This window comes from Mobula hypostoma, chromosome 29, assembly GCF_963921235.1.
Source record: "Mobula hypostoma chromosome 29, sMobHyp1.1, whole genome shotgun sequence".
Classification (NCBI taxonomy): Eukaryota; Metazoa; Chordata; class Chondrichthyes; order Myliobatiformes; family Myliobatidae; genus Mobula; species Mobula hypostoma.
In genome coordinates, this window is record NC_086125.1 from 29,384,431 (window position 1) to 29,528,609 (window position 144,179).

The 144,179-nt window shown below is 42.0% G+C and overlaps 2 protein-coding genes across 2 annotated transcripts; one reads left to right on the forward strand and one right to left on the reverse strand.

The window, feature by feature from the left end:
* Positions 1-3,154: 3,154 nt before the first annotated feature.
* LOC134339236 (calreticulin-like) lies at positions 3,155-25,394 on the reverse strand. Its single transcript, XM_063035574.1, has 9 exons — positions 25,182-25,394; positions 18,537-18,638; positions 15,138-15,341; positions 14,339-14,433; positions 12,776-12,985; positions 12,570-12,683; positions 10,029-10,172; positions 5,318-5,410; positions 3,155-4,478 (listed from the first exon to the last, which is right to left on the reverse strand). The coding sequence occupies exons 1-9, from the start codon at positions 25,267-25,269 to the stop codon at positions 4,290-4,292; spliced, it is 1,239 nt and encodes a 412-aa protein (XP_062891644.1). The 5' UTR covers positions 25,270-25,394; the 3' UTR covers positions 3,155-4,289.
* Positions 25,395-44,583: 19,189 nt separating this feature from the next.
* On the forward strand, positions 44,584-103,801 carry farsa (phenylalanyl-tRNA synthetase subunit alpha). The gene is made up of 13 exons (XM_063035695.1): positions 44,584-44,747; positions 46,546-46,683; positions 46,831-46,929; positions 49,964-50,082; positions 57,318-57,410; positions 58,754-58,882; positions 62,012-62,127; positions 71,698-71,782; positions 75,284-75,383; positions 81,458-81,626; positions 83,188-83,265; positions 98,812-98,926; positions 103,080-103,801. The coding sequence occupies exons 1-13, from the start codon at positions 44,601-44,603 to the stop codon at positions 103,183-103,185; spliced, it is 1,494 nt and encodes a 497-aa protein (XP_062891765.1). The 5' UTR covers positions 44,584-44,600; the 3' UTR covers positions 103,186-103,801.
* The last annotated feature ends 40,378 nt before the right edge of the window (positions 103,802-144,179 follow it).

Genomic DNA, 144,179 nt, shown 5'->3' on the forward strand with positions numbered 1-144,179 from the left:
TGTCACCCATGGTTCCTTCACCCTATCAGTCGTTATCTTCCTCACCTGGACAAATTTATCCCTAACATCCTGCAAGAGATCTCTAAACATCGACCACATATCCATAGTACATTTCCCTGCAAAAACATCATCCCAATTCACACCTGTAAGTTCTAGCCTTATAGCCTCATAATTTGCCCTTCCCCAATTAAAAATTTTCCTATCCTCTCTGATTCTATCCTTTTCCATGATAATGCTAAAGGCCAGGGAGCAGTAGTCACTGTCCCCCAGATGCTCACCCACTAAGAGATGTGTGACCTGACCCGGTTCGTTACCTAGTACTAGATCTAGTATGGCATTCTCCCTAGTCAGCCTGTCCACATAGTGACAGGAATCCGTCCTGGACACACTTAACAAACTCTGCCCCATCTAAACCCTTGGAACTAATCAGGTGCCAATCAATATTAGGGAAGTTAATATTAATAACATTATTAACAACCCTGTTATTTTCACACCTTTCCAAAATCTGCCTCCCAATCTGCTCCTCTGTATCTCTGCTAGAATACCCCCAACAGAGTAACTGCTCCCTTCCTGTTCCTGACTTCCACCCATACTGACTCAAAAGAGGATCCTGCTACATTACCTATGCTTTCTGTAGCTGTAATCGTATCCCTGACCAGTAATGCCACCCCTCCTCCCCTTTTCGCCCCCTCTCTATCCCTTTTAAAGCACTGAAATCCAGGAATATTGAGAATCCATTCCTGCCCTGGTGCCAGCCAAGTCTCTGTAATGGCCACTACATCATAATTCCATGTATGTATCCAAGCTCTCAGTTCATCACCTTTGTTCCTGATGCTTCTTGCATTGAGGTACACACACTTCAGCCCTTCTACCTTACTACCTTTACACCCTTTATTCTGCTTCTCTTTCCTCAAAGCCTCTCTATATGTTAGAGCTGGCTTTACTCCATGCACTTCTTTCACTGCTCTATCGCTCTGGGTCCCATCCCCCTTGCAAATTAGTTTAAACCCTCCCGAACCATGTTAGCAAACCTACCTGCAAGGATATTGCTCCCCCTCGAGTTCAGGTGTATCTGTACAGGTCCCACCTTCCCCAGAAGAGATCCCAATGATCCGAAAATCTAAAAGCCTGCCCCCCGCACCAACTCCTCAGCCACGCATTCAACTGCCATCTCCTCCAATTCTTACGATCACTGTCACGTAGCACTGGCAGCATCCTGAGAATGCCACCCTTAAGGTCCTGTTCTTCAGCCTTCTGCCTAGTTCCCAAAACTCACTTCAGGACCTCATCCCTCTTCCTGCCTATGTTGATGGTACCAACGTGCATCACGACTTCTGGTTGCTTTCCCTCTCGTACCAGGATGTCGTGCACCCAGTCAGAGACATCCCAGACCCTGGCACCCAGGAGGCAACAAACCATGCGGGTGTCCTTCTCACGTTCACAAAATCTCCTGTCTGCTCCCCTGGGTATAGAGTCTCCAATGACGACAGCTCTCCTCTTCTCCGTCCCACCCTTCTGCATCACTGGGTCAGACTCAGTGCCGGAGGCCCTGCCACAGTGGCTCACACCTGGTCGGTTATCCCCGCCAACAGTATCCAGGACGGTAAACTTAATATTCAAGGGAATGGCTACAGGGGTGCTCTGCACTACCTGTCTGCTCACCTTCGCTTTCCCTCCTCTGACTGTCACCCAACGACCTGCTTCCGACAGCCTAGGTGTGACTACCTCCCTGTAGCTCTCATCTATAACTACCTCATTCTCCCTTGCGAGTCAGAGGTCATCGAGCTGCTGCTCCAGATTCCTTACATGCTCTTCCAGATCGCCCAGCCGTATGCACTTCTGGCAGATAATTAAACACAACTTGCCCTGCACAAAGCCTTGTTGCCTCTCCCTAATTAAGCTGTTTTTCCAAATGCTCAAAAAAACTCATTGAATTCCTCCACTAAATTCCTTACCACTGACACAAGACTCACCAATCCAGTTTCTAGGATTATCCTCGGTTCCCTTGAATAATGAAACAATATCAGCTACTCTCCAGTCCTCTGGGACCTCCTGTGGCTCAAAAGGCATGAAGATATTATTCAAGGCCCCATCAACTTCTCTTGTTCTGCAAGATGAATCTCAAGGTTGGATATGGTAAATTTGAACCTTGACCAAACTTTGAGCAGAACCAATGAGAAAGTAGGCAAACTGCTATGTTGTCTTAAAACAGATTCTGAACAATACCAGAATTTTACTGCAATTTAGCAGTACTGTGAAATCATGTACTGTCAGTAAGTGTTATCAATAATTTTGATAAACTCATACATTCTGTACAGTGGTCTGCCAATACTTCTATCTTCTAAATGCCAGTTCATTACCCAAAAGCCAGTTCCACCCTTAAGGTGATTATTTTCACTTTCCAGTGCTTGTCAAATATTTTTAATGTCTACAATTCATGTTGAAAGTCTTTTAATTCAACAACTTCTGGTAAATGTGTTCAGCAGATAGAAAAAGCTTCCAGTTGAACAACACTCACAACACGCTGGAGGAACTCAGCAGGTCGGGCAGCATCCGTGGAAATGATCAGTCAACGTTTCGGGCCAGAACATTGACTGATCATTTCCATGGATGCTGCCCGACCTGCTGAGTTCCTCCAGCGTGTTGTGAATGTTGCTTTGACCCCAGCATCTGCAGAGTATTTTGTGTTTAAGCTTCCAGTTGAAATGTTTCTTGAAATATCATGCTGAGGAAAGTGAGCTGGACCATCCAGGAGAAAAGGTAATCAAATGAAATGGCTCACCCTCCCAAAACCTAAAGTGGAACATGAATGGTGTTATAAAGCATTATACCAACCATACTACCAACCCACCTTGCCCTATTTATTCTTATGACTGAAATTACAGCACAAATTACATTTACCCCATGGTACTAAAAATTGAAGCAAGGCAATGCAAGTGTCAAATAGGTGACAATTTTGGCTAGGAAACAGGATGACCCACTCCAGCACAATGAATAGAAAGATTTCATATCCACCAACAGAAAAGTGTGTTTTACAGATTTTAAAATTTTCAAAAATTAGGTGCAGAACTATGGACAAGCTGTTAATCTGGATTCTTAAACCACAAAAGTCAAAGGAATTATATGTAGCAATTCCACCATCAGAGACAAGAATAAATAATCCACACACCTCATCACTTCCATTTGGTATTTATTGTAGAAATGTGATCAAACGTATCTGTATTGCACACAGAACTAAGTTTCCAAAAACGTGGTCATGATTAAACAACCAATTTACAACATTTAAATAACAGATTAAAATGACAACTTCCATCTTGGTCTGTACAGAAATTAAGATTTGTTTTGAAATTTTGGAAATAAAGATTTTCCCCTCTTTTTGAAACCCCTATATAAAGAATGCAAAATACAAAGTAGACCCTGGATTTGGAAAAGAGCCAAGAACACCCTTGTGTATAACTTGTGCGATCCTGTGGGACCCAGTTCTTCAAATGAGTGAAGACAGTTGTACAATTACACTTACAGTTGAAGCCTGTTAATGGGAAAACCCCCAATGGAAGTGAAAATGTTCAAATTCAATTCGGATATTCCCATTTTGTGAAATCCCATCACCAGATTTAATTGCTTGAGAAACAAATGGTTGAATTAGTCTAAACCAGTGCTCCCTGAAAACAGGCATCAACTGCAATATTCAGACAGGCTTAAATATACTTCAGTGTACAAGATACATTGAAACAAGTTAACCCAACAGCATGGGAGACCCAACCAAGCCTGAATAACTGTAGATACTTGAATATTTAAGGACTGGTATCAATTTTGTGTTAATGAGGAGCTGACTCAAAGGAAAACTGAAGCGAAGAATCCTCGGTTAGAACAGCAGAGAAGGATATTGATGAAAGCCTGTATCAATGAGTAATTTCCAGGCTGAATGTGGCTACTTCAACTGCAAACAGTCAGGTTGGTGTTGCCAATGTCCAAGACAATCTCCAGCTCCACTTTCAGATTAGATTCATTTTGTTTTCCCCAACCCACATTATGAAGGCAATACCATAAGATTGTAATTTAGTACTCAATATCTAGATCAGTAGTCCCTTCTGTGGATGCATATTTGAACAGGAATTAACTGTCCCTTTCCTCCTAGCCCAAACTAAAAGAACCTAAGCCACATTCATCTAACTTTTTGTAAACAAAAAAAGAGCACATTCCAATAAGGGGTCCCAAATGCTTTGTGTGAAGGTTCTTCTGTACATTGCCCTGCTGCCATTTATTCTCCCAACATTATATTACAATCTTTATAACTCATCTTTATGAGTGGTTTCTGTTTCCTCCTCCTCTTCATCTTCCTCTTTTTCTTCTTTATCTTCATCCTCATCATCATCTTCATCATCACCCTCATCATCCTCCTTTTCCTTCTTCTCTTCTTCTTCTCGCTTCTTCCTTTCCTCCTCATCCTGTTGCTCCTTCATTTTCTTTTCTGGGTCCTAAGATAACAAAAGTAGCTTAGTTCTAGCATTAGAGAAAAGGCTGTTAAATGAGCATCATCAAAGAGTAGTCTATTCACTAATGAATTTTGTCTGAATAGTTTATTTTAATCTACTGGATGGTTTGTCACCAACTTTTTTGAGATACAGCATGGACAGGGCCCTTCTGGCCCAATGGGTTTATGCTACCCAATTGCACTCACGTGACCAATTAACACGTGAACCCATACACCTTTGGAAGGTGCAAGGAAATCTCAGCTTCCAGACGAGAGCTTGAGGAGAACATAGAAACTCCTTACATGCTACAACCAAACTAAAATGTATGGTGTCTTAATTCCATAGAGGTACAAGGGGTATCAAAATCTTGCCCTAATTTTTACAAATACCAAGTGTCAGCCCTAACATTAGGCACACTTGTATTTGACAAATAGAGCCACATGTGGACAGTGTATACAGTCTACTGAACTGGAATAATTGAGCCTGCAGGAGTGTTAACAAGCTTTCCAATCTTCTCGGGTACAACTTTCCACCCATCCACCCACACAAATGGACAAGACTATTAATGTAGTTCACAGCAAGCTCAGCACCACCATTTGCCCAGGAGTCAAGATACAAGGCTGATTAGTTTATTCAATTCCAAACCTTGAAAAGGGGAGGGGGATGCTTCTTCCTCTCAGAGAACTCAATCAGGACAGAAGTCCCAACAGGGAAAATGCAAAAAGTCAACTGTCCTCTGCTGGGACCATTTCAGATCCCATGCTTCACTTTGCTCCAAACAGTGCCACTTTAAGGCAACCTATCTATCATTTCTTTAGGAAGGGAAATAAGTTACTTCTTACTTTGGTGGCTCCCCAGGTTTCCTTTCCAACTTTTTCTGCATGCTTTTCATCATCTGTGATCAGGAAGTTATCAAATATTGTTCCAGATTTAACCTGAAAAATAATAGTGTGATTATTTTTAAACAAAAATCAAGACCAATTCTAGAAATAAAGTAACTGCCCAATGAATTGCAAAGTATAGCAAGGTGGAAATACAACAGTGCTTACAGCATTCTGACTTGCCTGCTGCTTGTATGCTACATGCCTGTGAAGCTGTTGCAAATGAAGTTGTCACTTGTACTTTACCTTCAGCTATGTGCGTTTAGACCTTACCCTAATGGCACATTTAGAAATGTGTAATGCAAGTTTTGAGTGCTCCATTAAACAGCTTCCACTAACAACTTCAATTACAACTCTGAATAACTCATTTCAATGTTAGTCCTTGAATGAATGTAAATTTGGAAGGGAAAAACCAATTCATGCTTAAGACCAAATGTGCAAACTACCCCCCCTCCCCCACAACCACTGAATATCCAGGAATTAACACATCTTACAAGTTTTGTGGAAATACTGATAATTCAACAATTCCCTACAGTATGCATATTGCACCTTAACAGTCCTATTGCAAAACACTGCAGGCCAAGTATAATATTAACATGTTTCAGAATGGAACTTTCAAGCTTCAAAGGCAGGAAAACCAAGAATAGAAATTTCCACATCTTTGTCCGAAATTCACTTCCAAAAAAATGTAAAAACGCAACAGCTGCATTTCTAAAATGCTTATCCTGCCCTCAAAAAAATCAAAACAACTAAAAACACCAAATCACCATTGATGCTCTGGGAAACCGCTAAGGCCTATGTAAGGGGATTAATTATCTCTTACTCTGCTAGTAAGAAACAGGCTGCGGAACAGCAACGCCTAGTGGAAGCAAGGCTTGCGGCAGCTGAAAAAGATCATTTTGATAAGCCTTCTACAGCCTAGTTAAAGATCACAGCCCTACGCTGTACACTAAACTCTATTTACACAAGCAGCCAAAAGAAAATTGACATTTGCTAACCAAACATGGTTTGAACATGGTGAAAAACCAGGTAGGCAATTGGCTTATTTAGCTAGAAAGAAAAATGCCTCTCAAACTATTGCTTTAATTAGGGATGGAAGAGGAGCCCTCACTAGTAATTCTAAATTAATGTTGTATTGAAGAATTTTTATTCTAAATTGTATCAATCTGAGCAATGCAGTGATGGTCAATCTAAGATGGGAGTCCTTTTTCAGGAATTGACATCTCCCAGGCATTTGCTCTGAACAAGAATCCCTCCTCAATGCTCCGTTATCTATACAAGATACAGAAAGCTGTGAGACAGCTCCCTGTGCTGATGGACTCACTAGTGAATTCTATAAAGAGTTCACAGGTTATTATAAGAGTCTATGCTAAACATGTTCAATCATGCATTTATTTGTGGTCTCCTCCCATCATCATTGAGAGAAGCTAATATCTCCATAATTCTTAAAAAAGGAAAGAGCCTCAGGGCTGCCCCTCAGAAACCACTACTTTTCACACTAGTGATCGAGCCATTGGCAGAGGCTATTCGGCAAGACTCCAAAATATCTGCTCCAGACATAGGACTAAAGTCACATAAAATTACATTGTATGCAGATGATGTTCTAATTTTGTTATCAAACCCTGCTATGTCAGTGCACCACCTTGTACAATGCATCAATTCATTTAGCACCTTTTCAGGTTATAAAATTAACTTTACTAAATCAGAGGCTATGCCTCTGGGGAACCTGCAGTAGGTACCTGACACTCAGGGTGTTTTTCCCTTTAAATGGTCACTGACAGGTTTTGGTTACCTAGGCATATTCATCACACCCACATTTAATCAATTGTTCAAAGCTAACTTCACACAGTTATTTGACAAAATCAAACCGGATCTAGAGCAATGGAGCACTCTTCCCATTTCTTAGCTTGGCCAAATATCCTTGCTCAAAATGAACATTCTTCCTCGTCTGCTCTACCCAATATGAATGATTCCAGACATTTTCACCCAACAAACACTTTTTAAAAAAATAAATAAATGACTGGTTTGATTCTTTCATTTGGAACAAAAAAAAAGACCCTGTATTAAAATGTCTAAGTTCCCAGTGGTCTAGGGGATCTGGATTTTCCAGACATCAAAAAAAATAAGTTTCTGAAACACATATAAAAATTTTGGCAAAAAAAACATCTTAACTGCATTAATACGACCAATCAAAGTTAAATATAAGGGAAACCATTTAGATGAAAGTTGAGTAATATGGTCTATTAATGGTAAAAAGTTAGTCTTAAATAAATCTTTATGTTTACAAGTAATTTTAATCCCAAGATATGAAAGGTAATTATTAATCAATTTAAATGGAAATTTATAATATAAGGGAAGATGTTTATTAATCGGAAAAAGTTCACTCTTACTAAGATTTAATTTATAACCTGAGAAAAGACCAAATTGTGCTAATAACTCTAAAACAGCAGGAATAGATCTCTCAGGATTAGAAATATATAAAAGTAAATCATCAGCATAGAGTGATAATTTATGGGACTTTAATCCCCGAGTTATCCCAGTAATATTTGAAGATTCTCGAATAGCAATTGCAAGAGGTTCTAATGCAATATCAAATAATAGGGGACTAAGAGGACAGCCTTGTCGAGTACCACGAAAGAGAGGAAAAAAAGGTGAGTTTAAAGAGTTAGTACGAACCGAGGCTACAGGGGAGTGATATAACAGTTTAATCCAGGATATAAATTTCAAGCTAAAATTAAACATTTCAAGCACCTTAAATAAATAAGGCCATTCTACTCTATCAAAAGCTTTCTCGGCATCTAAAGAAATAACACACTCAGGAACATTTTGTGAAAACCTTTTTTTGGTTTTCTCAGACGATTTTATGTTTGAATCTGGAGAAAATTAGAAGTAACCTTTATGATTCTTCATTTAAATTTGAACAGATTTGGGGACCTTTTATTCGATATTTTCATTTAATGTAATATTTACCCTTCTTGTTTTTTTTTCACTGTTTTAATGGAGATCGGGATTGAGGACGTGATTTTAAGTTTAACTCTGTTTGGTTTCAAGTTAGCCCATTGCTTTGCTTTGCTTTTAGTTAGTTGCACGGTGGGTTTTTTTTTGGGGTTTTTTTTTCTTTTTTTTCCATTGATATATATAAAATCTAGTATACTATTATGTTATCTTGGTTTCTTATGCTTAAATTACATTGTTTGTAGTATTTTCTTTTTGGTATTGTTATCTTTTGGAATTTTATTATACTTTAACATTGTATTAATGTTTATATGGCTTACCTTTTTTGTATACTTACTCAATAAAAAGATTTAAAAAAAAAGAAAGAAAAGAAAGAAAAAAAATAAGTTTCTTTTTATCTTATGTGGTTGACTGGGTTTGCAGGGATCCCTCCTCAAGTTGGCTGGACATTGAAGCCTCACAAACAAAATGCCCTCTTGTTAATTTGCTTTTCCTCAATAAGATGAAATTAGTTAAGGAATATTGTCACAACCCAATAATAATTACCACAATCAGGGCTTGGAGGGCGGTGCGACAAATTGTGGGCAACATAGTGAAAATATCACTCTTCACTCCAATTACCAGCAGTCCAGATTTTAAGCCTGGCATACTGGATCCTGGATTTAAACTTTGGATTTCTAAGGGTATTTTCCACCTAGGAGACTTGTTTGATGAAGGAATGATGTCTTTCAGTCAAATAATACAGAAATTCGACATACCCAAGCAAGGATCTTTTTCATTTTTTCAGATAAGAGACTATACACAGAAAAATATCATTGTTAACTGATTTCTATAGTTCTGACATAGGAAAGAGGGTGTTTCGTTCCAAGGGTGAAGTCTCCATCAGTACTTTTTATAGCATCCTGAGGGAATGTTCTTGAGAGGCTAAGCAGCTGGGAAGGGTCTGGGAGGGAGAGCTGGGAGTAGAAATTACAGCTGAAACATGGGAAGACATCTGTGATAATGCAAAGAAAATTTCAGTTTGTAATAGAACTAAAGCATTGCAACTCAAAATTCTGCATCTGACTCCAGATTGTCTCTCAAAATTAAGACAGGAGCTTCTCCAATGTGTTCTAAATGTAAAGGAAATACTGGAACTCTTGCCCACTGTTTTTGGACTTGTCCCAAACTTCAGGCATACTGGAGTGATATTTTGGGTGAAATGGAAAAGATTCTGAAGATGGAGCTTGAACTGGACGCAGTGTGTTTTCTCTTAAGCCTACCCAGCAGTTGTATTATTAATGCACATCAGAAAAAACTTTTTAGTATCCTGATTTTGTGCGAGGAAGAACATTTTGCTTTGTTGGATATCCGATAAGGCCCCTGGACTTTCGGGTTGGCATAAATTAATCATGGAATACATTCCTTTGGACTTTTTAACATGTATGGTACACTCAAAAACAAATAAGTTTTCATAAAACATGGCAACCTTTTCTACAATATGTAGATGTAAACCTGTCTGGTATACTAATAAGGGCTTTTGCATAGGATGTGGTGGTGAAGTCTATACTTTGATGGAAGTGTTCTGATAGCTGATATCTGTGAGGGGAAGAAATGTAAATGTACCTGGAAATTGGAAGTTTTGTTATGCTGAGCAAAAAAAAATGATAAAACACGAAATCACAAATCATGTTGGACCAGAGGTCCATGAACCATCATGCACAAGTTTGATACTAACCTGCCACAAGTCTAGGCCAATCACACCAATATCTTTGTAGCTGTAAAGGTTGGAGTCTGGTGTATATTCTGGATTATCAATTTCAGGATGAATCCATTTTCCTTTGTAATCTGGATTATCAATCTGTGCTGGTTTCCATTCACCCTGACAAAGGGGGAAAAAAAATAGTGAACCACACTGACAAACAACTGTTAATTCAAGTTACACTTAATCCCTATTCCAATTTTCAGATCTATAATTGTTCTAGTAGATGGAGTATGTCTAGTAGTACGTTTCTAAATGTTTAAATGAAAGGAGGAAACTAAATAAATCCATGTGAAGTTAGAATTGAACTAACTCTTGTAATAGACAGATGGTGATCTGCCAATGAGCCAATACAACCAGAAAACAAGAAATTTATATTGCTGAGCCAGTTGAGATATCCAATTTAACCAGGTCAATAAAAATCATTAAAACATTAAATCTAGGAAGATCAAGTGCCACAGTTTTGACAAAAAATGCCACAATAGGGTCAATGCCAATGCAAATTTAATTCAGTACTTCACAAATTTTGATTTAATAAACAGGCAGCTGTCACCATTGCGACAATTTCTGTACACACATGTATGCTGATCAGGTCAAGCAAGGTCTACAGGTAACTGAAATGAATTGGAAGGAGCTTGAAGCAATTTCAAAATAGGCTGCCTTAGCATTATTTGCCTTTAGACCAGCGGTCCCCAACCACTGGGCCGCAAAACATGTGCCACCGGGCCATGAGGAAATGATATGAGTCAGCTGCACCTTTCCTCATTCCCTGTCATGCACTGTTGAACTTGAACATAGGGTTGCCAACTGTCCCGTATTTGCCGGGACATCCCGTATATTGGGTTAAATTGGTTTGTCCCATACGGGACCGCCCCTGTCCCGTATTTCCCCCGCTAAGGTAGAGCGTTCCTTTGAAAACTTCCGTGCCGAAATGGCGTAAAGTGAAGAAGCAATTACCATTAATTTATTTGGGAAAAATTTTTGCGTGTTCCCAGACCCAAAAAAATAACCTACCAAATAACACATAAAACCTAAAATAACACTAACAAAAAGTAGAAATAATGTATGTAGAGCATAGTCGGGAAGATTAACCCAAAACCGATTTGTGAGGGGGAAAAAGAAAATCGGCACGTACACGCATGCGCACACAGGTGCCCGCGCAAGGCTTCATGGTCATGGTAGTCTTTCTTGGGGGTAAACATAAGTGTCCCGTCAACACACACAGAGAATGCCAGTGAATGCAGCAGGCCAAGCAGCATCTATAGGTAGAGGTACAGTCGACGTTTTGGGCCGGGACCCTTCGTCAGGATTTGACTGCTACTATTGTCCCTTATTCGGGAATGAGAAAGTTGGCAACCCTAACTGTAAAAGACATGTTGAGTTGAGTTTAACCCTACTTGAACCCTCCCCGCCACCCCCCCAGGTCGGCCAGTCCACAAGAATATTCTCAATATTAAACCGGTCCACGGTGCAAAAAAAGGTTGGGGACCCCTGCTTTAGACAATTTGGAAGGTCACCGAGTACCAGATACTCATCTAAGCTACATATACAACATAAATTCATTTGTCCAAGAATGAGAAATTGAATGGAGTTTAATTGATCGTAGCAATTCCTTCAAATTTCTAATCACCACCACCTATTCATTATAACTTACAAATATGTCTCCTTTGTAAAAACACCTTTCAACAATTAAATTCAGCCTGCAACTCAAAACACCAAACCATGACATCAGGACACTGGCATCAAGGGAAAATATCTGAATCTAGAATGGTAAATGTCAAAAAATGCTCAACAGATCTAGCAGCAACTGTGGAAAGAAACAATTAGCATTTCAGTTTCAAAACACTTAATCAGAACTGGGAACGAGAATTAGTTCCAAGCTGTGGAGGATGGAGGGATAACAGAATTGTCAAACATCTGATAGGGAAAGGCCCATGTTGCCAGTAATGAGCTTAAGTAGCTTTATCTGCAAATTAAAACAAGCTTGTTTTCTTTCTCCATTATGACAAAGGGTCTTTGACTGAAATGTTAATTCAATTTCTTTCCAGATATCCCCCATCGGTCAAATGCTTCAAAAATTATGCTTAATTCCTGAAATGAAAATTAAAAATGTAGATGTAGTATCAGTTGTGGGCTTTCCCCATTCCATCAGCTCAAGCACAAAACTCTGGTTCAGCACATTCTCAGTGGTTTACACCAGGAGTTGGTCAATGGGACAGTTTAATTTCTCATCTCAGGGATCACAAATGATTCTCCTTCACAGCTCTGAAGGGCAGACATTTCTCCCAATGTGCTGGCAACACATCCCATAAACAACTAGATTTGCTCATTTGCTTCTGGAACAGAACCATATTGTGAATGGTACATTTCCAAAAACTCATAGCTGTTTACTGCTTTGGATGTTCTGAAAGATGCATATAGGACTAATATTTTTGCACAAGTCAGCCATGCAGTACACTTCAATGTCAATGCAGAATAGGTGAGTAGATGTGACAAAATAGCAAATTCAGCAGTTACCTTGTAATCAGGGTTCTGAATCATAGGGGGCTCCCATTCCCCATCCATCTCATCATCCCAATCCTCAGGTTTCTTGGCATCAGGGTCAGGAATATGCTCTGGTTTATCCCAATCCTTATGGGAAAGAGGAAAAAAACAGAAGAGTAGCATGGAAATCACCACCTAAATATGCAACCTTATCCCATTTCTGTAACAGCCCTAGTTACCTCAGGTTTTACATCTTCAGGATCATCAATCTTAGCACGCTCATCCCAGTCTTCTGGTTTCTTGGCCTCTGGATCTTTAATCTTCTTTGGTGGGAGGAAATCCCAATCTTCTTCCAAACTACCCGATTCAGCTTTCTGGTTGTCAATTTTCACTTCATAAGTATTGTCGGGACGAATGATAAGGGTATAAAGATGTGTAAATTCATCATCCTAGGGAAGAGGAAAGATACTTCAGATGGCCTTGAACACAAGTACCAAATGCACCTCAGTACAATGCTGCTATCACTAGACTGTCTTCATCTGGTCATTATGAAAAATCATCTATGTATTGACTGGTACAATACCAATTAAGATGGTGAATAAACATGATTATCAACTTCTCCAATTGCTGATCATTTCTCTCTTCCCTTCTCCCATCTTTTTCCATTCCTTATTCTGGTTTCCCTCACTCCTTTTCTACTCACCTGCACATCACCTCCCTCTAGATCCCCTCTTTCTTCCCTGATCCACTCTTCCCAGATGCCTCCTGCAGCCTTTTTTTTAAAAAAAACCTCTTCTATCACCTTCGTACTTCATCAACTCTCCTGATCCACCTTTCCCTTCATCTCTCACCCAACTCCTGCCTGCTTGAACTCCTTTCCCTCTCTCCCCCACCACCCGGCAAAAAAAACCTGGCCTGCCCCTTCCTTTCCAGTCCTGATGAAGAGTCTCAACCCAAAATGTTGACAGTTTATTCCTCTCCATAGATGCTGCCTAACCTGCTGAGCTCCTCCAGCATTTTGCATGTGAAGAATTTGATTTTACTTCAACTGCTTACACCAGACATTTCAAATCAACTGATACAAGAGGTCAATTTGAATTCACTAATCAAGTCAATATATAAAAAAAATCAAAACAAAACCACAGTTCTATCTACCCATCCCTGAAAAAAAGAAAAAGCAGACCAGAACACAGGGCTGGGAATCACAGGGCATGGGATGGAACAGAATTAGGCCATTCAGCACATCGATTCTCCTCCACTTCATTATGGCTGACCCATTTTCCTTTCAACCCATTCACCCAATGACCTGGCCTCCAAGTCACCTTTGGCAACAAATTCCACAGATTCACCACCCTCTGACTAAAGAAATTCATCTATTCTAAATTGACACCCCTTTATTCTGAGGCTGTGTCCCTTAACCCTACCATCCCCCACTACAGGAAACATCCTCTCCACATCCACTCCCTAGGCCTTTCAATGAGATCTCTCTCTCCCCCCGCCACTTTCCAAATTCCAACAAGTATGACCCAGAGCCATCAAACATTCCTCACACAATAAGCCACTCATTCCCAGAATCATTCTCATGAACCTCCTCCGAATCCTCTCCAATGTCAGCAAATCCTCTTAAACAAGGGTCCCAAAAATGCTCCCCACCAGTACCTATAAAGCCTCAACATTCTATCCTTGCTGTTGATATAGTAACATATTGAATCTGACTTCATTTGTCAATACTGATGAATTCTATTGCTCAACATTAACCCACAATTAATTTTTTATCACTTAGAACAGAACAATTCACTCACCTTGCAGCGAATATCCTTTGATATCAAATGGTTCTTTCCTTTATAATTGAAAATGACATGGACTTTCTTGGTTCCTGGGCCACAGATATCAGGGCCTAGAATTTAACAGTGAACAATTATCCCCACTCTGCCATTTTTAAAGACACAAGATTGACTCACTATTCAACCACTTCACAGCAAAACTAGAGCCTTGCTAACTAGGAAAGCCAAGAAATGTATTTAATGGTCTACACAGTTCAATCTTCTTCCCTTTCAGGAGCACAAAAATGTTCAAATTTGGTTTGATCTACATTGCATTCAGTACAAGTGAAAAATATAACCAGAGGCAGAAAATATAAATAGTCAAATAATCATTTTCACTCTTATTAGTAAGAATTCCATTTACTGGGAGGATTTGGACTCCTCCCACCCTCACCAAATTTGGTAATGGGTGCTCAGGGAAGGATTTCTTCCAAAATGCACACACTTTCTGGTTGTCTACTTTTATATCATAATTATAAACAGATGGGCTGTAAACAGATCATCAGCAAAACATTTCTGATACTAATGACTTTAAATATTGGGTCACGTTACACCTAAAGAAAGAGACAAACAATGTTTTAAGTTAATAGTTTTTTCAAAGCTGATGAAAAATCATCAGCTAGAAAGCCAGCTTTCTATAAATGCTATTTTGTCTGTTGCTAAGCATTTCCAGCATCACGTATAATGGAACAATGCCATGTTAGAACTTTGACTTTCCAGTTTTAAATGGCTTCCATAGCACTTTGACTGCCGAGGAAAATGTTAAAGAATCACTTACCAAACATAATATTGTAGTTTGAGTCACCATGCATATCAGATTGGTCTAGATCTGATGGGAAGATCTTCACATAGCCACCTCCGCAGTCAATGGTCTGCTCGTGCTTAACTGTAAATTGGATAACAAGGGTCTTCCCTTCATTGCTGAAGGGGTCAAATCTTGCAGACAGTGCATAGAATCTGGCATCTTCACTCGTCTGAAGTCCTGGAAATGAGACATTTAGAGTATGAGCACAAATGAGCCAGAAATCTGAAAGTGTTAGGAATGTTTGCTATTTAGTGTTGATCCAAGATGTTACCAGCTTTACCCATCTATGCCACACACTTTTAGCATCAAGCACAAAAATCAAGAAATGTATTAGGGAGTGTTTGTTGCTATCTAAACACAAAGTTCAAGTGTTTGTTTATTATTAAGTCCACAGAACCACTTTAGCTGACACACGCTTCGCACCAGTATTCAATAATTTCCAGTCATTTTGATTTTATAATTACTATATTTATAATTTTTACTGGATCCATGTATCAATTCACTAGAGATAATTCCAATTAGAATCATTTTAACTTCTGGGACGAGAGCCAATTTTGCACGTTCTCCATAATGTTCACTCCTCTCTCCGTGGCATCGAGGCTATGAAGACTGCTCCGGGCTGCTCCAGGGTTCAGATCTGAGGACTCAATTTTGGTTTGGAATGTTGTTGCTCACTTCAATTGTTAGCATGATTTGTGATTCTTCCCAACTTCCCCCATCACTGCACTCTAGTGTTGGTATTTTATTTTATTTTTTTTTCCTTAATTGGGTTCCTTGCTTTGTGGCTACCTGTGAGCAAGCAAATCTCATGGTTGTATAATTCAGATTCATTGATAATAAATATACTTAAATCTTGAATTTCATAACAAGATTTCCCCAAGTGCACCAAGGTTTTCTGGCTAATGTCCATTTGTTTTTGACCTTGAATTTTCCAAGTCAATTACCAAAGGAGAAGGGAGCACACAAGTCACTGATCCTTAAATGATCCTAGGTACAGTACAGCAGGAAACCCATTAGTGCAGTCTCAATCTTCCTCACTGCAGCTCTTTACCTTAAGAAAAAGGGGAGCTACATCAGGACAAGAGAAACTATTCAACCTTCATTTGGACTCCAGATCTGAGATCACACAAACTTAATTCACATGTGACACTTTCATATCACATCAAGCCCTGCTCCAAGCCACAAATTCCTTTATTAAGCATTCAAGAATAGACCCCACTGAACATCCATAAAACCATGTCCTTCAGTCCCATTGCAGAACACGAATTCCTATCACGATCCACAAGAGCAAAAGCATATTTACAAACAAACTTAACAGAAAAATTCTCAGCACCACCTTTCCAAAAGACTGCTCTATACAGGGGAGAACATTAGAAAAGTACGAGATTTGGAATCTTTGCAAGAGGAACATAAAGCCAACAGCAAGAGTGCGCAAGTATCCAATCAACCCACCTGTTACTCCTTCAGCAGAAGCAACAGGTCCCAGATACACACCTCAAAACACTGGTGGATGTTAGTCTTGCACAAACCCCAGGGGCTGTCAAGAACAGTGGTGCTCTAATCAGCACCTCCAATTGTGCCAAGCCATGTCTGAACCTGTAAACAATTCTTAATGAACTGCAACAGTTTTCATTTAATAAGAACCTCTGCTTCCATTACACAAAGCAACTCCAAAGCTAGAAGCTGGTAAGTGAAGGCCCGAACTGATTCTAATTGCCAACAGTGGAGCCAGCTTTGGTTTAAGATGGCACTTGAGAAACACAGCAAACAAATCGACTAACAACTATTAATGACTTTCTGGACAACAATCACTTCAATCGTAGCCTGAAACTTCTCTTTTCTGATAAAGTAACTTATCGAAGGGTTATTTCGAGTTATGCTCTTGAACTGCCTGCATGACCTGACATTTGCAGTGTGAACTGGAGTCCTGAAAGAGCAGCAAGGTTGCAATGTAGCAAGAATAGGGTGGATCGAGGCAGTGGGCAGGACAGAGGGAACTTGGGCTCAATGAAGCACAGGGCCAGATTGAAAAGGTCAGGTATGACGGACCTGAGAGTGAGAGCTGTAAGCACTGTGTTGAAACAGTCAGGTATGACGGGCCTGAGAGTGACAGCAATAAGCATTGTGTTGAAACGGTCAGGTATGACGGGCCTGAGAGTGAGAGCTGTAAGCACTGTGTTGAAACGGTCAGGTATGACGGGCCTGAGAGTGAGAGCTGTAAGCATTGTGTTGAAACGGTCAGGTATGACGGGCCTGAGAGTGAGAGCTGTAAGCACTGTGTTGAAACGGTCAGGTATGACGGGCCTGAGAGTGAGAGCTGTAAGCATTGTGTTGAAACGGTCAGGTGTGATGGGCCTGAGAGTGAGAGCTGTAAGCACTGTGTTGAAACAGTCAGGTATGACGGGCCTGAGAGTGACAGCAATAAGCATTGTGTTGAAACGGTCAGGTATGACGGGCCTGAGAGTGAGAACTGTAAGCACTGTGTTGAAACAGTCAGGTATGACGGGCCTGAGAGTGACAGCAATAAGCATTGTGTTGAAACGGTCAGGTATGACGGGCCTGAGAGTGAGAGTGGTAAGCACTGTGTTGAAACGGTCAGGGCTGGAGGCAGCAGAAGAGCTGACGTTCAGTTTGCTGCTCTGAGAGATTTACTCGTTTTTATGCTGAAATGAGCCATGGCCCAGAACTACCAGTCTCCTGGATCGGCTGCAGTGATGAACTGGCTGTATGGCTATGGACTCACTTTAGCAAACTTTAATTCTGGGTATATTTGCTCACTTTTAATTGTTTGCACGATTTGTCCCCCCCCCCCCCCACATATTTGGTGTTTGACTGGCTTTCTTAAAAAGTGGGCTGTTTTGTGGCTGCCTGCAAGACAAATCTCAAGATTGTATATGGTATACACTGATAATAAATGTACGTTAAACTCTGAAACAATGACAAAAGTGAACAAAACAGGTTTGAGGCAAACTGCAAGAGCAAGTCACAGTTTCAGTTACTTGGTCACATGAAAGGAAATTTCATTTGGAGATTTTTTGCACCAGCACACTTGTAAAACAGGTACAGATCTATGAACATAATGCACATTACAAGGTAGCAACACTAAGGCTGAAAAGCAGCAAGTTCAAACTCGGTGCACCTTGATACTTTGGATACCACCTTGAAACGTACTCCAGATGGGAAACATTATGCGTTCTTCAAAACAACTGAACTTAAATCCAATGAGCCCCAGATCCAAAAACATCCAATAACAGCCCTCACTGGGATTAATGGTAATACCCAACAAGTCACAGGGCAGCAATTATAACATACAAGAGGCCCAAAGACAATGAATGAACACAACTAGTTTAACCAAATGAAAAAGTCACCCACCTTTATCTTTCTCTGCATCACCAAAGAACTTGCCAGCAGTCAGCTTGAACTTTCCATAATCAGATTTGTGCTTTGATTCAACCCATCTCTGCACCCAGGCATCTATTGCAAAGAAACATTATTGCACAATGAAACAAATCAGAAACAAAAACTTTGAAAAAAGCTCCACATTACTGAATTGATAACACTTAAACCATTTCCAGTGGACTATTAGCCAGGCCTCAGGTGACATCTCAATAAGATTTTCCATTATAAAGCTATCAGTCAAGTCACGAACCTAATAACTGGAGATACAAGATCACACGAAAATCAAAAATTTTGTTAAATACATAGAATACTTCTATACTTCATGTTTAATTCAACTTTTGAGGCAAACTAAGTTTTAATGATGAAAATGAAACATTATTAGCTTGAGAATGCTGTAAATGCATATGGAATTTATGCAAGATCAGATTTCCAAGTCTGGTCATTCATAATCCAGGGAATAAATACAGTAAGCTGCATTTATAATGAAAGTAAAAGGAAAAATTGCTGCAGTACAGGAAAAATACTGGACATACTCAGGTCAGGAAGTAATTGTGCTGAAATTGCACTTCCAATACCTAGTGCAACATCTCATTCATCCTCCAGACTTGACTTAACCTATACGGATAACCAGTCAAAAATCAGTCACACCTGGCCAGCTCAGCTAAAAAAAACCCTAGTTTGAAATATTAAAATAAAATGCAGAAAAATTCAGCAAGTCAGACAAGAGGAATGATCATGTTCCAGGTGCTGAGCCTTCGTTAAGCCTGCTAAGTTTTTCAGCATTTTCCATTTTCATTTCACATTTTCAGTATCTGTAGTCTGATTTTTAAATTCAAAATAGTAGCTGGTGCTCTCACTATAGATACTACCTAGCCTGGTTTTACAACACATTTTTATTGTCCTTGTACTGCTCTTTTACCTAGGGCGTAATACACTTTGGCCAGTGGTTAAGGTGTTCGTCTAGTGATTTGAAGGTTGTTAGTTCGAGCCTTGGCTGAGGCAGCGTGTTGCGTCCTCGAGCAAGGCACTTAACCACACATTGCTCTGCGACAACACTGGTGCTAAGCTGTATGGGTCCCAATGCCCTTCCCTTGGACAACATCGGTGGTGTGGAGAAGGGAGACTGGCAGCATGGGCAACTGCTGGTCTTCCATACAACCTTGCCCAGGCCTGCGCCCTGGAAACCTTCCAAGGCGCAAATCCATGGTCTCATGAGACTAATGGATGCCTATAATATACTTTGGATAGCAGTCCATTTCAAAAAACAGTACATCTATTATACACAAATCCATCCCAACTCTGCTCATTAGTACCACACCTGACTCATCTACGGGAGGTTTAAAAACAGAACACAAACAACTCTGCTGATGAAATGCATATGTGGAGGCAAAAGAGCTACAATGATATTGAGTTGAAACCCATCATCAGGCCCTCAATCCAAATGTCAATTTACATTGCCACCAAATGCATCATGACCCACCAAAATACTCCAACAGTATGCTCTTCAATCTGTTGGAGTTCTTGTGGTTATTCAGACTGCGAACAAATATCTTTCCCAGGCTCATAGACGACTGCAGTAGGGAAGGCATGAATCAGTAGCTGGGCCCTGGCTATTCACAGAGTGGCTCAAAGGCCAAGACATAAAATGTCTGTTGATAATACAACATCTGGTGGGATTGCAGCTGTAGAGGAGAATGCAAGAGTCTTCAAGGTACAGATGTGCTAAATGAACAAGTGGGAATGTGGCAGTTGAATATAATGTTTTAAAATACATCTTCATCTACTTGGATCCACACAGGTGAGTAATTTCTGAAAAATCAGGGACAAGTTGGAAGATGTTGATATCCTTTACAGTTGAGGGTGATTAAAAAGGCATATGGTGCTAGCCCTCAATAGTCAGGGTATTGAGTGCAAGAGCCACAAGGTAATACTGCAGCTCTGACACTTTGGTTAGACCACATTTTCAATATTGTGTTTAGTTTTGGTCACCTCATAGGAAGGATGTGAAAGCTTTAGAGAAGATGCAGAAGAAATTTAACAGGATTCTGCTTGGATTAGAGGGCAAGTTTTATGAGGATAGGTTGAGTGAGCCAAGGCTTTTCTTTTAGTGAAGGATGAGAGGTGAGTTGAGTGAGCTGTACAAGTTGACAAGAGGCATAGAGTGGACAGCCAGAGACTTCTTCCCAGGGCAAGGCAGAAACAGCCAACACGGTGAGGGATAATTTTAAAGTGATTTAAGTATGGGGGATATGCCAGAGGTAGGATTTTGTTTTAAAAGCAGCTGATAGGTCTGTATTGCTCCATATTAACATTCATACAGACCTAGTGCCTCTCTACACCACTGGAAATGCAAATACAGGTTGACATTCACTAATCTGACTACCTGTAATCCAGTTCCTTTGATAATCCGCACTGATTTCAAATTTTCCGCGCAACTGTAATTTCACCGTACCAATCTGCTGCGCATGGTTTTGGCTGCTCTAGATCTGTTCACGTGTTGGCGCGCTCTTGTAAACAGAGACAGGCGATTCCTGCTTGTTTTCCTGCATATATTAATATCATTTGCCTGAGGCGTGGCCGCCCAGCACCCACCAACAGCGGGGGAGCTGGCACGCACTGGGTCGGTCTGCCTTCTCGCCCGCCTGCCGGCAGTCGCACACTGCCCTCTGGCGTTGCCTGGCCAGCACTTCGTTCTTTTCTGCCTATGACCTCAGATCAGACGTGGTGACCCGCTGAATTTAAGCATATTACTAAGCGGAGGAAAAGAAACTAATGAGGATTCCCTCAGTAACTGCGAGTGCAGTGTAGTCTTTGGGGTAACTGCAAGTCTGAGTCTTTGCTATCGCTTAGCTCACGCTTGAGTGCTGGTAGTGGGTGCACTATTTTTTTGCCGGTGGGTAAGGGGGGATTGTTGCTCGCTGTCCCTTACACTCGGGAGGGAGGGGAGCTGGGGCGGGGGGAACTTAGGGGTTCTAACATTTAACTGTCATTCATTCTTTGGGACACTCCTCTGTTTTCGTAGATGGTTGTGAAGAAACAGTATTTCAGGATGTATATTGTATACACCTCTGATATTAAATGAACCTTAGAATCCTTGATATTTTAAAGGTACGATGAGGCGGTTAGCTATTGCTTAGTGTGATCCTTCTGTAATTTGGCACTTTCACTAATCCTGCACTCCTCAGGTCCCAATGGTGCCAGGTTATAGAAGGTCGACTTGTACTAAGGCGGCTAATCATATTTATTTTATACTTCAATACAGCAATAAAAATATCCAAATACAGTTAGATTGTCTGCAAAATTACACCTGAATGTGCATGCAATTTCTTACCAACGTTCTCATTGCCACAGGCAGTGCAAAAAAGATTCAGCAGATCTGGCAGGTTTGCCATCTGAGAGGAGATTGTTTAGACTAGGCCATATTCTTTCATAAGAACACAAATCTCACTGAAATGTGCATAATGCTTAAGCTTGGTAGGACAGATAACAGGTATTTCTGGCGAAGTACAGAACCAATGTTAATGTCTCAGAGCGAGGGATAGACCATGTCACCCTAAAAGAAAACTTAACCAAAGGTGTAAAGATTTTCAAAAAGGGTTATGGGGAATAGCTGAGGAAAATGGAGCACAGGTGGAAGACCAACCATAATCTGATGAACAAGCAAATTGGAAGGGCCAAAGCCAACTCCTATTTCATGCTCTTATTCCAAGAGCCTTAATTACCCAGGGCAAACTGACTTCATATAATGACACTGATTAGCTACCACTGAATTTACTGTGATGTGACAAGTTTTAACTACTACTTCACCAGATGGTCCCCAACTGCTGTACATTTCTAAAGTTTTTGTTCTCAGCATAGGTAAGGTTTGCTTAATACTGTCAGAAGTCAAAGCTGTGAAGAAGCTTACATCACCAATAAAAAGACTAGTCACTGACACTTCAGTATAGAGTGAATCATTAATTCATGAGCTGATGCCACTCCATTGCCAACTGGATGAAAATGTATTCACATGCTCATCTTGCAAAAGTTAGTTCATCCTTTTTGCTTTAAAAAAAAAATCACCAAGTCCTTCAAAAGAAATCAACATGCCTATCTGCAAGTAACTACATTTCACCAGACACGAGGAAACCTGCAGATGCTGGAAATTCAAGCAACACACACAAAATGCTGGTGGACGCAGCATCTATAGGAAGAAGTACAGTCGATGTTTCGTCAGAACTAACTGAAAGAAGACATAGTAAGAGATTTGAAAGTGGGAGGGGGAGATCCAAAATGATAGGAAAAGACAGGAGGGGGAGGGATGAAGCTAAGAACTGGGAAGTTCATTGGCAAAAGGGATACAGAGCTGGATAAGAGAGAGGATCATGGGACAGGAGGCCTGGGAAGAAAGAAAGGGAGAAGGGAGCACCAGAGGAAGGTGGAGAGCAGGCAAGGAGTTATTGTGAGAGGGACAGAGAGAGAGAGGAAAAAAGGAAAAATAATAAGGAGGGATGGGCTAAGGGGAGGAGCATTAGTAGAAGTTAGAGAAATCAATGAAATATCTGCAACTGGTTCAAGTCTCAACGTTTAATCAGCCTAACACGTCTACAGCAGCATGTGACCTTACCACAGAAGCCACTCTCAGTACAACACATCAAGACAGAAGGCAACAGACACTTGTTCTTGATGGGTTCAGAAGATGTGTCTTAACCACAACAATTACCAGTCAAAGCCTGAGGATCTGGCTAACTTTGAAAGAGAAACTACAAGTCGAGAAAGAAAACAGGAGCGTTCAGCAGCCTGATTCTTAGTGAATGCCACCAAATGCTTTGACTTCAGAAAATCCAGATTCACTTCAAAAATCCATTTATTTTCTCCCTCCAGAAAAATCTTTACCCACCCAACACTATACATACCATTCACACCCCAACCAATTTCACAGTGACTGGAGACTGTTTGCTCCAAAACCAAGTAATATTCCGGAAACTTAGCAAACAATTGATAAAATCTAAGTAATCCCCCACTCTCAAGTCACCACTACCTGCATTATCTCAAGTCCAATTATAAATCACACCCATGACACTTCACTTAATTTTGGAATTCCCCAAAATCAGTGGTTAAGTGGCAAGTCCAAGGCAGGCATGAAGGTGGTGGATTGAATGCCCTCATACTACACAAGGAAACAACATGGAATAATACTAAATTCACTTCTTTCCCCTTCAAAATGCCTCTAGTAAACCCACACTTAAGCATCCATTCCAATGCCACCTTTCCTAGGGATGTCTTGGGGAAAGATTATAGGATATACAAAAATTATAGTTCAAACAAATCAGTTCAGCCAAGCCTCCACTAACAACATAGGTAAAGCACATTCTCCAAAACCATGGATTGAGGGGCCTGATCCCATGCTGTTCTCTTCCATCAAATACAGTACTTTGATCAACACAAGGAAGTGGAATGTTACACTATTCCCAGAGCCAATGAGCATTATAGCAACCAGAAGAAACAGGAAATTAGAAATCAAATAATTTAGACATAGTAGTCTACTACTGCTTCTGAGCAGGTCCCACTTTGCTCTCTACGAGGAACAGCCATCTTGTATTTCCCAAGATGGACTTTGTTGCCCAGCAGAGAGGTTGAGTGAGGTTGCATGTAGCCAATCTGCTGTTTGCAGGTCTTCAGATGGCGGTAAAAAATTTAGAGGAGTTCTGAGAAACCAAGACAAATTCTGCACACTTATGGTCACACAAAGGGTGACCAAATCTTTTCAAACCAAGTCAGATCATGTAATATTAGATTTTCCTTTTATCTAATGTTTTTTATTGAAGTGAGTTCTTATGGATCTTCAAGTCCACTCTGCATTCTGGAGCTCTTTCCAAACCCTTTACAACATAAAAACTTACTTTAGTGTCTATTTCATACAAAATCCATCAAGATAAAACTCCCACTTTGCAGAACTTCCTGGCAAACCTCTAGGCCAACAGAAGCAAGTAGTCCAGCAGATAGTGAATCTACTCTGTTAATGACTATATAATTTAATGACTATTGCTTCACACTTGGACAAAATAAGCATTTCAAACTAATCAATTCAGCATATTTAAATGAATTAGTTACTGCATAGTAGAAGAAATATCTATAAGCAAACCCACTCCATGGAGGACAAGATTACAAAAATAGAATTAAAAGCCTCACTTTACAGGATCTGAATTTAGATACAAACATTCTTAAAAATTAAAAGTAATGCAACTATAAACATTGAAAGAAGTAGAGGGAAGGGGGTGAATGTGACCTCAAGGCGAGGTTAAGTCTTTCAAATTCACTAAATTCAATAAGCTCAATTGCAGCTTCGATCATAGAAGTTTTGCTTACCACAAGTATTTAAAAATTAATTTTGATAAAGCTAGCATTATTCTCACTTCCCCTCCCCCCGTTCATTTCAGTTTCATGATGTCCACCCCTTCCCCCATCTCAACCCCAAAGAGAAAACTTCAACTGGCGGGATCCAGAACTGCTGAATCAGAGGCCACACGCTGCATTTGTCAAAACCCGAGTGACAATCCTGCTTTAAGGTAAGCCCGGCCCTGATGCAAAGAGCCGAGTTCGAGGTGAGGGCAGCCTGGCGTTCCCCTCACAACTCACCTCCGTCAGAAAACTCCTCCTGAAAATGAACCTTGGGGTCCGCGGCGGCCACGGCCAGCAGCAGGCACAACAACAACCTGGTCTTCATCGTTCTTGCTAATTTTGCTTCAGAAAGGACGTGTTTTTTCAGTGAGTTACTGGTTCAGAGAAGGCATCGACCGTATCACACCTGACACAATTGAAACCACCAGGAAAGAAGAGGAGCCGCCGAAGGTTTTTATACCACTCACGTCAGTCAAACCTCCGCCTAAATCCCGCCTTCTGCTTCTGCTGCCTTGAGTGGACAAAAGTCACACTGCGGGAGATTTCCCCGCTCTCGGTTGGTTTCTGTTCTTGTCATTCAAACGCCCCCTTCCCCAGCACGCTTGGTTGCGCAGCTGCCCAGATGGCTGCAGGTTATTGGCTGGAAGAAACGTCATGGCGACCGGCTCTGGCCAATGGGCAACGACCACATGTTCAGACGTCGGGAAGACCGGTAGACCCGGCTCTTCCCGGGGTGGCCGTGATTGATTGGCCGTGCTGTTTGCCAATCACGACAGAAAGAAACTTTAAAAATATTTTGTAATGCCTATAAATTGCAAATTAAAAATTAGAATAGGATGTACACCAACTTGTGCGATTAACTTATAGTAATGCCGAGGCATCATGCTTATTGAGATTTTCCAAATTGCAATACAACATTTCAATAGTTCACTGCTTTTGTACACAATTCTCTATCATGGCTTGATTCATTTCATTACAGAATGGGACCGTCTGCATCTTCCGACTGTAACCATTATCCTGCCTTCACCCACAATCCAGCAATCCTAGGCTGCCACATCAGTGCACTATTGAGGAAATAACTCTTGATGCTTTCTATCAAGACAAGCATGCATTGCCTAAGCACAACAGATTCTGCAGATGCTGGACATCTTGAGCAACACACTCAAAATGCTGGAGGAACTCACCAAGGCAAGCAGTATGTATGAAGGGGAATATTTCGAGCTGAGACCCTTCACAGGACTGGAAAGAAGGGGGGGGGGAAACAAATTTCACAACATATGTCCGTGATATTAAACCTGATTCTGAGAATAAGAAGGAAATTGTTGGTGGCCACCCATTTCATTATGGCTTCCCATTTCCATATCCACATGGTCTCCTGTACTGCCATGATGAGGCCACACTTGAGTTGAAGGAGAAACATGTCAGATTCTGTCTGGGTAGCCTCCAACCTGATGACATGAACATTGATTTCTCTAATTTATGGTAATTTCTCTCCCCTCCCTCCCTTTTTTCCATTCCCTATTCTGGCTCCCCTCTCACTCATTCTCTTCTCCTCGCCTTACTCTGCTTCCCTTTCTTCTATGGTTCCACACGTTATCCCTTCTTCTTCAGCACTTACCTTTTCCACCCATCACCTTCCAGCCTCTCACTTCATGCCCACTCAAGAACATAGATGAGAAAGAATTTCTTTAGCCAGTGGGTGGAATTCATTGCCACAGACGGCCATGGAAGCTGAGACATCAGGTGTATTTAAAGCAAAGACTGATAGGCTCTTGGTGTTGTAATTTTTTAATGTCATAAGATTGGTAAGGGTGTGACCAGAGAAAGCAGGAGAATGGGGTTGAGAGGGATAGTAAATCAGCTTAAGGAAGATTCCTCAATGGCTTGAATGGTCTTATTTCTGCTCCTATGGTTTATGGTCTTATGGACAAAAGCAGCAGACAACAGGGAGTATTACCCTGTTCCCCTCTGAGTCTAATTTACAAATATATCACTACTACTTCATTGTCACGAATTCCTGGAACCCCCTCCTCAATACCCATTGTGGTGTGCTCACCCCTATCACCAGATGGAAAGCAGTGGTTCAGGAAGGCTTTCACTACCGTCTTCTCAGGCTTGGGCAAGGCATACAGCATCAATGGAGGGAAATGAACAGTTAACATTTTGGGCCATGACTGGAAAGGAGGAGATCAGAAGCCAGAATGAGAAGGTGGAGGGGAGGGGCAGGAGTACAAGCTATAAGGTGATAAGTGAGACCGGGTGAATGGGAAAGTAGATGGGTGAGGGAGGGGAGATGAAGTAAGAAGCTGAGGGGGATAGGTGGAAGAGGTAAAGGGCAGAAGAATAATCTAATAAAGGACAGTGGACCATGCGAGAGAGGGAAGGAGGAGGGGAATCAGAGGGAGGCGATGGGCAGGGGAGGGGAAAAAAGGTGTGAGAGGGGAAATAGAATGGTGAATGGTAAAAGTGAGAAGGCAGGGGGGAGTAATCAATGACCTGTTATGATCAGGACCAACAAAGGCAGGTGGAGGCCAAGATGAGGGTGGAAACTAAGAGATCCACACATGCTCAGTGATTACTATTAGAGGACACCGTGGTTATGTGGAACCATGACTCTGCCTCTATTCTTCACGTTTCTCTGTTGCCAAATGCCTGTCATACCAAGTAACCGAAAAGACCATTTGGCCCATCGAGTCTGCTCCACCATTTCATGATGGCTGATCCATTTCTTTCTCAGCTCCAGTCTCCTGCCTTCTCTCTGTATCCCTTCATGCCCTGACTAATCAAGAATCTATCAACCTCTGCCTTAAATATACCCAATGACTTGGTCTACACAGCCGCCTGTGGCAATGAATTCCACATATTCACCAATCTCTGGCTAAAGAAATTTCTCCTCTAAAGAGGTTTCCCCTCTACCTGCACCAGGAGTAATCTATAGCAGCCAATTAATCTACCAAACCATGTGTCTCTGTGATGTGGGAGGAAGCAGCACCTGGGAAAACCTACATGGTGACAGGCAGAACATGCAACTTCCACGCACACAACTGTAGAGGTCAGGATCAAGCCCTGCGGGGCTGTACCATGTCCTTTTGTTTTGGAGAAATGCTACAAACTAAAGTTCAATCGACCTTCTACAAACTGGCCTTTCCACTTGCCCGTTGGGTTCTGGGCAATAAGGAGAAGTGAAATGGTGCTTTCAGGCATTGGTCCATTAATGCTTCAAGCTGAAATTATCTGAACTGTGGATGGTTATCTGATACTTCATCAGGAAATGTGTGTGTATGACAAAGATCGATCTTATCTCCTTTGGCATTCGTTCTGTGGAACTTCACTATTCCTCTTACTTCATAGTCATAGTCATAGTCATACTTTATTGATCCCAAGGAAAACTGATTTTCGTTACAGTTGCCCCAACCAAGAATAGAGTATAAATGTAGCAATATAAAACCATAAATAATTAAATAATAATATGTAAATTATGCCAGGAAATAAGTCCAGGACCAGCCTATTGGCTCAGGGTGTCTGACCCTCCAAGGGAGGAGTTGTAAAGTTTGATGGCCACAGGCAGGAATGACTTCCTATGACACTCTGTGTTGCATCTCGGTGGAATGAGTCTCTGGCTGAATGTACTCCTGTGTCCACCCAGTACATTATGTAGTGGATGGGAGACATGCAACTTGGACAGCATCCTCTTTTCAGACACCACCGTCAGAGAGTCCAGTTCCATCCCCACAACATCACTGGCCTTACGAATGAGTTTGTTGATTCTGTTGGTGTCTGCTACCCTCAGCCTGCTGCCCCAGCACACAACAGCAAACATAATATCACTGGCCACCACAGACTCGTAGAACATCCTCAGCATCGTCCGGCAGATGTTAAAGGACCTCAGTCTCCTCAGGAAATAGAGACGGCTCTGACCCTTCTTGTAGACAGCTTCAGTGTTCTTTGACCAGTCCAGTTTATTGTCAATTTGTATCCCCAGGTATTTGTAATCCTCCACCATGTCCACACTGACCCCCGAATGGAAACAGGGGTCACCGGTACCTTAGCTCTCCTCAGGTCTACCACCAGCTCCTTAGTCTTTTTCACATTAAGCTGCAGATAATTCTGCTCACACCATGTGACAAAGTTTCCTACCGTAGCCCTGTACTCAGCCTCATCTCCCTTGCTGATGCATCCAACTATGACAGAGTCATCATCTGTTTCTGGTCATGAATGGAACAGCCTCCCAGATCACTCACCTGCCTTTAGTGGTTCTGGGAGTGAGTTAGTTCCGCACTTCAGACAGACCGTACATCCACTGGCTGGCTCTACTGTTTAGTTGACAGACAAAAGTACTTCCCATTCATTACAGCCAAATGCTCTGCTAGCATTATTCAATAACCTTCCATGCATTTTCTCTGTAATGCTGAGGCTTTATAAGTCATCGGTCAGACTATGTTTGGAATATTGTGAGCAGTTTTAAAGAACAGTTTTGTTTGTCACGTATAAATTGATCATGTAGTTGGGCGCTACAGGAGATAGCGATTAGTATGGCGCGACTACAGCTCAGAACGTTCCAGTATTCGGAGTTCATTTCGGGCATCATTCTATAATTGTCTGTACTTCCTCCTCATGGAATCAAGAGGTTTACCCCGAGTGCTCCTGTTTCCTCCCACAGTCCAAAGACATACCGGGTAGTTCAAAGTTCAACAAAGTTCAAAGTACCTTTATTATCAAAGTATATATACATTCTATAAACTTCAGCCATAAAGCATGAAAGCTGAAAGAACCCGTAAAAAAAGATCAACAACCACCCAATGCGTGGATAGAGAGTGAGAGAGAGAGAGAGAGAGAGATAAAAAACACAAATCATGCAAATAAAAACAAGCAGCAGCGTTCAGAACGAAAGAGAGTCCATAGATATGAAGCCTGCAGCAGACGGAGAAAGCCCACAGCCTCAGCCTCAGTTCACCTTGCAGCAGAGCAAAAAAATCACAGATCTGGCAGACACAAAGCCCGGAGCAGGCCCACGGTCAGAGCCTTAACACAGTGAAGAGTGGAGCAAACGTCACAGAGAGGCGAGCAGAGCTGTCCCGACCCTCGCCTCCCATCCCGACACCCTGCCTTTTCAATCCATCCAGCCCAGCGTTTAGATCATCCAAACATCACTGTAAGACCCAGGCCCCGTCACATTAACACCCTCTGGGCCTGGACCCCACCATCACACTCCAGCCTGTACCTGACCTTTCTAATTCAGACCAGTGCTTTGATCGATCAGATCAAACCTTAATCTTGGTTCAGGTGGATGGGCTCAAAATCTCTTCCGCTCTGACATTTCTCCACTTCGCACACTCCAACTCCATCCTGACCACTTCTCGACCTTGCTCTGATCACTTCTTCATGAACGTGCCTCGACCTCTCTCCAAATCTGTCTTGCACCCGCCCGCACGCTACAACCCTCAATTCAGCCTCGCTGTTGCTCACCTCTTCATTGTTGGCAGTGATCATTCAGCATAACTGTTAACAGAAAAAGTGTTATTAATAATGTATGCAGTTGTATTTCTTACTTTGGGAACCACCAATAAGTTGTTGCCCATCTTCAGTAGAGAGTGCCATTTTAATCCAGAATTGGTCATTGGGTTAATTGGGTTGTCAGGGGTATGACGTAGCTCGAAGGGCTGGAAGGGACTCATCCACACTGTATCGCTAAATAAATAAAAGAATGAAATAAAGGGTTAACATATGAGGAGAGTTTGATAGCTTTGGGCCTGTACTCGCTGAGGTTTAGAAAAATGAGGGGAGATCTAAATGAAACCTACTGAATATCGAAAAGCCTCGATACAATGGACATGGAGAGTATGTCTTCAATTTTGTGAAAGTCTAGGAGCAGAGGGCACAGCCTCAGAATAGAAGGATTTTCCTTTAGAACAGGGATGAGGAGGAATTTCTTTAGCCAGAGAGTAGTGAATCTGTGGGATTCATTGCCACAGATGGCTGTGGAAGCCAAGTCATATTTAAAGTGGAAGTAGATAAGTTCTTGATTAGTCAGGGTGTCACAGGTTATGAGGAGAAAGCTGGAGAAGGGGATTCCGGGTGAAAATAAACCAGCCGTGATTGAATAGTGGAGCAGACTCTGGGGCTGAACAGCCTAATTCTGCCCTTATGACTACGTCTGATGGTCTCTCACAGAGATGCACAGAAAGGAAGCAAATTGTTTGAACTGTTGTGTCCACGTCAATTTCCTATGTTACAATAAGACCTTAAGGACATGAGATATAGAAGCAGAATTAGGCTATTCAGACAATCATGTCTGCTCCAGCACTCAATCAGGGCTGACTTATGTACTTTTCTCTACCCCTATTCGCCCTGTAACCCTTAATTCTCTTACCAATCAATTTCTGCCTTAAATATACCCAATGTCTCAGCTTCTACAGTCGTCTATGGCAATGAATTCCACAGATTCACCACCCTCTGGTTAAAGGACTGTCTCTTCATCTCTGTTCCAGAGGACGTCCCTCTATACTGAGGCTCTCCTACTACTGGAAACAAACTCTCCACATCCATTCTTTCTTGGCCTGTCAGTATTCGACACGGATTTAACACTAATTCCATTTTTATTCTCCCCACAATCTGATGTCACACTCCGTCTCCCCACTTTATACAACCCAGTTACGTGGCATTCCATAGTGTCACACTCTCTGTCTCCACTGTATACAGCCTGGTTATCTGGCCGTTCATAGTGCTGGTGATGAAATGGTGTTATGTTTTCATTTAGACCTGTGACTGAATCAATCCACCCACTTTGAGTTAAGTGTCATAAATCATAGCACTCTTTGTTATGTTAAGCTGAATAGAAATGGTACAAAGCCTTTGTACTTAAGACACCTGCTTCTGCAAATTCAGCCTTGAGGTGTTGGAGGTAACAACTGTTCATTGTTTACTGCTCTGTCATTATAATCTCCACGGTACACCTGAACTGTCAGCCAATCACTTACTGCCACTTACAGCAATGCTCGCAGTTTTGTTAGTGTTGCTCCCTGAAGTTTCAGTGCATTGGGTCCTCGCCTGGGCTTTCAGCTGAGCAGCTTCGCTCTTACTGAAGTGTATTGGTGAACTTAGTGTCTGTGATCAGATCCTTAAACATTTATTTATGTTGCTTCAGGAGCTTGCTTGAACGTCGGTGTGGTGTATTCACACTGAATATATTTCCCAGTCTTTCAAACAGTTCTTGCAGAATCAGTCTATTATGTTCACAGCCACCAGTCTCCCTACACTTTTCTTTCAACCATTATAAAGGACAAACTGTTGGACAGCCTGGGCGGATTAGGTTGCAGCTGTGGGCAGAAACGGACAGACATTTCAGACAGGGACCTTCATCAGAATCACTTTTGCGGCAGCAGTGCAGTGCAAGACATAAAATATTACCATGTTTCAATAAAAATGTAAATAAATACTGCAAAAGAGGATTTTGCTCCAGACTCCAGTATCTGCAGTCTCCATTACAGAGGAGTATTGATTCCACTTGCCCCAATACTTTAAGACCACTTCCAACCTTTGCACTTTCATGCTCTGTGTTATCTTTTCATTCGCACAAGTGTCTTCTTTCGCACATTGATGGTTTATCAATCTTCGTTTATGTGTAGTTTGTGGTAAATTCTACTGTATATTTAATTTTCCCGCAGACAATGAATCTCAAGGTAGTACAGTATATGTCCACATATATATACTTCTATAATAAATTTATTTTGAACTTTGAAGCAATGTTCCTACATTCAATGTGCACTTCTCTAATGACACTTTACTACAGGCTATGCACGTCTCATAATCAGAATCAGAATACGGTTTATTATCACTGACATATGTTGTTAAATCTGTTTTGTCAGGTTAAGTAAAGTTTATTGTCATTTAACTATATACATGTACATAATGTATATAGAAACTAGATGTTTTCTCGAACCAGGGTGTAAAGCACAGTAGTACACATAACATGCAGAACTTTTGAAGGTGAAGATAAAATCTACAGATGAATCACACATAAATAAACTAAAGTGCATTAATACTAAATATTGTAAGGTACGGAACAGATTAACCGATAACACTTTGAATATGGTGGGGCAGGGAGTTCAGAGCCATAATGGCCTGGGGGAAGAAACTGTTTCTCATCCTGACCGTTCTTGTTTTTATGCATTGTAGTCTCCTGCCTGATGGTTGAAAGACAAACAGGATGCCAGATGGATGGGTGGGATCCTTAATACTATAGACCGTGCGTTTCCTGCACATCTGATAAATGTCCCCGATTGATGGTAGGGAGACCCCTTTGATTCTCTCAGCTGTTCTCACAGTCCTTTGTAGGGACTTCTGGTCTGATGCTCGACTGCTCCCATAGCAGATCAAGATGCAACTTGTCAGGATGCCCTCACTGGTGCTCCTGTAAAATGCAGTTCAGGTGCAGGGGGTCTTGTTTGCCTCAATCTTCTCAGGAAATGGAGGCACTGTTCTGCCTTCTTGTTCAGGGAGGTGATATTAAGGGATCAGGTGAAGTCATCCGTGATGTGAACTCTCAGCAGCACTTTGCAAGACATAAAAATTACAATAGGTTACAAAGATAAATGATACACAGATCCCCTCTATGGAGCTGTGGCTACGTGGCATGGATGTTGATGCATTGAATATTAACTTGTACTCTAATTTTAAAGTTGTTCTTTTTAGCGTTATTGTTGCTAGGTAAATGCATGTGTCTTATTTATTATTCACCTCAATGTTAGATTAGATTAGATTAATTTTATTTGTCACATGTACATTGAAGCATACAGGGAAATGCACATTTGTGACAATAACCAACACAGTCTGAGAATGTGCTGGGGGGCCCCCGCAAGTGTCAGCACACTTCTGGTGCCAATGTAGCATGTCCACAATTTACTAACCCTAACCCATTCACCACCCTCTGGTTACGGAAATTTCTCCTCATTGCTGTTCTAAAGAGATGTCCGTCTATTCTGAGTCTGTGCCCTCTGTTTCTAGACACTCCCGCTATTGGAAACATCCTCTCAATATACACCCTGTCTAAACCTTTCAATGTTCAGTAGGTTTTAATGAGGTATCCCCTCATTCTTCTGATCTCCAGTGAGTACAGGCCAGAGTTATCATCTTCTTACATCTCAAAGTTATGTCGTTGGTATATTGGCACTCTCGATTGCCCCTAGTGTGCCAGTGAGTAGTGGAATCTAGGAACCGTTGATGGAAATGTGGGAAGAACAAAATGGGATTTGTGTAGGAAGAGTATAATTAGGTGGTTGATGCAGACTCGATGGGTTGAAGTGCCTGTTTCTGTGCTGTATTATTCTCTGACTTTTATCTTCTTGAAAAGCTCTGAATATATTTGCTCCACATCTGGCAGCTAAGCTTCCCACTGCAATGTTCCCAATCTTGGGAATTCCCTCTCTGAATCAATCCACCCCTCTTTGATTATGTGCTGCCGAACATGAGTGGAAAATCAGTCAAGGTACGATTGTATATTAGTTAGCGTAATACTTTACAGCAGTAATGATTAGGGTTCAATTCACAATTATTGTACGTTCTTACCACAAGTTTCCTGTGGGTGTTCTGAATATATTTCAAAGATGTACGGGTTAGTAAGGTGTGGGCATGCTATGTTGGTGTTGGAATTATGGCAACACTTGTGGGCTGACTGTGTTGGTCATTGACAAAAACGACACATTTAACTGTATGTTTCAATGTTTCAATGTACACGTGTCAAGTAAAGCTAATCAATGAAGAAAACATCTTGAGCCTCTTCTGTTTTCTAAATAAGAGTTTAGTACAACTTGCCAGTTCCAGTATATCCTTGTTAAAGAAAAAAATGTACATTTTTTTCGCACTGTCTCTTTACTTTTATTGTTTTATGGAGAGCAACTAGAAGAATGTTCTTGGCACACTGAAGGTGGTTTAACCAGACTGACTGGTGACAGCCCCTGACGTTTACCTCTTTAACTAGATGACTGGTTATTTGTTCTAATTCCCCTTTACGGTGTTTCACCTTTAATTCTTATTGCTTGCTAAACCCCCTAGAAAGTGTCATGGGATGTTTCATTCCATTACAGGTACTCAGATGAAGGTTTTTTAAAATTATATAGGGATTTAATAAGATAGGGGCAGAAGAATTTTCAGAACTTGGGGACAACATGAGAAGAGAGAGAAATTGCCTTTTAAACTCACGAGAGAGCATAGGCCATCAACTTTTTTGCTGTTGATGTTTCTGTAGCAGGCAATTTCTTTTTTACGAGGTTGAATTGCTAGCTCGATGCTCAACCCAGCACAGATAGAAAGCATGCCGAGAAGCCAGCTGGGTTTGAACTCGGGAGCCTTCGCTCCAAAGTCCGGTGCTGATGCCACTACGCCACCAGCCAGCCAGGGGACAACATGAGTTAATGGGTTAATCGGTAACACATTCACTTCTGATAGGTGTTGGGGATGAGGAGTCAGCTACTGTTTAGTATTGTGGTGGTACTGAGTATCAAAGTTCAAGGTAAATTTATTATCAAAGTATGTATATGTTATCATATAGTACCTTGAGATTCATTTTCTTGTAGGAATTCGTATGAAAAAGAGGGTAATACAATAGAATTAACAAAATAAACTACACATGGACAAAGACTGTCAAATAATCAGTGTGCAAAGAAAGATCAATTATGCAAATAAAAAATAAATAATGCGGAGAGCATGAGTTGCCGAGTCTTTGCAAATGAGTCTGCAGATTACCGAATCGGTTAGGAGTTGTAGTGGGTGAAGCTATCCACGATGGTTCAGGAGCTTGGTGGTTGTAGGGTAATAACCGTTCCTAAACATGGTGGTGTGGGACCTAAGGCTCCTGTATCTCCTGCCCAATAGTAGTAGAAGTGAGGAGGCCTGGACAGTGGAGGTCCTTGCTGATGGATGCTGCTTTCTTGTAAATGCTCAATGGTGAGGAGGGCTTTGACTGTGATGTGTTGGGCTGTACCTACCACTTTCTGTATACGTTTCCATTCCTGGGCATTGATGTTTCCATACCAGGCTGGTATGCATTTAGGATACTCACCACTGTGTATCGATGTGCAAACTCCTTTGCTCCTTGTAGAACAGTCCCAGCTTCTCCAGTCCAACCTTGTGTCTGAAATTCCTCATCCAGGGCACTAAGTCAAGACGTGTCCCGATGAAAGGTCTTGGCCTGAAACGTCGACTGTTTATTCATCTCCATAGTTCCTGCCTGACCTGCTAAGTTCCTCCAGCATTTTATATGTGTTGGTCTGGATTTCCAGCATCTGCAGAATTTCCTGTGTTTAAATTGAGTTTATTGCCATATGCACAAGTACGGTGAGGTACTATACAATGAAAAACCTACTTGCAGCAGGTTCAGACACCACACAGACCATACGGTATGTACATTGATAATGCACTTACTTTGAACTTTGAACATTTAATTATTTTCCATTACAAAACAAATTCACAGATTTAAACATGTTATTTCAATGTACGTGTCTTGGTAACACTGTATGCAAAAAGGTCTTATAAGAATCAAGGATTAATTTTATTCACCCTATAGATTTACTTGTACTGTATTAGGAATTTGTCTGTTGGCACAACATGCAACAAAATACAACAATATTCAACAATTATGAAGAAAAAATATAGAAAATAAAGTTAGAAGTACAGATGTAGAATAAAATGAGCATAAATACATAAATACCAGCGTGCATTTACAATGTAAACAGCATTATAAAAAGTGGTTATAACGATGAGTATTCCAGAAGACCAGACTGGTGACTAAAAAACCTTGGGATTCAAATCCCATTATGGAGTAGATCTGGAATTTTAGGAAGGTTTTGAATCAGTAATGATGACCACAAGTCTACCAAGTGTTGAAAAACACCTGATACATTCTCTAATATTCTTTCAGTTCTCTGCTTAGTAAGATGCATGAGTCGATCAAAAGATGAAAATCTTGCAAATTTAAAGTTAAATCCTGCTTTAATTCTACATGTCAATGTGCAGTGGAGATGAACTTACCACACATTAATATAGCCTCCATCAGTGGGTACAGGTTAGAGTCATAGTCATAGAGCACTACCACACAGGAACAAGCCCTTTGGCTCATGTAGTCTATGCTAAACAATTATTCTGCCTAGTCCCGTTGGCCTGAACTTGGACTGCAGCCCTCCATACTCGTTCCATCCATGTTCTTATCCAAAATTCTCATAAATCTTGCAATCGAACCCTCTTCCACTACTTCTGATTCAGCTCATTCCTCACCCTCACTACCCTCCGTGAAAAAGTTCCTCCTCACGCTCTCCTTAAATATTTCACCTTTCACCATTAACCTATGACATCTAGTTCTTGTAATATCAAACACCTAAAAGTGACAGGACTTTAAAATGGGAGCTGAACTGTGGCCCAGTTATTTCCCACTCTGCAAACTTGCAGCATTTGTGCATTACACTTGGATGCATAATCTATCAAGGACAGGTGGACTTGAGCATTTTATGTGAAACTATTGCAAAAATGATATATTATGGTTACTGAAAATTCAAAACACTGATAAGCCTTCATCGACCTGAAGTATTAGCTTTCTTTTTCACATTTCACAGATCCTGCCTAACCTGTTGTGAACTATTTCTAGAATTTTTATTATGTCTAAACATTCTGAGTCTTTCCAGTATCTTGCAGTTGATCCGGTTGGATGTTGGGTGAAAAATGCCAAAGATATTAATTCCATTCTTTCTTTTGTACAAGAAGAAAGGTCTTTTATTGGAGGAGCCACGTTATGGTGTGTTGCTGATAACAAGCTTCCACTGTAGCTCTGACTCATTTCACCAGGAGAGAAGATTTGCAAAATAAACCTTAAATTCAACAGTGTTATTAAAGACAAGATAAACACAATGGGATAAAATATGATGTGATCAATCCACAAGGAATACATCCATCAGGAGTTGTTCATCCTATCGATAGATGAAAGCACTGAAGGAACTGCTGTGTACTATTGATGCTTCTGGACACATCTTCAGTGATGTTCCTGGAATCATCGGGTGTTTTGGGTCTTTCAACATCATACACCCTCCTCCAGGTGACCCAGCTGGGGCTGATCAGACCCCAGCTTGTGTCCAGATGGCTAGCTACTTATGAATCCATGGCTCCCCTCTTTTGAGCCACAGTCATCTTCAGGCCCTCTCTGCCGCATCGGTGGTACTGCGGATGGCTCTCCTCTTCCTCTCTCCCTCGATGCCCAAAATGCTGACTAAGGGACGGGCTATGAATCCCCTAAGCCAACCTGCACTGGGAGACACTTCGCTCTCCATCCAGCCTGCTGACAGTTGCTGACCAGTCCTGCATACTTGGAGAGCTTCCTTTCAAAGGCCTCTTCCAAGCGATCTTCCCATGGGACTGTCAGCTCCAGCAGCACCACTTGCTTAGTAGACTCAGACACTAGGACAATGTCTGGTCACAGGGTGGTGGCTGCGATATGGTTGGGGAACTTCATCTGCTGTTCAAGGTCCACCAACAGCTGCCAGTCCCTTGCAGAGGTCAGAATGCCTGCAGATGTTCCTTTGGCAGGTATTGGCTGCTCCCCAGCTCTGACAAAGGCAATGGTCTGCTTGGAGGGTCGGGACGGCTTCGCCCATTCAACTCCTGCAACACATCCGGGCCCACTCCACCAGCTTTTCGAGCCCTTGCAGAATCCTCCGGCAGCCTGGGACTGATTCTGTGGTGACTGTGAGGTCATCCATGAATGCCCTGATAGGTGGTTGCCGTTGAGTGGAACTTCAGCGATGGTCTTCAGGACCTGATCATGCCTCCACCTGTACCGTCCCTCCCCAAGTGCCCTTGCGCAGCCGCTGAGGATGTGCTCCAGGGTTCCTCGCTTGGAGCACAGTGGGCACGCAGATGACTCTGCCTTGCCCCATGTGTGCAGGTTTGATGGGCTTGGAAGCACATCGTACACTGCCTGGATGAGAAATTGGATGCGGTGTGGTTCGGCTTTCCAAAGCTCAGCCCAGGTCACTTTCCTCTCAACCGCATTCTCCCATCTTGTCCAAGCTCCCTGTTGCTTCATTCCCACCGCCTTGCAGGCTCTCGTCTCCTCCACTACTGCTCTCACCTCCTCCTGAACTAGACAACACGTTTCCTTCCCTCTGGTGTCCATTTGAGGATTTGGAAAGAATCCTAGCCCAGCTCGGCCTCATGTGACCACTCCCACCAGCCTCCTGTGACACAGCCTCGCCTCTGCCTCCTGAACAGCTTCCTCTGCCCTCCACTTCCTGCCAGTCCTCACTTGGATCCCTGCTCTAGCCACCTTCAGATCACTTGAGTCCCTATACTGTAGCACTTCTCTGGCTCTTGTTACCTTGAATTCCTCCTCCAAGGATTTGAAGGGCAGTTGCAGTTTGTTGTGGTGTCCATAGAGTGCGATGCTGCTCAGGCTCTTTGGCAGCCCCAGCCATCTCCTGAGGTGGTTGCTAATCCTCCTCTCTAAGGTTTCAACTGTCAAGATCGGAACTGCATAGACGAGGAGGGGCCACAGGATTCTGGGAAGAATGCCATGCTGATACACCCAGGCTTTAAACTTCCCAGGTAGGCCAGACTTGTCCACAGATTTCAGCCAGCCATCCAACTCGGTGCAGGTCACCTGAATGGATGTTGTGTCCCTTAAAGAGCCGTCAAAAACCTTACCTAAGCTCTTGACTGGCTTTTCTGTGATGGTTGGGATGGCTGTGTCTGCAATGCTGAACCAGAACCTGTTCTCCACCTTCCCTTTCCTCAGCACCATAGATCTTGACTTGGCAGGTTTGAAACGCATCGGGCCCACTCCACCAGCTTTTCGAGCCCTTGCAGAATCCTCCGGCAGCCTGGGACTGATTCTGTGGTGACTGTGAGGTCATCCATGAATGCCCTGATAGGTGGTTGCCCGTTGAGCAGAATTCATTCTGGGCCCTCTGCACTCCGGTTCAGCACACTTAGTGAGCATGTTCATGGCTAGGGAGAACAGTGTCACTGAGATAGTGCACCCTGTGATGATGCCGACCTCCACCTTGTGCCAGGCTGATGTAATTGCTCCTGAAGAGACCCTCATCCTGAAGTTGCTGTAATAATCAGCAATAAGATCTCTGATTCTGCTGGGGACATGATTCTTGGTCAATGTGAGCTGCACCAGCTTGTGCGGAATGGAGCCATATGCATTTGCCAGGTCGAGCCACAACACTGACAGGTTGCCCTTGTTCTCTCTGGCCTCCTTGATGAGCTGTGTCACCACACCGATGTGCTCCAGACAGCCCGGCATCCCTGAAATGCCACCCTTCTGGACTGATGTATCAATATAGGTGAAATAAAGCATAAGTTCTTATGGCTTGTACATGCTGGTGTTTAGAAGAATGGGGGGGGGATTCTCATTAGAAACTATTGAATATTGAAAGGCCTGGATAGAGTGGATGTGGAGAAGATGTTTCCAATAATGGTAGAGTCTGGACCAGACTGCAACAGCTTCAAAAAAAAGGGTCGTCCCTTTAGGACAGAGATTAGGAAGGATTTCTTTAGCCAGAATCTGTAAGATTTATTGCCACAGAGGCCAAATTATTGGGTATGTTTGAAGGGGAGATTGAGAAGTTCTTGATAAGTGAGGGCATCAAAGGTTATGAGAAGTAGGCAGGGGAATGGGTTTGAGAGAGAAAATAAATTACTCGTGATCAAATTGCAGAGCAGGTTTGATGGGCTGAATGGCCCAATTCTGCTCCTGTGCATTGTAGTCTACGATGATGACAGAAAAATGGAGCTTTATGTCAGAGGGAAAGGTTAACAGGTTGGCACAACATCATGGGCCTTAGGGCCTGTACTGTGCTGTTGTGTTCTATGTACTCCAGTTGTAATCATTGTCTTTATACGTCTTCCTGTAAAATCTTGGTAGTCTGGGCACCTTGATAACACTGAATGCACGTGTGAACGAAAATTCCACGCACAGTACATAGTTAAAATAAAACTCAGCACAATACATTTTACGTCCAGTACTTCTGAAGAATAATTACTGCTGCAGCAAATGAAACTCAAACTCAAAATTCAAAGTAAACTTATGGAAGTATGTTTCTGTCACCATATACCACCCTGCGAAACAATTTCTTGCAGGCATTCACAGTAAATACAATAGAATCGATGAAAAATTACACACAAAGACTGACAGATGACCAATGTGCAAAAGAAGGCAAACTGCGCAAGCACATAAAATAAGTAACGCTGAGAACATGAGTTGTAGAGTCCTTGAAAATGAGTCCAGAGGGAGTGTTCAGTGATCAGTTCAGAGTTGTGATGGGTGAAGTTATCCACTCTGGTTCCGGAGCCTGATTGTTGTAGGATAATAACTGTTCCTGTGGTGTGGAATCAAAAAAGCAACTCCCCAAAAATCAACGACCGAGATATTGCAGAATGATGCACAAAGCTGTGCTGCCCTTTCAACCCTCTCTTCATTCAATAAAATTATGGCCAATTCTAAATCTTATCCACTTTCAGAATCAGAATCAGGTTTATTATCATGTGTCATGAAATTTGTTAACTTAGCAGCAGCAGTTCAATGCAATACATAATATAGAAGAAGAAAAAGAATGAAAGAAATAATGGTAAGTAAATAAATAAACCAAATACAGTATACTCTTAATGAATAGATTAAAAATTGTGCATAAGCAGAAATAATATATATTTAAAAAGTGAGGTAGTGTTCAAGGGTTCAATGTCCATTTAGGGATTGGATGGCAGAGGGGAAGAAGCTGTTCCTGAATCACTGAGTGTGTGCCTTCAGGCTTCTGTACCTCCTACCTAATGGTAACAGTGAGAAAAGGGCATGTCCTGGGTGCTGGAGGCCCTTAATGATGGACGTTGCCTTTCTGAGACACCGCTCCCTGAAGATATCCTGGGTGCTTTGTAGGCTAGTACCTAAGATGGAGCTGATTCTCCCCACTGATTATCAGATCCTTCGATATCTTTACTGGGCAACAATCTGTTAGTAGTAGAAAGTAAAGTCAAAGTAAAGTGCCAGTGAGAGTAAGAATAGGATGCTTTGCAGGTGAATGCGTGGCTGAGGAACTGGTGCAGTGGGCAGGGGTTCAGGTTTATGGATCATTGAGATCTCTTCAGGAGAAGGTACAAATTTGAAAAAAGTGAATACAGGACTGAAGGTGTTATATTTGAATATGTGTAGTTTATGGATTAAGGTAGATGAATTTGTAGCACAGTTACAGACTGCCATGTATGACATTGCGGGCATCACTAAATGGTGTCTGAAAGAAGATTATAGTGGGGAACTTAATAGAAACATAGAAACATAGAAAACCTACAGCACAATATAGGCCCTTCGGCCCAGAAAGTTGTGCCGAACATGTCCCTACCTTAGAAATTACTAGGGTTACCTATAGCCCTCTATTTTTCTAAGTTCCATGTACCTATCCAAAAGTCTCTTAAAAGACCCTATCGTATCCGCCTCCACCACCGTTGCCATCAGCCCATTCCACGCACTCACCACTCTCTGAGTAAAAAACTTACCCCTGACATCTCCTCTGTACCTACTCCCCAGCACATTAAACCTCTTGTGGCAACCATTTCAGCCCTTGGAAAAAGCCTCTGACTATCTACACGATCAATGCCTCTCATCATCTTATACACCTCTATCAGGTCACCTCTCATCCTCTGTCACTCAAAGGAGAAAAGGCCGAGTTCACTCAACCTATTCTCATAAGGCATGCTCCCCAATCCAGGCAACATCCTTGTAAATCTCCTCTGCACCCTTTCTATGGCTTCCACATCCTTGAGGCGACCAGAATTGAGTACAGTACTCCAAGTGGGGTCTGACCAGGGTCCTATATAGCTGCAACATTATCTCTCAGCTCCTAAATTCAATTCCACGATTAATGAAGGCCAATACACCGTATGCCTTCTTAACCACAGAGTCAATCTACGCAGCTGCTTTGAGCGTCCTATGGACTCGGACCCCAAGATCACTCTGATCCTCCACACTGCCAAGAGTCTTGCCATTATATTCTGCCATCATATTTGACCTACCAAAATGAACCACTTCACACTTATCTGGGTTGAACTCCATCTGCCACTTCTCAGCCAAGTTTTGCATCCTATCAATGTTCCGCTGTAACCTCTGACAGTCCTCCACACTATCCACAACACCTCCAACCAAGAATACACATTGTATTGAAAGGACAGGCAGGTAGGCAGAGGGGGTAGGGTGGCTACTTTGGTAAAAAATCAGATCATTAGGAAGAGGTGACATAGGATCAGAAGGTGTAGAATCGTTGTGGTAGAGCTAAGGAACTGCAAGGGTAAAAAGGCCCTGATGGGATTTATATACAGATCCCCAAATAGTGGTCTACAAATTACCATGGGAGATAGAAAATGCATGTCAAAAGTGCAACGTTACCATAGTCATGAGGGATTTCAACATGCAGGTAGATTGGGAAAATCAGGTCGGTGCTGGATCCCAAGAGGGGAATTTTCTAGAATGCCTATGATATGGTTTTTTAGAGCAGCTTGTGTTTCAGTTCACTAGGGATTCAGCTGTTCTGGAATGAATGTTGTGCAGTGAACCAGAATTGATTAGAGAGCTTCAGGTAAAGGAACTCCTAGGAGATAGTGATCACAATATGATAGAATTCACCTTGGTATTTGAGATGGAGAAGCTAAAGTCAGATATATCAGTATTACAGTGGTGTAAAGGGAATTACAGAGGCATGAGAGAGAAGCTGGCCTAAATTGATTGGAAGGGAACATTGGCAGCGATGTCAGGCCGGAGCCAGCCCAACCGCCATCGCCGATGCAATCACCACTGGTGCTATGTAGATCACAGCAACGGACTCGACCACCTGATAGACTTGACCTGTAAATATACTTGTTGTAATGATTGTCAGTCATTTCACCTCGCGGGACTCTTTTTTAAAAAAAGGAGGGGTGAATGTGGTAAACCATATATATATATATGTATGTTGTAACTGGGTTAACTGTCTGGACACGCCCCTCTGCTGACTGCCCCTGTGGCTCCTCCCACAGAGTCCTGTATAAAGGTGTTTCACCTTGCCCGTCTCCCTCAGTCCGGGGGCAGACCCTCACCGTGGAGGTCGTATTGTACAGCGAATAAAAGGCTTTCAGTATTTTACCAACCTCAGTCGTTTGGAGTTATTGAAGGTGCTTCAGTTTCTCCGGCATTTTGTGCGTGTAACCCAATCATTAAATATATTTATATACAATGGAGAGCTGTTTAAAAGTATATGATGTATAAAATGGGTAATCAATAAAAGTAAGTTGTAACTAAGACCCAGTTTGGTTGCACAGTTTGTCTTCTGTTGCACATTGTTTGTCAGCCTTTATTTTTAATAAATTCTTTTGTATTTCTTTATTTTCCTGTAAGTGCCTGCAAGAAAATAAATTTCACGGTAATATATGGCGGCATACATATACTCTATTGGCTATGAATATTAATTAGACTGATATCCGTGGCACGTGATCAGACCCCCTCCCCATGAGAAATGGAATGTATTAAAAGACACGGAAATGTAAAATGTTTTGAGGGAAGATATGTCAGTAGAGCGGGGAGTATTTTTGTTGAGGAATTTTATTTTTAAAGTGCGGCTGAGGGCCGGCGGGGTCAGAGGTCGGGGGAAGATGGCGGAGCGGGTGCTGACTGAGGAGCTGCTTCAGCGACTGGAGATAGCGGATGGGGGGATCGATAGCGCTGAGTTGGCCCGGGACCTCGGTGTCGACCACCAGCTGGTGGTGGGCGCTGTCAAAAGTCTGCAGACTCTGGACGATGTGAGTGAGCTTGGGAGCGGGAGTAGGGAGGCCGGCCCTTTGCCTCCAGCGCTGACGGTCATTCACCCACGAGAGAGGGAGAGAGCGTGTGGATTCCCCTCGCTGGGCGGGAAGGGGGATGAGGATTCCCCGTTAGGGGGTGGAGGTGAGGTGAAATCCTGCTCCGGGTGAGGATGAGGATAAGGTTGGCGGTGAAATTCCCCGCTGTGCTCGGGTGAGGGTGGGATGGCAGCTCTGGGTTAGGTTGGGTTTGTGTGTCCCCTGCTCTGGGGCGGGGTTGGGGCTAGTTATGTTGCTTGTTTGTAGTTTTCTGTTAAGTGACTACATTGATGGGGTGAGGTGTTAGCTGTCTCAGAGTGGGATGAATTTGCAGTCTGGATAGTGCCACTCATGGTGTAGCACCCTGTTCTGGGGAAGTGGGTGGTTGGTTAGTTCTGGAGGTTTGGCAACTGGTGAGGGGCGTCTGGGAAAAGAGTAGGTCCTTCGACCCACAATGTTGCACTGAACTAATTAAGCTAATGATGCCTCATTACACTAATCCCCTCTGCCTACAGAAGTTCCACATCCTGACATTGTCTGTATATGTACCACTTAAACACACAGAAACATAGAAAACCTACAGCACAATACAGGCCCTTTGTCCCACAAAGCTGTGCTGAACATGTCCATGCCTGAGAAATTATCTAGGGTTACCTATAGCCCTCTATTTTTCCCAGCTCCTTATACCAGACTATCATACTTGCCTCTACCACCATCCCTGCTATTTCAATTCAGGCACCCACCACTTTGCACATCTTTTTTGAGTTTTCCTCCCTCACTGTAAGTGCACATCCTCTTGTATTGGATATTTCAATAGTGAATACAATAAATAATATTCCTCTCCCCTCCCCTTTCTCTCTTTTTTCCATTCCTCATTCTGACTCCAGTCTTACTTCTTCTCCTCACCTGCATATCACGTCCTTCTGATGCCCTTTTTCTCCTTCCCTTTGTCGCATGGTCCACTCTCCTCTCCTTTCAGATTCCTCCTTTGTCAGTCCTGTACCCTTTCCACCTATTACTTCCTAGCTTCTCCATCGCACTCACCTTGCACCCCCACACCTAGCCTCACCTATCACCTGACAGTTTGTACTCCTTCCTGTACCTCACCTTCTCATTCTGGCATCTTATTCCTTTCCATAGATGCTGCTCAACCTGCCATGTTCCTCCATCATTTTATATGTGTTACTCTGGATTTCCATCATCTGCAGAATCTCTTTGGTTGTCGAAAATCAATAATAACCGTCTACTCCATCTATGCCTCTCATAATTGTGTAAATTTCTATCAGGTCTCCTCTTAGCCTCTGCTGCTTCTAGTTTGTCCAGCTGAGAAAAAGTCTTTCTGCAATGTTGAAAGGTGATGAAGGGGAGTATGTATCTAGTGGTAGAAACAGGCTGAGTGTCATACCACAGACTCCGTTAGAAACTGCTTCACAACTGGAGCCTTTGATGGTGCTTGATTAAAGATCAAAATTTAAAAGTAAGCTTTATTTGTCACATGTACATCAAAACATACAGTTTTGCATCAAAGACCAACAGTTCAAGGTTGTGCTGGGGGCAGCATGCAAGTGTTGCCATGTCTCTTGTGTGTGCCATAATAATGTGCCCGCAACTTGCCAACCCTTACTAATCCGTACGTCTTTTTAATGTGGGAGGACACCCACCTGGTCATGAGGAGAACACACAAACTCCTTGCAGATCGTGGTAGGACATTGATGAACATTAATGCAGCAAAAAATGTTGGATGCCTGTTCCTCTGCAGGTGATTGAGGCTGAGCAAAGATCCCATAAGCATTGGGAGCTGACTGAGGAAGGGAAAGACATTGTGCAGAATGGCAGCCATGAAGCTCGAGTCTTTGATGCCATTCCACCTAATGGAATTCTTCAGAGTGAACTAATGGTGAGCTTGTTATTCTGATTTCTGTACCTTTTTGCCTGCCTTGACTAATATTGGTCCAATCTCTTCATAGCCAATATGCTTTCAGTAGCATTATTTAGAAAGTATTAAATATAATTTCCACTGTAATATTGTTCTCCTTTTCCACAGAAACTCTCAAGTGGAAAAGTGGGGTTCAGCAAGGCCATGTCTAGTAAATGGATCCGTATTGACAAGAAAGCAGAAGGTGGACCTCGAATCTTTAGGGCTGTAAGTGGACTCCAGATTTCCATTGTTTAATATGTGCAAGTTTATACCTGAACTCAGCAGTTCAGGGAACATTTCTTTTAAAAATGTAGTGGTAACAAGAGCTATTCATAGAATTAAGGCACAGATATATTTGGGGTAGCTACTGAACAATGAATTGTCCTTTGATCACCCCAACAACTTAACTTTTTTTCAAATACTTATTAACTGCTCAGTGCTTCCATCAGTGTCTGCCCTGTTTAAAATTTGCCCCAATTTCAATTGTTTTTCTATTTTGGTGTATGTACAGAGGATTTTGTCCCTTTTTGTGTTTAAACCTAATTGCTTACCAACATCTTTTACGCATTCCATTGATCGTAGAGTTATACAGCACCGAGACAGGCCCTTTGGTCTGATTCAGCCATGCCAACCAAGGTCCCCACCTAAACTAATCGCATTTGATCAAATTTGGTCTGCGACCTGCAAAACCTTTCCAATGTGCTGATCCATGTCTTATAAATACGGTTAGTTTATCTGCCTCAATTACTTTCACTGGCAGCTTGTTTAATGTATACATGATCCTCTGATTGAAGAAATTACCGCTCACGTTCCTTTTAACTCTTTCCCCACTCACCTTAGATATATGCCCTCTAGTTCCCCTTTCCCTGGGAAAAAGACTGTGCTTTACCCCCATCTGTGCCCCTCATGATTTTATACATCTCTATAAGATCATACCTCAGTCTGTTAGATTCCAAGGAATAAAGTCCTAGATTACCCAACCTCACCCTATAACTCGGGCAACATTCTTGTCAATCTTTTTGGGACTTCCAGCTTATGGGGGTCTTTTCTATAACAGGGAGACCAAAACTTTACACAATCGTTCAGGGCAGCCTCATCTGGTACAGCTACAACATGTAGTACACATCACCAACAAAGCTCAGATGACCTGGTTACTGCTTTTCCAGGTGCTCCCTTGTTACTCCCTATTGAACTGACTGACTGTATCTCCTGACAGTCCAGATGAAGGCTCTCAGCCTGAAATGTCTACTGTCCATTTCCCTCATCAGGTGCTGCCTGACCATCTCAGTTCCTTCAGTTTGTTTTTTGCCCACTGACTTGTCTGTGTGCACCTATTCTATTTAATGATGGCATTTTCATACCAGGCCGTAATGATCAAATTGTACTTCTAACCTTGCTCGAATTTACACTATGAAATTTATTTGTCCATTAATTAAACTATTCAACTACGTTGGGTAGCTATGCCATTAACAGATTTGGACAAAAGCGGACCTCATCCAAGCACTGGGAGGAATATTGTACCGCACACAAAGTGCCCAAAGAACTCAGCAAGTTCATCCCCCTTCCTTTCCACCCCTGATGAAGGGTCTTGGCTTGAAAAATTGGCTGTCTGTTTATTTCCCTCCGTAGATGCTGCCTGATCTGCTGAGTTCCTCTACATTTTGTGTGCATTGCTCAAGATTTCTGGCATCTGAGAATCTCTTGTGCTTAGGGATATTATACCAACTCTAGGACTTCTTGAGTTTTCCTAGCAGACGTCTACTTTTCAAGATCACTATTAAGCCATTTATTCCCTTTGACAGAAGTGGAGTAGCAATTTAGTTCAAAACCAAAGGTTTTCTACTTAAAGCCATTTTTTCTGGATTGCACAAATGGTCTGTTCAAGTCACAATCTATTCATGATTACCTCTGTTGGAGTTTTTTTTAAACCAAGCTCACTCAGGCATATCTCCGTATTTACTTTATAAACTTTCTAAACCATGTGATTCAATTAAATGCAATAATGATGCATAACTTTTAATCTATTTCACAGCAACTGTTGCCTTGCCGAGGTACTATTAATCCTGCTGTGAAATATGACTTATTCAGCAGCAAAGGTGATATGAAAAAATTGTTCTGAGTAACCAATCCTGTTCAGATCGAGTGATACAGCATAGAGAAAGACCATTTGGCCAACTTGTCCATGCTGACCAATCCAATTTGCCTGTACTTGTCCCATGAGTCTATAAAACTTCCTTCACAGTTCAAAATTAATTTATTATCAAAGTACATATATGTCACCATATCTGTTCATTTTCTTGGGAGCATTCGTAGTAAATATAAAGTAAATAAAGTAGTAAATAAAAAATACATTGAAAAACCAAACAACAAGATGGACAAAAGAGTGCAAACAACCAGTGTGCAAAAGAGAACAAAGTGCAAATATAAAAAGGAAAAAACAAACAAAATAATGATAAGTAAATAAGCAATAACTATTGAGAACATAAGATGAAAAGTCCTTGCAAGTGTGTCCATAGGTTGTGGAAAGAGTGTTGTGGTGAGTGAAGCTGAGTGAAGTTATCCCCTCTGTTTCAAAAGCCTGATAGTTGATGGGGAATAACTGTTCCTGAACAGGTCCTGAGGCTGCTGTACATCCTTTCTGATGCCAGCGGCGAGAAGAGAGCATGGCATGGATGGTAGAGGTCCTTGGTCGATTCTGATTTCTTGTGACAGTGCTCTTCAGAGATAGGCTCAATGGTGGGGAGGGCTTTACCCATGATGGACTGGGCCATATCTACTACTTTTTTTGGCTTTTCCATTCAAGGGAAATGGCGTTGTCATACCAGGCCGTAATGCAATCAGTCAGTATACTCTCCACCACATATCTGTCGAAATTTATCAGAGTTTTAGATGACAAGCAAATCTTTGCAAATTTCTAAGAAAGTAGAGGCTTCTTTGTAATGGCACTTGCGTGCTAGATCCAGGACAGGTCCTCTGAAATGATAACGCCATGGAATTTAAAGTTGTTGACCCTCTCCACCTCTGATCCCCTGATGAGGACTGGGTCATGGACCTCTGTTTCATCCTCCTGTAGTCAATAAGCTCTCTTTGGTTTTGCTTAGCCTCACAGTCTCTTAGCCATGCACCTGTCTAAATATATTTTATGTTTCATAACTGTATGATGCTGAAAGATATTTGGACACTTCCAGCTAAGTTGATCCTTTAAGTACCATGTCCTTCTTTTCTGAGATGTACGTTGTATCTCTCCTTTCCTGGACAGATGGATCATATTGAAGATTCTGTCAAAGTGAAGCTGCTGCTGGTGCAGGAGGGAAAAGACAGTGTCTTGGAGGAGAAGGAGAAGAATGAACTCAAAAAGAGGAAGCTGCTCAGCGAGGTGTAAGTCTTCTTATTTAGAGATACAGCATGGTAACAGGCCCAACAAGCCCATGCCATCCAACTAAACCCATGTGACTAATAACCTATTAACCTGTATGTTGTTGGAAACCAGCACACCGTTTTTTTTAACATGCTGCAAATTTCCTCTCAACCTATGTTTTCACAGGTTCGTTTATTATCAACGTATACAACTCTGAAATTCTTCTCCAGACAGCCATGACACCAAGAAATATAAGAATGACAGCACGATCATTCACCCCCAAATCCCTCTTCCCTGCACAAAAAATGAACAAAAATGGAACAGGCGCATCGACCCCCAAATCCCCCTTCCCTGCACACGCAAAAAAGAGAAAGATCAGGTGAAAAACACAGAGTATAAGTAACTATAACACTGAAAAAAAAACAGTCTGTAGTCCAAGTCCATGTCCAAAACACATAAAACCTGGGTAACATTCTCTTGGCACAGTGGTGGGTCTTTCCATCCAGTGATTTTCTAGTTCTTATCAGCACACTTTTCCTTCTATATCTATCCTTGCTTTGGGTGTAGATGTATGATCAGTATGTTCACCGATAACACTAAGATTGGTTGAATTGTTGACTGTGTGGATGGCAGACTTAGGCTACAGGGTGATATTGTGTGGCAAAATCGCTGTAAAACTTCAGATTTTGAACCAGATGAAATGAGGTGATGTATTTTGGGAATACAGATGAGATCAGGACATGGACCATGGTGAGGTCTGTGTTAGTATTCTGGAACAGAGGGACTTCTACTGCTTGTAAGACACATTTCTAGAACAGAGGTGGAAGCTATGAACATTGCTGGTTGTGAGTTCGATTCAAACCCTAAACAGCTGCAAAGAAATTTCTATTTTTTCTCCATTAATGGTATTTTCAAAAAAGGCAAACATCCTGTAAATTATTTGTAAACTCTCCACATTTCATGAACCAAAGCATCAAAATTTTCTAATGTGTAAAAGCAAAAGCAGTTTATGAGCTTTCAAAATATGTTTTGCTTTTCAGTTCTTTACCACATAACTGATAGCTTCTCATTGCACACATGACATCCAGGATTAAAAAGTTTTGAGCTCATTACCTAGCCTGGCATGCTATTCCTGTACAGAACAAGGGCTGTAAGGAGTAATGTTACAAAATGTGACACCACCTGAGTCCCTATCTTGCTTTTCAGGTGAGCACGAGAAAACAGAACAAAATGTCCGTGGCTGATATTTATCCCTTAACGACCATTACTACAGCAGGGTATCTGATCACTGATTACCAACACATTTCCATTAATGGGAGCCTGCTGTGAGCAAATTGCAAACGTCTAGCAGCATTGATTACATTTCAAGATGTACTGCATGGCTGTAAAACATTCTTAGGTGGAGAAAAAGGACTATATATTTTTCTAACATTCAAAATGATGGAGGAACTCAGCAGGCCAGGCAGCATCTATGGAGGGAATAAATGTTGACATTTCAAGCCAAGACGTCCTGATGAAGGGTCTGGGCTGGAAATGTTGACTGTTTATTCCTCTCCTTAGATGCTGCCTGACCTGCTGAGTTCCTCCAGTGTTTCATGTGTGTTGCTCTGGATTTCCAGGAACTACAAAACCTATTGTGTTTATATATTTGTCTGTACTCCTTGAGCATTCCTCCAGTAGGGGCTCCATCCCTGACAAAAGAACACATTGAATAATTGATGGTGGGAGTGGGGGCAGAGAGGAAGGAGAAATAGTGGAATATCTTGATGGGGAAAAAGAAGAGAAGAAATGAGGGACTTGGAAATTGAAAATGTGAGAAGCTGTCATACAAGCTGTTTTCTGGAGATGGCAGATGTCATATTGTAGCCTTTCTCCACCTGTGTCAGTAGATTAGAAAATGCAACCTGTTTGTTCCCTTCCTTGAACATAAACAAATTCTACTTTTTAAAAGAAGTACAGAATTACAGAAAAATGAACTATCTGAAAGTGTGTTTGAATCCTTTTCTTTCAAAAGGAAATACAATAAATGATTTAATGGGATGAAGTACAAGGCAGTGGGAAAGATAGGGCAAGTTAGATATAATCTTTAGATATCCAACCGCAACCAGTCACGATTGACTTGAGGCAGCCACCAATTAAGTTTCTAAGCATTCTGGGAACATGAAAACATAGAGCCCATTGAGACTTCTTGCCATTCCAACTTGGCTGATTTACTAATCCTCTCAATCCTATTCCTGCATTTTCCCTGTATCCTTTAATCAAGAACCTATCAACTTCCTTAAATATAGCCAATGACTTGGGGGCTGCACAGCTGTCTGTGGCACTGAATTACACTGATTCAGCACCTTTTGGCTTCGGAAGTTTTGCCATATCTCTGTTCTATGTGGAAATCCCTCCATTCTGAAGGTGTGTGTTATGGTCCTGGACTCCCCCACTATAAGAAATATCCTCTGCACATCCATTCTATCTAAGTCTTTCAATATTTGTTGGATTTCTATGAAATTCTCCTGCTCTTTCACCCCCGCCTTCCCATTCTTCCAAACTCCAGTATCAGACCCAAAGCCATCAATTACGCCTGACCTATTAACCCTTTCATTCCTGGGATCATTTCATGAGCCTCCTTTGGACCCCCTCCAAAGCCAGCACATCTTTCCTTAGATAAGGGGCCCACAACCACGTTCAATACTCCCAAGTGCGGTCTGACCAATGCCGTATAAAGCCTCAGCATTACATCCTTGCTTTTGTATTCTAGTCATCTCGAAATCAATGCTAACATTGAATTCGCCTTCCTTACCATGGACTCATCCTGAAACCTAACCTTCAGGGAATCCTGAACAAGAACTCCCAAGTCCCTTTGTATGTCTGATTTTTGAATTTTCTCCCCATTTAGAAAATATTCCACGCCTTTATTCCTTCTACCAAAATACACAACCACACACTTCCCTACCACTTTGCTACCACCATTTGCCACTTTGCCCATTTTCCCAATCTGTCTAACTCCTACTGCAGGCTCCCTGCTTCCTCAATGCTATCTGGCCCTCCACCTACCTTCGTATCATCAGCAAATGTGGCCACAAAGCCATCATTGCTTTATCCAAATCACAATCTTTTCAGCTCCCTCTTTAAGAACTGTGGTGTAGTCTATTTGGTCCAGCTGACTTATCTGCTTTCGGACCTTTCAGCCACCAAAGCACTTCCGTAGTATTAGCAGAACACTCATTTCTACTCCCGACACTCTCACGTTTCTGGCATTCTGCTAGTCTTCCACAGTGAAGACTTGTGCAAAATACTTAATAAGTTCGTCCACCATTCCTTTGTCCCCCATTACTACCTCTCCAGCATCATTTTCCAGCAGCCTAATATCTACTCCTGTCTCTCTTTTACTATATCTTCATATTTCGCCTCTTTGCTCTTTATGGCTTTTTTATTTGCCTTATCACAAATGAGAAATTCTGCAGATGCTGGAAATCCAAGCAAAACACACGAAATGCTGGAGGAACTCAGCAGGCTGGACAGCATCTATGGAAAAGAGTACAGTCAATGTTCTGGGCCACGACCCTTCATTAGTCCTGAATGTTGACTGTACTCTCCCATAGATGCTGCCTGGCCTGCTGAGTTCCTCCAGCATTTTGTGTGTGTTATTCGCCATAAGTTTTTTTCAAAGGTACATTTAATGTCGGAAATGTATGCAATATACATTCTGAAATGCTTTTTCTTTGCAACCATCCACGAATACAGGAATGTCCGCAAAGAATGAATGACAGGTAAATGTTAGAACCCCAAAGTCACCTCCCATCTCCTCTCTCTCCTGAGTGTAAGCAGCAGTAAGCAACAATCCCCCCCACCAACAAAAAAAAGCATCAGCACCCTCCACTGAGCAGTCAAGCGTAAGCAAGGCAACAGCAAAGACACAGACTTGCAGTACTCCAAAGACTACTTGTTCACCCAGCATTCGACATGCCACTTGTTCTCTCTCTCCCTAATAAGGGAGAAAGAGTTGTCTCCATTTCACAGCAAGGTGGGAGACATAACAAACAACTCGCTGGTTTACAATGTTAAAAGTCTGTTGTGATGCTTTTTCCGAGCTCTGTGCCCAAAGATCCGGGTCTCTGGGCACACAGCTTAGATCTTCTATCTCCTACAATACACCGATCTGCTCGCACACCAACCTCCGATTCCCCCCCTACCCCGTCTCCAGAGTCATGAAATCTCGGTCCTTCGAAGGTGAGCGGAGCTCTTAGGCTGTGCCTTTGGCATGCCAGTTGTGAAACCCTGAGAGCGTGTCCCATTCCCACAAAGAACCGTAGTCAGCATGTTACTCCAGGTCAGGGTCTTCAAAAGAGAAAGGGAAAAATAGAGATACTAAAGATGGAAATAGAGTTGTTTCCGAAGATGCAAGCGAAGGAGTTGCTGTTAGGCACCATTAACCCTCCTCCTAAGTTTGGTTTTAAAATCTTGCCAATCCTCTACCTTCCCAATAATTTTTACTTTTTGCTCTTTTTGCTTTTACGTTTTTCTTTGACTTCCCTTGTCAGTCACGGTTGTCTTATCCTCCCTTCAGAATACCTCTTCATCTTTGGGTTGTATCTTTTCTGCTCTTTCTGAATTGCTCTCAGAAACTCCAGCTATTGCTGTCCTTCCATCATCTCTGCCAGTGTCCCCTTCCAATTAACTCCTCTCGCAGGCCACTGTAGTTTCTTTTACTCCACTGTAACACTGATACATCCAATTTTAGTTTCTCTTTCTCAAACTACAGGATAAATTCTATCATATTATGATCACTCCCTCCTAAGGTTTACTTTACCTTAAGCTCCTTCATCAAATGTGGTTCATTAAATAACACACAAATCCAGAATTGCCTTTCCCATAATGGGGCTCAACTACAAGCTGCTCTAAAAAGTGAGCTTGTAGGCAGTCTACAGATTCCTTCTCTTAGGATCTAGCACCAAGCTGGTTTCCCCAATCTACCTGCATATTGAAATTCCCCATGACTATCGTAACATTGCCCCTTTTAAATGCCTTTTCTATCTCATATTGTAATTTGTACTTCATATTCTGGATACTGTATATATCTCCTATCAGTGTCTTTTTACCCTTGCAGTTTCTTAACTCCTCTCATAAGGACTCATGTCAGGTCTTTCTAAGGATTTAACCATATAACAATTACAGCACGGAAACAGGCCATCTCGGCCCTTGTAGTCCGTGCCCAATGCTTACTCTCACCTAGTCCCACCGACCTGCACTCAACCCATAACCCTCCATTCCTTTCCTGTCCATATAGCTCTCCAATTTAACTTGTTGACATCTTTCCCATAATTTGGTGACCAAAACTGTATGCAATACTCCAAATTTGGCATTACCAATGCCTTGTACAATTTCAACATTACATCCCAACTCCTATACTCAATGCTCTGATTTATAAAGGCCAGCATACCAAAAGCTTTCTTCACCACCCTATCCACATGAGATTCCACCTTCAGAGAACTATGCACCATTATTCCTAGATCCCTCTGTTCTACTGCATTCTTCAATGCCCTACCATTTACGATGTATGTCCTATTTTGATTAGTCCTACCAAAATGTAGCACCTCACATTTTTCAGCATTAAACTCCATCTGCTATCTTTCAGCTCACTCTTCTAACTGGCCTAAATCTCTCCGCAAGCTTTGAAAACCTACTTCATTATCCACAACTCCACCTATATTAGTATCATCTGCATACTTACTAATCCAGTTTACCACCCCATCATCCAGATCATTAATGTGTATGACAAACAACATTGGATTTGATTTCATTTTTTTTTACCGAGAGCCATCCCTGCCTGTCCTTTTGATACAGTGTGTATCCTCTTAGTGTGCCTCATGCACTTTATGTAACATTAGCTGACACTTTTCCTGTCTTTTAACTTGCTGCATGTTGAAGACTCGCGTTTCCCTTCTGAGCTTGTTGGCTTTGGTGATAGGTGTGTCTTGTACTGAATGTTTTAAGAAGTTCTCACATGATCAAAGCTTTTTGACATGATAAATGAGCTTTGCATGATAATGGAACAATTTTATGCATAATGTTTCAATTATACACCCAAGAGCCCCCTCATAGATGCATGAAGAAGCTGTGAGTGAAGCAGGTAGTGGTCACAGAATAACAACTTGGAAATATATAGAGCCAGCAGGAATGTTTTCCTCAGCAGTGCTTTAGTCAACAGTGATATCCAACTTCTAAATGCCCATGCTAAATGGAAAATCTGTGCTCCTGACATGGTGCTTTTCTGTCCTGAGTTAGAGAGTTGTTAGTTCAGAAGCTGCTCTGATGAGGACACAAGGCTGATGCTTGGATTATTACCAATGCTAGTTTTGGATGACATGTTAACTGAGGTGCCAGTCGCCTTTTGAGTAGTCATAAAAGCTACCATGTGCTTTGTTAAGGGATTCTGCTTGGTATTCTGACCAGTGATTAGTTTTAAAATAAACTTCAAAGTATGTAACTCTCGGTTCGGCTAGCGGCTTAACTTAAGAAATCTTTGGGTGGATGCTGCGCAACATGTCCCCTGTTACAAATCGGTACCACAAAATAACAAACAGTACACAATATGCAATTAAATGATTGAGCTTTATAATGCTTAATTTGACTATATGGCGAGTAAAGAAAACGAATAAAAGGGCTCATTCTCATGAAACAGTCTAATGTGCGGCGTTGGAGCTCACTGATAAGCCAGTCGTCTACCATCGACCTCCTCCTTGTCGCTGATCTTCGGACCCTTGTGACCCTTGTTCCAAGTCCACTCTGTCCAGCGGTCTACCAACTCTCTCCATTCTCATCACCTCTCCCTGGCAAAAAAAACACAAATTCCTGGCTCCCAGAACAACATCCTGCTCATTGGCTAACATGCCCCGTTATCTCTAGTCATAACCCAAACATTGCTGCTACAGAGAAACCATTACCTTAGCAGTGGAACGTTACAGAGAAGCCATTACATTAGCAGTGAAACCTTACAGCGTGTTACAGTACATTTTCTGATCGTTGTAGCATTAGTGTCGGAGTTTTATGTGGATAAATATTTTTGCAACATTGATGTAAATAGTGCACTATAGGGCACATCTGAGGTCATGAGGTCAGGTTTATTTTCAAGTTTAAGTGAAAGTGAGAGATAAATGCAAGTTGTCTTGTTCCTTTTATTTCTTTCTCCTCTTCAGCTTGGCTGGTGGAATGGTGGGGGTCACCTACGTTGTTGTAACTGTATTGCTATGCTTTCTTGCAGGACTGTGAAGACCTATTGGATCACTAAAGGAAGTTCATTCAGCACTAAAGTGGTCAAACAAGACACTGATCTCACTCCAGAGATGATAGCCAAGTAAGATCTCAGAAATGTCAAATAGGATTCTTCCATTCACAATAAATACATATTCAGAACATTGTAACAAAAGCAGAAACCTATTTTATTACAGATTGTCAGCAGAGAATAAATCAGGTGATGGGAATGTAACACAGATTTACGTACCTTGAAGCTGAAGCCATATTGACTTGCACGTCTCTGTTTCTCTGTATCCCTTGCACGGAGCAGGGCCTTTGAGCCACACCTCCCAGCAACCCCTGATATAACCCTAGCCTAATCACAGGACAATTTACAATGATCAATTAACCTACTAAATTGTATGTCTTTGGATGGTGGGAGGAAACCAGAGCACCCAGAGGAAACTCATGCGATCACGGGCGAATGTATATACTCCTTACAGACAGTGGCGTGAATTGAATTTGGATCGCTGGTACCGTAAAGCGTTGTGATAAGCACTGTGATACTGTGCTGCCATAGGTCTTACTGTGACAGGCTCCAGTGTGGATAAACCGGGCAGTTACAAAACTGCACATGGCAAGTATTGGAACATATTTGAATAGCTTTTTTCCACATTCTCTTTCCGTCATCTTTTTTTCCCCTTGAGACTTAAGTTTCCATAAATGAATTGAACACAGCTATGACTGGATGTTGATCCTTGCTGGAAAATGCATTGTGTTGGACAAGAAGATACCAGGTCATCAGTGGATGATCATGGTAACTTTTCACAAGTGGATACCGGGTTTTATTGGGCCAGTGATTACTGATTGGGATTTGATTCCCAGTGCTGTCTGTAAGGAGTTTGTATGTTCTCCCCATGACCACATGGGTTTTCTCTGGCTGCTCTGGTTTCCTCTCACATTCCAAATGCATATGGATTAGTAAGTTATAGGCATGGTATGTTTGCGCTGGAGGCGTGACAACACTTGCGGTCCATGTTGGTCATTGACGCGAGCAATATATTCACTGTATGTTTCAATGTATGTGTGACAAATAAAGCAAATCTTTTAATGGGCTGGAAAAACTTTGACTTTATTAGTTCTTCAACCCTTAGTGTTAAATCCAGTTGTAATACACAATGCAGTGTACTGGTGTGATCAGACTGCTGTGCAGATTTGATATTGTTGTTGAAACCTGCCATTATACATAGTGCACTTTGAAAGAATTGTCAATATTGTATTTTTCTCTCTACTCAAATTGTCCAGTTTCAGTTCTTAATCCGGCATGTGCACTGATCTTTGGACCAATAACAAAACAGAAATTACCTTAAACAAAGAGAGCTTTGCGACTAGGTTGCATCTGTTACTGTTGCTGAAAGAAATGCTGAGGTCTTAAAGTTACATCTGTGTAAAATCTTCTCACAGTGGTTCATGGCAAAGCAAGAAGTTCAAACCATACAACTTCGATGCCTTGGGTATCATTCCGGAGTGTGGCCACCTGCATCCCTTGATGAAAGTCCGAACAGAGTTTCGACAGATATTCCTGGAAATGGGGTAAGTTTTGAATACCTTAAATCAGTGGTCCCCAACCACTGGCAAAGCGCGAGGAAATGATATGATTTGGCGATATGAAACGATATGAGTCAGCTGCACCTTTCCTCATTCCCTGTCACACACTGTTGAACTTGAAATAACCTACCAAGTCATACCAAATAACACGTAAAACCTAAAATAACACATATAATAAAAGCAGGAATGATATAAATACACAGCCAATATAAAGTAGAAATAGTGTATGTACAGTGTAGTTTCACTTAACAGAATCGGGAAGATTAAGCCAAAACTGATTTGTAGAAAAGAAATTGGCACGTACATACTTGCGCACATCACGCATGCGCACACAGGTGCCTGCGCAAGGCTTCATGGTCATGGTAGTCTTTCTAGGGGTAAACACAAGTGTCCCATATTTGACTGCTACTTTTGTCCCTTATTTGGGAATGAGAAAGTTGGCAACCCTACTTGAACACCACCCCCTCCCCCGGGGTCGGCCAGTCCGCAAGAATATTGTCAATATTAAACCGGTCCAAGCTGTAAAAAAGGATTGGGGACCCCTGCCTTAAATGGCTTGAGATTAACCTTTTCAGCTGTGCATAAAAGGCAAGTAATGGCAGTGGTTATTCGGATGAATTTAACTATTTTGGAACTGGAAACTAGGTAAATGAAGAGTAGAGTAACACTTACAAAATGCTTGAGAAACTCAGCAGATCAGGCACCACTTATGGAGGGGAATAGGCAGGTCAAGATCCTTCCATCAGAACTATCAGATGGAATGTGTACTGATCTTTGGACTGATAATGAAACAGAAATTTCCTTAAATAGAAAGCTTTGCTACTATGTTGCAACTGTTACTATTACTGAAAGAAACTGATGAATGGTATTGCCCAAAACATCGACTGTTTATTCCTCTCCACGTAAATTTGGAGAGAAGGAGGATAAGAGGTGACTTGATTGAGGTGTACAAGATGATAAGAGGCATTGATGGAGTGAACAGCCACAGACTGTTCCCAGGGCAAAAATGACTAATGTAAGGGGTCATAATTTTAAAGCGATTGGAGGAAAGTAGAGTATTTTTTGTTTACACAGAGTGGTGGATACATGGAACACCTGCCAGGGGTGGTAGTAGAGGCAGGTACATTAGGGACATTTAAGAGACTCTTGGATAGGAACATGTATGAAAGAAAACTGGAGAGTTACATGGAGAGAAGGGTTTATTTATTGTTTAGAGACACAGAGCCACACTGCCCAGCAACCCATTCATTTAACACTAATTTATCACAAGACAATTTACAATGGCCAATTAACCTCCCAACTGGTATGTCTTTGGTGTGTGGGAGGAAGCCCACATGGTTCAAGGCGAGAACATACAGACTCCTTATAGACGGTGCCGGAACTGAACTCTGAACTCCGGAATGCATGAGCTGTGACAGCTACACTGCTGTGGCACCCAATGATATTAGAGTAGGTTTAACGAGCGGCGCAACATCATGGGCTGAAGGGCCTGTATTGTTCTATGTTCGAAATCGTGCTGGCGCCTAACCAGTTACTTTTTAATCGTAAATCTAACTTTTTTTTAAACTGTGTGTTTCTTACTATAAAGGCAATGTGCCTTTGTGTTTTTTTTTAAATCTCCATCCTTTGCAACATGTCCTGGCACCTTCACTTGTTCTTGTACAAGTGCACCTGTTTTCCGTGCACTTATCTCAGCGGGTTGTTTAAATGTACTTTTCACTGCAAGGCTGGAACCTTTGCTTTACATCCTTGTGTGCACTGGAGTGACTGTGGTTTAGAAGCCTCCATGTATGCATGGTATCTGTTTTTGATTCTTTATGACAGTAATATTCCATATTAAAATACATCTTTCCTTTCATGTTGTAAAGGCCCAGGCTCTTCTGCAGCTGGTACGCATGTTTCCTGACACATGCCATTCATAACCCTCCATTCCAAATATGGAAGTATGTAGACACCTGCTATGAAAGTGCAGATTTCCTGTCAATTTCTGGCAGTACTGGGTAAATTTAAATACTACTTATGCTGAGGTTTGCAGAGATCTACAGAAATGCTTCATTCTGCTTTAGCAAGGTCTCATCTGATAGAAGAAAGAAGAAAAAGTGAGAGCTAATTGTGCAGGGGTTTGTGCTGAAGCACCACATAGGGATAATATAGTTGTAAATTCCACTTCCTAACTCTGCTTCCAAAATGCCTCAGCACTTTTCCAGTTCATTCAGGAGCTTTCGTTTAATTGAAAACAATTATGCAGTGCTCTCCCTGTGCAATCACTCAGACATAAAGGATCATCACTAGGCAGAGGAACTTGCCGTTTACGGCCAGTGTTACTTCTCTTTATTTTGGAAACATTTCTAGCCGATCCTCGAAGCATAGGCTTATTTTGTGGTCCCACAGGAACATTCATTGTGTCATGTTGATGAATGGTTATACACGTTGTTGGTGAGGCTGCATGTGGAGTATTGTATATAGTTTTGGTCACCCTGTTATAGAAAAGACATTGTCATGCTGGAGATGCTGTAGAAGAGATTTACAAGGATGTTTCCTGGGCTAGAGAGCCTGAGCTACAGGGAGAGGTTGGCCACACTGGATCTTTATTCCTTGGAACATGGGAGAATGAGAGGTGACATTATTGAAGTTTATATATTCATGAGGGGTATGGATAATGTGGGTGGTCATAGTCTTTTTCCCCAGGATTGGGGAGTCCAAAATTAGAGAGCACAAGTACAGGATAAGAGGGGAGAGATTTAAAAGGGCCTGTGAGAGGTAACTTTACACTGGGAATGAGCTGCAAGGGGAAGTGGTCAAGATTATACAGTTGCAACATTTAAGGGGCAATTAGATAGGTATATGGAGGGGAGTGGCTTAGAGGGTTATGGGCCAAATGTGCCACCTGGATATAGCAGGGAGAATGCTGTGGTCAGCATGGACCATTTCGGCTGAAGGGCCGGCTTTTGTGTTGTATTACATGATGACCCTCTCTCTAACTTTTTATTTGAAAGTACCAATTGTTTGGCTATGTTCAGTCTTTATTTAGAAAGATGTTGCATCTGATGTGGTAATGATAAAAAGAACTCCTGTTCTCTTTTGAGAGGTTTATAATTTTTTTCCAATCTCTAGTTTCACAGAGATGCCGACCAACAATTTCATTGAGAGTTCATTCTGGAATTTTGACGCGCTTTTCCAACCTCAGCAGCATCCTGCCCGGGACCAGCATGACACTTTCTTCCTGTCTGGTAGGGAGTCTCTCCTAGTTCAGTGGAGATGAGAGAATGAGTGTTACAGTGATTTAAAGCACCATCTCGTGTGTTTCCTGACTGCTGTGAAGTACCACATAGTCATGATTCATTTGCGTTTATCATGTGGACTTCCTGGGTTACTGAAAGCTACCACGTAGTCATGCTCCAGTCAGTGATGAATCTTGGGTCTTTCCTGGAGCTGAAATTTGGGACTGGAGGAATAGATCAATAAGACTTTGGTATGTTTGTTGCTCACTGTAAAGTCTTGAGTGAAGTGACCGTAGGATTACGTTTGTCGGTGACATCCATCACCAACTACTATCTTAGTGTACTGTAACTTGGTACTCATTGACTTGGCTTGGTGTTACAGGGGTTGCTTTTTAGAATCACTGACATACGACATGAAATTTGTTGTTTTGTGGCAGCAGTGCAGTGCAATATGTACAATATACTATAAATGACTACGAATATATTAAAGAGTCGTGCAGAAAGGGAGCAGATTAGTGAGATAGTGTTCATGGACTGTTCAGAAATCTGATGGTGAAAGGGGGAAAAAGCTATTGCTAAAACGTTGTGTAGGGGTCTCCTTCCTGATGGTAGCAATGAGAAGAGGGCCCCACTCTGTCCTGACACAGTTGCTTAGATCCAGTTGAATGGGATCTCTCATTGTTTCAGTGGTCCTGAGAAACAGAGCAGCTGGGTCTAGGCTGCAGTTCCTGAGTCCCACCCAGATCAGGTCAACATTTCAAAACAGTTAAAAGAGAATGAACTAAATTAAATTTCTTTTTTTTTATTTTATTTTTATTTGGATAAGGAGTTCACAATTATCATGTACTTTTTTCACACATATAACCTTTTCCATTTTTTTATATGTATAAAACTACAATTATTTATACATTCTTAAGTACACATTGAGATGATATAAAAGCAAAATAAACATTTAAATAGATAATTATGTACTGTGGTAAATCTAACCTATTAGGCTAAGTAATGAAATTAGTTGTTAAGAAAAATGGTAATAATAGTTTCCATACAACCCTTCTGGACCATTTCCACTGGTCCAAAATGTTGCATACAAGCCTATATACCAACCATTGTAGGTGTTTATATCCCAATTTGTTCGTGCTTGTTCCTGCCCGCAGACATAATTATCCAATCCCTATGTACTTATTTACTTAATTTTTTCATTTTTTTTTTTATCCCTTTCCCAAATCTTTCCCTTTACTTGTGTTAATTCTCTATTTTCCAAAAAAAACAACAACAAACATTTAGACTAGGGGTGCTTACGTTAGCAATATTACAATATTACTGTGTTGATGAGAAGAGCAATATAAATCATTAGGAGAGTCATCTAAAGTCTGCTCGCATTGGGGTTATATATTCAATCCATTTATTCCAGATTCGATAAAATGTTTCTTTTTGAGTTCTCAGGGAGTAGGTCAACTTTTCCATTTTAAATATTTCCAAGATAATTTCGTACCAATCTTCTAATGTAGGTGGTATTGGATTTAGCCATTTTCTAGTGATTGATTTCTTACTTGCCGCTAAGAGGGCCTGCAGCAACTTTATATCTTCCTTCTGTTCAAGGAACAATACATGCCCCAAATAGAGCGTCTCAAAGTTCAGAGGTATCTGGGACCTAAGTACCTTAACTAATGTTCTATGAATACCTTCCCAAAATAGACTTAATTTAGGGCAATCCCAGAAAATATGAAAATGATTTGCCTCCTTAGAGCCGCACCTTCTCCAACACATCACATTTGTATCTTTATATTTTTCCTGATATGGGGTCTTGAAGTATCTTATAATGTTTTTCCAACAATGTTCTCTCCAAGTCAAAGAATTAGTCGAGGACCATTGAAAGCTGCAGATTTTCCCCCAAGCCTCCTCTGAAAGTACCAACCCCGCTTCTTTCTCCCACTTCTCTTTAATATACAGTGTATTTACATTTTTAGCATGGGAGAGTGCATTATATAGGCGAGAAACTGATTTACTAGGTATTGAACTGCAAGCCGAATTCAGAATCTTGAAAAATTCTAATTCTACTGTTGATAGGTCTGTATATCTACAACTCTGGTTAACATAGTTTCGTATTTGAAGGTACCTAAAAAAGTCATTATGTTCTAGGCCATGTTTGTCCTGCAGGATTTGGAAACTTTGTAATACTCTTTTATCTATAAATGAGAGGTAGGTTGTAAGACCTTTCTTTATCCATAGCTCAAATCTTTTATCTCCTCTGTTGGGAAGGAATTCGGTATCATATGCACACCATCTAAAGAGTTTTAGCATGTTATTAATTCCACATGAATTAACCACCTTCTGCCATACTTTTAATGTAAAATTTATCCAAGCATTATTAAATTTTTCCAACTGGGCCATCAATCCTTTGTCAGCTATTGAGGCCTGAAGAGGAAAAGTGTCAACTAATCCAAATTCTATTTCCTTCCATCTAGCCTTATATTCCCTATTACACCAATATAACAGAGGGGTTATCTGTGAGGCATAAAAATAATTTCTCAGGCAAGGAAGAACCATACCTCCTCTTTCCTTCCCTAACTGTAAAGTGTTATATCGAATTCTAGGTTTCCTTCCTTGCCAAATGAAGCGGGAAATCCATTTGTCCCATTCCCTGAATTGATTATCATCCACCTCCACTGGTAAAGTACGGAAAAGATATAATAACCGAGGAAGAATATTCATTTTTATAGTATTTATCCTTGAATTTAAACTTAAAAAGGGGATAAGATTCCATCTATGCATATCTGCTTTTATCTCTGAGATCAATGGCCCATAATTTACCTGTGACAGTGTTGAAAGATCCTTCGGCAGGGTTATTCCTAAATATTTTAATAATTTAGCTTCCCACTTAAGATCGTATGTATCCTGCAATTTTTTGGATGGTGTATAATTTAGGGACATAACCTGCATTTTCTTTACATTTATTTTATAACCTGATATTTTCCCAAAGTCATCCAGCAGTGTAAACAATCCTATAAATGATTTTTCTGGTTCACTCAGATAGACCAAAACATCATCTGCGAATAACACCACTTTCTGTTCAATCCCTGCCACCTTGATACCTTTTACGATTTCGCTCTGTCTTATTAGTTGGGCAAGTGGTTCAATATATAGCGCGAAAAGGAGAGGAGAAATTGGGCGTCCCTGTCTAGTGCCTCTCTCTAAAATGAAGGAGTCAGAGAGGTCCCCATTTATCTTAATTCGGGCTGTTGGGCTGTCATACAGAGTCTGAATTACTTTAATAAACCTTTCTTGAAAGCCGAATCTTCCTAACACTCTGTATAGGAATGCCCAACTAACCGAATCAAAAGCTTTCTCAGCGTCCAATCCTACTACCATTGTCTCTGTCTCGTTCTTATTAACCTGTTCTAATATGTGCAGAGTTCTCCTTATGTTGTCCTGTGTTTGTCTTTGTTGAATAAATCCAGTCTGGTCTAAATGGATTAGGCCAGGTAAAAGCTTTTCCAATCTGCGCGCTAATATAGATGTAAATAGTTTGTAATCTAAATTAAGAACACTAATTGGCCGATAATTGCCACATTCTAGTTTATCTTTACCCTCTTTAGGAATAACTGAAATAATCGCTTCTCTCCAGGAAGGTGGAGTTTCTCCTCTCTGCAAGATCCAATTAAAGGTGTTAAGTAGTAATGGGGCTAACTGTGTCTTCAGGGACTTGTACCACTCTGAGGTAAACCCATCAGAACCCGGGGACTTTCCAGCCTTTAACCTAGAGATGGCCGCGTTCAGTTCTTTGACAGTTACTGGTTCTAATAAACTTTCATTTTGTAAATCTGTAAGTTTAGGTAGATCTAAAAAATTCAATACACTGTCTATATAGGGCTCATTGGGGGTCCAGGGTTGGGAGTACAGCTCTCGATAATACGTTTCAAAACTCTCTTGAATTTTCCCTTTTGTACTCTCCACAAGCTTTGTCTTTGGATTCTTTATTTTATGAATTGTATTGTCTGCTTGTTGTTTTCGTAATTTATATGCTAATAATCTAGCTGATTTACCTCCTACTTCATAATTCTTTTGTCTCAGGTAAAGAAAATTTCTTTGAGTTTCCAACGTATAAATATCATCAATTTCACTTTGCAATTTCCTAATTTCCTGTTTTCGATTTGAATTACTTTTGTTGCTATCTCCAACTTGAAGTTGTTTTAATTTTCCTTGAAGGTCTGCTAATTTTTGTGCATTGATTTTTTTCATGTGAGTAGTAATGGAAATAATTTTCCCTCTCAGTACAGCTTTCAATGTATCCCATAAAATCACTGGTGATGTTTCTCCCGTGTCATTAAGGTCTAGATATTCTTTGATTTCTCCCCTTAACCTCTCCATTACTTTTGGGTTATTAAGTATATGTGAGTTTAGCCTCCATAGTGTTTTCCTCATTTTCCTTTCCAGGATTAGAGACATAGAGACTGGGCTATGATCCGACAGATCAATTGTTGCAATATTACAGTTTTTTATCCTGAGTCTATCTGTATTAAAGATAAAGAAATAGTCTATCCTTGAAAAGGCTGAATGAGGGAAAGAGTAATATGTATAATCTTTACTAGTAGGGTGTAATTCCCTCCAGACATCTATAATTCCCAACTCCTCCATCAATGAATTCACTTTCCGAGTCAGAGGTTTATTCTGAGTAACTATTCTTGAAGAATCTAATATAGGATTTAATCTAATATTAAAATCCCCTCCACAAATTACTACCCCTCGAGAACTGACCGTTAGGTCAAAAATGTGTCTATAAAATGACCATTCACTACCTGGAGGAGCATAAACATTCAGCAATGTTATTTCTGTACCTTCTATTCTTCCTGTGATTTTTACAAACCGTCCTTCTTTGTCTCTGGTCTCTGAAATATGTTCATAATTAAGAGTACTTGATATTAAAGTAGCTACCCCTCTTTTGTGACTCAATTTATATGATGAATAAAATACATGCTTAAAGCCCATTCTTTTTAATTTTCCATGTTCAGATTGGCACATATGTGTTTCCTGGAGGAAAGCTATTTGTGCCCTCTCTTTTTTCAATTTAGACAGATTTATTTCTTTTAATTGGATTCAAAACCCCATTAACATTATAGGAAATTATTTTTACCAATTCAGTTTGCATTTTTCTCTAGTAGAAAAAAAGCACTCTCCTTTTCTAACCAAACAGTAAGCAATCCCTTCTCAACAGTAAACCAAGACATATAACCACGCCCTAGACATTTCTGAACGTATAACATTTGAAAATTTTCCTCGACTTCCCACAGTGAGGCCTGAGCACCGACCCACCTCAGTTCAGAGGGATAACCTCTATCTTCACCCTGTGTTAGAGGGCCCTCAGCAGTTTGAATAATCATAGAGAATTTTCTCCTATTTATGTCTCGACCATATTGCTATCATTCAAGTTATTCCGCCTAGATTATTTTCAATTACCAGTTTTCATTTTACTTTTAAGTCCGATTTACTCTTTTCAGTCATTTCTCTTAATTAATCTGTATTCTCTGTACATTCGCGTCTGAATATTTGCAGCTTTTCCTTGTAGTTTGACACTCTGCTTCGAGTGGAGCGTCCTCGCCCCACTAACTGCCACGACTTCTGCCGAATCCTCTCCAGTAGCGACTCCGGTTGGGTGATAACTTTAATAGGTAGTCCCCGGTCCGCCAGGTCCGACGTTGCCTCCTCCACCGTAGCGTAAGTTTTTGTCCCTTCGTCGTAAAAGACTCTCAGCCGAGCTGGATACAGGGTCTGGAATCTGATGTTGTTTTCCTTCAGGACTCTCCGTGTTTCCGTATATTCCTTCCGTCTGGCAAGAATCCCCGGTGCGTAGTCGTGGTCTAAACTGATTTTACAGTTGTTCCACATGAAACCTTTCTTTTGCCATGCTCTTTTAAGCACCTCTTCCTTCGTTCTGTAACTAAGAAATCTGATCAGAATCGATCTGGGCTGGGCGCCTGCCGGAGGCTGTGGTGCCAACGCGCGGTGAGCCCTTTCTATCTGTAGGTCTTTTGCGGCCGGTATATCAAGGTTCTCTCTAAGCAGCTTCTCCACGAAGGGAATCATCAATCCGGGTTTACCTTCGGTTCCTTCGGGAACTCCGTAGATCCTCACATTTTCCCTTCTCGAGCGGCCTTCTTGATCTATTAGTTTCCACTGGAGTTGGTCTTGTAGCTTCAGCATTTCTGCTATCACTTCCTCGGCATTTTGTAGCTTCTCTTCAATTCCAACAATCCTCGCTTCGGCTTCATCTATCCGCGAGTTAGTTTTTACTATTTCTCCTTTAATATCTTCCAGCTGTTTGCTGTTATCTTGTCGGAACTCGCGAATCTCTCCGAGAATCAAAGACAGAGTCACTGATTCCCCCTCATTATCTCCGTCCTGGCTTGCCGTGGGGGAGCTAGGCCCGTCACCTTGCTGCATCTCTTTATGTTTATCAGCCTTCGAAGCGGACTTTTTATTCTTGTTCTTAGACATCATCCTTGCCCCTTTTATTAATATAGTTATGCAATATTAAGTATTTGTCTAAATTCGATTTTGGGGCAGTTTACCTTCTTTTTTGTCGAGAGACCTTTTCCTTACGCCGCCATTCCCTTGATGACCCGGAAGTCCCCCCGAAATAAATTAAATTTCAGGTGGCATGGTATTGTAGCAGTTAGCATAACGCGATCACAGCGACAGCGACCGAGATTCAATTCTGCCGCTGTTTGGAAAGAGTTTGTTTGTTTTCTTGTGGGTTTTCTCCAGGTGCTCTGGTCTCCTACCACATTCCAAGTCCGTATGGGTGGTTGGCAAATATGGGTCCCTTGGGCATAGTTGGGGAGCATGGACCAGAAGGGCCCGTTACTGTGCTGTATCTCCAAATAAAAATATATTTTAAAAATTACTCTAAATTAAACTGAAAAAATAATTGAATATGACTATCAATTAAAGTCGAGAATATGAAACACAATTGCTTAGTTTGCAGGTCACTAACCCACTTGGATCAAGTGGATTGTAGCAGCTGGTTTAAAAGTGAAAGACTGGCTAAAGGTGTTTCTGGCCACCCAGCTCGGCACGGCAGAGTTCCATCCCTTGATTCAGTGTTAAATCCAACAGTGGGAGTCAGATGTACTGGCATCTGACCTTCAGTGTGTTACCTACATTCGTGCTGACATAGATTCATTTCTTTATCACTTGGACATTAGAACATACAGTGAAATGCATTGTTTATGTTAACAACTAACACAATCTAAGGATCTGTTGGGGCAGCCAGCAGATGTCACCACCCATTCTGGTTCCAACGTAGCATGCCCACAGTGTTCAACAAAAAACACAAGTAACAGAAATAACAGCAGCAGCAGCACTAGAACAACAGCAACAAAACAAAACAGGCCCAGTTCCTCCCATCCCAACACGCACACACAGACACTCCTCCAATCCCAGGATAGACTGTCCTCTGCCTGCAGTGTCCAGTGGACCTGTGGGCTGGCAGGCAGTGGGATGGGGCTGAAAAGTGTCCCGGTGGCAGTGTGGTTTGTGTGACGCAATTACAGCTTGAGCGTCTGCAGCTCAGCGTTCAATTCTGGCACCATTCTGTACATCCTCCCTGTGGAATGTATGGGTTTTCCCTGGGTGCTCCGGTTTCCCCTCTCAGTCCAAAGATGTACCAGGTAGGTTAACTTGTCGATGTAAATTGTCCTGTTAGGGTGAATCGGGTTTGTTGGGGACTGCTAGGGCAGCACGGCTCAAAGGCCTGGAAGTGCCAATTCCATGCTGTATTACTAAATAAAATTAACTAAATATAAATAATAGTCAGGTGTACGCTACTCCTGTGCAGAGCTGTAGCCTTGGCTGGTCTGTGGGTAGATCATTGTGTCTGCACTTGTAAAGTCAAAACATTGTGAGAAGTAATAAGATATTCAAGGGGGAATGGGGTGTTGTGAAGCTGTGATGATAGTTGAGTCATCTTAAGTGTTGCCATATTTAATTCCTTTCCTGACCAGCAACTTACTGTATCCACCTTCTGCACTTCACAGCCAAGTGGAACACCAGCGTTACTGTCGTAGGCCCTAGCAATTACAGCTGTACTTACCTCTACTTATTCTATGTTGCATGTCTATCTGACTCTCTTTCTCAGTCTGACTGATGTCTCTATAATCCTAGACTCCCCTTTCATGCACTAACATTCCTGCAGCTAAAGTGTAAATAATTGTAGTTATTTAGTTCATTGTAGAATCTTGTAGATGGCTCTATACTCACTTAACAATAAATGCTGAGGAAACCATGTTGAATAGTTTGGGAAGTGTCAGACGTATAGTAGTGTACATGATAAATGTCGGTATTTTTCATTCTACCTTTTGTGTGTAATGCAACAAACATCTGCTGGGGTAAAAGGAATTGTCAGTGTTTTGGGTCAAAACTCTGCATCAGCATCTGACCTGGAATATTGGCAGTTCCTTCCCCACTATGTATGCTACTCAACTGCTGAGTTCTCCAGTATCTCTCACCTCTTGCCCCTCTCACCCCTTCTCTTTTCCTCACCTGCCCATCACTTCCCTCTGGTTTCTCTCCTTCCATTTCTTCCATGGTCCACTGTCTTCTCCTATCAGATTCCTTCTTTTTCAGCTCTTTATCAATTCTACCTGTCCCTTCCCAATCCCCTATCACCTGCCAGCTTGTAATTCTTCCCTTCCCCCCATCTTCTCATTCTGGTTTCTGCCCCCTTCCTTTCTAGTCCTGATGACGGGGTTTAGCCTGAAATATCAACTCTTTATTCCCTTCCATAGATGCTGCCTGACTGAGTTCCTCCAGCATTTTGAATGTATTGCTATCTCAGGTGATGTTATGTCTTAGTTTGGAAAAAATTAGAACTTTTGATCCTAAATTTGACTTCGAGAAAAGGTGGGGTTCTTTTGCCCGTTATTATCATTTGACTTGAGTTAATAAAGACGGTCCTTTTCTGATGCTTGGTTATATGGGTTTGGTTGGCAGTTTGATGTTTTTTTTATGGAAGCTTGTATGGCGTATAGCTCCAGGTTTGTGCTCCAAATGGGTTCCCCCCCTTTTTTTTAGTTATTAGGGGTTTTCTCTGTTTTAGTTAGTAGGGGTTCTTTTTTTTCTTTCTTTCCTTTTTTCCATTAAAAAAAGCTTTAATACTTTGTTTTTTGATTATTATTGATATACTGTTCAGCCTGGTTGATAGTTTAACTCTTATTCTACATATGGATATGTAATCTTGATTATTTTGATGTATTTTTCTCTGTTGTTGATTTTCAATAATAATTAATAAAAAGATTTAAAAAGAATGTATTGCTCAAGGTTTCCAGCATCTGCAGAATTTCTTGTGTTGATGAGTTCCTCCAGCAGATTTGTGTGTTGGTCCAGATTCCAGCACCTGCAGTCTCTGATGTCTCCTTTACAGATATGATTTGACAAAACCAACCTCTTGAGATAATTACTGGATCTAGACAGGAGTCACTAGATTGTGTCCGTGTGTTTTTGTATAAGAAAAATTATCGACAAATATCTTTTGAGACTACTCCCTATTAGCTATGAACTACATTCTTCTCTTTCTGATCACAGAACCTGCCATTGCAACGGAGTTTCCAATAGATTATCTTGAAAGGGTGAAGAAGGTCCACTCAGAGGGAGGGTATGGATCCCAAGGGTAAGTCTGTTCAAATTATTTGGTTGAAGAATTGTTTTCTGTACCATCAAATTGCATGTCTCCAACTTCTCAAATTATTCAGCATGCGTTATTATTTATTTCAAGATTCAAGAAAGTTTAAAATCATATCCAGTATGCAAGTGTAAAGGAGAACAAAATAATCGCTACTGCAGATCCGATGTAGTACAAAAAACAGTAAGATAAAATTCACAATCAATATAAATACACAGAATAGCTTATAGACATAGATTAGATTGATCGAATATACATAAAGTAACGCTAGGCATAGAAGTGTATGTAAGGTGACTGACAGGAAGCGATAATTTATTGGTGGTGGGGGTGTGCTGTGCAGTTGATATGAAGGAAACTCTTATTTAAACTGGTGCAATAATTTGAAGAGCTTGGACATTATCAGTTAACACCAGGGAATACAGAATATCTGCTCATTGGCCTTTTTCTTTTAGTGGTTTACTGGATATAAGTTGGTTGCTGCAGTTCCCATATTGCAACATTGATTTTGTCTGAAATGTGCCTGTAAGGTGATGTGGACAATTCTGAGAAAAATAAAGTTCTGTTAGCATCTATAAATAGTTGTCTTTTGCTTGAGGAGCAGCTTAAGTTTGGAACTGTTGGATTAGGGTGTAGAATTGTTAATTTTCTTGGCGTTTAACTGGTCTGCTTTTATTATTATATCAGCTGTTTATGTGTAATTGTTCAGTGAATTTTCCAGCAATTGTGATATAGCTGCTTTTTTTTTTGTAGTTTATTTTTTATTGAAGTTTATCAAACAAACATTTCCATAAGATGTATTTCAGATATTGTACATATATATCATATAGTCATACAGTATACGCCACAAATCTCCACGTAATATTTATCTGAGGTATACACTTATAGAAAGGAGAGGAAAGAAAGAACAAGCAAAAGGAGCAAACTATGTACAAGTAGGGAGTGATTTTTTTTTTACAACATATTCATTGATTTGTGAGAATAAAATCAGGCCTATGAGGTGTTATGTAGTTAGGCCATTTTTCCCAGTATGAATAAAATTGTTCCAACTTACTATTAACAGCTGCTGTTATCCTCTCCATTTTGTAAATGTCCATTGTAATTTCCATCCATGCATTTACAGTTGGGCTCTCCTGTGATAACCATTTCCTGGTAAGAGTCTTTTTACCAGCCACCAGCAGTATATTCATTAAATATTTATCTCTTTTCAACCATTCTCGAGGTATATACCCGAAATATATGGTCTTACTTTCTTTTTCTTAGCATGTGCCTGCATGCGTGCGAGTCTGTGCATGTGCAGGAGTCTGTGTGCGTGTCGGTGCATGCGTCCATGATGATGGATTTTTCATGGCTTTCTACAAGGTGCGGAGCAAGAGAGAGAGACTGTGTGGGCGCCATTCCTCACACAGACATTTTTGTAGTATTTTCCCTTATTTTACGAGGTCGAGTTGCGATCTCGACGCTCAACCCGGCACGGATGGAAAGCGTACTTGGGGGTGGACACGACTAGTTTTGAACCTGGGAACCTCTGCTCCCGGGTCTGGCGCCAATGTTGCTGAGCCGCCAGCCGGCCCTTGGTCTTACTCTCTAAGGGTATTTCACATTTAAAGATATCTTGTAGGGCATTGTGTATCCCACTCCAATAGTCCTTGATAACGGGGCATTCCCAGAAAATATGATAATGGTTTGCATTTTGATTTCCACAATTTCTCCAGCTAACAGGGAGGTTACTATTAAAATGGGATTTCTGAGAGGGTGTAATAAAATATCTTATCAAGTTTTTCCATCCGAACTCCCTCCATTTCTGTGAACTGGTACACTTCCATTGATACCTCCATATTATTGTCCAGTCTTCCTCAGATATAATTATCCCTCCTTTCTTCTCCCATTTTGTTTCAATGTATGAAGTCGAAGGTGTTTTTAAGATTTGACAAACCCTTATACACACTTGAAATGATTCTACTACCGTTACCTGAATTATATGCTCTTCTAAATAGCTCTATCAAACATGTACTTCCCTTGATTACATTTTTAACCGTCCTATTAACATATTGTCACATCTGTAAATACCGATAGAAGTCTTGTTTTTGTAATAGGTGTTTCTCTTTGAGCATTTCAAAACTGAACAGTGTTCCTTCTTTCATTATATTGCAGAGAACTGTTATTCCTTTAGCTGTCCAGTTCTTAAATCTAGCATCCAGTTTATTCGGCATAAAATCCGAGTCATTTGCACACCATTTAAGAATTACAGTATCTTCCTCTAGTTTATATTCTTTTATAATAGTTTTCCATATTTTAAGAGTCCATTTCACCCATGGGTTATCAATAATATTTATGAACCTTTGTAGGTTGTTATCAGCCAAAATTGCCCGTATGGGGATGGGAAGTATCCTCTCCTCAATGTTTTTCCATTGAGCGTCATATGATGGGTTGCACCAACATATCATAGCTCTCAACTGTGCTGCAAAATAATAATCTCTAAGAGAAGGTAGAGCCCATCCCCACTTTTCCTTGGCTAATTGCAAAGTTTTGAGACAAACTCTAGGCCTTTTACCTTGCCATATATATCTTGATAACATTTTGTTCCATTCATTGAATTGATTTTGATTAATCTGTATTGGTAGGGTCTGAAAGAGATAATAGTCTGGGCAGTATATTCATTTTAATAGATTCAATCCTTGAACTGAGACTAAAAAAAGGAATTAGGTTCCATCTTCCTTAATTTTTTCGTATATAGGCTGATAATTGCATTCTGATAATTTTGCCAAATCTTTTGGCATAATGATGCCCAAATATTTGAAAGACTGTTTGCCATGCCCAGGGATATCTACTTTCAATTTTGCATTTTTATTCTATAGAAGCTGCTTAGTTTTTCTGCAGCAGGTATCACACCCCTTAAATCTGGCTATTTTACAGGTTAATTGTTACTACTGGAACGTGGTTATCTCCCTAGTTGAAGCAAGGTTTTGTAGAAGTCGACCCTGACCTCTGTTCTCTTTTTTTGTTCTTTCTTTGTTCTTGTAACGCTTAATAAAGTGGCTGTAAGCAACATGTTTTATGACTCATTCTTGACGTCCAAACCTCTGCATTGCAAAAACACCAGTATCTACTATCCAACAGAACTGAGCAGTGATGTGTCAATTTTCCCACAGATGGAGCTGATCAGTTATGTGCTTACAGCATTTCCTGTGTTTGTCTTGAGTATTTCATACCTACAATAGCAAAGAAAAGTGTAACTTGTATGTTAGATTTCGCAAGTTATGATAGTATCTCGGCAGCTGGATTTAATGCCGCTGGTAAATGCAATTTAACGAAGCCTTTCATTTGGACAATGACTTGAATCGTTCTGGGGATGATTGCGATAAGTGAAATTGGGGAATTAAAAGAGGATTGTGATTGATGAACTTTTGCAAGAGTTATGAGTTAGAGAAGTTGTCACATGTAATCTTGTACCTTTTATATCAATAATGTTCAGTGTTTGTGTGTAATCAGGTACAGGTATGATTGGAAGATTGAAGAAGCACAGAAGAACCTTCTGCGGACACACACGACAGCAGTCAGTGCACGAATGCTGTACAAACTTGCACAACAGGTGAGATAGTTTTGCCTTGTTATCCGCTGCTAAAGATCTCAGTGGCACAGGTGAGTGGCTGCTCTTCACCAATTTGAGTCCTCCTACTAAACTCAAATTACTGCAGTAATTTGGATGAAGATTCGTATTTTCTCTCCATTCCACTTCTCTGTATGTTAAGGTATTGGTGTGCCTTTCTGTAAATTCAGTATAGGTTAATGATTGAAGGAACAAACACTAGGAACAAAGATTAAGATTAGCTTTATTTGTGATATACACATTGAAACCTACAGTGAAATGTGTTGTTTTGAGTCAACTCAGATTAGTGAAGTTTGTACTGGCAACCCACAAGTCGCGCCATGCTTCCAGAATCAACATCGCAAGGCCAAAACTCGCTAACCCTGACCCGTACATCTGTGGAATGTTGGGGGAAAACTGGAGTACCTGAAGGAAACCCACACGGTCATGAGGAGAACATACAAACTCCTTACAGGCAGTGGCGGGGATTGAGCTCCTATCTTACGGCAGACTGGTCTAAAGCATTTCACTAACTGCTATGCTACCCTGTCGCCCATGGGCTTGTCCACTGCTTAAACCAAGCAGGTCATGAAGATGTCACCTCCAGGTATGGTTGTAACCATCAAAGGAACAGACAGCACATTGTGCTTTCATCTTAGCAGAACTCATTCCAAAGTATTAATGATAGAGTCAGACAGAAAAGGACAAATGGGTCCTAATCACCCATCTTATCCATACTGGCTACAATGGCTGACTACTGTAATCCCATTTGCCTGCAGTAGGCCTGAATCTCTTTAATCAAAGTTCAAAGTAAATGTATCAAAATACACATATGTGACCAGATTCATTTTCTTGTAGGCATAGTTAATAAATCCTTTACTGGGATAATAATCATAATAGAATCAGGAGTCTGTACCTCACTTGGGTGTTAAATCAGTGTACAAGTGACAAGCTCCCAAAACAAAAAGAAAGTAATAAATGAGAATAAATATCAAGGACATGAGAGGAAGACTCTTTGAAAGTGATTCCATAGGTTATGGGAACATTTCAATTATGGGGCAGCTGAAGTTGAGTAAAGTTATCTCCTTTGGTTGAAGAGCCTGATGGCAGCGGAGCACTAAGTCTTTCTGAACCTGGTGGTGTGAGTCCTGATGCTCCTGTAAAATCTTACTGATGACAGCAACGAGAAGAGAGCATGTCCTGGGTGGTTGGGGTCCTTGATGATGGATGCTGCTTTCCTGAGACAACATTTTGTGTCGATATGCTCACTGGTGGGGATAGCTTTACTGGCTGTATCCACTACTTTTTGTAGTATTTTCCATTCAAGGGTATTGGTGTTTTCATACCAGGCTGTGATGCAGCCAGTCAATATATGGAAGTTTGTCAGTAATTATTAATGTTATGCCAAATCTTTGCAAAAGTCTTAAGGAAGTGGAGGTGCTGCTTTGCTCTCATTGTAATTGCATTTGTGAGCAGGGCCCAGGGCAGGTCCTCTGAAATGATAACACTGAAAATTTTAAAGTTGCTGACCTTCTATCCTATTTAAAACAGAGATGCGGAGAAATTTCTTTAGCCAGAGGGTGATGAATTTGTGGAATTTGTTACCACAGGCAGTGGTGGAGGCTAGGTCATTGGGTGTATTTAAGGCAGAAATTGATAGGTTCTTAATTGGACATGGCATCAAAGGAGAAGGCCTGAGGAGGGGAAAAGAAAAGGATCAGACATGATTGAATAGCAGAGCAGACTCGATGGGCCAAATGGATTAATTCTGCTCCTATGTCTTATGGTCTTATTATTACCTCTGCAGGTTTATTTTCCAGCAGATCGAAATCTACTCTCATCTCCCTTTTACTCTTTATATGTCTGAAAAAAGACTTCTTGTATTCTCTTTGAAATTATTGGCTATCATGTTGCCCAAAGTTCAAAGTAAATTTATTACCAAATTACATATATGTCACCATTTATTATTTTGCAGGCATTCACAGAAATATAAAGAAATACAATAGAATCAATGAAAATGTACACACAAGGACTGACAAACAACCAATGAAACAGTGCAAACACACAAAAAAACAGATAATAAGTAATTAAATAATATTGAGAACGGGAGTTGTAGTGTCCTTGAACGTTAATCCGTAGGCTGTGACAACACACGCAATGCTGGAGGAACTTAGCAGGCCAGAAGCACCTAAGGAAGTGAGTAAACAGTTGAAATTTCGAGCTGAAACTCTTCATCGACTGTTTACACTTTTCCACAGATGCTGCTTGTTTTGCTGAGTTCCTTCAGCATTTTGTGTGTGTTGCTTTGAATTCCAGCATCTGCAGATTTTCTCTTGTAGCTGTAGGTTGTGGAATCAGTTCACCTTTAAATTTCTCCCCCTCTCACTCTAATCCTGTGCCCTCCAGCGATGAATACCCCTGCTCTGGAAAAATGATCTTAGCTGTATATTCTATTTATATATCTCATAATTGTGTATACCTCTATAAAGTCCCCTTCTATGCAGTGTAAGTTCTAGTGAGAATAAGCTGTCTCTCCAATCAATCAATACAAGTAAAGCCTTCCGTTCTAGTGAACGTCTTGGCGAATCTGTGCTGTACTCTCTATACACCCATCCTGTAGAGTGGTAATCAGAACTGTACACGATACTCCCAAGTGTGGTCTCACCAACATTTTGTACCACAGACCCATGTTATGGACACCCAAACACATGATAGAGTTCCCATGAATATTATTATATTCAAATAAGAATCTGTCTTTGGCAAACTGGGGGTGGTAGAAGGATTCTATTTCCATGTAACCTCCCTACGGTCATCAGACTCCATTGAAGTCGGGCTGCTAGTTTCATTGTGGGAAGCCACTTCAAGAGAGTTGATTTGAAACCAAACAAATAATCACGTCCATTCATTCTCTATTAAACACCGTAGCAGACACAAACTCAACTGATGCTTCAAGTCCGTGAAAACCAGCCACTGAGCGTGGGACATCCTCATTTTGTATCACTGTGCCTAGAATAAATACAGCAAAAGAAAATAAATAAATAATCATGGAAATTGGCCCTCAACACCATTTGCTACAATATTGTGTTGGCATGGTTACTGTTTTGAGTGATTTTGTGTATTTTCTAACTTGTGTACGAAATTGATTTATGGATTCTAAAAACAGTGCCTGCTTGTAGCCTATATACACATTTGAGAATAGAAAACTGAGAAGTGATTGAATTGAACTGTAAGTTCCAAGGAGGGTCAACAGGTGAGAGTGTTTTCCCCAGTGGGGTAATCTGGAACTAGTAGGCATAATTTGAGAAGGGGTTACTGTTTAAGACAAGTGAGGTGGAAGGTGGTGAACCTTTGGGATTCTATCACAGGGGGTGGGAGAAGCAGAATTGCTGAATATATGCAAGGTGGAAATTGATGGACATTTGAAATACAAGGGAGTCAGTGGTGCATGGAAAGGTGAGGAAGCATGTTCAATGGAAAGACAGAGAAAATCTGCAAATGCTGGAAATCCAAGAACACATACAAAGTGCTGGAGGAACTCAGGAGGCCAGCAGCATCTATGGAAAAGAGTAAACAGTTGACTTTTTGAGCTGAGACCTCTCATCAGGACTGGGGGGAGAAAAAGATAAGATGTTAGAGCAAGAGGGTAGGGGAAGGGGAGGAAGAAGTGCAAAGTGATAGGTGAAACTGGGAGAGGGCAAAGGGTAAAGTAAAGAGCAGGGAAACTGATAGGTGAAAGTGATACAGGGCTGGAGAAGGGAGAATCTGATAGGAGAGAGAAGACCATGGAAGAAAGGGAAGGGCCAGGAGCTCCAAAGGGAGGTGATGGGCAGATAGAGAGATGTGGTCAGAGCAAGTTTGGATCAGCCATGATTTTACTCAGTGGCACAGCCAACTTAAGGGAGCAATAGGCTTTGCCCTACTCCATCACAAAGAAGGCATGACAGCACCTCTATTTTCTTAGAAGGTTGCGTAGTTTCAGCATGTTGCCTAAAATTTTGACAAACTTCTGTCACTGCATAATGGAGAGTATCATAACAGGTTGTGTCACAGCCTGGTATGGAAATGCCAATGCCTAGGAACAGAAAAATCTACAGAAAGTGGTGGATGCAACCCAGTCTATCACAGGCAAACCCCTCCCCATAATTGAGCACATTTATATGGAGTACTGCCACAAGAAAACAACACCCGTCATAAAGGATGCCCACCTCTAATACTCTCTTCTCACTACTGCCATCAGGTAAGAGGTTCAAAGGTTCATTTATTATCAAAGTTTACAACTCTGAAATTCTTCTTCTCCAGATAGCCATGAAACCAAGAAAGAAAAATACAGCAGCACAATCATCAACCCCAAAAGCCCTCCTCTTTCCACAAAAAAGTAAGCAAAAACAGAAGACAGATTGACCCCCAAATCCCCCTCCCCTGCACACAAAAAAATGAAAAAGATCGGATGAAAAACAAAATCAAAAATCTGTTCAGACTGGGAAAAAAATCTATAGTCCCAGTCCATATCCAAAACGCAGAAAACCTGGATAACATTCTCCCTCTCTGTAGCAGAGCGATCTCAGCAGCTATTGAAAAGGCAGTCTCACCTATCCGACAGCAGAGCGATCCCCCAGCGATCTTAAAAAGGCAGGCAGCCAGTGCTCACCTTCCGCAATCCCTGTGATAGTTCAATCTCTCTGGTTTTAATTGGCAAACAATGGAAGCTTTAATTGGTGAAATGGAGTTGAGCATCAGCTCACAGCCTTCTCACTGTGGGGTTTTTGCACGCTGATTCTGCCTCCCTGAGCCCTCTCGGAGACTGTAGAGTGTTCTTGGTCGTATTTATTTATTCAGCTAAGATGTGGTGGGAGAGGACATGTTACACATGTGGCTCTTCCCAAGGTGAACCACCCTTTATAGTGATATAATTCAGTGTTCAGTAGAATCCACTTGCCACCTTCCAAATGCCAGCTAGGTTTTAATATTGGGTAACTTGACAATGATGGGGAGATTCAGGGAAAAATGATTAAAGGTAGGGTATAAATGTTCTTTCAGGGGATGTAGTGGGCATTGCAGTTACCAGCTCTTGACACAGATGCTTAATGGACTGAGTGCCAGGGTTTCTGGATCTCACACAGCTGTGACTAGCTCAAATTGTTTCTACCCATAATGCCAATGCTTTGTGAGCCAGTATAGACCGGAGCAGCATCTGGTAACGATGTGGCCAGATGTATGTTTATGATCAGAATCAGGTTTATTATCACTAACATATATAGTGATATTTGTTGTTTTGTGGCAGTAGTACAGTACAACACATAAAATACACTATAAATTACAATAATAAATATTAAAAAAATATAAATAGTGCAAATAGAAAGCAAAAATAGTGAACTGGTGTTCATGGGTTCATTATCTGCTCAGAAGTCTGATGGCTAGGGGAAGAAACTGTTTCTAAAATCTTCAGACCCCTGTATCTCCTCCCTGGTGCAAGCAATGAGAAGAGGGCATGTCCTGGAAGGTGAGGGTCCTTAATGATGGATGCTGCCTTCTTGAGTCATTGCTTTTGAAGATGTTCTCAATAATGGAGAGGCTAGTACCCACGATGGTGCTGGCTGAGTTTACAACCCTCCGAGGTTTTTTCCGCAGTAGTACAATGAATTAGAATTTCTACACCTGTAGAAATTCGGTAGAGCCATTGTTGACATATCAATTCTCAAATTCCTTATAAAATATAGCAGTTCATACCAAATATTACTAAATCAGTAAGAAAGTTAGGTGACTTCCACCCCTGTCTAATACCACTTGTTTGGATGTATTTTGGAAGGTCTGCAAGAAGATCTGGTTTAGCAGGTCTTTCTGGATCTGTCTGTCAGGTAGGATAGGAGGAAAGGAAGATACAAATCATCAAATTGATTAAAATGTACAATTTCTACATTTAAACATTAATTTATCTCCAAGCAGTTCTGCAATTTTCCCAGATCAGTAGAATTGCTTGTGCATAACTTAAATCTGAACTATGTCTAAAGCACAGTTCACATTTTCTCTCCAACTGAACCACTGCAATAATGGTAATGTTCTTCTTCCTTTTCATGCAGGAAGCCTTCACACCAGTGAAGTATTTCTCCATCGATCGTGTCTTCCGTAATGAAACGCTGGATGCCACTCACTTAGCCGAGTTTCACCAGATTGAAGGGGTGGTGGCAGATTATGATCTCACCCTGGGTGACCTGATGGGAGTTCTTCAGCAGTTCTTCACCAAACTAGGTGAGAATGCATCTCTGGTTCTTCTCTGCTCTCTATCAACAGGTGGCTATGGAAGCCAAGGGAATGGTATATTTAAAGCAGAGTTTGATTATTTTTTTAACGTTGTTATTTAGAGATACAGCTCAGAGAATGAGCTCTTCTGGCCCTTTGAGCCACACACTCCACAACCCCAATTTAACCCTAACCAAATCACAGGACAATTTACAATGACCATTTAACCTACCCTGTGTATCTTTGGACTGTGAGAGGAAACTTGAGGACCTGGAGTAAACCGATACATTCCACGAGGAGGACATACATAGACTCCTTACTGAGGATGCTATGATTGACTCTGACATGCCAAGTTGTATTAGTGTTGTGATAACCGCTATGCTACCAAAGGTTGCGGGCGGAAGGCAGAAGAATGAGGTTGAGCGGGATAATAAATCAGCCACGATTGAATGGTGTAACAGCCTCGATTAGCCTAATTCTGCTCCTATGTATTATGATTGTAAGGTCTCTTCTGTGTCAAGAAAATAATCATTGTTGCTCATCTGTGAGAACCTTGGAATCGTTGCAGCACAGGTCATTTGGGGCTGAGGCTTGACAGGATAGAAGTTGGGCCGGTTTGGCTTACATTGTCTAGAGCCAGTATCACATTCTCAATGCAAGGAGTCGGCATTTAGAACTGAGATGAGCTGAAGGGAAACTGGAATTTTCTATGCAGGCTGGCTGTAGACCTCAGTCATTGAATGTACTCAGTAGATGTTTTGGGAGCATATTAAGGGAAACATGATACACGAAAGGGGTACCAAAATGTAAGGCATATCAGCCTGCTGCAATGTAATGCAATCTTCTGGCTGTGCCAAGAACTTAAATAAGGTAAATGTTCCTTCCTGTTTGCGCTAATTTGCCTTTGAACGCAAAGACTTTTTTAATCTTCAGGCTTATTGGGTAGTTTCTCATGGTCAAGATGATCTGTTCCAACCCTGGTTTTGTCATTTCTGAGGTGACTTGTGAGACCAATGTGAGACTCCTCCATGGATGTGACTGGAGGTGGCATAAGTCCAAAGTGACACACAAATTGCTGGAAGAACACAGCAGGTGAGGTTGAAGAATCCTGGTGAAGGGTCTCTGCCTGAAACATCAACTGGAGTGGTAGGTAGTTTAAAACGTACAGCCCAGAAAGAGGCTCGTTGGCCCACAATGTCTGTGCTATTCATGATGCCAAACGAAACTTAATTCCAACAAGAAGTAAATATACTTAAAATTTAAAATTCCAGAGGTGGAAATTGAGCAAATTGGCAAAATTCAGGTGCTCTGAGTTATGAGTCCAGTAACAGAATCCCAAAACTGTAAGTGATGGGGCCTCTTTTAACTTGCTTGTTAACCCTCCCACTGAAGATCTGGATTTAGTGATGTGCGAAGGTTACAATTCTAATTCCCGTGCAGGGTCAGCTGAAATTTCAACCATTCCTTGTCCTCTGCTGATTGTGTTTTATCCACATAGTTTCTCCAGCAAATTGGTTATTTTTGCTCAAGAGTTATATTAAGATTTGAAATAAATGCTCTTGTTTGACAGGTATAACCAAACTGCGTTATAAGCCTGCTTTCAACCCTTACACAGAGCCAAGTATGGAGATCTTCAGCTATCATGAAGGTACGATTGAAATAAGAACTGGAGATTAACACTGTTGAAGGTATGATGCAGTTGTCATGTTAACAGGGGTTTAAACAGGTAGGGAATGAACCCTATTCCTAGTGTACTCTTCACTAACCTTTTCATTACAATCTAAATGCCTCCATTTCATTCTTTACTACATCTCTCTTGCATAAGTCAAATTAAAAATGTAGCCCTTTTTAGAGCCATAGCGTCATAGAACACTACAGCACAGAAACAGGTCTTATGGTCCATCTAGTCCATGCCAAACTATTAGTCTGCCTAGTCCCATCGACTTGCACCCAGACCATAGCCCACCATACCCCTCCCATCTGTATCCCTATCCAAATTTCTCATAAATGATGAAATTGAACCCGTATCTACCACTTCTTCTGCCAGCTCATTCCATACTCTTACAACCCTCTGAGTGAAGAAATTCCCCTCCTGTTCCCTTAAACATCTCAACTTTCACCCTTAACCCATGACCTCTTGATTTGGACCCTCTGAGGACCCCAGGTGCTCACATTCAATTGACTGTTTCTCCTGCTGCTTCTCCCACTGTGTTCTATGCACCATGAGGAGGTACTTGGTGTCCCCATCCCAGTCACTTCCACAACTCTAGTATTCTCTTTCCGCTGCCTATAACAGACCTGTCTGCTACTTTATCCTCCGCTGAATCCATGCTGAATCACCAGTTCTTTGACTTTCTCATGTCCTGCAAGGGTCGGAAGATTGCATATCTATAGACCACAGAACATGCTGTCTCCAATATCAGCGGGCCTGGACGTCTCCAGACTGTGATCCCTGTTGCTAACCTCAACGGCTCTAACAATCCAGAGCAGATTCTAAACTCGGACTCCACCGACGTCCACGTGGGTCCCAATGACGTCTGACGCCTCCAAAGTGCCGATTGTGCAACCTCCGCCAGGTCTTCACTTGCTGCCACTGGAACCTCCGTCTCCCCTTCCCCCACTGCTGCTCCGCAATCCCATCTCTCTCAGGTCCCACCACCAGCTCTTGGGTCCTCGGAGACTCCTTTCTCTCACCCCACCATCCCTGAACACCTCAAACCTTCCTTCTCCTCAGACACTACCAACTCCCTTCCCCCCTCTGATCCCAGCTCATCTGTGCCAGGTCTTCACTATTCCCTCTGACCTTCCCCTCTCTGAGGCAGAACATTCTGTCCTCAGTAAGGGCCTCATCTTTGTCCCACTGCGCCCACACCTCAGTGAGTTCTGTGCCCGCCATGACGTTGAGCTTTCCTTCCACCGCCTCAGTCTCCGAGCCTACATCTTTGGCAAGGACTCTCCAGCCCGTACTGATGGCCCTTTCTCCCGTCTTCAACCTCCTCCTCTTCCTGGACACCCCACCATTGTCTTCTGGCTGCTCAGGACCTTTTCATTGTCAACCGCTGACGGGATATCAACCATCTCGACTTCAAAACTCCTGTCTCCAATTCTAACCTCACCCCTTCCAAAAGCTCTGCTCTTCACTCCCTCTGTACTAATATGAGCCTCACCATCAAACCTGCAGCTAAAAGGAGTTCTGTAGTTGGTGGACTGACCTCTACATTGCTGAGGCCCAGTGCCAACTCTCAGACACCTCCTGTTACTTGCCCTATGAACAGGATTCTACTAAAGAGCACCAGGCCATTGTCTCCCACACCATCACTAACCTTATTAGCTCTGGGGACCTCCCATCCACTGCCATCAATCTCATAGCTCCCACACTCTGCACCTCCCGTTTCTACCTCCTACCTAAGATCCACAAACCCGCTTGTCCATACAGACCCATTGTTTCAGCCCCATTTGAATTCATGTTTGCACCTCGACTCTGTCTGATCCCCCCTTAGTTCAGACCCTTCCTACCTACACCTGTGAAACTTCACACTCTCTGGATCGTTTCAATAATTTCAAGTTCACTGACCCAAATCATCTTATTTTTACTCTGGATGTCCAGTCCCTATACACCTCTGTCCCCCACTAGGAAGGCCTCAAAGCTCTCTGTTTCTTTCTGGACATCAGACCCAACCAGATCCGCTCCACTACCACTCTCCTCCATCTACTGGAACTTGTCCTCACTTTTTAATAATTTTTCCTTGGCTCCTCCCACTTCCATCAAACAAAAGATGTAGCCATGTGCACTCGCATAGGTCCCAGCTATGCCTGGCTATTTGTTGGCTTCGTGGAACAGTCTTATGTTACAAGCCTACACTGGTGTCCGCCCCCCACTTTTCCTACGCTACATTGACGACTGCATTGGTGCTGTTTCCTGCACCCGTGCCGAGCTTGTTGACTTCATCAAATGTGCCTCCATCTTCCATCCTGCCCTCAAAATTACCTGGTCCATTTCTGAATTCTCCGTCCCTTTTCTCAATCTCACTGTCTTTGTTCTGGAGACATCTTGTCTACTGATGTCTATTATAAACCCACGGACTCTCACAGCTACCTGGACAATACCTCTTCCCACCCTGTTATGTGTAAAAACACCATCCCCTTCTCTCAGTTCCTCTGAGTGCACCGCATCTGCTCTGGGGCTGAGGCTTTTCATTTCAGAATGAAGGGGCTTCCCTTCCTCCACCATCAATTCTGCCTTCAGCCACACTTCCTCCATTTCATACACGTCTGCTCTTACCCCATCCTCCCGCCACACAACCAGGGATAGGGTTCCTCTTGCCCTCACCAACCCACCAGACTCCGCATCCAGCACTTTATTCTCTGGAACTTCCACCATCTCCAACGGGATCCCACCACCAAGCACATCTTTCCCTCCACTCCACTTTCTGCTTACCGCAGGGATCGCTCCCTACGTGACTGTCTTTTCCATTCGTTCCTCGCCACTGATCTCCCTCCTGGCACTTAATTCTGTGCGTGGAACAATTGCTACATGTGCCCCTACACCTCATCCCACACTGTCATTCAGGGCCCCAAATGACTTTACTTCTTACATCCTTCACATACATGAGGAGTAAAAATCTTTACGTTATGCCTCCGTTTAAGTGTGCAATGTGCAATCTTAGTAATTTATAATAACATATAATAAATTTTGTAATTTCTTAATAGTGTCAATGTAACATAGAAATACACTCAAATCAGCGTTGTTGTAGCATGGATGAAATCGCCGGAAAGACAGAGTCTCTGGTAGATACAAAGCAGCTTCTTTGTTCGACACAATAAGGTACAGCAGGCATCACACAGATGGAGACGCTTTTGGTAGAAAGGTCTGCTAGCCCAATGTGGGCTTGATATTTATACACTAAACACAAAAGGCAATCGCTACTTACAGAGTTATAGACAATGCTTCCTTTTGAAGCTACATACAAAACATCACACCTTCTGACTTCATCCTTTCCTCCTTACGCCAACATGTCTGGGTAGGTACTGAGAGCCTTTAGGAATGCAAGTTAAATCCACAATACACATACTTTACGTGCTAACATAGAGGACATTTCATATTTATAAATTATAGATAAAACGGTCTTTGAAACTACAGCATCTGGTCAAACTACAGCGTCAGCAACGTCTGGTATTCACAGCTTTCAGGAAATGCATTGTTACAAACTCAATCCACAGTACTTTGACAAACAGAAGACTGGTGGCCAAAGTCATTTAAGTGTAAATGAATCACCTCCCCAAAAACTCACTCTAACAGTCCCTCCTCTTGGCCCTCCTGGACAAAAATTAAATTTGTACCAGGAAAGGCCAACCTAGGAAGATCTGCTCAAATAGGGCAGCAAAAACACCCTGCCTCGAAATTCCAATTTTGTGTGCCTTGATATCTATCCCAGCATTCCCTAATCGCGACCTACCAAATGTTAAGCAGAGAGGCTGTTCCAAGTTTTTTGGAAATGCGGCTCATTTCCTGTGCCTGCCGGCTCTTTCCCTGCAGGCTGACTGCAGCTTAATCACATTCCTTTATCTTCAGCCCTTCATTCTCTGGTCGCTGAAACTCTCCTTCAAGGAGCACCCACAGGCCTTCTCATCGATGTACAGGAAGGGGTTGGGGTGGCCTCTAGGTAAATGTCTGCAAGGACCTCTCCCTGGTGGCACCTCCTTTCGAACTGTCCAGTCGATCACTGGCCCAACTGCTGAAAAGGGCTCAGCTCCTCATACTGGGGGTGACTGCTTTCAGATGCCATGTGCAGTCTGAAATGCCATCGAAGTAGTGGAACTTGCCGTCTCTGCTTTAACTTAAAAATCCCTTCCCGTCTATTTCCCAATAATTACTATACTATGCTATAAAATTAATCATCTACCTTCAGCAACCAGCCTTCTTTACAGAGTACCATCATCATCATCACACTTTAGCAGGCTATTCATGGTTTTCCAACACGCTCTCAGTGTCTTCTGCCATGCTCTCGGCGTTTTCTGCCTTTGCGTTTTCTCCGGGTATGTTTTGATCAGCTGTGGTCAGGTCTGGCATGGCCGGCTGGTGTTCCTCTCTTAGGTTCTCTGTAATTACATGGTTACTGAGTACACTTGGTCCCCCGCTCTGTCTGTGGGAGCAACAAGAGGGTGAGTCGTATGCTTTAACCTGAGTCCAGTGTTTCCACTGGCTGCCTCGCCGAGTCTGCACACAGACACACATATCATTGGTTACCAGTACCACCTGTGGTCCTATCCACCTGGGGGCAAACCCTGGCCTTTCCGGCAGCACCCTCACCATAACTTGGTCGCTGGGCTGTGGAAGGACTATCCCCTTTCCCTCTGGCTCTCTCTGATCAGCGATTCGCTACTGTTGTTTTGCTCGGTCCTTCAACACTTTAAGTTGGTTACAAAGGTCTTTCACATATTGGGTCATTCTATCCCTGTAAGCCCCAGGCTCCCCGCAACCCGTAACTACCCCATAAGGGAGTTGCATTGCTCGCCCCATCAATAATTCGTGGGGGCTGAGACCCAAAGTGTGGCTCGGGGTTGCGCACAATCTCATCAGGATTCCTGGTAATACATCAACCCACGTCTTTCCTGTCTCAGCTATAGCTTTGGCTAAAGCATTCTTGATTGTTCAGTTCATCCCTTCTACCATCCCTGAACTCTGGGGTGGTAGGGTATTTGGAACTGTTGTCGAATACCAAACAGTCGACACATTTCCTTCATCACTTTCCCCGTGAAATATGCTCCCTGATCTGAATCCACCTGAAATGGGGTTCCCCACCTTGGGAGGATTTCCTGAACTAGGATCCATGCAGCGGTGCGGTCCCTTGTTGGGGATGCCTCTACCCACCGGGTGAAGTGATCCATAGTTACTTGACAGTAGCTTTTCCCCCTGCTTTTTGGCAGGGGCCCTGTGAAGTCTATCTGGATGTTTTCCCAGGGTCCCCTCAGCCGAGGCTGATTTGCCAGCTGTAGCTTTCTGCCCTTACTGGGGTTATGCTGGGCACAAGTAATACAATGGCGGCAGAATTTCTCAACATCCTCGCCCATCCCTGGCCACCACCAGTCCTGCCGGAGGGTTGTGATCATGCTTTGCCTTCCCTGATGCATTGCCCCATGATATAACTTGGATAGTATCTACCCAATACATGGTGGGGCTACCGCAACACTTCCTTCCCCATGTGTCCAGCACCCATCTGGTCCCTCTTTTGCTCCTTTTCTCCTCCGTTTTCCCTTCTCTTCTGCCTCCACCTCTTCATATAATTTTACTAAGCTGCCTTCTGTTGTTTCCTCCTGGAACTGGGAAAACTTTATGTTCTGGAGTGGCCGCAGTCTCTCTGAGTATCCCCTGTTGTGTTTGTTCCTTCGCTATACCTTGAACAGTGGTCAGTGTGTCAGTTTGTATAGGTTCCTGCTTAGGGGGTTTATACAGACCCTCTTCTATTTTAACTGGGTTTATCTTTACTTGACCACAATCCTGCTTGTGTCTAGCCCACACTGCTGGGAACTGCTGACAAGGTAACCCATAGACCCCATCCGGGCTGCAGTCTCTGATGATTTGGGCGGCAGCGACTATGCTAGGCAGGTTGTGTATTCTGTTGGTCGTGCACGTTCGCTGCCCCTGACTCGCCCATATTATTTCTCCCTTTCCCAAATCTGTAACAGCTCCTGCTTCCCTTAGGATGTCTATTCCAAGGATCGTGCCCTCATTATTTGGACGTACCCAGAAATACACTGGAAGCTGCACTCCCCCGATTTTTAGTATTTGCGACGTGCTTCTTTCTGCTTTTACTGTTTTCCCTCCAACATCCCTGATATAACTGGCCTGTCTGGTTGTTGGTAAGGTAAGTCTGTTATCAATACCGATGCCCCTGTGTCCATTAACATATTCCATTGCCGTCCCCCTAACAATGCCATTGTGTACATCCGCGGGTCACCAGCGCTGACAGTGGAGCCCGCTGCCACATCTTTTTCTGCCCTAAGAGGCGCCGTTACTAGCTCTTTGATCTGATCGACAGTCAGACTGGTTGCTGATTGGGTGAGTGACTGGGTGTCTGCCGTGACCTTCACCTGGGTTTTCCCCCTCCCTTTTGGACACTGTCTCCAGCCATGTCCTGATAGGCCACAGCTGTAGCATATCAACTCCTTCACTGTCTTATACCTGGTCCGGCAGTCCTTTGCTATGTGCCCTGGCTGCTAGCAAGCAAAACAAACTCTCCGGGACATCACAGCAGCTGCATCCACCATACCCACTCTTGCCTTTTCTTTGGTCTATCTCACTGGCCCACGAAACTATCGCAGAGTAGTTGGATCCTACCGTTATGCCTAAATCTAAAACTTCCTGGTGGGCTGAGCTCAGGCCTTCCTTCAGCATTTTTAGAAAGACTGGGTCGCCCCTCCCTGGATTATCCAACCCTGAATACTCCTCATATGCTGGGTATTTACATTCTGCATAATCCATGGCTGTCTCGTCAGCCCTCTGGGTCACTGCCATTATCGTTCCCCAGCTACTCTTGCCTCCCCCCAGTCACTGCTTCACTTCCCCTTTAAAAGAGCGATATCTTTCTTCATTACTGGTGCTCCCGGTAGTTGTCTATGTACCATCCGGCACCCCCTGGGCCATCCTGTCCCATATATTCCTCAGGCACTTGGCTTTCACTAACACGTGTATATCTTTAGGGTGCATCTGGTGGATTTCAACCATTTCCTTGAGCTTGTGCCAGAATTCTGAATTCCCACAGGCGACTTTAAGTGAGGGCAACTCAGACAAGATGCTCTGTTTCTCCCCGGGGGTGATGGGCTTATGAATAGTCGTAATCAAGGTCAATGGCTGGCTCGGATCATCAGGGTTCTCAACCTGACGTTGCCTGACATCAGTAGGTACCATTCTGGTAGGACTATCTGGGTAAAACCTCTCCCTGAGATACCTCCATACTAATTCCCACACTACGCAAAAGATCAAAGACGGGTAGCAGTTAAACAGTACATACTTAAAACTGTAGAGTATGTATTCCACAGTTTGCCGCTTTTGAGTACCCGATTCATGATGCCTGCTGTATTCCTTTGCATCACACTTGCAAACACATACACTAAAATGCAGTTCCCTGAACGAGTATACACACTCCTACTCTGGCATCTCGAATCGTACCGTCGGTTACCACTTTTCGCAACTGGTGGTCTTTAGTTAACACGTATAGATTCCTCACTTACATAAACACACATGCACACGCACACAGTACTTTTATATCTGCCAGTTCAGCTCTCCGCGTTCGTGATACCTCGTGTTCCCATGTTCCACCGACCCAACAGATCCAAGTGTGAGTGTTATTTTAGAAAAATACTCACCAACTTAGACTGCTAGGAATGCTGGCCACACGACGGGTCACGAAGTATCCCACTCCTGACACCAAATGTTGTGGCGTGGATGAAATCACCGGAGAGACAGAGTCACTGGTAGATACAAAGCAGCTTCTTTATTCAACACAACGAGGTACAGCAGGCATCATACCTACGGAGACACCTTCGGTAGAAAGGTCTGCTAGCCCAATGTGGGCTTGATATTTATACACTAAACACAAAAGGCAATTGCTACTTACAGAGTTATAGACAATGCTTCCTTTTGAAGCTACATACAAAACATCACACCTTCTGACTTCATCCTGTCCTCCTGTCTGGGTTGGTACTGACAGCCTTTAGGAATGCAAGTTAAATCCACAATACATATATTTGGTACTTTACGTGCTAACATAGAGGACAATTCATATTTATAAATTATAGATAAAACGGTCTTTGAAACTACAGCATCTGGTCCAACTACAGTGTCAGCAGCGTCTGGTATTCACAGCTTCTAGGAAATGCATTGTTGTGAACTCAATCCACAGTACTTTGACAAACAGAAGACTGGTGGCCAAAGTCATTTAAGTGTAAATGAATCATTTACCCAAAAACTCACCCCAACAAGCGTGAGTTCATCAGTCTGATGGCCTGGGGGAAGAAACTGCCCGGGAGCTTGTTGGTCCTGGTTTTTATGCGGCGGTACCATTTCCTGGATGGTAACAGCTGAAATAGATTGTGGTTGGGGTGACTCTGGTCCCCAATGATCCTACGGGCCCTTTTTTACACACCTGTCTTTGTAAATGTCTTGAATTATGGCAAGTTCACAACTACAGATGCACTGGGCTGTCCACACCACCCTCTGCGGAGACCTGCGATTAAGGGAGGTACAGTTCCCATACCAGGCAGTGATGCAGCCAGTCAGGATGCTTTCAATTGTGCCCCTGTCGAAAGTTCTTGGGATTTGGTTCTTAGGAAGTCCAGACCAAACTTCCTCAACCGTCTGAGGTAAAAGAGGCGCTGTTGTTCCTCTGTCACCACACAGTTGGTGTGTACAGACCACGAGGTCCTCGATGATGTGGATGCCGAGGAACTTAAAGCTGTTTACTTCTCAACCCTAGATCCATTGATGTCAATAGAGGTTAGCCTGTCTTCATTCCTCCTGTAATCCACAACCAGCTCCTTTGTTTTTACAACATTAAGGGAGAGGTTGTTTTTTGACACCATTGTGTCAGAGAGACGACTTCTTCCCTGTAGGCCACCTCGTTATTGTTTGAGATTAGGCCAATGAATGTAGTATCGTTGGCAAACTTAATTAGCAGATTAGTGCTGTGGGTGGGTGGCTACACAGTCATTGGAATACAGGGAGTAATAGTCCTTCCAGGTGAGGTGACACTTTACCTGTGAGTCTGTTGCGGTCATATACTGTGTCTGGTGCTCCCGGAGTGGCCTCCTGTATATCAGTGAGACCCGATGTAGATTGGGAGACAGTTTTGCTGAACACCTATGTTCCATCTGCCAGAAGAAACGGGATCTCCCATTTTAATTCCACTTTCCATTCCTATTCCAATATGTCAGTCCATGGTGTCCTCTGCTGTTGCGATGAGGCCACTCTCAGGATGGAGGAACAACACTTTATATTCTGTCTTGGTAACCTCCAACCTGATGGCATGAATATTGATTTCTCGGACTTCTGGTAATTCCCCCCTCCTCCTCCCTTCACCATTCCTCATCCCCTTTTCCCTCTCTCACCTTGTATTCTTACCTGCCCATCACCTCCCTCTGTTGCTCCTTCCCCTTTCTTCCATGGCCTTCTGTTCTCTCCTATCGGATTCCCCTTTCTGCAGCCTTGTACCTCTTTCACTAATCAACTTCCCAGCTCCTTACTTTATTCCTCTGCCTCCCAGTTTCACGTAATCACCTTGTGTTTCTCTCTCCCCTTCCCCCAACTTATAAATCTACTCCTCATCTTTTTATCTCTTGTCCTGCCGAAGGGTCTCAGCCCAAAATGTCGACTGTACTTTTTTCTATAGATGCTGCCTGGCTTGCCAAGTTCCTCCAGCATTTTGTGTGTGTTACCTCTAATTCTAGTCTCACCCAACTTCAGTGGAAAAAGCCTGCTTGCATTTACCCTATCTATACCCCTCATAATTTTCTATAACCCTCTCAAATCTCCACTTGCTCTTCTACACTCTAGGGAATAAAATTCTAACCTATTCAACCTTACCCTACAACTTAAGTCCTCAGGTTCTGGCAACATCCTTGTAAATTTTCTCTGCACTCCTTCAATCTTATTGACATCTTTCCTGTATGTAGGTAATGAAAACTGCACACAGTACTCCAAATTAGGCCTCACCAATGTCTTATACAACTTCAACATAACATCCCAACTCCTGTACTCAATACTTTGATTTTTTGAAGTCCAATGTGCAAAAACCTTACTTTTTGATCATGTCTACCTGTGCAACACTTTCAAGGAATTATGGATCTGCATTCCCGGATCTGTATGTTTTACTACACCAGTGTCCTTCCCTGGTCTGACTTCCCTAAGTGCAACACTTCACACTGGTCTGCATTATATTCCATCTGTATTTATTTCAGCTGATCCAGGTCCCACTGCAAGCTCTGATAGTCTTTGCTGTCCACTACATCCCCAATTTCAAGTGACTGAATCTTCTTGACCAACCTCCCATGGAGAACCTTGTCAAAAGCCTTGCTACAGACAACATCTACTACCTTGCCTCCATCAACCTTGATAACTTCCTTGAGAAACTCTATAAGATTAGATACAACCTATCACACAGAAAGCAATGTTGACCATCCCTAATCAGTCCCTTCTCTCCGAATGCTTACTTATCCTGTCCCTTAGAATACCTTCCAATAACTTACCCATTACTGATGTCAGGCTCACCGATTTCCTGGCTTATTCATAGAACCATTCTTAAACATTGGAACAACATTAGCTGTCCTCCAATCCTCTAGCACCTCGCCCATGGCTAAGGACGTTTTACATTATTCTATGAGGGCCCTTCAATTTCTGCACTAGCCACCCACAGGTTCGGAGGGAATACCTTGCAGGCCCTGGGAATTTATCCACTGTAATTTGCCTCAAGAGAGCAAACACCTCCTCCTATGTAATCTATATATAGTCCATGACCTCACAGCCACTTTGCCACATTTCTATAGATTCTGTGTCTGTATCCCAAGTAAATGCAGATGCAAAGAAATCCATTTAAGACTCCCCCATCTCTTAGGGATAATGCATAGATGCTACTCTGATCTTCCAGAGCACCGGTTTTTTCCCTTGCTATCGTTTTGCCCGTGATATATCTGTAGAATCCCTTGGGATTCTCTTTCACTTTCTGATAATGCAAACTCATGCCTTTTTTTAGCCCTGCTGATTTCCTTAAGTGTTCTCTTGCATTTATTGTACTTCTCAAGCACCTCATTTGCTCCCATAGCTGCTATGCACCTCCTTTTTCATAACCAGAGCTTCAATATCTCTCAAAATCCAAGGTTCCCCAGACCTGTTATCCTTTCCTTTCATTCTAACAGGAACATACAAACTCTGAACTCCCAGTTACTAAGTACATATTTGTCAGAAAACAACCTGTCTCAATCCACACTTGCCAGATTCTTTCTGATACCATCAAAATTGGCCTTTCTCCTGAGGACCAGACCTATCCTTCTCCATAATTATTTTGAAACTAATGGCATTATGATCACAAGATGCAAAGTGATCCCTTTTTTGATTCCCGTAAGGTGCTAATTTATCAACGGGATGTCAAAAGTTCTCGTTCTCCCACACAACATCTGATTTACACTCGTGTTGCAGTCTAGTCATTCTGTTGGCAAGTTGTTTGTTTGGGGGGGAGGGATATTGGTTATCACTGCTTACATTGTTTCACTGCCCCTCCCAGGAATGGTCATGGAAAACTGAAACAGAAACAATAGTGCTCTTCCTCAGCGAATGTGATGCATTTTGTTTCGTGCAGTAATGGCTTTTGACACATAGAATATACAATAGTATAGTACAGTACAGTACAGGACCTTTGGCCCACAACGTCATGCTGACCTTTTAACCTCTTAAGATCAGCTTAATCTTTTCCTCTTACATTGCCTTTCTATCATCCATGTGCATATTTAACAATTTATTAAATGCACCTAACGTATCTGCCTCTACCACCACCCCTGGGCATCCACGTATCCACCATTCTCTATGGAAAAAAACAACTTGCCTCTGACTTCTCCCCCACACTTCCCTCCCGTCATGTTAAAATTATGCCCCTTCGAATTAGCCATTTCTGCCCTAAGTGTTCAGCTATTCACTCCATCTATGCCTCATACCATGTTGTCCATCTCTAACAAGTTGCCCCTCAGCCTCCTTCACTCCAAAGCCCTAACTTGAGAAACCTGTCTTCTTAAGACATATAACCATATAACCATGTAACAATTATGGCACGGAAACAGGCCATCTCGGCCCTTCTGGTCCGTGCCAAACTCTTACTCTCACCTAGTCCCACCAACCTGCACTCGGCCCATAACCCTCCATTCCTTTCTTGTCCATATATCTATCCAATTTAACTTTAAACGACAACATCGAACCTGCCTCAACCACTTCTGCTGGAAGCTCATTCCACACAGCTACCACTCTCTGAGTAAAGTTCCCCCTCATGTTACCCCTAAACTTTTGCCCTTTAACTCTCAACTCATGTCCTCTTGTTTGAATCTCCCCCATTCTCAATGGAAAAAGCCTATCCACGTCAACTCTATCAATCCCCCTCATAATTTTAAACACCTCTATCAAGTCCCCCCTCAACCTTCTATGCTCCAAAGAATAAAGGCCTAACTTGTTCAACCTTTCTCTGTAACTTAGGAGATGAAACCCAGTCAACATTTTAGTAAATCTCCTCTGTACTCTCTCAATTTTATTGATATCTTTCCTATAATTCGGTGACCAGAACTGTACACAATACTCCAAATTTGGCCTTATCAATGCTCAACATTACATCCCAACTCCTATACTCGATGCTCTGATTAATAAAGGCCAGCATACCAAAAGCTTTCTTCACCACCCTATCCACATGAGATTCCACCTTCAGGGAACTATGCACCATTGTTCCTAGATCCCTCTGTTCTACAGCATTCTTCAATGCCCTACCATTTACCATGTATGTCCTATTTTGATTAGTCCTACCAAAATGTAGCACCTCACATTTATCAGCATTAAACTCCATCTGCCATCTTTCAGCCCACTCTTCTAACTGGCCTAAATCTCTCTGCAAGCTTTGAAAACCTACTTCATTATCCAGAACGCCACCTATCTTAGTATCACCTGCATACTTACTAATCCAATTTACCACCCCATCATCCAGATCATTAATATATATGACAAATAACAGTGGACCCAGTACAGATCCCTGAGGCACACCGCTACACACCGTCCTCCAATCTGACACACAGTTATCCACCACTACTCTCTGGCGTCTCCCATCTAGCCACTGCTGAATCCATTTTACTACTTCGATATTAATGCCTAACCATTGAACCTTCCTAACTAACCTTCTGTGTGGAGCCTTGTCAAAGACCTTACTGAATTCCATATAGACAACATCCACCGCTTTACCCTTGTCAACTTTCTTAGTAACCTCATCAAAAAATTCAATAAGATTTGTCAAACATGACCTTCCACGCACAAATCCATGTTGACTGTTCCTAATCAGACCCTGTCTATCCAGATAATGATATATACCATCTCTAAGAATACTTTCCATCAGTTCACCCACCACTGACGTCAAACTCACAGGCCGATAATTGCTAGGTTTACTCTTAGAACCCTTTTTAAACAATAGAACCACATGAGCAATATGCCAATCCTCCGGCACCATCTCCGTTTCTAATGACATTTGAAATATTTCTGTCAGAGCCCCTGATATTTCTACACTAACTTCCCTCAAGGTCCTAGGGAACATCTTGTTTGGACCCGGAGACTTATCCACTTTTATATTCCTTAAAAGCGCCAGTACTTCCTCTTCTTTAATTGTCATACTTTTCATAACTACCCTTCTTGTTTCCTTTACCTTACACAATTCAATATCCTTCTCCTTAGTGAATACCGAAGAAAAGAAATTGTTCAAAATCTCCCCCATCTCTTTTGGCTCTGCACATAGCCGTCCACTCTGATTCTCTAAGGGACCAATTTTATCCCTCACTATCCTTTTGCTATTAACATAACTGTAGAAACCCTTTGGATTTATTTTTACCTTATTTGCCAAAGCAGCCCCGTATCTTCTTTTAGCTTTTCTAATTTCTTTCTTAAGATTCTTTGATTGTTCTTTGATTCAAGCAACATCTTGGTAAATCTGTAAATAAGTAAATAAAAACCTGGCCCATAATTATACCACCATCACTCTCATCATTGAATGAGAAATGGGGAGTATTATAAAATCAACAGCTTTCCCCTTTAATCTACAGGCCCTCAGCTTGGCTGCTGTAATCCAGAGCTCAGTTATTTCAGGTTTTAGTCAGATTTAGCATACAGACAGATTTGAAGTTAATCCTACAGCAGTCTGATGAATATGATGCCACAGGCAGACTCCATTCCTATGTTATCCTTATTGTTATAGTGCAATAACACAGTATGGAGCCGTTTGCCTTTGTTTCTATTCATTCTTTTTTGGTGACAGTCCAGTATTACCCTTCCCTGATTGTGTCTGCGGAACTGTGCTGAGCTCCAGTTGAGAACTGCTGCAATCTGTGAGTCTTGTTATGAATAGTTATACTTTAATGTATACAGTAAGTACAACTGGGACATGTCGTTCTCCATGTTCAGTGTTCCATCAATTCAATCATTCTCTTTCAGTGGGCCAGCACCACATCTGTTTCCTCCTGAATACCTCTGTGAAATGTTTGAGTCCTAAAATAGAGTAAGACCATCTAGGCCACACTTTCTACTTGCTACTACCAGTGGTATGGAGGTACAGAAGCCTTCGGTCCCATACCACCAAGTTCAGGAGCAATTATTATTCTACAACCATGAGGCTCCTGAACCAGCATGGATAATTTCACTCACCTGATCACTGAACTGACTCCACACTCTATAGAACTCGTGTCCTCAGTATTATTTATTTTCATTTTTTAACTATTTCCATGTTTTTCTGTCTTTTGTACATTGTTTCAGTCTTTATAATTTTTCATAAATTCTTTTGTATTTATTTATGTTCCTGTATATGCCTGTTAAAAAATGAATCTGAAGGTAGTATATGGAGACAGATAGATACTTTGATAATAAAGTCACTTTGAAGTTTGAACAGAGCCCAGCCCCTCTGGATCTATTGACCACAGGACCCAAACTGTGGTCTTTTCCAGTGCAGTCGTCACCGGCTGCACCAAGCTTTCGTGCCTCCCTCAGTGTTCACTTACACTGGAAGGCCAGTAGGTTTTGGGCTACCTAACTGATGATCTTCCAGCGGGATGTGAGGTTTGTCTTGGTTTCTGCCCCTAGGAACATGGATCACATAGTCCTGCTCGGGTTGGACCTTGACTGGATTCTGTGTCACCTGCAGTAGGTTGAAGGCTGGCAGGGACTTGGGGCTTGTCACATGTACATCGAAATATGTAGTGAACTGCATTGTTTGAGGCTGTGCTGAGGGCAGCCAGCAGGAGTGTTGCCATGCTTTCAGTACCAACCTTGCATGCCCACAGCCTTCAATTCTGCTCCTGTGCCTAATGATCATCTGGTCCATTAGTTGTGGGGATGAAGAACTTTGCCTGTTGAATGCTGCTCCTGCTGGTTGGGAACTGCTGCTGCATCTAAACAGAAATGTTCTGCTTTCCCCAGGATTGAAGAAATGGGTGGAAGTCGGAAATTCCGGTGTCTTCCGCCCAGAGATGCTGCAGCCGATGGGCCTGCCGGAAGGGGTGTGTGTGATTGCGTGGGGTCTGTCTCTTGAACGGTAAGTGTAGTACAGCTCATAGTCTCCGTGGTTGAATTTGTAGCTATCTTACACTTCCCTGCTGCTTGTGCAACAACTCCATTGAGGCAAATGAGACTAGATCAGATGAACGACTTGGTAGGCATGGACAAGTTGGGCCAAAGGGCCTGTTTCTGTGCTGTAGGACTCTAGGACTCCATAACATCACACCACTCTTGACCTTCAGACATTCTAGAGAACTTTACAACCACTGGGGATATTTGGGAGGATAGTCACTGTGGTGTACAGATTAGTGGCAACAAAGGAGCCAGTATGAGGTGGGGGGCAGAAAAGCAAGCTGAAACCTGAAGGGAAATAGCAATTTTATTTCAGTAATCAAGAAAGCTGCATGAAAACGGACTCAAATTATCACTTTCAGTGAAGCTGAGGAATGACTGGGACAGCAGTCGGCTGGCTGGTAAGGATGTGAAACAGTTCACAGTTTCTCCCGAGCACTTTCACACCTCCAGTTGTTGTCAGTAGAAAATCTGAAGTAGATGACGCTGATAATCATTATAGTTTTTGCACTTAGGGAATTCATTGTCATGTTGAATTGGAGAGAACTCAGCCAGACCACATTATGCCTGTACACTGCAATGACAAACCTCATTCCCAAGGCTGTTGGTGAATCTCTACAGAAAATTCCAGTGGCTGTCATTATTAATGTTATCTTTACTTTATTCCAGATTTATTTAATGACTTGAAATTTAATTCCCAACCACCATGGAGGTATTTCACCGCATGAATAGTATAATATATACTATTGTAGCACATTTTAATTATTACACTGTACTGCTACTACAAAGCAAGAAATTTCATGACATACGTTAGTAATAATTAACCTGATTCTGATGGTTGGATGCCTTTGGCTGCCAGTCCCATAACTTCACATACTACTTTCCCCTGGTGGAAACAAGATCAGTCCCTGGAGGTCACAGATGGCACTCCCCATCCCTCTCAATATCCTAAACTTCAAAACTGTGTGGGGAGGGGTTCGTGGGTGGAGGTGTTGATCAACCTTACTGCTGGGAGGAAGTAACTGTAGTTGCATAGACACCTGAAGAGTAGACAATCTGTTGGATGGAAGCGACCAACAACTCTGATAGAGGCAGATGCCAAGTTTTTAAGCTCACCAGTGGGAGATGGTGCTTTAGCACTGCTGGCCCACCACCTTGAGGGAGTCTTGATCATAAGCGGGTCGAAACTCCTGAAGACAGGTGGTAGATCAGCTGATGATCCCACTAGTGATAGCACAGGACAGTTAACATCTTGGTCCATGTGTATTTTCAATTCAGGTAGTGAGGATGCACAACCGCTCCTCCCTCCCTGTTATCCTCAACATGGTTGCCCCACATGGCTGAGTGCAGAGCCCCATTGCTGCACACTCTGCTCATAGGTGACTGCAAGGCCAAGTACCCGAGTAACTACATTGTCAGATTTGCTGATGACATGACAAAAGATGAAATGCCGTACAGAAAGGAGGTGAAAGAGCTCGAGGCCTGGTACCAGGCAAATAACCTCTTCCTCAATGTTAACAAATAAAGGATTTGTTTGTAGATTTCAGAAGAGCTCGCACCACTCGTGCCCCTCCTCGCACCAACAGTACAGCAGTGGAAACTGAGCAGTTTCAAACTTCTGGATTTCACATCTCATACAACCTTTCATGGACCCAGAACACTTTCTACATAATCAGGAAAACTCACTAATGCCATTACTTTCTGAGGAAGGTGAAGTGAACTATACTCATGTCATGCTACAAATGTGCAGTAGAGGGCATCCTAACATGTTGCATCACTGCCTGGAACAGAAACTGCACTGGGCTTTACAATGGGTAGTCAAAACTGCATCACTGGCACCAGCCTACCCACCAAGGACATATATACAAAAAGGATCTCACCCACCCTGGTCATGGATTGCTTGTCCCATTCCCATCAGGGAGGAGGCTATCATCCATGCCTGGACCACCAGACTCAAAAACAGTTACTTTCTCCCAGCAGTAAGGTTGATCAACATCTCCACCCACGAACCCCTCCCCACACCCCCCTACCACTACTATTATCATTTCCTGTCCAGTCATCCTATGTACAAACACTCCTAAGCCTAATGTCACTTTATGAACAATTAATCTATGTATATAGGCTATCTTATTTATTTATATTTATCTTGCTTTTTAATTATTGTGTTCTTCATATTTTTTTTGTGTGCTGGATTGGATCCAGAGTAACAATTATTTCATTCTCCTTTATACTTGAGTACTGGAAATGATGTTAAACAATTTTAAATATTGAGGAGACTGTAAGAGGAACCGTAGAGAGTTGGAAGCTTGCTATGCAAATGTTCCTTCAATCTGATGGTCATATGATGGTCACTCGATTTTAATATAACTTAGAAAAACTTGTCATCTAATTCAGAGAAGGGAAGAACTTTAAAGAAAACACAGAAGACTACAGCCAGAGAAATCCAAATCATAATCTGTTCAAAGTGTACAGTGATGGATCCTTCAGTGTTTTTTGTTTCCTGACCATGTCGGGGAATCTCATGAAAGTCTTTGGAAAGTATTACACGATGGGGGTCTCTTGCATTGTTGCTGTTCTGCCTATTCAGCGAGGCCTCAGCAGTGTCTAACCTGGTTCAATCTAATTAGCAGTCCTGGAGTATTGCTGGCTCTGAGATGAGGAACCTTTGTAGACACTGGGGCCCACAGTTCAGTGTCCTCTGCACAACACCAAACACTTTACATCAGTTTTTCTATTCCATTTATAAATAGTGTAGATACACCCACCTGATTATGTTTCCTACAGGGCAAAAAGCCACAGCATTGAATTGTAACTTTATAAGTGCTTACAGAACTTCAAATAATGGCCAGAATCAATTGTCTCATCACAAATCGAGCATTTACTTATATAGTGAATTTAAAGAAGGTGTCCTTAACTTTCTGTATTGCCATCGGCGCCTGATATCTCCTTCTCCTTCAACCAAAAAGTGAAATGTTATGTAATTAAAAGTGAAGTACTCAAGTATTCCAAAGACAAATTATTTTTATCTTTGGTTTCTTTCATTTCCACAATATTTCCTTGTTGTTAGTTGACAGATCCACTGTTTGAGCTGGTTTGATTATCAATTCTTTCTCGACTCAGATGAAAGTATGTACAGGTATTTGGTTTAAACAGGGCAGCTAGTGAAAGCTCCCAGGTAATGCATGTCACAGGCCAGAAAGTTTCTGGGTTTTATCTTTGACCAGCAGTAACTGTAACTGGCAAAACAGAGAGGGGATGAGAATTCGTGCTGAATCCTTGTGGTCTGGGATGCACCATCCAAAGGATCAGAAGCAGGTTCACTTTTTACTTTCAAAAAGGAAATGAATAAATAAGTGTAACTAATCGGTTAGAGTCTGAGAGATGTAGCATAGGTATTATGGATCAAATGTCTTGTGTTTATTTAGAGATGCAATGCAGAACAAGCCCTTCCAGCCCAGCAACCCACACTGCTTAATCACAGGACGATTTCCAATGACCAATTAACCTACTAACTGGTACATCTTTCCATTGTGGGAGGAAACGGGAGCACCAAGGGAAACTTATGGGAGAGCGTACAAACTTCTTACAGATGACACCAGAACTGAACTCCCAATGCCCCAAGTTGTAATACCATCATGTTGGCTGCTACACTTTTGTGATGCTATAAGGTTTTATGATTCTAGAAGCATTTAGTTCTTACGGAATGTGATCACTAAATACTTCCAGCAGCAAGTTTTCTTCACTGACAGAATACACATTGTGCTATAATTGTTCTTTCCATAAGTGTAGAAAATAAGTTGTGCTGGTTTGGAATTTCCTACTTAACACCATGGTACTTGTGTTTAGGAATTCATGGGTGCAAATGTCATTGTTACGTATTCATCATTCTTCAGTTGACAAGGTTTCATGTCTAAACACTTTGTATCCTTCCCTATAGGCTTCCTGTGTAATAGTCTGTAACATTGTAAGCCTAAAGCATTAGAGCCATTGTGATTTTTTACAGTGCCTTGTTTAGGTTCTATTGGTTTCATTCTGGAGCTTAAGTACTGTAGATAATTTTGTTTAATAAACAGGAAAGAAAGTTGCAAGATGAGTATTTTTCCTTCATTTTTTCTTAGACCAACCATGATCAAGTATGGGATCAACAACATCCGTGAGCTTGTGGGGCACAAGGTGAACTTGCAGATGGTGTATGACAGCCCAGTGTGCCGTCTGGACTCCTAGTACTCACGTAGACGTTTGCAGCCAGACTGTTGCTGAGGTGTGTGTGTGACACTTCAGCCTAAACAAGGTTTCACTTAATTTAAATTCAGGGACTGGGGGTAGCGGGGTATGAAGAATAAAACATATTTTGGCTTTGGAGCTTGGAGGATACTTAATTGTCAATCAATCATGTCAATGTCATTCTGCATACAAAACTACAGCTCATGGACTCTTGTTCCATTATTTCATATTAATATTTAAAAGTATTCCAGAAATTTGGCAAGATTGCACATCTGTGAAAATTGTGTTAGGAACAGGAAAGGAAGCTGGAACTTCAGGTTAATGGGTGCATGTTACCTTCTTAATATTATATCTGCAATCTAAATTCCACACCCTCTTGTCAATAAGGATCATTGTGCTGAAACTATCAGTTCCTCCCTGCTTAATTTACAGTAAAGAAATCTCAATATGAAGTAATGGGACTTTTGAAGGTGTTGAGCTGGTGGTTTTGTTCACACACACACGTGATTGTCATGTGGGATATTATCTTAGTCTCCGAGGAGTCTACTTATAACACCTATCTTATTTCAGAGAATGAAATAAATTGTAAATATAATGCAATAAACAGAGCAAAACTGAGATTATTCCTTGATGTTTCTCTCAGTCAACCAACTTGTACGTTTGTATTTCAATGATGTGCTTGGTGCATATTCATCTAATACTCTTAGTGTACTCAAGGCTTGGAGTATCCAGTGAGAGATTACTGCCAATCTTGCAGTTGTAGAACACTACGGCACAGAAACAGGACTTTCGGACCATCTAGTCCATGCTGAATCATTAACCTGCTTAGTCCATAGCCCTCCATCCGCCTCCCATCCATATACCTATCCAAATTTCTCTTAAATGTTGAAATTAAGTCCAAATCCACCACTTCCACTGGAAGTTCGTTTCATAATCTGACCCCCTCTGAATGAAGACCCCCCCCATATTCCCCTTAAACATTGTATCTTTTCCCTTAATTCATGACCTCTAGTTCTAGTCTCACCCAACTTCAGTGGAAAAAACCTATCTATACCCTTTGCCCTATCTATACCCCTCATAATTTTGTATACCTCTATCAAATCTCCCCTCATTCTCCTATGTTTTAGGGAATAAAGTCCTAAGATATTCAGCTTTTCCCTATAACTCAGGTCCTCAAGTTCTGGCAACATCCTTGTAAATTTTCTCTGCACCTGTTCAATTTTATTGACATCTTTCCCGTAGGTAGATGACCAGAACTGCACATAATACTCTAAATTAGGCCTCACCAATGTTATTTATAACTCCAACATTAAATCCCAATTCCTGTACTCGATACTTTGATTTATCTAGACCAACATACCAAAAGCTGGCTTTGCGGCCCTGTCTACTTGTGACACCACTTTCAAAGAATTATTAATCTGTATTACCAGATCCCTTTGTTCTACTGCACTCTTCAGTGCCCTATTGCTCATCGTGTAAGACCCACTGTGGTTTGTCCTGCTCTGGTTTGTCCTACCTAAGTGCAACACCTGGCACTTGTCTGCTGTTTTTTAGCTCATTTTCCCAACTGGTCCATATCATGCTGCAAGCTTTGATAGCTTTCCTCGCTGTGCACTACGACCCCAGTGTTGGTGTCACAAACCTCCCTAAAGTATGCCACTCTGTCACTTTGTTGGGGGAGAAACTGCCTGATGCTGAAAAGGAAACTCAAGCCCTGCTAGCAGACTGTTCAATCAGAAGTTGTCACAGTTGCATCTGATGCCATGTATTTTCCAAAAAGGATTGCTATTTGCCTAGCCTAGGGCTACTGTAATCAATTATAATATTCTGATGTGACCAATTAAGTCAACTTACTCAATTGCACAGGATAATGTTTGTATAATTAAGTTATTGATGTGTTTACCACTTTGGTGATTATAATGCCAACCTTTGTAGCCAAGATATCCACAAATGTATAGGTTACCAGCCTTGTGTGCAAGAACTGAGATCAGATTCTACCTTCTACTGAGGTGATAATGTTTCAGCAGTTACTTATGGTGGCTTTTTACGGATCCATTGGAAACCAGTTCTCTGTGTAAGTTTTTTGTAATGCCATTTCTAATAGATGTATTTTATTTGCATAATTTTCATGTGCCTTACCATGGGTGTTAAATAATCAGTTAACATGTACAGCCCTAACCTTTCATGGGCATCTGCCAGTGGATGCATCAGTGGGTAACCCTTCATCAGGTAAAGTGGTATTCTTTCAGAAGGTGAGCCTTGTTCATTTGGGGTCAAGGACTTCCACACTGTTAATATTTCATATTGCTCAGGAGTGGATAACTACATAACTTTATTTTCTTTACAAAATGATAAGTTTAGACTGACACAGCGTAAGTATCACCGAGCAGGAATGGTTAGTAAGGGACATCTCAGAATAAGAATCTTTGGCGAAGTATCCAAAATGCTTGAACAGGCAGGAAGGGCATTGCACAGTAAGTAAGGATTTACAGAATGTTGTGTTACACAAAATCCAAGTTGATGTGAGGTTACTGCTATTTTTAAGTAGTTGCCCTTTGCCAACAACTGTCTTTAATCTTGTGATAAATCTCTGTCCTTTTTATCTGCAGTTACAATTGGTTCCATTAAAGATCATAAATACTGACATGAAAAATGTTCAGATTTTAGACTTCAAATGTAAAAGGAAGCAGGAATTAGCAGTAGTTCAAATGTCAAAGTGTTATGTGTGGGTGCAGAGAATTAACACCAGTAGCCAGAAATGGGTCTGAGGGTGAGCTGAGAGACTAAATTAATGATAATTTGTAAGCTGGAGAGAAGGCAATCAAAGGGGGAGTGTTACTGAAGTTATTAAAATATTCAGTGATTAATGTGGATAAGTTCCAAATATTATTTTTAAACGTGGCCAAACATGAAGCCAATTTCTTAGTGAAACAATATCGATCTAGAAAAAGTGATAAATGTTTAGAATAATCTGCTAGGAAGCAATAATACAAATATGACTGAGTTTTGGTCTGGTGGTTAAAATACACAAGAGTTGGGTTTGTATGGTAAATTTGCCCTGTAATACTGTTGTGAAGTGCCTTGGTTGTTTGACTTTGTAAAATCTGGGTGCAGTGCAAAGTCAAGTTGTTGACTTGATCTGTCGTTGTCCTTGACGTCTTATTGCATCCGCGTCTGTCGGCCAAATGATATGTGTATAATGGTTACTGTCATTTTTATGTCTGCATATTTAATTATTTATTTGGATTCTTCTAACTCTGGAAATACATTAAGGATTATTTATATTTCAAGGAGTGATAATGTCATAGGTAATTTTGACCGGTTTTGTTCACAACTTGAACGTTATTTCATTTGGTTCTATATATATATAGTCAAATGACAGGAAACTTGAACTTGAACTCATCAATTACAATACCAGTGCTCAGTGAAGGAGATGCCATTTGAATGGGGTTGGTTGGGATCACTGAAGGAATGAGGCGTTTGTTCTCAGCTTCCTCTTTGGTAAATCCAGTCCAGTCACGCTGCTCTGCAGTATCTGCTGTCACGTCTCCTGAGGTAGATGCAGGGTCTCCTCTGCTGGCACTAGGGTTTCCTCCCAGTTCTGTAGATACAGGGTCTCCTCTGCTGGCACTGGGGTTTCCTCCCAGTTCTGGAAAGGGTAAGCTAGTGTTTCAGGTGTGACGCACTTGAGGTCATTGCCACTCTCGCTTGCCCGTTGTCTTGGTCCAAATATGCAATCTGTTGCGTGGAAACATTAGAATGAGTGTAGCTTTAATCAATTCATTTCGAACCAGTATGCTGCCTAGGATGCTACATCATAAGCCTTTTGACCATCATGCCCATGCTGGCTCTTTGAAGTTAGTACCCCATTTTTGCAAATTTTGCCCTTCAAGTATTTATCCAATCACAGAAGTAGTAAAAACAAAATTCTGAAGATAATGGAACTCCAAATTAACAGCAGAAATTATTAGAAGGCCAGGCAATATCTGTGGAAAGAGAATTAGTTGAGGTTTCAGTTCATTACCTTTTTTGATAAAAATTCATTGTCCTGGATGATTGCATTTTGGAAGGGAAATTGGGTCATTGTAGATTCTTTACCACTAATTCAGCCACTACAGTTTGGATGACAGCAACTTGCTGTGACTTGAGAACTTTGGACCACAATGTTGTGCTGACCTTTTAACCGACTAACCTTTCCCTCCTACATGGTTCTCCACATTTCTATAATCCATGTGCCCTTCTAATAGTTTCTTAAATGTCCCTAATGTACCTGCCTCTATCACCACCCCTGACAGAGTATTCCATGCACACACTTCTCTCTGTGTCAAAAAAACTACCTCTGACATCCCCTGTATACTTTTTCCATTCACTTTAAAGTTCTCTGAAAAAGTCTCTGGCTGTCCCCTCAATCTCTGCCTCTTATTATCTTGTAACCTCCATCAGGTCACCTCTCATCCTTCTTTGCTCCAAAGAGAAAAGCCCTAGCTCACTCAACCTATCCTTGTAAGACATGCTTTCTAATCTAGGCAGCATTCTGGTAAGTCTGGTCTACATTTCTAAAACTTCCACATCCTTATTAATAATGAAACAACCAAAATAGAACACAATATTCCAAATGTGGTTTAACCAGGGTTTTATTGAGTTGCAACATTACATCATGGCTCACTCAATCACCTGGTTAATGAAGACCAATACATCATACCCTCCATCAACTTGCGCAGCAACTTTAACCTATGGACGTGGAGACCAGGGTCCCTCTCTTCCTCCATACTGATAAGAATCCCGCCATTAATCCTATAATTTGCCTTCAAATTGAACTAAGGATTAATTTCATCTTGTCCCTGGTTCATTTGCAATACTTGCTCCCTAATTATTTGAAGGATTCATTGAAATGAAATATAACATGCCTTTTATTGGGCATCTTTAAAATACCCCAAAACAGATGATGCAATTATTTTAAGAAGCTATTCACTACATAAGAATGTGGTAGATAGTTTATACAGAGAAAAATATTTGCTTATGGTAATGAAATATAACCAGTTAATCTTTTATTTATAATTTGATTAAGGGATCAGAAGTAAGAAAGAGATTAGGGCTACTCCTCGCTAGGAATAATACCAAAAGAGTGAGGCCACATTTGGAGTATTGTGTGCAGTTCTGGTCACCTGCCTATAGGAAGGATGTCATTAGCTTGAAAGAGTATAGAGAACATTTTACAACAATGTTGCCCGGATTTGAGGACCCAAGTTAGAGTGAGATTGAATAGGTTAAGGCTTTATTCCTTGGAGTGCAGGAGAATGAACGGAGATCTTACAGAGGTATACAAAATATGAGGGGTATACATAGGGTAAACAGGAGCAGGCTTTCCCCCTCATGTTGGGTGAGACTGCAATGGAAGGTTATAGGCTAAAGGTGAAAGGTGAAATATTTAAGGGGAGCATGAGGGGGAGCTTATTCACTCAGAGGACACTGAATGTGTGTAGCAGCTGCCAAAGGAAGTAGTGGATGTAGATTCAATTGTAACATTTAAGAGAAGTTGGATAGGTATATAGATGTCAGGAGACTGGAGGTCTATGGTCCACGTGCAAGTAGGTGGAACTAAGCAGAAGGCTAGGTTGGCACAGACTCGATGGACTGAAGGGTCTATGTCTGCTGTAGTGCTCTATGACTCAAAACAAGACAATGGTGTAGCATTCCCTTGGAACTACACTGTAGTCTCAGCTTTGATTCTCTGTTAGGTTGGAACTTGAATCAATGGGTGACAGTATGGCTTAACTGAGGTGGGGTTAGTGATACAGGCAATCTCAGTGTGATTACTTTTGAGGTGTTGGGGAGAATGGTTTTAAAGGAGAGATCATCATTGGGAGGAAACTTGGGAGTTCCGCACTCCACTTAAGATTACATTTAAACTATTTACACATGGAGTTTCTTTGTAGATTATGATCATGTTGGGAAATCTGCATTTAGTTGCTTGGATGTCTTGATCATTACCCGATCTGTGTTCTTGGAATGATTTGGTTCCTTCCGTTAAGGGCTCAGCTCAGTCTCGTTACAATTACAATTCTGGAGCAGCATTTCAGGACTCAGAAGTTTAAATTCGACGGTGGCAAGTTGTTGAATTCGGTAAATCTGATTTCTTATAGGGAATTTAACAACATGGTTGCTATTTGTAGCTATTTCACTCAATGCTCCTACACTAGCAAATATACTAGTTTTCAAGTGTTTGTCTAACTCCCTTGGAGTCTGCTTTCGCTGTGGGTTTTAGGCATCATTTCTCAGACTACAGCTTCTTGCAAAAAAAACTCTTCTTTCCTTCCCCGTTCTCAACCCTCCTTTTATAACCAATTACATCAAATCTCTCTTCCACTCTCCTCCTGGCAGTGGAAACTGTTTCTCCTTATTCACTCCATCAATGCTCCATATGTGCTAAATCTTCTTTTAACTTTCTCTGTTGTGACCCAACCTTAGTTTCTCATTTCTCCATGTAATTGAGGCCTACTAGCTGTAGGAATTACTTCAATGAATCTCCCCTCTGCCCTCATGCAGGAAGTCCAACCCAGTCTCAACTAGAAATAGTCAGTGAAGCCTTTACCAGTGAAACCCACATACTAGTTTATAATATAGAACAGTAGAGCACAGTGCAGGCTCCTCATCCCCAAATGCTATGCTGACCTTTTAACCTTTTAAGATTAATCTAACCCAGGGGTGGCCAACCTTTCACATTCCATGCGTCAATTTTTTCACGCATGAGTTCAGATGCACTATACAACTCTTGTACCCCCATTCAATTCTTGTAAAAATATGTTAATATAGACATATCTAGCATTTTTACATGATATATTGATTTAATATAAAATAAGATAAACATTACTTTAATGAGACTTCTTTTAACAAATATATTTTGTCTTCTTTTAATTTCTTCCTTTTCCTTAATCACATATTCTTTCCGTAACTCAGACCCAAGCACTAGCTTCAGTTTTCCTTCTATTTCAGTCTGATGTTGTGTTTTATAGTGTGTATTAAGATCATGTCTTCTATTATGTGAGAAAGTGTTTTCACAAATAATGTACAATGGTTTTCCTGACAGACCCACTATAAATAAGAACTCATTTTCCCACTGTTCATTGAATTCATGCTTACTATCGCTTTCTGCTTTTCTTTTGCTCATTTTCTTTTGCACTGTGAAGGGTAACTGAATGTAAAAACAAGGCTTAATTTTCAAAAAAGTATAAAACTGCAAATGTTCACAAAGGACGAACAAAGCACAACTCCGCAGTGCACGAGTGTCAACTGTAAACTGGCAAAAACCGGCAACGCACCACTGGTGCAGACGCCTGGCGCCTCAGGATCAAACAAGTATCAAACGTGTATTGAACAGTTATGGAACGACTGCAGAACAAAAGTCCTTCTTTCCTAGTTTGACTCATTGAACTTATTTTAAAATTGAAAACAGATTAATGTGAAAGAAGATAACATTCGCCAAAAGATGTGCACGAAATAATACAATCGCTAAAAATAATTGCTAAGTTTTAGATTTATTCTCAGTAAAACCCATTTCTAGCTGTAAGCTACTTGAATTCCTGTTATAGATTTTTTTTCTACAAATCAGTTTTTGGTTAATACTTTTTGCATGAGTAGGCTTACTTTTTTATTATTATCACTGGGGTGCAATGCGCCACTTCAAATCATCCAATGCACATGAGCCATAGGTTGGCCGTCCCTGATCTAACCCTTCCCTCTCCCATAGCCCTTCATTTTTCCTATTATCTATGTGCCTACAGAAGAGTTTAAGTGTGCCTAATATATTTGCCTCTACCACCATCCTCGATAGGTCATTACACACACACACACACTGTCTCTCTCTCTCTCTCTCTCTCTCTAAAAAAACGACAAAAAACAAGAATACCTGCCTCTGATATCCCCCCTATAACTTCTTCCAATCTTCTTAAAATTATGCCCCCTCATATTAGCCATGTTCGCCTTGGGAAAAAGTCTCTGGCTGCCCACTCAACTATACCTTTTATCATCTTGTACACCTCTATCAAGTCACCTCTTGTACTCCTTCACTCCAAAGAGAAAAGCCCAGTTCACTCAACTTATCTTCATAAGACATGCTCTCTAATCCAGGCAGCATTCTGGAAAATCTCCTCTGCACCCACGTTCTTCCTATAATGAGGTGACCAGAAATATTCCATGTGGTCTAACTAGGGTTTTATAGAGCTACAATATTACCTGTGGCTTTTGAACTCAGAACCCTATTTAATGAAAGCCAACACACTACATCCCTTCTCAACAACCCTATCAACTTGTGTGACAACTTTGAGGTATCTACTGCTGTGGACCCCAAGATCTCTCTGTTCCTCTGTCCAGGGAAGCAGTTGAGGTTTCCTCACTAAATATATTTAAGAAACGGTTAGATAGGTTTTTACATAGTAGGGGAATTAAGGGTTATGGGGAAAAGACAGGTAGATGGAACTGAGTTTACGGACAGATCAGCCATGATCTTATTGAATGGTGGGGCAGGCTCGATGGGCCGGATGGCCTACTCCTATTTCTTATGTTCTTGTGCTAAGAATCCTGCCATTAACCCTGTACTCTGCCTTCAGATTTGACCTTCCAAAGTGAATCAGTTCACACATTTATTGTCATCTTACTTGGCTTCCAATACCTATGTTTTGTTCAATGGTTAAACTTTTGGTACAAGTTACAACATAGCTCCATGTCCATATTTGTACATTCCTTTCACAATGGAGTTAAATTTCCTGTAAGATACTTGAATTTAAAAATTAGCACATAAGTTTAATTAGTACATAAGATTGCACTACTTGTGCAAAATAATTCTTACCACGTGGCTGTTAAGATTGAAGGTTTCATAAAATGAGAGTTCATTGTAGGTGATACATGTGTATTTATTTGAGTAGTATTACTCAGTAGTATTTGAGTAATATTGTAAATATATTTTTTGATTAAGCATTCTTGTCATTTAAATATTTCACTATGGATTATATGTGAAAATAAGTGAATTGCACATGTCATGATGCCACCATGTGATATGTGTACATCTTGCTTAAAGTAAACACAAAGTTAGACTGGTACTCCAGGGTCACATAATTTTCTTCAGATCACAAGCAAGAGAAAATCTGCGAATGCTGGAAATCCAAGCAACACACACAAAATATGCTGGAGGAACTCAGCAGGCCAGGCAGTATCTATAGATAAAAGTACAGATGACGTCTCGGCCCAAAACGTTGACTGTACTTTTTTTCCATAGTTGCTGCCTGGCCTGCCTCCAGCATATTTTGTATGTGTTGCTTAATTTTCTTCAAATTAGTTTAATGTATTGGAGTTACAAAACATAACAGTGGTGATGAGGAAGTTTTAAATGAACCAGAGATGACTACCAGTCTGTCGAAGCACAGCGAGACCATTGAATTTAAAAGAAAATGCAGCACGTTTTTTTTCTTTGGAACGGCACATTTTCTTCACAAAAGGAAAGTCAATCAAGTAAAAGAAAGCCAAGAAACTGAAGAATTCACAGGTTCATAAACAGTGAGTGCAAGGTGATAATAATCATTTTAAAAAAAGAGCAGAATGGCTGGCTACATTGGAAAGATTGATACATGTGATTACATAATTGGTAACTGGATATGGTATATAGAACGGATTGAGGAGTATTTTAAAGCAAGTGAAATAGTCATTGAAAAATGAGTACCAATTTTGCTGAGGGCATTGGATTTAAAGGCATACAGTTTGCTTAGAAATTTAACTGTTCCAACCAAACCAGTCAAAATGAACTTTACAAAAGTAATACAGGAACATTTAGAACTAAAACCATTTATTGATTGCAGAACGCTTTAGGTTTCAGAAGTGGAATCAAAAGGAAGGCAAGTCCATTTCAACATACGTGGCTGAATTGAAGCGATTCTCTGAGCATTGTCAGTTCAATGATGCATGGAGAGATCATTTAGCTTATGGCATCTTACAAGAAAGCATTCAGAAATATCTCTTAACTGAAGCACAACTTGCATTTAAAAGAACTGTATCAATGGAAACCGTTGGCAGAGATGCAATTGAGTTGGAGTCGAGAATGAAAGTGAGCGTGAACAGAAACCTGCCTGGCCAAACAAATTGTGTTATCCTTGTGCCAGGTGCTCAAGTATGCCGGACCAATGCAGGTTTAAAGGTAGAACTTGCAGAAAATGCAACAAAATAGGACACATACAAAGAGTATGTTGAGCAGATGAAAAACGGACTGCATAGAGAAGAGAAAAAGTCAAGTTGCAGTTTCAAAAAGAGCACTAATCTGTGTGCTGTTAATGAAAAATCTGATGAGGATGAGAGTGACACAGGACTGGCTAGCCTTGAGATGTAAAATACGAAAACTATCAATAGACCAGCAATATTGCTTACACCAGAAGTGAACGGCAAAATAATTAAAATGGAATTGGATACTGGTTTGGCTGTTTCAGTCATTCCTCAAAATTAGTTTGAATGTTATTTCAAGGGCAGTGAATGAAGCCTGCGGATATCCAACCAAGAGCTTGTACTGGAGAGAAGATAACCCCTGTGGGACTGACATTCGTAACAGTGAAATATAACTACCAGCAAGCCACATTGGGCTTGTATGTGGTACAAACAGGAGGCAGCATAGTAGGGCATGATATGCTGAGACAATTACAATTTGATTGAAGAACCATCCTTTATTTGCATGCCACATCCTCTATAATTGTGTCAAATTAAGAAAGGTACTGGATGATGCCACAACTATCTCCATGCTTGTACATCATGAACTGTAGCCCAGCAGAGGGCAAACAGCTGTCAGTGCCAATCTCTGTGCCTCTAGTTGGAAAACATATTGGACCAAGGAAGGACCATGCTGCTCAGAGGAATCATGATAGTGTTGAAAGCAATGGTCCCACTACAACAGTTTTTGTAGGCAGCATATCTGAAAAAGCTTCTGATATGTTAATCATGCAATTATTTGTAAAATGTGGCTTGGGTTTTAAGCTTGAAGAAAGTTCAAGGAGCGTCAGGAAAGTTGTAAGCATTATTGCATGAACTTCAGGTGAGAGACAAAAAACTGCTTGTAAAAGTAGATGCAATGACCAAAGCCCAGCTGAATTAATGGAAGGCCAAAAAGAAAGGAGCCAATAGAGGTAGGAAAACAGAAGATTGGTCAGATGTTGTGGAAGAGGAGAAATCAGATTGCAAAGGAAGCAATAGAAGGATACTCCAGTGAACTAAATGCACTCTCCCATGATCAAGATGCATATCTTAGAAAGAAGAAAAATGAAAGGCAGAAAAAAAGACAAGTCAAAAAAGAGAGAAGAGATAGAAAGAAAGAGAGTGAAAAGAGAAAGGCATGAAAGAGAAAAGGAATGAGAAACAGAGAAAGAAGGCAATGCTGGGAGAGAAACAAGGATTGAGGTAGATCCAGAGAGAAAAGCCGAGAAAAGGAGAAGTAAAGTGCCAGAGCTGTCAGAACCACTTCCTGTGGTCTCAGAGTCGACTCCTACAACTATAATGGAGGTGGCCTCAGATCATTGTGTTCATGGCCATATGTCTCACCTGACAAGCAGATTGACCTCCCTTTTCAGGAAAGATGTTATCCCACAAGAGTATCTCCTCCATGGCAATTAAATCTTTAGGCCTGAATGGGACAATTTAAAACTTGCTATGCTGTGGCTGTGGATTTCTGGATATAGTAGTCGTATTATAAAGTATACTGCATATATAGATGAGATGCATTCTGTGTGGAGTTACAGTTTATAGCTAAGCAGGGAGGAGTGTTGTGTATTTAATATTTCGGTAGTACTTTTCAGTAATATTGTAAATATACTGTTTGAATAAGCATTCTTTTTCATTTAAATATTCATTAACAATAAAAATATATGAATTGCATTTGACATGACACCACCACGTGGTATGTGCGTAGCTCGCTTAAACACAAAGTTAGATATGTCATTCCAGACTTCCTTGTTTTTATGTTTTGGGGTTACAAAACATTACAATAGCCCTGCTCCGTCAGAGCCAGTTTGCACTGTAACAAGTGGAGCAATGTCTTCATGGTTGACATGTACTGTTCCACTCAGGTGGATTGTGTATAACTGATGTGTCCTTTTCAGGTCACCCTGTTTGATTAATGTAAGCAGATGTATTCTTAGGATAGTTAGAGAGAAACTACTCTTAGTTCAAAGCTATCCCATTGGAGATTATTAGGTGTCTGCATTTGTAAATGGGCTTAATTGTCCCAGCATATTGCAAATGTATATATAGTTGTCATTTCTTTCATCAGTGATAATATTGAATGTTAACAGACTCCTAGTGGAGAAGGAATTAAACCATCACTTCTGCTAGGCAGACTGGGATGCAGAAGCTTTTAGTTAATAGACATGGATTAAGTATGGATCATCCAGCTCTTTGATGGGTTACTGCTATTTCCAGCACATGAACAGAGTGGGTTTGAGTAATCATGTTTACCATTTTAAAGTAATAACATCCTCGCCAGTCTGCTGGGTAAAAAAGCCCATCAAAATGTTTCAGCTGGAGGCCTTGAGAGCCCAGAATACAATTAGATTTCATTATTTCTGATGAACTGAAATGGTAACTGCTTTCTCCATAGATACTCCTTGCAGGAGTATTCATACCATTTTCAGATTTATGTGAATTATCAGCATCTGTAGTGTAGTAGAGAACAGAATGCACAGCCCCTGTTCCATCATCCTCAATGTGATGTTGTTGCTTGCAATTATTTGGTGGTATGGTCTCATGAGGCTCTCACAGGTCTGGGATGGATGAGTGGGTTCACCTCTCCATCTTTTTCAGTGTCCATGCACATGTGATCATGCAAGCAATGTTACACATTAAAAGGAGTCATGAGAGATTCTACCGTTGCTGAAAATCTTGAGCAACGCACCCAAATACTGGAGGAACTCTGCAGGTCAGGCAGCATCTATGGAGGGGTATGAACAATTGATATTTCAGGCCCAGACCCTTCATCAGAACTGAAAAGTAAGGAAGCAGAAGCCGGAATAAAAAGCTGGGGCAAGAGGGATAAGTACAAACTGGCAGGAAATAGGTGGGTAAGGAAGGGGGATGAAAGGAACATACCTTTCAACCACCTTGTCTCACCTAGCACCTGCCAGCTTGTATTCCCCCCCCCCCCACTTCTTCTTCTGGCTTCTGCCCCCTTCTTTTCCTGTCCTGATGAAGGGTCTCAGCCTGAAACACTGTCTGTTTATTCTCCTCCATAGATGCTGCCTGATGTGTGAATTCCTCCAGCGACAGGTTGTGTGTGTTGCAAGAGGTTAAGAATGACATGCACTACTATTGGGTTATTGTATTTGATCCATAGTCTGTTGCTCACAAGGCACCTGGTGACAGGCAAGTGGAAAGTGTTTCTCAAAACAGCATTTCGATATGTTCTAAACTGACAGATTGTGTGGTCAAATGTCCACTGATAGTCAAAGAACAGCTGTTTAAATAAAATGCAACACGCACAAAATGCTGGAGGAACTCAGCAGGCAAAGCAGCATGTATGGAAAAAAGAGTAAACAGTCAACATTTAGTCTTCCATAGATGCTGCTTGGCCTGCTGAGTTGCTCCAGCATTTTGAGTGTGTTGCTTGGATTTCTAGCATCTGCAGATTTTTTCTTGTTTAGCCTCCATGCAACTATGCTTCTGCAAGAGTCCGGAATATAGGAGAGACAAACTATTTGAACATCTGATTGAAGCTATATCAATGCCTCCAAGGTGACAACAGGCAATGACACTGCTCTTCACATACTCGATATTTCCCCATCTGTTATTTAAAGTCAAATTGGAGTTTATTGTCCAATGCATAAGTACATGTGTGCAGAGATACAATGGAAAAACTTGCATCAGCATCACAGGCACATACACATTTACTAGAAAAGCAAAGTGAAACATAAATTATTCAAAATGTGCAAGGAAGACCACAGAATAACACACAAAGTTTACTGTAGTGCAAAGTGGGTCAAAGTATTCCTGGTCTCACTTTACTAAGGTAAACATAATTTAGCTGGTTGGTTCAAAAATCAAATGGTTGAAGAAAGTAGGTGTGGTAGTGTGGGACTTCAGGATTCTGTACCTTCTGCCCACTTGGAGCTGCAATAAGATAGCAAGGATTGTTGATGCCTGCTGTTGTCTTTGTGAGGCAGAACCATCTGTAGATACTTTTGAAGGTGTTAGGGATGTATTGGGCACAGTCCACTACTCTCTTCAGCTTCTTGCATTCCTGTACATTTAGTCCATTGTACTAGACTATGATGCGACCAATCAGGATACTTTTGAGGTGTCCTCTCCTTTTAACCCCTCACATGCCCCGTATTTTAGAACTAATTTCATTTTACTCTTGCCCCGTAAGGAACCTTGATTGGAGGACTTACTAAGCCGCCATATGGAAGGAGCTGATGTTGATCTATGGTCACCAATTAACTTTGGAATAGAATTGGAAGGGGTGAGGGTCCTTAGTCTACTCATTTGACTAGCTAGTGCAATAGGCTGCAAGTAGTTAACTCCAGGCATTTTTGCAGCTTCTTGTCATGCTAATAATCAAATTTGAAAGAAAATATTTTTAGGCAAATGAGACAATGATCTCATTAAATAGTAACTGGTAATCAAGGGCATATGGTTCATGGTATCAGTTAAGGATGGCACCTTGACCAAGACATAAGAAAAAACTGGATAGTCCTGTGGTAAAAGATGCCTGAGTTTAAAGCCTTGGATTCTCACAGTGAAGCAGTTATTCAGTGTGGAGAGCACGGGAGGGCAAGAGTTAACCAGACTGGCACTCACTTTCTGATTCCAATTCCTTAATCGACTTAAAGCAATCTAACACTTAGACATTTTGCAAATCACAAAGCAAAATTCATCCTCACCATGACTCCAGTAACTCAGTTCCACCTTTCACTGTAATGACAGATGAAACTCACCTGCAAAATCATGTGCAAGATCTTTGATGATATGCCCAACGATCGCATATACCACTGCTACGACCACCAGGGCAGCCATGAGTAGGTAGAGCACAGCCTTGGGCAAGGGGATCAGCTCTCTCTTGGGGGGTGTGTAGTCACTATAGAGTACACCGCTGGAGGAAATGGAGTACTGAAATGCGTGGTCTGCTGTCTCTGTGAGGTTCGTTGTGTTGGCTGCTAGCTGAGGTGACTCCATGGCTGAAAATCCTTCTAGACACAACTGACTTTAAAACTTGAAGCGATGTGATTACGTGTCTTGTTTTTGCTGAAAAGGATGATTCTCCGTTTTGAGAGGGCATCGATGCTTCCGTTTCACAAGATGCCAATCTGTGTCTGACTTGCCCGAATACTACCTTGCTTCATACTTGCAGGAAGATGAACAGGGTAGCCCACTGACTGGGCATGTTCAAATACTGAACAAACAAGTCTTCTTGATAATCTGCTGCTCAGCAACATGTATCTGATTCTGCTGCAGACTGTAATGACTGGCTCTTCACAGATAACTGGAACTGATTCCGTTCCCTGGTCCCTCCCTGATTCCCTGTGAAGGAGATTTAAAAAGCTCAGGAACTTATTAGAATTTGCCAGGGCTCTGAAACCCCTGCACTACCACTGGCTGTTGGCTGACAAATCACATCGATTAAGGATGGACCCTTTATCTTTCGGATTGTTTAGAATACAGAATAATGAAAAAGGAAACTAAAAACATGGAGAGAAACCATCCTGGCCAGAAAAATGAACATACTGCAGGGAAAGATAAATGACAATAATACAAGAAAAATAAAATGAAATAATAAAGCAGCAGAGGTTCAGACAGGAAATGGAGGACAGCAAACTAGAGAAAACGAGCAAAAGCAGCAGCAAGGCTTATCAGAACCGTATCATTAAGTAAGTCAAAGTTGCACAAATACAATAAACTCAATAGTTCAAGAAAGGTAATAGGGATAATCCTGGGAATTACAGACCAGTAAGTCTTACGTCAGTGGTGGGCAAACTAATGGAGAGGATTTATGAGCATTTGGACAAGCGTAGTCTGATTAAGGGATTGTCAGCATGGCTTTATGAGGGGGGTGGTGCCTCATGAGCCTGACTGGAGGTGACAAGACAAATTGATGAAGGTAGAGTCATGAATGTGGTGTATATGGATTAGGTAAGGCTTTTGACAAAATTCCCGGTGGTCGACTCATCCAGAAAGTCATGAGGCATTGTGTCCAGGGAACTGGCTTGCCCACAGAAGCGGGCAGTAGATGAAGTGTATTCTGCCTGGAGGTTGTTGACCAGTGCTGCTCCGTAGGGATCTGTTCTGCAACTCTAACTCTTTGTGATTTTTATACATAAATGACTTGGATGAGTAAGTGGAAAGCTGGGTTGGCAAGTTTGCAGTGGACACTAAGGTGGTTGGTGTTGATAGGGTAAATGCAAGCAGGTTGGGTGAGACTACAACTACAGGTAATTGGTTAAGGGTGAAAGGTGAAATATTTAAGGGGAACCTGAGGGGAAACTTTTTCACTCAGAGGGTGGTGAGTGTGTGGAACAAGCTGCCAGTGGAAGTGGTGGTTGCAGATTCGATATTAACATTTATCAGAAATTTGAATAAGTACACAGAGTGCGCAGGTGTAGGATGATGGAAGTAGGCAGAGTAACCACTTAGTACAGACTAGATGGGCTGAAGGGCCTGTTTCTGTGCTGTAGTGCTTTATGACACTATAAGAATAAAATCAAAGCTAAATCAAAGAACAGATGACACTCTCCCTCAGGAGATGGGAAGACGTCAAGAACTCCTGCTCTGCCATGTCCATGTCAAGGCACTGATGGAGATCAGTATTGGGATATTTGGTCTTTGAGGGGCAAACTGGCTGGTAGCAGACAACCCCCCCCCCCCCCACAAACCTTTCAATGTCCTTGCAACTGGTATTTCTGTTTGTGTTTGTCGGTTTGATAACAATACTTGGAAGTGAGCTCACTACCTGGGACTCTAAGGGTTTCTGTCATTGCTTGGAGATCTTGTCTCATTCTCTGACTGCAACACCACTTAATGTATTTGACCATTGAACTACTGGGTAGGAAGACCGTTCCTAAATATTCACCAACACACACAGAAAAAGTCCGTGGAATAATCAGAGGCTGCCAGCTGAACCCGGTTAGGAAATTACTGTAGCATTCATGAATATATTTGACAGTTACTGTCATTGGCAGGATGCCCCATTGGAGTTGTTGGAACCTCAACAATCCATGCTTATTAATAGCTTGGGTGATGGGATAGAGAGCCACTGACCCAAATTTGCCAATTACGGTTGGCAGCATATAAGATTACAGCAGAGTACAGACTCTTCAGCCCATGTTGTGCTGACCTTCTACTCTAAGGTCATTCTAATCCTTTCCTCTTACAGGAGAGCATCTAGACCATAAGACATAGGAGCAGAATTAGTCCATTCACTGCATTAAATCTGCTCCACTGTTCCATCATAGCTGATTTATTATCTCTCTCTCAACCTCATTTTCCTTCCTTCTCCCTCTGACGCCCTTATTAATCAAGAATTTATCAACCTATGCTTTAAATATGTATACAAAATAACTTGGCCTCCACAGCTGTCTGTGGCAATAAATTGTACCACACGCCAGTTAAATAAATTCCTCCTCATATCTACTCTAAAGGGTTGTCCTTCTATTCTGAGGCTGTGCTCTCTGGTCCAAGACTATAGGAAACATTCTATCCACATCCACTGTATCTCGACCTTTCAATATTTGGAAGATTTCAATGAGATTCCCCCGCATTCTTCTAAACTCAAGCAAATACACACCTGGAGCCATCACACGCTCCACCATGATAAAGTAATACGAACTCCAATGAATAGATCTTGTCATCCAGATGCTTAACTCACATCTCCCCAAATAGGTCCTTTACTCCTAGTTGAAGTAAGGTCAGCAAGCCCCTGATGGGCAAAGGAATTGCTTCAAAGATAACATCAAAAACAACCTAAAGAAATTCAACATTACATTAAAAACTGAGAAGACATTGCACTCAATAGGTACACCTGGAGGAAATCTGTTCAAGAGGGAGCTGTGCTACATGAGAACAACCTCCACTGTGCCACAGAGAACAATGACTGTGGAAGCTGAATTTCCATGTAGATATTTATACCTTGGTATATGTAAGTACAGATGTTTATGTCTACAGACTACAAAATGTAAAGGTATCTAGAAAATATTTGAAATTCTGGTCTTTATCTCCAGAGAGGAATGCAAGCATTAGAAGCTATACTTAAACGATAACCAGTGACATCAAATTGAGGCATAAGATCACACAAAAAAAATATTGGCGTTGGAGGGGTCACAATGGAAATTTTCAGAAATTTTCTAGACTTCAACATACTGAAATGAGAAGTGATTTCAGAAACTGCAGTTATGTACCCTAGGTCTGCATAGGAGTGATTAGACAGAGGTTTTCAAGGTATTAAAGGTAGACTTTTGGTTGTTTGCAGAATGCAAGAGTAATGAGTTTAAAAATTACGGCATGAATTGGCAAAAGATTAGAACCCTCTTTGATACACTGTAGTCATTGGGCCAATTATTAGTGTTAAATCTCAGTGACAAATTTATTGACATGGAGGAAGTAGGCTATCAGGGTTCAAGGATCAACTTCATTCACCACATATATTAAGAATTTGCTGTGGTGTTAGGGGATATTGCAGTCACCATCTTGATTATATGTTCAGTCACAAACTACTAGGAACTGTTTGAGTGAAGGAACAGGCTAAGGGCTAAATGGCCTGGACTTGTTCAAGGAAATCCATTGAGATGGAACCCAGCCAAATGTCTTACTGATAGATTGATGACCTTTATTATTTTTTTTCAGTAATTCAAGCTGGTTAATGTAACATGGCAGAGATCCCAACCTTTGCAGTGTTTACTTCTATTAAAATGTGTGATTAAAATGCAGTGTTAAAGCATCAAAATCAAAATGCAATCTTAATGTGGCTGCAAGTGCCAGCTTGACTTAATTGACAAAACAAGATGCTGGAAATCTTGAGCAACACACACACACACAAAATGCTGGAGGAACTTAGCAAGTCAGGCACCTTCTATGAAGGGGATAAAACAGTCAACATTTTGGGCTGAGATCCTTCATCAGGAAAGGAAGGGGGCAGAAGCCAGTATAAGAAGGTGGGGGGTGGGGGTAGGAGAGTTACTAGTACAAGTTATACTAGGTGAGGGGAAGGTGCGTGGGAATGAAGTAAGAAGCTGGGGGTGGGGGGGGGGGGGGAGATAGGTCCAAGAGGTAAAAGGCTGAAGAAGAAAACATTTGATAGGAGAGCAAAGTGGACCGTGGAAGAAAGGGAAGGAGGTAGGGAACCAGAGAGAAGTAATATGCAGGTGAGGAAATGAAAAAGAGTGAAAGGAGAACCAGAGTGCGAGAGTGGAAAAAGAGAGGGGGAGAGGGGATAAATTACAACAGCATTGTCATCGAAAGAAACGTCTATCTGTTTTATGCTTGACTATTGCTGACTCCCCAGTTTCATACAGGGAAGGTGTTTCTGAGTTTGATGTTAAGGTGAGGCATCCCTGACCAGTGTACGAGAACCCATGGAATAGTTCAAAGAATATGGGGCCCTGGGCAATATTTATATTTAACCAGAGACACATTAGCCAGTCATTGGGTAGATCCTTGGTGCATGCAAGTTCCTATAACAATTCTTGATCATTCTTTGGAATGTGATAAAGTGCTATGCAAAACACGGGCTCTGGAGTTAGAAGCTCAGAAGTTTACAGTTCACATTCAGCTTTGTTGCCTCATAAGTAAACACCATCTGTCTCAGAGCATTACTATTCAGTTAATTTTTCTCCAAAGTTCCATCTGTCCGAGCCATGTGGTGTCTGCAGAATACAACATTAACCAGGCTGACATTTCCAATGCAGAACTGAGGAAGCGTCACACTATTGGAGGTGATACTTTTCAGTTGACTCACATCAAATGTGGTCCCATCTGCACTTTCAGGCAGATGAAAGAGAAGCCACAAAAAGATTTTGAAGAAGAGGGCAGTTCTCTGTGTTTCCCTGGCTAATATATATCATTCACCACTGTCAAACACACAGAAGATATAGTCATTGACAGAAGAGATTTTGCAGATGCTGGAAATCCGGAGTAATACATACTAAATGATGTTGCAACTCAGCAATAAGGAAACATCGATAAAAAATAATAAACATTCAACATTTCAAGCCAAGGCCTTTCTTAAGTCCCAAAACTTTAACTGCATATTCCTTTCTATAGATGCTGCCCGACCTGCTGAGTTCCTCCAGCTTTTTGCATGTGATCAGGTTTGTGTTAACTGCTGTGTGCCATGGATTGCCACTTTTTTTTGAAGTATGGCAGTGAATGACTTACTGTATCTTAAAGTCATTTAAAGTCACTTAAAGCCTTTGATAAAGTCCCACATAGGAGATTAGTGGGCAAAATTAGGGCACATGGTCTTGGGGGCAGAGTACTGACATGGATTGAAAATTGGCTGGCTGACAGAAAACAAAGAGTAGCGATTAATGGGTCCCTTTCGGAATGGCAGGCGGTGACCAGTGGGGTACCGCAGGGTTCAGTGCTGGGACCGCAGCTGTTTACAATATAAATGATTTAGATGAGAGAATTAAAAGTAACATTAGCAAATTTGCCGATGATACAAAGCTGGGTGGCAGTGTGAAATGTGAGGAAGATGTTATGAGAATGCAGGGTGACTTGGACAGGCTGGGTGAGTGGGCAGATGCAGCTTAATATGGATAAATGTGAGGTTATCCACTTTGGTGGTAAGAACAGGAAGGCAGATTATTATCTAAATGGAGTCAAGTTAGGAAAAGGGGAAGTACAACGAGATCTAGGTGTTCTTGTTCATCAGTCACTGAAAGCAAGCATACAGGTACAGCAGGCTGTGAAGAAAGCTAATGGCATGCTGGCCTTCATAACAAGGGGAATTGAGTATAAGAGCAAAGAGGTCCTTCTGCAGCTGTACAGGGCCCTGGTGAGACCACACCTGGAGTATTGTGTGCAGTGTTGGTCTCCAAATTTGAGGAAGGACATCCTTGCTATTGAGGGAGTGCAGCGTAAGTTCAAAAGGTTAATTCCCGGGATGGCTGGACTGTCATATGTTGAAAAATTGAAGCGACTGGGCTTGTATACACTGGAATTTAGAAGGATGAGAGGGGATCTGATTGAACCATATAAGATTATTAAGGGATTGGACACGCTGGAGGCAGGAAACATGTTCCCGCTAATGGGTGAGTCCAGAACCGGAGGCCACAGTTTAAGAATAAGGGGTAGGCCATTTAGAACGGAGTTGGGGAAAAACTTTTTCACCCAGAGAGTGGTGGATATATGGAATACTCTGCCCCTGAAGGCAGTGGAGGCCAAGTCTCTGGATGCTTTCAAGAAAGAGATGGATAGAGCTCTTAAAGATAGTGGAATCAAAGGTTATGGGGATAAGGCAGGAACTGGATACTGATTGTGGATGATCAGCCATGATCACAGTGAATGGTGGTGCTGGCTCGAAGGGCCGAATGGCCTACTCCTGCACCTATTGTCTATTGCCTATATTGTCTATTGTCATGGAAGGTGTTATATAAAAGGATTCTTCATCTTTTCCAGGCACAGACCTGACCTAGCAATGGCTTAATTGCCTCTTGTATACTGGAATTCCCATAGTCACTGGGATCTCTGCATTTGCTGTTAATAACTTGCTAGGTCTAGGGGCCTCAACTGAAAGTAAAGGAAAACCCAGTTCCAACAATGAATCTTCAGAATGTCCCTAGGTTTAGATAACTACATTGACATTAAGCGTATGGAGGGCTACGGTCCAGGTGCAGATCAATGGGCAGAATATCAGTTTGGTAGGGACTTTGATATGTGGTCACTGTTATATTGTGGCAATTATTCTGAGCACACTAATGAGATAATTGGATATATTTTTTCTAAAATAATTAGTTGAGGGGTGTGACATTGTCTAGCCTAGGAGGAAATCTTTCTCCTCCCCCTCAAATAGTGACAAGATACCTTTCACTTCCAATTGAATTAAATTAAAAAAACTTTCTTGTTAACACGGAATTACCAGCCTGCCTTATGTACTTGGGTATTCTGAAGAGGAAATGACTCTAACTGAGGTAGTGAAGAGCACAGCATAATTTTACAAAAATTCCCATTATCTCAGTGTGAGTGATTGCCACTGGCTGACCACAGGTAAGAGGAGGTGTACTGAAATACTGCTTCAGCGGCTCATTAGTGACACACGCACAGGATGTTCCAGCACCATTGAAGGATGCTTGCTGACTGGGTTACTAGGGCAACAAGCCAGCCTGCCACTGTGTGAATGCTGTCATTCTGGTGAATGTAACTGTATTGTGGTTGTGTGAAATGAAGAGATCATGAGAGATTTATTAGGTGCATAGAGGCATAGAGTTAAGAACTTGATGTTTCCTTTTCACAAGTGACAGACTGAAGTAACCCAAACTATTATTCCTTGTGCAGTCGTTGGAGAACAAAATTGAGGACCTGAGGGCAAGATTGTTGTATCCGAGGTTAATGAGGGATTGTTGTGTTCTATGTCTGAGCGAGACATGGCTTTCTCCAAGCACACGAGACCAGAATGCTTCTCAGTTTACAGAATGGATCAAACTACTGATACCCCCTCGTGCAATTGGATCCACAATTTCTTCACTTGTAGACTGCAGTCAGTTTAGATTGGCAACAACATCTCTTTCATGGTCTCCATAAGTGCAGGTGCACCACAAGGCTGTGTGCTTATCCACCTTTGCTACTTGTTTTGCAATTATGACTGTGTGGCTAAGCACAGCTCCCATGCAATATACAAGTTTGCTGACAACACCACTGTTATAGGCTGAATCAAATGTGGTGACGAATCAGTAGGAGGAAGATTGATATCTGGCTGAGTGGTGCCAAAACAACAACCTCTCAGCAAGACCAAGGAGCTGAGTATTGAGTTCAGGAGAAAGGAGCCAGAGGTTTACGAGCCATTCTTGGAGATCAGAGGTGAAGAGGGTCAGCAACTTTAAGTTTCTCAGTGTTATTGTTTTGGAGGACCCATCATGGGCTCTGCGTACGTGCAAATACAAAGAAAGCACGGCACAGCCTCTACTTCCTCAGGAGTTTGCAAAGATTCTACAACATGACATCTAAAACTTTGACCAACTTTTATAGATCTGCAGTGGAGAGTATATCAACTGGTTAAATCACAGCCTGGTATGCAAATACCAATGTCCTTGAAAGAAAAATCCTATGAGAATTTGTGGATATGGCCCAGTCCATCTCAGATAAGACTCTCCCCACTATTGAGCACATCTACATTTGAAATGTTATTGTGAGAAAGCAGCATGAATCATCAGGGACCCCACACCACCCAGAACCCCTCAACCAACGAGGATCACTTCACTCAACTTCACTTCATCTTTAATCTTCCAACAACCCTGTGGACTCACTTTCAAGGATTCTTCATATCATGTTCTTGATATTTATTTATTTGTTTATTTTTCTACTTGCATTTGCACTGTTTGTGTCTTTTGCAAACTGGTTGAACACCCAAGTTGGTGCAGTCTTTCATTGATTCTATTATGGTCATTATCCTATTATGGATTTATTGAGTATGTCCAGAAGAAAATGAATCTCAGGGCTGTATATGGTGACATATATGTACTTTGATAATAAATTTACTTTGAACTTCTCAGTCTGAGGTGGACTGAGGCAGAACAAGCCCTTTGGCAGTTGCACCCATGACTATGCAGCCCTATTTAGGATTCCCTTTGCTTACTCCACTCAGAGAAGGGGCCAGAAAAGGTGCCCTAAAAATAGCCTGCCCCAAAACCTGGATTACTGTGTCCATATGTATCATGAGCCTGTGGGCCTCTGTAGCTTGCTGTAGAGCACTGGGCTTCTAGGTTTCTTGAGAACCTGTATTCAGTCACTGATGTCTTAATGAGAGTCATTAACCCCTTTGCTTTCTGATTAATCTGGTCAATTAATTGTGACTGGCGCAGGTTTCCCACATTCTATGATTATTTAAAGAGGACTCTCACTTAGTGACTTAGTGAGCCTGGAGGAGTTTTTGCGACAAGGTAGGAAGAACGACACCTGTGGGAGAGATATGAGGAATGATTAAGAGGATGGGAGGAGATAGAAGGGAATGGGAATATCCAGTAACGATATCTGAGGAGGAAACTGCAATCTCCAGTAGGGATAAGGCTGAGGTCATGGCCAAGTCATTTGTACTGATACACAGTTCAGAAAATTTGTCTGAAGAAGGGAGAAGAAGAAGGGAAAGAATAATGACCCAACACCCAGGTGTGTTAAGCAGGAGGGAAGGAACAGATGATATAATTGATGATCTATTTACATTAGCAGAAATGGTGAGAGCAATAAAGAGATCGAGACCAACCTCCCCAGGGAAAGATCTGATATGCTCTGTGATGCTAAAAAATCTAGGAGAAGGAGCACTCTTGAAGTTGCTGCATTTTTATAACAGAGTGTGGGAGGAGGGAAGATTATCAAGTGCATGGAAAGAAGCAGTAGTAATTCCAATAAGGAAGCCTGGCAAGGATCCGTCAAAACCCACGAGCTACAGACCAATTGCATTAACATCAAGTATATGTAAGATAATGGAAAGGATGATAACAGAAAGGTTATCATATGAGCTTGAGAAAAGGGGAATGCTGGCAAGTTATCAGAGTGGTTTTAGAAAGGGAAGGAATTCCATGGACTCAGTGATAAGGTTGGAGACTGAAATAAGGAAGGCCCAGGCAAATAAAGAGTCAGTAGTGGCAGTGTTCTTTGACATTGAAAAAGCCTATGATATGATGTGGAAGGAAGGATTATTAATTAAACTGCACAAGATGGGGGTTGGTGGGAGAGTTTTTAATTGGATTAAAGATTTTTTGTTTGGTAGAAAAATTCAAGTTCGGATTGGATCAGAATTATCAAAACAGTACGTAGTGGAAAATGGCACACCTCAAGGTAGTGTGATTAGCCCGTTACTTTTCATCATTATGATCAATGATGTCTTCACAAAGGTACCAGTGGATATAGGTAGGTCACTGTTTCCGGATGATGGGACCTTGTGGAAAAGAGGCAGGAACATGGACCATATAATCAGGAAACTACAAGAAGCAATTGATGAAGTGGTGGAGTGGGGTTATGATTGGGGATGTAGATTTTCAGTAGATAAAACTCAAACTGTATTTTTTACCAGGAAAAGGGTTGAGGTAGGGAAGAAGTTAAGGATGTATGGGGTTGAATTAGAAAGGGTTGCATCATTTAAATTTCTGGGAGTTATATTTGATTCACGATTAACATGGGCAGACCATATCAGGAAAGTTGAGGAGAAATGTAAAAAAGTAATAAGTGTGTTGAGATGTTTGACTGGTAGGGAATGGGGAGCAAGTTGTTCAGCTTTGAAGAGAATGTATGTGGCTTTAGTAAGATCTGTATTGGATTATGGAAATATAGTATATGGATCAGCAGCTAGGTCTCTTATAAGGAAACTGGATGTGATTCAGGCTCGGGTCTTGAGAGTGTGCAGTGGGGCTTTTAAAACGTCACTGGTGTCAGCACTACAGGTAGAAATGGGAATAATGCCTTTGGAACTAAGAAGGATGCAACTGATGGCAAACTACTGGGCTAACTTGCAGGGGCACAATGATTCTCACCCTACTAAAGGAGTGTTGCAGGAATGCTGGGAAAATGGGAGGTTTCAGAGGGATACCTTTAGTCGGGTAGGGAATGATATCGCGAAAGAATGTGGAGTGTTTGATCTGAGGATAAGTCCTTCAGTAGTTTATCCGGTTGTAGCTCCATGGAAGCTTGTATGGCCTGACATAGACTGGCATTTGTTAGAGGTAAAAAGGAAAGAATGATATAAAACAGATTTGGTAAATGCATTTAACTGTCATGTGATGGAAAAGTATAGTGATTATACTCACATTTATACGGATGGTGCGAAGGAACCTGAAACAGGAGTGACAGGGTTTGGGGTGGTAATACCAGCAAAAGAAATCGGAATCAGCAGAAGAACATCTAACAAGTTAGGGGTGTTTACAGTGGAGATGCTGGCAGTGTTGGTTGCGTTGCAATGGGTGCAGAAAGCCAGACAAGCCAAAGCATTGATATGTTCAGATTCATCCTCAGTTCTAGCAAGTTTAAGGTCTTTTCACACAAACAGTCGGCAAGATGTACTTTATGAAGTCCTTCAGTTAGTTACAAGAATTGCAAATCAGGGAGGTCAGGTAAAATTTCTATGGGTTCCAGCACATGTAGGGGTGAAGGGGAATGAGAGGGTGGATGAGTTGGCAAAGAGGGCGTTAAAGAAAGAAAATGTGGAAATGCACATTAGTATCAGTAAAGCAGAGGTTAAGTGTGTAATCTGGGAAAAAGTCAACCGAATGTGGCAAGAAAGATGGGACAGGGAGGGGAAGGGGAGGCATTTATATCAAATACAAAAGAATGTTGCAGTTACTAGGGTAGGTAATGGAAACAGAAGAGAGGAAATTGTGTGGACTAGGTTAAGGCTGGGACATTGTGCATTAAACAAAACATTGAAAATGATAGGGAAACACCAGACAGGATTGTGTGAGGAATGTCAGGAAGAGGAGTCAGTAGAACATGTAGTTCTGAGTTGCAGGAAGTATGGGATACAGATAGAGATGATGAGAAATAAATTAAGGGAGTTGGGGATGCAGGAATTCACATTAAAAGGGTTGCTGGGCATGGGTGAGAGAGCACAAGTCCGGGTATTTTTAGCGTTTTTAAGGGGTACAGGGGTTTTTTTATAGAATATGACGAAAAAACAGGAATAGGATACTAGGATGGTCAAAGATGGGAGGGTGAAGTGTAGGTTTGTATATATATATATATGTGTGTGTGTGTGTGTGTGTGTGTGTGTGTGTGTGTGTGTGTGCGCGCGTGCGCGATTGGGTGAAGGGATTTAGAATGTATGTCTAGTGCACATTCTGGAGCAGAGGGTGGCGGTAATGCACCATTAAGCTGGATGCCAACCGCCGTAAAACAAGATACAGACAGACAGACTTAGTGAGCCAGGCTTGGCTTGGCTTTAGGTTGGGTTGGAAGTTGGCTTGGAAGAGTGGTGCTGGCTGTGAATGGTGTGGAGATGTTGGGAAATAGTGTGGGTTCAGGAAGGGGGGAGGATCTGGAAAAGGAACCACAAATGGAGGGTTTGGGTGAGTGGAAGGAGTTTGGAATGAAGTTGAATCCAGATCTGGAAAACGGGAAAAGAAACAATATTGGAATGATTTCAAGTGAAGGAGAGGAAGGGCAGGATGTTTTGGGGAAAAAAGGAAAGAAGGCTTCAAGGTATTGTTCAAATTGGACCCAGAACAGCCTCCTTCTATCAATCCCATTAAATTAACTACAGAGTTAAGATTGGCCATAGAGAATATAGAATACCCTGATGTGTTGGAAGCCAGCTGTAGCAATAATAGTATTAGTGACATAGAGTTTTCTTTCTGTGAGTTTAAGAAAGCTATTAATAGTACGGATTAGATGGCTGCAGGAAAGGATGATATATTTTATTGTATGTTTAAACAAATGGTTGACAGCTCTCTTGAGATAATATTTTTAAAATATTAGAATTTTTGAATCATATTTGGAGTTTTGGCCATCTTCCCTCCTCATGGAAAATGGCAGTAGTAGTGCCCATTCTAAAACCCGGAAAACCCCGGTCAGGTCCTTCTAGTTATAGACCAATATCACTAATGTCCCATTTGCGTAAACTTATGGAATGTATGGGAATAGAGTGGTTGAATTATATTTTGGAGAAAAGAGGTGATGTAGCATTTTTATCAGAGTGCATTTCATAAGGGTAGAATGACATTGGATTCAGTTTTATGTTTGGAAGATGATATTAGGAAAGCACAGGTAAATAATGAAGCTGTATTAGCAGTATTTTTGATATAGAAAAAGTATATGATACGTTATGGAGGGAGGGTCTTTTGATTAAATTATGGAAATTAGGAGTGAGCGGGAGACTATATAACTTTTTCTGGATTTTTATGCAGGTAAGGGGAGGTAAGGTATGTTTAGGCTTCTATGAAATACAGAATGGTACCCCACAAGACAGTGTTTGTAGCCCTTTACTATTTAATATTATGATTAATGATATTTTCTTGGAGATAGGTACTGGGTGGATAAATTATTTTTTGCAGATGATGGAGCTGTATGGATCAGAGGTAGAAATTTCAATTTAACCATGTAGGATGCAGTTAGCAATTAATAAGGTCGAAAAGTGGGCAAATAAAATGGGGTTTTAATCTTTCAGTAGCTAAAATAAGTTATATGTTTTACAAAGAAGATCAGAGTTCTTCTGAAGACCCTGACCTGCAGTTACATGCTGACTACGGTTCTTTGTGGGAATGGGACCCACTCTTGGGGTTCCATAATCGGCCGTTATTCGGCATGCCAAGGTCTCGGCCTAAGATTATGGCACGGATTCAAAAGCCTGGGATCTCGAGGAACTGGAGACGGGCAGATCAAGGGTCGGTGTTGCCACAGGAGACCGGTGTGTCGTTGGGGGAGTCGGAACATCTGCTGTGTGCCTGGGGACCCAGGATCTTTGCGATCTTCATTCACAGAGCTTGAAAAAAGTGACATAATGGACACTTTTAACACTGTAAACCGACAAGTTGTTTGTTATATCTCCCCGCTCGTAGGAAAATTCAGTCACCTCTTTCTCCCTTATTAGGGGAGAGAGAGAGCCTGCGGCATGTTGAATTATCAGGTGAACAATGTAGTTTTTGGGGTAACTGCAAGTCTGTATCTTTTCAAACTCCAAGGCAGAGTACAAAGTAAATGGCAGGATACTTGGTAGTGTGGAGGAGCAGAGGGATCTGGGGGTACATGTCCACAGATTACTGAAAGTTACCTCACAGGTAGGTAGGGTAGTTAAGAAAGCTTATGGGGTGTTAGCTCACATAAATAGAGGGATAGAGTTTAAGACTCACGATGCAATGATGCAGCTCTATGAAACTCTGGTTAGGCCACACTTGGAGTACTGTGTCCAGTTCTGGTCGCCTCACTATAAGAAGGATGTGGAAGCATTGGAAAGGGTACAGAGGAGATTTACCAGGATGCTGCCTGGTTTAGAAAGTATGCATTATGATCAGAGATTAAGGGAGCTAGGGCTTTACTCTTTGGAGAGAAGGAGGATGAGATGAGACATGATAGAGATGTACAAGATAATAAGAGGAATAGATAGAGTGGATAGCCAGCGCCTCTTCCCCAGGGCACCACTGCTCAATACAAGAGGACATGGCTTTAAGGTAAGGGGTGGGAAGTTCAAGGGGGATATTAGAGGAAGGTTTTTTACTTGGAGAGTGGCTGGTGCGTGGAATGCACTGCCTGAGTCAGTGGTGGAGGCAGATACACTAGAGAAGTTTAAGAGACTACTAGACAGGTATATGGAGGAATTTAAGGTGGGGGGTTATATGGGAGGTGGGGTTTGAGGGTCGGCACAACATTGTGGGCCGAAGGGCCTGTACTGTGCTGTACTATTCTATGTTATAATGAAGTACATTATGACGCAAAGAGTCCAATAACAGTGGGATAGAAGCTGTCCTTGAGCCTCACGCTTTGTGGATCCAGAACTGGCTTGCCCACAGAAGGCAAAGAGTGGTCGTACCGTAGACGGGTCATTTCTGCATGGAGGTCGGTCACCAGTGGTATGCCTCAGGGATCTGTTCTGGGACCTCTGACCCCACTTGGTGTACTGTGCTCAGTTCTAGTTGCCTCCCTATAGGAAGGATGTGGAAACCATAGAAAGGGTGCAGAGCAGATTTACAAGGATGTTGCCTGGATTGGGGAGCACGCCTTATGAGAATAGGTTGAGTGAACTCGGCCTTTTTTCCTTGGAGTGACAGAGGATGAGAGGTGACCCGTTAGAGGTGTAGAAGATGATGAGAGGCATTGATTATTGTGTGGATAGTCAGAGGCTTTTTCCTAGGGCTGGAATGGCTAGCATGAGAGGGCAGTTTTAAGGTGCTTGGAAGTAGGTACAGAGGAGATGTCAGGGGTAAGTTTTTTACAGAGTGGTTAGTGCATGGAATGGGCTGTCGTTGATGGTGGTGGAGGCGGATACGATAAGATCTTTAAGATTTAAATCTTTTAAGAGACTCCTGGACAGGTACATGGAGCTCAGAAAAATAGAGGGTTATGGGTAACCCTAGGTAATTTCTAAGGTAAGGACATATTTGGCACAGCTTTGTGGGCTGAAGGGGCTGTATTGTGCTGTAGGTTTTCTATGTTTCTATGTATCTTCTGCCCAGTGGGAGAGAAGAGAGCGTCCAGGGTGGGTGGGGTGTTTGTTTATGCTGGCTGCTTTACTGAGGTAGTAAGAAGTACAGTAGAGTCCATAGAGGTTCCTGTGATGTGCTGAGTTGTGTCCACAACACTTTGCAATTTCTTGCAGTTACATGCAATGCACTTCTCTTGATACACGGACAATTCCTCTTTCCTGCTACTACCCTTGGAAACAGTCATCTCGGTTAACCTTTCTTCTCTGTACTGTCAATTTGCCATTACTGTTTCCTGCACGTCCTGTTGCACTGAGGCTAATTCCACACTTGTAGCATCATTCAGAGGACTGTCAGACTTCGGAACTGCCTCCATTGTGGAAAGTGATCATTTCTCAAAGCATCTGACTCGTTCTGTATTGGATTTAATCATAGAGCAATTCTATAAGTAGCAAAAGTTTACTGTATAGACCCATTGAACATTTCACTAGTGTGTAGTCTCAACTTCGATCTGTACTGTCGTTGCCGGATTCAGTTGACACCACTTTCGTAGAGTATCTCATGTTAAACTTGTGGATGATAGAGCTGCTTTTCCCAAAGCTTCTGTGAACTGCTCTGCTTCTTTTTGAGATCTATGAATAGTTATGACATTGGTAAGTCACCTTCAATAGAATGTAGACCATAAAGCATAGGAACAGGGCAGGTTTCCGGGCCTGTGCAAGCAAGCTAGCTGGAGTGTTAGCTGACATCTTCAACTGCTCCTTGCTTCAGTCTAAGATCCTCTCGTGTTTTAAGAGGCAACGATAATCTCGGTGCCAAAGAAGAGCAAGGTGGCATGCTTGAATGACTATCGACCTGTGGCTCTGACATCAATTGCTATGAAGTGCTTCGAGCAATTGGTTATGGAACACATCAACCACAGCCTATCGGTCAACCTCGACGCTTTGCAATTCGCCTACCGGAGCAACAGGTCAATGGCAGATGCCATCTCTCTGGCCCTACATTCCTCCTTAGAACACCTGGAGAAAAGAGATGCATATGTAAGGCTCCTTTTCATTGACTACAGCTCTGCCTTTAATACCATCATTTCAAATAAACTGATTCCTAAGCTCCGGAACCTGGGCCTTAGCACTCAGATCTGCAGCTGGATCTTCAACTTCCTCACAGACAGGACCCAGGCTGTAAAAATAGGGGACAAGCTCTCCTCTACAATCACTCTGAACACCAGTGCCCCACAAGGCTGAGTACTCAGCCCCCTGCTGTACTCACTGTACACCCATGATTGTGTAGCCAAGTTTCCATCGAACTCAATATATAAGTTTGCTGATGACACCACAATTGTAGGCCGTATCTCGGGTAATGATGAGTTTGGTGGCATGGTGCGAAGACAATAACCTATCCCTCAACGTCAGCAAGACGAAGGAATTGGTTGTTGACTTCAGAAGGAGTAGTGGACCGCACGACCCCATTTACATTGGTGGTGCACAAGTGGAACAGGTCAAAAGCTTTAAGTTCCTCAGGGTCAATATCACAAATGACCTGACTTGGTCCAACCAAGCAGAGTTCACTGCCAAGAAGGCCCACCAGCACCTTTGCTTCCTGAGAAAGCTAAAGAAATTTGGCCTGTCCCCTAAAACCGTCACTAATTTTTATAGATGCACCGTAGAAAGCATTCTTCTAGGGTGCATCACAACCTGGTATGGAAGTTGTCCTGTCCAAGACTGGAAGAAGCTGCAGAAGATCGCAAACACAGCCCAGCACATCATACAAACCAATCTTCCGTCCTTGGACTCACTTTACACCGCACGCTGTCGGAGCAGTGCTGCCAGGATAATCAAAGACACGACCCACCCAGCCAACACACTTTTCGTCCCTCTTCCCTCCGGGAGAAGGCTCAGGAGCTTGAAGACTCGTACGGTCAAATTTGGGAACAGCTTCTTTCCAACTGTGATAAGACTGCTGAACGGATCCTGACCCGGATCTGGGCTGTACCCTCCAAATATCCGGACCTACCTCTCGGTTTTTTGCACTACCTTACTTTCCCTTAGAGAAGACACAGCTCAGATTGTACTTCCAATTTGAGGCCTTTTATTTGTGCTAAATGTATTTGAATTACACAAAATACTTTTGTCAAACTTTCAAATTAGTTCAAACAAGAAAACACTGTAACTGGCATATCAAACAGGCCATAGCTGTCTTTCTTTAAGAATATTACAATACTTCACACCTTTAATTCTAAGTTTCATTATTTAGTTTTATTTCAACACGAAAAATAAATGAATAAAAATTGACTGTTGCACTCAGTGTGATGACTGGGGCTGAATACTTTCTGCTAGTTCCCTGAAATTTGGCTCATAACTACAGACAGCCAGTCTGAGACAGTCTGTGAGGTACCTGTCAGTAAGAGAGCTCCTGTACTTAGATTTAATAATTTTCATCTGTGGAAATGCAATTTCACACAGATAAGTTGACCCGAAGTAGGCACTGACTTTTAGTGCACATGCGGTGAGATAAGGAAACTTCTCCCTGCTGACAAGCCCCCAAAAGTCACCGTCCCCTGATCTTGCTTTAAGCTTGATGTCATTTTGCAAATCAATTATTTCCATTTCAGAATCACTTGGCACACCAAATACTTGCTGGAGTTTGGCTGCTATCTGTTCTATATCGATCGGCAGAAATGGGTTTGAAATAAATGCAGCAATATCTTTCATGACATTTAACTCCCCAAAACGCCGATCGAACTCGATTGACAGTTTGTCTAAGTGAGCACAGTACTGCTCAGGGCGAAAAGCATTTTTGTCGGTGACGGCTGGTAACATTTTTTCCAAGTTGGGAAAGTGTGTCAGCCTTCCTTTCTTTAAATTTGAAATCCAAACACCGATCTTGGCCTTAAACGCATTTACTGCACTTATCATGTGGGTTAGGTGTTGGTCTTTTCCCATGAGTTCATTATTAAGTGCGTTTAATTTAGCCGTTATGTCTGTCAGAAATGCTAAATCCAGTAGCCACGCATCATCTGACAGCTCCTCGTGCTCCTCGTTTCTTGGTGACAGGAAAGTCTTTATTTCAGGCAGCAAGTCAAGAAATCGTTGTAGCACTTTCCCGCGACTCAACCACCGAACATCAGCATGAAGAATTATGACTCTGTAAGCAGCATCGAGCTCATCCAATAACGCCTTGAATAAGCGGTGCTGAAGCGCTTTTGCTCGAATCAAGTTTATCAGTTTGACCACCAGTGTCATTACGTGAGAAAAGTCCACGACCTTCCCAGCCAAGGCCTGCTGTTGAATCACACAGTGATAATCTAGGAAGCTGGGAAAATCAGGGTCATTACGGCACAGTGCTATAAAATCAACCCGCACACCATGCATTGCTGGAGCCCCATCAGTTGTAATTGCCACCAGTTTATGAATGGGGATGTCATTTTCAGGGATATATTTTTTAAACTCATTGTAAATATCCTCACCTCTCGTTCTCTCCTTTAATTGCAAAAGCGTGAGGAAGTCCTCCTTTGTCATAAAATCCTGGAAAGCCATTCTGATAAATACAACAAGCTGAGCTGTTTGCATTACATCCAGGGATTCATCGAACTGCAGTGAAAAATATTCACAGAGTGACAAGTCCCTTAACAGTTGTCGATCCACATCCTCTGACAGTGACTCTGCCCTCCTTGTTACTGTTGCAGGGCCAAGCGGTATATTATGTATTGCAGTTGTTAAAAGTCATTAAAAACAGTCTCTGCGGTAATGACCATTGCTTCCTTGAATAAATCGCCATCTGTAAAAGGCTTCTTGTGTTTAGCCAAAAGGTGACTTGCACGAAATGATGCTTCAATAGCAACCTTATTTTGAGCAGCATGTTTTGTGAAAAAGGATTGCTGGGCCTTCAACCCCGATTTCAGCCCCTCAACTTTCCTGGCACGAATTGCGCTCTTTGGGGGATAGGTGTCTTTAAATTTCTGGTGGCTGGTGTTGTGGTGCCGCTCCAGATTCCCTCTTTTAGTCAGTCTTTGTGTTTGGTGGCACAACATACATACACACTTGTCTTTCACCAAGGTAAATAGAAATTCCTCTTCCCATTCTGGATGGAAGTTGTACGTTTTCGCCTTCTTTCATGGAGCCTCCGCCATGCTAGCTAGCTACCTTGCAGGATATCACGAGTGAGTGCCGTATATTGATGTTTGCGACAGTCTGTACTCTTATCTAATCTAATTGGTCATTTTGATGCAGCACAAGCTACTCTGAAAATGCGGTGCACAGCGGGGGAGCTACACACACATGCGCACTGGGCAAAAAGAACGGAACTAAAACCCTGCGACCCGGAAACAATCTCTCTTTACAAATAGTTTTCAATAGCGGAAATATTGCTATATTACCATTATCCTAATTAGTATTACTTATTCTTATAATGCTCACATTACAACAGTATTTGTGTATTTATTTTTCATTTTTTTCGTGATCGACTGGGAAAGTCTCAAAGATCGACGGGTTGGCGACCCCTAAGTTAGAGTGTGGAAGGTTATGGAGAATGGGATTAGGAGTGAAATAAATCAACTGTGACTGAATGGTTGAGCAACTCGGAGGACTGAATGGTCCAATTCTGCTCTTGTGACTAAATCTGATGGTCACTCACAAGTCTACAAGACATAGGAGCAGAATTAGGCAATTCAGTCCATTGAGTCTGCACTGCCATTCCATTACGGCTGATCCCAGCTCCCACTCAACCTCGTACACATGCCTTCTTGCCATAACGTTTGATGCCCTGACCAATCAGGAAACTCTCAATTTTTACTTTAAATATACCTGCTGTTTTGGCCTTCACAGCTGTCTGTGACAGAGCATTCAACAGATTCACTACTTTCTGGCTATAAAAATTCCTCCTTACCTCTATTCTAAAGGGTCACACCTCAATTTTGAGGCTGTGCCCTCTGGTTGTGGATACCCCCACCAGAGGAAACATCCTTTCCACATTCACCTTATCAACCAACATTTGGTAGGTTTCATTGGGATTCCCCTATATTTTTCTAAATTCCAGTGAGTATAGGCCCAAAGCTGTCAAACACTCCTCATGTTTTAACCCCTTCATTCCCAGAATCATTCTCATAAGCCTCCTCTGAACTATCTCCAATGACAACACATCCTTTCTGAGATATGGGGCCCAAAACTGTTGACAATACTCCCAAGTGTGGCCTACTAGGTCATCCCTCCCCCAACAGAATCCTAAGTGGTATACCTGTTATTGAGGGGGGGTGGCCACTGAGATACTCTGCACTGCCTGTTTAACCCCTTTTCCCTTCCTGATTGGCATCCAGTCTCCTGTGTCCTGCACCTTGGGTGTTACTACATCTTTGTTTCCTATCTATCACCCCCTCACCCTCCAGAATGATTCGGAGTTCATCCAGTTCCAGGTCCAACTCCTTAACACGGAGTGTCAGAAGCTGCAGCTGGATGCACTTCCTGTAAGGTGAAGTCATCAAGAACACTGGAAGTCTCCCTGCCTTCCAGCCCTGTCTCCTCTGAGACAGCCTACAGAGGAGAGGTTGACACCCTGACACAGTGGTACCAAGGTAACAACTTCTCCCTCAATGTCCAAAAAACAAAAGAGCTGATTGTGGATTGCGGGAGGAACAGAGACAGATTTGCCCCGATCAACATCAATGGATCTGCAGTTGAGAGGGTGAGTAGTTTCAAGTTCCCCAGTATACACGTCACCAAAGATCTCACCTGGACTGTACACACTGGCTTTGTGGCAATAAAGCACGACAGCACCTTTTCCACCTCAGACAACTGAAGAAGTTCAGCACGAACCCCCAAATCCTCAAGATCTTCTACAGGGGCACCACTGAGAGCATCACCACCTGATATGGGAACTGCACCAAGCTTGATCAGTGGGCACTGCAGAGAGTGGTACGGGCGGCCTAGCTGGATGTGAACGTTCCTTCATTGAGGACATTTACAGCAGAAGGTGCAGAAAGAAGGCCTGGAAGATCATTGGGGACACCAGTCACCCCAAACATAGCTGCTCTGTCTCCAAATGCTACCATAGCATTAAAGCCAGGACCAACAGGCTACGGAACAGCTTCTTTCTACAAGTCATTAGACTTTTAAATTCATATGCCTGTACATTGCGATGCAGTCATAACGCAAAGATTTTTACTTCCTCATGTTGTGGGATGGATGTAAAATTTAAATAAATTCAAATTCAAATTTCAAGCTATATGGCCACTCACATCTGTTCCACCATTCAACTCATTTGCTGCCCTTATTGTTGACTTCAACTCCAGCGTTCTGTCTGATTTCCCCATAACACACAAGTCCTCTACAGGAGAATATACCTTGGTCTTTAGGTTGTTTGTCAGTCTTTGTTTATGTATAGTTTTTTGTAAATTCTATAGTATTTTTTAATTTTCCTGTAAAGGGCCCGTGACTGTGGACTCTGCAGTTCTTGTCCCATGTGTTATTTGTTTACTGTTTTATTGTTTACATGATTTGTTCTTTATTTTGCACATTGAATTTTGACGGTCTTTGTTGTATGGGTTTTTTTCCGTTGTGTTTCTTTCTTTTGTGGCTGCCTGCAAGAAGATGAATCTCAAGGTCGTATATGATAACATATATGCACTTTGACAACAAATATGACTTTGATATGCAGTTAGAGCATCGACAGCTCTGTTGGGTGGAGAATTCCAAAGATTCACAATGGTTTGAGAAAATTAATTTTTCATCCCAGTCCTCTAACGGGTGCCCTTTTCTCCTGAGTTCTAGATGACCCTAATGCTGTAAACATCTCTTGCATATCCATTCTGCCAAACCCATCAAAATCCTAAATGTTCAGTAAGATTGGTAGCATAGCAGTTAATATAATACTATTACAGAGCCAGCAAACTGGGCTCAATTCCAGCTGCTGTTTGTAGGTTCTCGCATGACCACATGGGTTTTCTCCAGATGCTCTGGTTTCCTCCCATATTCCGAAGACGTATGTTAATTAGTCATAAGGATGTAATTGGGTGGCATGGGATTTTGGGCTGTGAGGGCCCGTTACCGTATTGTATCTCTAAATAAATTTCAAAATTCCGAAGTGTTGAGACCTAATCCTATCAACTCTTTCTCTTCCCCTTTCCCTTGTTTACATTGTGACGAGAATACACATAAAATTAAGATGTTTGCTGGCCTGGGTTAGCATCAGTGGCATCAGCAAGTGGTCTGCCACCTGCCCTCAGGGGAAGGAGAGATGAGGGACAATGGAGCAGCGTCTGGAGATGTGTAATGAAGGGACGGGAGAGAGAGCTGTCTGGAGCGGCTCCCCCTTTGAACCCTTAACTGTTGGAAGTGATGGACAGGCGATACCCCAGCAGGGGGATAAAAAGGGACAGGTTCGCTAAGGCAACACACACGACACCCGAGGTAACGAGACCCTGGAAGCGGTGCGCCTCTCATGAGTCGGTGGGAAGTACCGGACCTTAAACGCACAGGGTGGAAAGGTACGATCAGCGGGAACCCGGTGTGTGTCCACCCTCGCTTGGGTGCCGGGTTCACTGCAGAGGATCGACCGCATCTGGAGGAGGGGTCACAGTCGGTGACCTCAGGTGACATCACCAAGGACCTGCCCGAAAGCTGCTTGTGAGCAATTATCGCCGGTCTGTGAGTGGAAGCCGTGTCTGAATGATCAGTCGTTCCCGTTCTCTCTCTCCCTCCCCCCACGTTGTCCCTTGCCATGGCAACGATTACTGTGAACTGAACTAAATTGGACTGAACTTTTGTGTCACTTTGAAATTTGGTCATTTACCCCTAGACAACGATAGAGCTTGATTGATGCTGTTATCTTAATTCTGTGTACATGTGTGTTTATCATTACTGAACTGTTGCATTTATTATCCTTTTGATTACTGTGTTGCTTGTTTCTTTAATAAAACTTTCTTAGTTCTAGTAATCCAGACTCCAACTGAGTGATCCATTTCTGCTGGTTTGGTAACCCAGTTACGGGGTACGTAACAACATGAAAGTAAGTGTTTGCCTCAACCAATTTGAGGTAACATGTTCTTACTCTGGCCACTGTTTTTTGAGTTTCTGCAGGTGCTGGAAATCCGGAGCAACGAACATAAAATGTTAGAGGAGCTCCACAGATCAGGCAATATCTATAGAGAGAAAAGTAGACTTTTGGGCCAAGATCCTTCATTGGGACTGGAAAGGAAGGGTGAAGAAGCCAGAATAAGAAAATCTAGGTTGTTGGTTGGTGGGGGTGGGGGGAGAGATGGGGGAGGGGAAGGAATACAAGATTCTTATTCTGACTTCTTCCCCCCAACTTTTTAGTCCTGATGAAGGATCATGGCCCAAAATGGCAACTGTTTATTTCCCTCCAATGTAGAAGTGTACTTTACTTGTAATAAAATGGCATTTTTGTCTATTATACCAGAGTGCTTTGCTAATACTGTAGTGTTCATTCAACATGATGCCAATGGACTTGAGTATACGACAAATTGCAGAAAGACAAGCAAATTTGGTTACTGGAAGAATGACAAGTACACTAATTAAGCAGAGTCATAGAATGTACCCTGTCATTCCAGTCCCTATATACTTGCATCCCCCATCAGGATGGTCTTAAAGCTCTACGCTTCTTTTTGGATTCCAGACCTAATCAGTTCCCCTCTACCACCACTCTGCTCCGTCTAGCGGAATTAGTCCTTACTCTTAATAATTTCTCCTTTGGCTCCTCCCACTTCCTCCAAACTAAAGGTGTAGCTATGGGCACCCGTATGGGTCCTAGCTATGCCTGCCTTTTTGTTGGGTTTGTGGAACAATCTATGTTCCGTGCCTATTCTGGTATCTGTCCCCCACTTTTCCTTCGCTACATTGACGACTGCATTGGCGCTGCTTCCTGCACGCATGCAGAACTCGTTGACTTTAATAACTTTACCTCCAACTTTCACAATGCCCTCAAGTTTACCTGGTCCATTTCCGACACCTCCCTCCCCTTTCTAGATCTTTCTGTCTCTGTCTCTGGAGACAGCTTATCCACTGATGTCTACTATAAGCCTACTGACTCTCACAGCTATCTGGACTATTCCTCTTCTCACCCTGTCTCTTGCAAAAACGCCATCCCCTTCTCGCAATTCCTCTGTCTCCGCCGCATCTGCTCTCAGGATGAGGCTTTTCATTCTAGGACGAGGGAGATGTCTTCCTTTTTTAAAGAAAGGGGCTTCCCTTCCTCCACTATCAACTCTGCTCTTAAACGCATCTCCCCCATTTCACGTACATCTGCTCTCACTCCATCCTCCCACCACCCCACTAGGAATAGGGTTCCCCTGGTCCTCACCTACCACCCCACCAGCCTCTGGGTCCAACATATTATTCTCCGTAACTTCCGCCACCTCCAACGGGATCCCACCACTAAGCACATCTTTCCCTCCCCTCCCCTCTGCATTCCGCAGGGATCGCTCCCTGCGCAACTCCCTTGTCCATTCGTCCCCCCCATCCCTCCCCACTGATCTCCCTCCTGGCACTTATCAGTGTAAGCGGAACAAGTGCTACACATGCCCTTACACTTCCTCCCTTACCACCATTCAGGGCCCCAAACAGTCCTTCCAGGTGAGGCAACACTTCACCTGTGAGTCGACTGGGGTGATATACTGCATCCGGTGCTCCCGATGTGGCCTTTTATATATTGGCGAGACCCGACGCAGACTGGGAGACCGCTTTGCTGAACATCTACGCTCTGTCCGCCAAAGAAAGCAGGATCTCCCAGTGTCCACACATTTTAATTCCACATCCCATTCCCATTCTGACATGTCTATCCACTGCCTCCTCTACTGTAAAGATGAAGCCACACTCAGGTTGGAGGAACAACACCTTATATTCCGTCTGGGTAGCCTCCAACCTGATGGCATGAACATCGACTTCTCTAACTTTCGCTAAGGCCCCACCTCCCCCTCGTACCCCATCTGTTACTTATTTTTATGCACACATTCTTTCTCTCACTCTCTTTTTTCTCCCTCTGTCCCTCTGAATATACCTCTTGCCCATCATCTGGGTCCCCCCCCCACTCCTTGTCTTTCTTTCCGGACCTCCTGCACCATGATCCTCTCATATCCCCTTTTGCCTATCACCTGTCCAGCTCTTGGCTCTATCCCTCCCCCTCCTGTCTTCTCCTATCATTTTGGATCTCCCCCTCCCCCTCCAACTTTCAAATCCCTTACTCACTCTTCCTTCAGTTAGTCCTGACGAAGGGTCTCGGCCTGAAACGTCGACTGCACCTCTTCCTACAGATGCTGCCTGGCCTGCTGTGTTCACCAGCAACTTTGATGTGTGTTGCCTGTCATTTAACTGGTGCGGCTAGATAACATTTATGTATAAAGGAGTGATTATACTGTGTTCTTTTGAAGCTATCACCAGCGGTAATGATCTTCCCTTGAAGCAAGTGAAATAAACAGGCTATGATTGATGCACTCTGAGTTATTTGTTGTTTGTTGTAAAACGTAGAGGAAAGGTACTTGACAGAACTTGGAGGTCCCACTAAGATCGCTGTTCCTCTCATTGCGGCCCTTGGTCTCTTCTTTGACCATGTGCCCACCCAGACACGCTACTACAGCCACATATTCTTCCTGGGAACTTGTCTTCACAGCTATCTTGTCCCACATGGCTTCTAGATACGTTTCCAAGCTTCTCGATTTGGACCCCCCCACCCCACCCCTAGCCCAATTTTGTCTTTTCTTTTCCA

What these genes read in the sequence shown, in the direction of transcription:
- LOC134339236 (XM_063035574.1), bottom strand. Translation starts at nt 25,269, where the DNA reads ATGAAGACCAGGTTGTTGTTGTGCCTGCTGCTGGCCGTGGCCGCCGCG. An exon ending in TGATGCAGAGAAAGATAAAG is followed by an intron (nt 15,342 to 18,536) that starts GTGGGTGACTTT and finishes TCTCATTTCCAG; the next exon opens with GACTTCAGACGAGTGAAGAT. An exon ending in AAACTACAATATTATGTTTG is followed by an intron (nt 14,434 to 15,137) that starts GTAAGTGATTCT and finishes GTTAAATTCTAG; the next exon opens with GCCCTGATATCTGTGGCCCA.
- farsa (XM_063035695.1), top strand. Translation starts at nt 44,601, where the DNA reads ATGGCGGAGCGGGTGCTGACTGAGGAGCTGCTTCAGCGACTGGAGATA. An exon ending in AGGAAGCTGCTCAGCGAGGT is followed by an intron (nt 50,083 to 57,317) that starts GTAAGTCTTCTT and finishes GCTTTCTTGCAG; the next exon opens with GACTGTGAAGACCTATTGGA. An exon ending in GGAGGGTATGGATCCCAAGG is followed by an intron (nt 71,783 to 75,283) that starts GTAAGTCTGTTC and finishes GTGTGTAATCAG; the next exon opens with GTACAGGTATGATTGGAAGA.